The sequence below is a fragment of the Pelmatolapia mariae genome, linkage group LG14 (assembly GCF_036321145.2).
Source record: "Pelmatolapia mariae isolate MD_Pm_ZW linkage group LG14, Pm_UMD_F_2, whole genome shotgun sequence".
In the NCBI taxonomy this organism is placed as follows: domain Eukaryota; kingdom Metazoa; phylum Chordata; class Actinopteri; order Cichliformes; family Cichlidae; genus Pelmatolapia; species Pelmatolapia mariae.
Window position 1 is genome coordinate 8526723 of NC_086239.1, and position 142923 is coordinate 8669645.

At 41.8% G+C, this 142923-nt stretch overlaps 10 protein-coding genes across 11 annotated transcripts; 3 read left to right on the forward strand and 7 right to left on the reverse strand.

Moving 5' to 3' along the window:
- Positions 1-6094: 6094 nt before the first annotated feature.
- LOC134641793 (period circadian protein homolog 2-like) lies at positions 6095-25232 on the forward strand. 2 transcript variants are annotated; one of them, XM_063494369.1, is made up of 22 exons: positions 6095-6238; positions 10659-11218; positions 13024-13116; positions 13323-13477; positions 13600-13721; positions 16180-16381; positions 17195-17246; positions 17858-18000; positions 18649-18727; positions 18829-18935; positions 19027-19180; positions 19276-19384; positions 19473-19752; positions 19897-20053; positions 20177-20313; positions 20395-20601; positions 20697-20942; positions 21255-22324; positions 22484-22703; positions 22792-23023; positions 23137-23287; positions 23654-25232. In XM_063494369.1, exons 2-22 carry the CDS (start codon positions 10767-10769, stop codon positions 23813-23815), a joined length of 4530 nt encoding a protein of 1509 aa, XP_063350439.1. In that variant the 5' UTR covers positions 6095-6238; positions 10659-10766; the 3' UTR covers positions 23816-25232. The 2 variants fall into 2 exon arrangements, with proteins under 2 accessions (XP_063350439.1, XP_063350440.1); XM_063494370.1 differs by lacking the exon at positions 6095-6238 and adding an exon at positions 7636-7941.
- Positions 25233-31283: 6051 nt separating this feature from the next.
- On the reverse strand, positions 31284-34157 carry LOC134641064 (transcription cofactor HES-6-like). The gene is made up of 4 exons (XM_063493253.1): positions 33800-34157; positions 33443-33529; positions 33251-33332; positions 31284-32671 (listed from the first exon to the last, which is right to left on the reverse strand). Exons 1-4 carry the CDS (start codon positions 33887-33889, stop codon positions 32199-32201), a joined length of 732 nt encoding a protein of 243 aa, XP_063349323.1. The 5' UTR covers positions 33890-34157; the 3' UTR covers positions 31284-32198.
- A 4155-nt stretch (positions 34158-38312) lies between these two features.
- On the reverse strand, positions 38313-39907 carry her8.2 (hairy-related 8.2). Its single transcript, XM_063493633.1, has 4 exons — positions 39762-39907; positions 39552-39647; positions 39394-39472; positions 38313-38972 (listed from the first exon to the last, which is right to left on the reverse strand). The coding sequence occupies exons 1-4, from the start codon at positions 39822-39824 to the stop codon at positions 38638-38640; spliced, it is 573 nt and encodes a 190-aa protein (XP_063349703.1). The 5' UTR covers positions 39825-39907; the 3' UTR covers positions 38313-38637.
- Positions 39908-43170: 3263 nt separating this feature from the next.
- On the forward strand, positions 43171-58301 carry cab39 (calcium binding protein 39). Its single transcript, XM_063493632.1, has 9 exons — positions 43171-43379; positions 46082-46237; positions 46387-46551; positions 48931-49049; positions 50584-50752; positions 51906-51965; positions 52407-52472; positions 52883-53026; positions 56065-58301. Exons 2-9 carry the CDS (start codon positions 46124-46126, stop codon positions 56251-56253), a joined length of 1026 nt encoding a protein of 341 aa, XP_063349702.1. The 5' UTR covers positions 43171-43379; positions 46082-46123; the 3' UTR covers positions 56254-58301.
- Positions 58302-60051: 1750 nt separating this feature from the next.
- itm2ca (integral membrane protein 2Ca) lies at positions 60052-65809 on the forward strand. Its single transcript, XM_063493834.1, has 6 exons — positions 60052-60323; positions 62021-62164; positions 62376-62564; positions 63836-63946; positions 64438-64588; positions 64752-65809. The coding sequence occupies exons 1-6, from the start codon at positions 60231-60233 to the stop codon at positions 64841-64843; spliced, it is 780 nt and encodes a 259-aa protein (XP_063349904.1). The 5' UTR covers positions 60052-60230; the 3' UTR covers positions 64844-65809.
- Positions 65810-70630: 4821 nt separating this feature from the next.
- Positions 70631-71743, reverse strand: LOC134641589 (lysophosphatidic acid receptor 6-like). The gene has a single exon (XM_063494065.1). The coding sequence runs from the start codon at positions 71741-71743 to the stop codon at positions 70895-70897; it is 849 nt and encodes a 282-aa protein (XP_063350135.1). The 3' UTR covers positions 70631-70894.
- Positions 71744-82326: 10583 nt separating this feature from the next.
- On the reverse strand, positions 82327-83175 carry LOC134641590 (lysophosphatidic acid receptor 6-like). Its single transcript, XM_063494066.1, has one exon. The coding sequence runs from the start codon at positions 83173-83175 to the stop codon at positions 82327-82329; it is 849 nt and encodes a 282-aa protein (XP_063350136.1).
- Positions 83176-85078: 1903 nt separating this feature from the next.
- On the reverse strand, positions 85079-85927 carry LOC134641591 (lysophosphatidic acid receptor 6-like). The gene has a single exon (XM_063494068.1). The coding sequence runs from the start codon at positions 85925-85927 to the stop codon at positions 85079-85081; it is 849 nt and encodes a 282-aa protein (XP_063350138.1).
- Positions 85928-97221: 11294 nt separating this feature from the next.
- Positions 97222-98070, reverse strand: LOC134641593 (lysophosphatidic acid receptor 6-like). Its single transcript, XM_063494071.1, has one exon. It carries the CDS (start codon positions 98068-98070, stop codon positions 97222-97224), a length of 849 nt encoding a protein of 282 aa, XP_063350141.1.
- A 4355-nt stretch (positions 98071-102425) lies between these two features.
- Positions 102426-107685, reverse strand: LOC134641594 (lysophosphatidic acid receptor 6-like). The gene is made up of 3 exons (XM_063494072.1): positions 107597-107685; positions 106722-106746; positions 102426-103301 (listed from the first exon to the last, which is right to left on the reverse strand). The coding sequence occupies exons 1-3, from the start codon at positions 107683-107685 to the stop codon at positions 102429-102431; spliced, it is 987 nt and encodes a 328-aa protein (XP_063350142.1). The 3' UTR covers positions 102426-102428.
- Between the last annotated feature and the right edge of the window lie 35238 nt (positions 107686-142923).

Here is a 142923-nt window from a genome sequence, read left to right on the forward strand (position 1 = left end):
AAGGGCACAAGGTTTCAGACCCTCTGAAATTTTATAAAAATGTGATGGCCTCTCTAGCAAAAACTGCAGGAAACTTTTTGTAGACCGGTTTGTGTATTATAAATCATCCCATGTTCCCACGCTGGTGCGTGTCCACTGCAGAAACATGTTTTAGTAGGAAAATGGCCCTTGCTGCACTGAATAAAAAGTTCAAAAACAGCTATAGGAACATGACTGCGTTAATGCTGCTTTAGCTTCTAAATTACCCAGCTCTCAATTAGATTGAACTGCTAATCTGCAAAAGTGTCTCATTGCACCTTTCACCTCATCTGCCATTAACTTCTTGGTGACTCAGTCACCCAACAGAAGAACTCAGAGGTCTTGAGGACATACCTTGAAAAGTCAGATCTTTTTCTGGCGGGGTGGCGGCGAGCTTAAATTAGGTATAGGTGGCTTTAATGATCTGGCTGCATGCATAAATTTGCACATAGTTAAAAAATTAAGTAATATTTCCACCAGTGAAATTAGCTGTTAAATTATCGTCTGAGACTGTATTATTTGGCTCCTTGTTGTGAAAAACAAAAGCAGCTAAATAGGATTCAGCCATCAAGCTTGCACATGTTTTCTACAGTTAGAGGACAATAAGGGGATTTTTATAAATGCCACCTTGCTTATCATGAAGCTCCTTTTGTGTCTGAGCGGTACAAAAATGCTCTTTATTGCTGTTTGGATGACTCAGGGACTGATTTTTATTTTGCTCTGTGGGCAATGCTAACAAAGTCACTACATCCAGCGATCATCAATTATTGATTCTCTTTCACTCAGGCTACAATCAGTGCTCTGTGTGACTCATCTGCTGTACGTGTGTTGTTCTTCAGTGCAGTTACATAATACAGTAACCTGTAGAAGCTTTGGTCGTAGGGAGTGAAGGCACAGTGTCAGATATCGTGTATACTGGGTGAAAACATATGTTTGTTTTTTTTCAAATTTTCAACAAATTTCCAGATCCCTCTATTTTAGCAAATACAGTTTCAAAAATTTGTCTGCAATTTGGGTAAATAACATACCTGTATCTGCTTTGTGTCCATCACCTATACCCTTTTCCACAGAACAGAAAAAAAGAAAAGTTGCTTTGGCTGCCAATAACTAAAGCTGCTCTACTCTTATTTTACTTTCAGAGACCGTTTCATCTTCTGTTCAGTTTGCAGCGGAGTGCAATAAGTGTTCTTCCCCTGGATGATGAAGCAATCAGCTCTCTGCTTCCTGTTATGTGCTAAAATGGTTTTCACTTCACAGTTTGGCCTTGTCAGGGTTCATTTGTGGATATTTTTGCCTTCTTATTGGGGTCAGTGTTTGCTGGTGACACTGTTGGAGATTTATTCAAAATCGTTGGAAACCACTTCAGGTGACTACATAATGAAGCTCATCCAATGTCAAGAGTGTGTAAACAGTCATGAAAATAAAGAACGTGTGTCCAGACTTTTGACTGGTTGTGTGTGTGTGTGTGTATTTATATATAATGCAAATAAAATGAAGCTCAAATTTTCAACTATTAAAATGTGAAAAAGTGAGGAACATCTGTATTAGCAGCTGCATATTAATATAATTAGTATTACATCACTGATGACTTCACACTACACCACAGACTGTATATTACAGATAGATGTAGCTACTTCGAAGTTACTGTTTGTGGGCATTTAGAAGGCTCAACATTAGCATTTTGTCCTGCCACCATGGTAGCTTTTTTTGGAGACAAATGTGACCATATTTATATGGGATGGTGGCTTACTATGTTCAGAGGTGGAAAGAGTACTAAAATATTCTACTCAAGTAAAAGTGCTATTACTTTGATGAAATTTTACTCAATTACAAGTAAAATTACCTGTCTAAAAATGTACTCAAAAGTGAAAAGTAGCTCATTTAAAATGTACTCAGAGTAAAAGTTACATAGTTACTTTTTTGACAGCAGGAGGACAGCCTCCTCTGAGTAGTGCAAAAAAGACAATGGGCTATAAATCTTAAAATGGTTGTTGTTGTTTTTTTAATTAAAATAAAAACTTTACAAATTAAATTACAATAGCAGTTAAACTGCAAATCTTTAAATCAAAATGGGTAATGGTCACAAGTGCTGTGACTTTCCTAAATGACCCAAATAAAACCAAACTGTCAGGTATCACAGTGTTTTCAAGACAAAACTATATCATTCTTTCACATGAGAATGTGTTCTAACCTGTGAAATAAGAGAACAAGTCAAATGAACTTTTCAAAAGAACCATACAACAGCTGCTATAAAAATGTTTTTTACAATTGGCCCTGCCATACTGCACCTCTAGATAACAGTTCCTTTGTGTCCATCCTAGAGTGTTACTCTCTGAACTTCCTGTTAATTTTGAGGAGCAGTTGATTTTCAAAGTTAGTAGAGTTCAGCCTTGCTCGCTTCGCAGTGAACAGTGGTCCAGCACAGCTAAAGAGATGCTCACAGGCAGCTGAGGCAGGCAGGCCAGTGTTGAGTTTAAGAGAAAGTTTTTTTAAGTATGGAAATGAGTTCAGCAGGTCCATCTTACCAACCAACATTAGCCGTGTCGTTCACTGATGTCTTAACTTAATGTAATTAACTTGAGCACAACCTTTTTGCTACCACAATAGTACAAGTTTCATTTGCTCTGCTCTGCCACCTGAGAGCAGGTCAGCCACTAACCACAAGGTCAGTGGTTCGATCCCAGGCTGCTCCAGTCTGCATGCCAAATATCCTTGGGCAAGATACTAACCCCATGTTGCGCTCTGGTGCATCCATTGGAGTGTGAATGTGTATGAATGTTAGCTAGAGCACTTAAGAGCTTAGAAGAAGTGAATGTATTGGTTGTATAAAGTGTTTTGAGTGCTCAGACAGAGTAGAAAAGCGCTATATAAGAACCAGTCCAGTTACCATTTAACTTACCTCTACACGCTTGCGCAGGTCTGATGTGGAATTTTTAAAAGCTGCTAACTCGGTCTCTCTGAGCAAACACAGCTAACACTGCATAATAAGCTTGAAGCCGAAATGGTTCCTTAAATAAGGCCAGGGGTTCACAACGTTTTCTTCGAGTTCGATGTCAGCAGAATTCAACGGGGTTTGTTTTTTCGCTGGATCCATACTACCAATGTCAGACTCCGTCTCCATCTTTATTCTGACGCCAGTTTGTTCTCCTACCCATTATTCACTGCAGTATTTCCTAGTCCAAAGTGCAATGTTTTTTTGTTTTTTTTTACTCAGTAACAGGTGTGATTGAAAATGTAGTGAATTACAATACTTTTTCAAAAACATACTTAAGTAAAAGTAAAGTTACAGACTTTAAAAACTACTTTCAAAAGTACAAACACACAAAAATAATACTCAGTTACAGTAACGCAAGTAAATGTAATTCGTTACTTTCCACCTTTCCCTTTGGCTATGTTATCAGCTAAGGCTAGCTAGCCATGTTAGCAAGCTGCATTAATAAACTATATAAGTTCAATACACAGACAAACTGGTGCCAAGTATCAGACTAATAAAATAGTAGATTTTCTTACTGAAATTTAAAGCATAAACCTTTTAGATAGGTTGCACCACACAGCAAGCCACACTGTGTATCTTATACTTCCATTAGAAATGCTCCAAAAAGCACACAGACACAGTGAAGAGGTCCAGTTCAGGGCACTGAACTACTGTACTTAAGTCCAGACCTGAACAGGTGTAGCACCTATCAGTACAAATGGCAACACTTCTGAAGAGACTTATGGGCTAGAGTCGCAATACAATAAGAACTAGAAATTTTGAAACGACTTCATCCTCCCTAGTTTTCAGAAGTAACTGTAAATATATATATATATATATATATATATATATATATATATATATATAGATAGATATATATATATATATATATATATATATATATATATATACATAAAGATATACAGAATAATTCCTTCACTTGACATTAAAATAGTACAAGGGGGAAATGTTACTGGTTCTGACCCCACTGCACCTTTGAGTCACACCTTCCAAAACAATTGCTTATGATGTATGCATCAGCTTAGCACCCTAAACGCAGTAAGAGGGACTCTAGTCCAAGCCATCATTTTGTAGGAATACCATAAACTTTTCAAAGTAAAAGCCATAGAAAGTGTCACCCACTGATTCATGCCATTTTTTCCTGCCTTTCCTGTCTTGTTTCGAAAAGGGTCCAAAATCCAGGCCTCTGTGACTTCATAGCTTGTTACAGCCATGCCTAGCATGATGGATGCAGTTGGATAAGTTCACCGCCTGTACATGAACAGGGGGGTCAGGTACAATGACCTAGCTGTAAACTAATGCTGAATGCTTTTAAATTCTGTAAAACTGGACATTTTCACGTGAAATTATATGACTAGTGATTTGCTTTTGGAGCCAGCCCATGTGGCGGTTAGGGGTACTGCAGTTTTTAGAAAGTTTGCTGTGGTTTCATTTTCCAGCATCCAGGGGTTGCTGTGTCATCCTTTACACCCTGATATCACTGTATACAAATTACGTTTGCATCCAAACAGATATTTCAGGGCAAAATGGTTAAGTTCTACACTTTTCACGCCTCACTTTATTTTCTTATTCATTAGCCATATCTTTAAGAATCCAAATATATATATCTTTAAAAAATTAAAGCAGACAAATGGCTAATATGAACTGTGTAGTTTCACATGTGGGGCAATTAATGAAGAGGATTTCTGGTTAGATAATCATGAACAACAGTCAAAGCAGATGAAGCTATACACAGCATGATTCACTCTTGTTTAGGGACTTCCACCCACCTCCAGGATCTCCAAGCCTGCTCCCACTGCCAGCAAATGTGCGTAGTTTAGGGAGGAGTTAAAGGAGGGGTGATCCATGAATCAGTCTAATTATACAGAAAGTCAGAATCAGATCCACCTACACTTATAACCAAAGATGTCCTGAGAAAAACACAAAGCAAACATGCCAACAGGAGAGCCTCACATGCTGGGCTCTGGGTGATATCATAAAAGTGGCTTTACAAAGCGTAGGCTGAGAAGGAGGGTGTTCGTTCTCACATGTTCTAAGGAGTGCAGGCTTTTGCATGCTGTGTTGCTACCTGAGCCAGGGTGGGTGGCTGCTACTTGACAAGCAGTTACAAAGCTCAGAGTCCTGCGTAAACTGCTCTGTGGAGGATCTTGGCTCGAGAAGAGAAAGTATTGTGTTGTGGCTATCGTGCCAGCTTGTGGGAAAAAATATCCAGCAGGTGCTGTCCAGTCCCAGAAAAACAGTGATGAATAAGCTTGGCACAGTCCCGTTTATCATAGCAGCCCATTGAAAAGATTAAGGAGTAATAAAAGACTGCAAACCTTTTATTTCAAAGCTTAATGACGCAATCAAGGCGTAAAGGCCGTTTTTAAAATGTAGTTTGCTTTGGTTTGTTTGCATGACATATGATACACATCTGTACGTTAACTAACAAATGTATGTGGGCATGGTTTATCTGTGGTCTCTGAAAGAAAAAAAAACTCGCCACAACTAAAGGGTAGAAATAGATGTGACGCAAGTAAGAATGGAAAATGTGTCTAGCTGCCCCACCACAGACCTGTCCCTTTGCTTCGATAAACACTTTTACTGCATTATCGATGCTTGCGCTTCTGTTGAAAAGGTCACACAGGTCAAACATTTCAAGGCTTCCAACAGCAATCACGCAATAACTCGCACTTGCCTTCCCGAAATGAGTTTCTAACATTTAGACTGACTTTCATTTTCTGTGACACTTTTTTCTCTCTGTCATCATCAGTTCCTGTTCGTTTCCTCCTTGCATTTTTTGCATTTATGTAATTTTAACATTTGATAGGTTGTTGTGGATTCTGCTACTCACGCAGTCGTAACTGCCCCACTCTCACACAACATGAGATTCCACGTGCAGTCAAAGCCTTGTTTATATAAAACGACGGACAGCGCTCTAGGCCAATGAGCTTCCGCTATCGCAGTTCCGTCACGTTCTCCATGGAAACCCCTTGCTTCCAGCCAATCGGAAAACGCACAGGGAGGAGTCTAAATTGAGGTCGCGAGCCGGGCTCGGCGATTCGCTGATAGGCCTGTGCGGGAGAGAACCGGGGAGGATCCGTTCACTACTGTGTCAAGCCGTCTGACGCTCTGCTCCCATTGAGGAATACTGAACGTTATAAGTGGATGGTTTTCACGTGTCGCTTTTGATTTTACATCTCGCTGGAGACCACCGGAGAGAGGATTTTTCCAACTACTGCTCAGGTTGGTCAGATTTCATTTGCGCCCTTTCGTTTTAGCAAAAAAGGTTGACGGGCGAAAAAAATAAGTTGCATAACAAAAATGCGGTCTGCGCATGCGCGAACCCCGAGTTGCTCTACTTATTGTACTTTTAAAACCAAAAAATGCCGGTTATATTTTTTCTGTTCAGTCAGACAGCTAGATAAATGTTAGCTTTTATGAAATATGTCCTCTGCGGGTATCTCGCCGTGGATTTGTGGCTGCTTTTTAACGATTCGGTTACTTTTACATAACTGTGTCAGTGTACCGTGCACTGGATTGCAGGTCAACGTGTGTGTGGATTTTGAATAGCAGGTCAATGGAAGTTAGATGGGGGAAGGGGGGTCATTTTTTAATGTTTTTTCCTTTAATATAAACGTTATCTAATATGAGAGTATCTATGTGAGAAATGTCATATGCACGGAAGTGTAATATTAGACGTATAAAAAGGCTCTTCGTCAGGTTTTACTTTTTAGCTGCTCGCACTCGAAACACTTTTACAAAATGGCTTTGAATTGTTGGCACAATTATGGCCCGAGGAAGTGGTTTAATTTCTTTATATAAGATTTTTAAAAGTGTTTGTTAAATGTTTGGATTGACAAACCTGGGGAAGAAGAATAATCAGATTAAGATTATTTCTACCTAAAACTATTTAGGTCTTGTTAGAGGCCTACTCCACACACATACACAATTAGAATTGTTTGTCATTTGCACATTTTTGCCAGATTTAAAAAAAAAAAAAAAAGAAAGTATATACCGCGCATGTTATTCAAAAGCATTTATTTGAAGCCTAAAAATGGCACTTGAGCTGTTTTTTATTTTTCACCCCATACGTGTGGCTTTCATATTACAAAGCAGTTTCCCACAAGGCCAAAACAGTGATTATACCATGGCAACATGCAGCTACAGTAAATTTAAAAAAAAAAGTGTGTGTGTGATAACAATCAAAGAAAATTCATTCTAGCAAATTCTTTTTTCCCCCCAGTGTCTTCTTTTAACAATTTTTACAACTTGTATGTCATCGATAAAGTCAGCAGTCATCATTAATAAGTAATATCTTAAGTTGGTGGCATACACTGTGATGTAACTCACTCAGTCTGATGCCATTTTTATTGCATATTGAGATGGGCCATAACAGGAGGGGGTTAAGTAAAAATTATAGGTTTTGCCACCGTATGTGCAGCACCTTTCTACATCTATATTGATGTTGTCTTCCAGTAATATTTGTTAAGCCATGTTTTAACTTTGTGTGGATTGTCAGATGAGTTTATTTTTGTCAAAAATGTAACATTATGCCTTTATTGGTCTTCATGTGATTTCAGTTTCGCATGTCAGTTAAAAGTGCACTTCAGGAGGAGCTGCTTACAAGACAAACCATGTGGTTTTATGAAACAAGGCTACCATAGCTTTGTGCTGCGCTATGGCCAAATCCATGTGACTGGAGCATGGTTGTATAATGCCTGAGATCTGTGCTAGTGTGCTGGCTGTATAAGCCCTCTAGTTGAGGGCTGAGCTGGAAGCAGAGGGAGTTCAGTTTCATTATGTCATTATTCTGCTCAGCGACATGTTTGGCAGTGTTGCGGAGAGTTTAAGAAGACTTTCTGGTGGTTTGAGTTGTAATTTTTGCGCTTGGATGTTGTTGGATGCTGGTGTTTCTTGTGATGTTCATGGAGGAAGGGGGGTCACTGGTAAGCCCACGTCTGCACTGCATGGTCTTTCATTGCAGTTGAACACACTTTAAAGTACAGGATAGTAGTCAGATTTTCTTCAGCAGTTTCATGTATGGTTTGTTCTGTGTTATGTCCACAGGCAAGCCAGTGTTATGACAGTTTGCACAGGTTTCAGGGATCAGTGCTTAACATATGGTCGTGTTTGTGTGTGATTTGCAGTTTAGTAAAGCTGCAGTTTATCCATAGTGGACCGCTCCCACATAAGCACATGTGGGGGAATGATTTACATAAACATACTTCAACTACTTAAACTTTTTTGTCTGTTAACCTAATTTTTTTTTTCTCTTTTTGTGCATTTATTATTAGCTCTTCATGCTCCCTATATGAAATAATCTGAGCAATAAAACTAACTTTAGCTCATATATCGTAAACAAAATTTACCCGTGTGATTTTTATGAGATATGTGCTGACATGTATAGAAAGTAGCTAGAGGACACAATTCTAGGAAATGCTGGTCTTATTTCCTTAAAGAGAATGTAAATAATAATAATAGGAATAAATAGTTTGTTGCCATGATTACAAGCTGTGGTCTCTCTTTTGTTTGGGTGACATTATTCTAACCAGTTGTAATTCCTTGCTCTCTGCCGATTGGTCATTTCCAGCAGCCAATAAAACATCTCTTCACAGTGCCTGGCTGCTGCCTCCTTTAAACAAGAGTGGGTCATTTTCTAAGTGGAGTGGGTGGTTTGGAAAGTCTGCTGGGTTGTTTTTTTGTTTTTTTATATATATATATATATATATATTCTAGGTTTTTTAAAAAATAAAAATAAAGAACCTATTCCTAAAACTTTGAGAAGTTATGTAAAAGTGCTTATGTAAAGAGAGAAGAATAGACAGGCTGTTGAATGTGCGCGCTTACATAAATAGCTGCAACCTGACACTGGAGAGCAGCAAAACAGTAAAATAGTTTGGATTTGGCTTCAGTACCTGTTGCCGGTATTTCCTGTTCAGCTTTAAGAGACACAAATAGCTCCAACCACTGCTGAGGTGCGTGTAGGAGGATAAAAACTGATAAAACTGGATCTTGTATTTGTCTTTTGGAGACAGATTTTACTCCCCAAGATCTTCTAAAGGCTCTTATCTAATTGCGGCTTTACAGAAGCAAGTGGAAAAAGGTCTCTATTTACAGCATGGCTGAACTTCTAACACAGAAGTGGACAATTAGTTTTCTCAAGGGGCCACATGAGAAACTGCCACTGTTTTGGAGGGCCACACCAATAAGCTGAACTTAGTTCTGCTCAATAGTATAAAGTGCTATTGTTATTTTGCTTGTAATTTAATGACTTCATCTGCAGGTTCCCGAGTGTGTGTTGGGCTTGAAAAAGTACATTAATATCAGGTTCAATGTCCGAGGTGGAAATGCAAAGGACAGTGGACAGGTGATCGCTGGCAGAGGATCTGTATCTGGATTTTTCTAAACTTTGTCACTGAGAATGTTTGTTCACATATGAAGGTGAATCCAAAGAGAAGCATCTTCAGTGTTGGAATGTGAATAAAAATGCTGCTCTGCATACAAAATGCTATGCATTTCATGTGCCAATGGGGCTTTGCCTAGCAGTTTGGTATGAAAATAAAATTTAACAAAGTTGTATTGTGATTTTTTTTTTTTTTTTTTTTTTTTTTTTTTTCCCCCACAAAGTTACAAAAAACTGTACTGTTCTTTGATGAAGAGTTCATCAAGGAGTGTTTGGTGTTGGTAAAATGGGAAGCATTGGGGAGTCCTAATTTCCCATTAAACTCATGAGGGCTCCTCAGGTACAATTAAAGGGCCTAATGTGTTCTAGGGGCCACACAATGCCCAGGTCAGTTCTAACACTGACTTGAATGAGAGCCTTATATATTCACTTAAATAATTACGAAATATAATGTGGTTTTTATAAAGGTAATTGCTAAAAGGACTGTGCATCCACGGTCACTGTACTGTGTTACATAAGGCTATCTTTGATTTTTAATATGGACAGTTAATGTGTATGTGTGGGAGCTGTATCTTTAACATTAATGATACGACTGTTTCTCTTAAAGACTGCTTGTCAGGTTTTCCTCCTACCGCTTCATCGTGTAATTTGTGATGCAGCCATCCATACAGGAGACTACTTGAACAATAAAACCCAATTTTCATGCTTTTGTTTTGTTTCTGCTTCTCACATCCAAGTTGGTCCTGATTATGTGCAGGCGGCGGAGGTTTTTGTTTGTACTGTGTCAGCAGAGCTGTGTTTCATCTCTGGAGACTCCCCTTTTATTTGAAGAAGCACTTTAGAAAAACTGAACCAGATTAAGCTGGTCTGGGACTGATGTCTACCTGGAAAGGGCAAACGACTGGCCTATTTACTGTGCAAACCTTTTGAAAGATGTATGGCAGCTCCTTTGGTGTGACTGTGTGTTAGTGTTTGTGTAACAGCAAGATCATTTTATCTGTGCTGCGGTGCCCTTTTTATTTATGGTTGACTTTTGAAAATGTGGAGATGTGAGGCCACACAGGTTGATCAGATCAAAGTCATGGCTACTGTACTTTGATAGATGGGTTGATTTAATCCACATTGATTGCTTCTAATATTAGAGTTGTGTTCCTTCTGCTATTGATCTTCTATCATTAGAAGTGTACTGTGCTGTAAAGTGTTGGTATGAGTAATTTCACCTGTTTTTGTTTTGTTTTTTGTCTTGTTTGTTTATTTCAGACTGCATTTCCACTCCTGAGACAACAACCCCATTTATGCTACAGTGCCATCAACTTTGTGGCATTGCCATGTGGAAGGTAACTTAATCTTCCATCACTAACCTGTCCCATGTCTGAGGATAGTGATCCAAAGCACTACCTGTACTCAACCCTGGACGGGCGTGAACGGAACCGGGAAAGGGCAGGCTTGCACGTGGAGGAAGCGCAGGGCACTCCCTGCAGCTCCATTAGCCAGCTTCACCGCATGGCCAGCTACAGTGAGGGTTGTGGCGGGCAAGATGGGGTCGAACTCGAACCAGAGTTAGGATTGGCCTCCGAGGGGAGCGACAGCAGCCATGAGCACCCGGCCTCAATGGGGTCCCCGCATGATGACAGGAAGAGACCGCGCCCACCTTTGCACGAGGATGTGGAGATGGGTGGCAGTGGTTCGAGCGGGAGCGGGACAGAATCCCATGGCAACGAGTCACATGGCAATGAGTCCCACGGCAACGAATCGGTGGGCAGCTCAAACGGCAATGGCAAGGATTCCGCTCTCATGGAGTCCTCGGGGAGCAACAAGAGGTGAGAACTCATCGAAACCACTGAATCGTGGTAAATGAAGTTGTTGTTTGTTTGTTTTTTTTCTTTTTCTTTTTCTTTTTCCCACCACGGTGGGGGAGCGGACCAACTAGGTCACGGAAGTAAGGTTCATTAAAGTCATTGAAGGGCTGTTTGAGTTTTGCTGGGCTGAGTCATTGCTATAGTCCAGTAGACTGCTTAAGGTGGAGGAAAGCAAGTTGGGAATTGGTGTTTATTCCTAATCATGACTAATCAAAAATGACAATAAGTGTCGGTATAGGTTCGTATCAAAATGACATTTCACTATTTCCCATACTCATTAGGGTGTGAAATACTCAGCTCACACTCATATTATTGGACCTAATAATTACATGTCATTAAATTTGATTTCAATTCGGTTCCCACTTATAGTTTTCTGGTGGCCTCATCTTTTTTTGATTAACCATATGGGATTCTGAGATGTAATCCTTTAAATAATAGTCTTGTTTGAAGAAAATGGCACACTTGGTGAAGATTGTTGTTACATAACCAATGCTGATGCTTTCTCCATCTCCATTTACATCCACGAGGGGGGAGAAAATACTGGAAACGCATGTCAGCTATACTTGCAACAGTGACGCCTCAACTTGATTAGACTCCACACCTAATACTGTGTTTCCTTCATTCCACTGACTCTGATAGATTGAACTTGGGATTTATAATAGGGCTTGCTTAAAAGCCCTATTCCTTAGAGAATATGAGAAAATGTCTTTCTAACTTAATGTCCTTCTTAATAAGTTTATTGCTTCAGTGACTAATTTCATGTCATCTAAAATTTAAAAAGGAAAAAGAAGATTGCAAAGGTGAAAGTGCTAATCTCGAGACTTAAGAGACTAAATGGTACATCAGAAACCAGTGGATGACATCACGGTAGCTGCATCCATCTTTTATACTGTCTGTGCATCGACTGTACAGTGTCCACAGAACCACATCCGTTTGTCATACTCTGTTTCAAAATAGGACTTTATCACGTTTAAGAACAAACTTTGTGAACCTTTGTGTCATGATTTAAATTTGGGAGAAAGAGAAATAAAAGTGACCACAATGCATGTTTGTTAAAAGTCTATGTCAAAAGTCAGTTTATAACTTGTTCAAGAAAAGCTTTTTGTGGGTGGCTTGACCTGGTTGTTTAACCGCCCACAGAATTTTCCATTGCACCTTGCGTTTCTTGAATGCTCCTTTTTTTTTTTTTTTCTTTTTTTCCACTATACATTATCATAGTAGTCTTCTTTTCAAGGTTTAGTATTTGCCTCAGAGGTAACTAAATGAATTAAGAACTTGAAATGTTCTTTTTAAATATACATTTTCATGTGACTTGAAAAGCACACGTGGATATAATTGATTAATTACACTTAACATTTGTTCACTTTCTTTATTTGTCCTTCCAATATTTAAAAAAAAGAGCAGGTCATATGACGGTGCAATTCTAAGAACAGCCTATATCAGGGGTCCCCAATCCCAGTCCACGAGGGCCGGTGTCCCTGCAGGTTTTAGATGTGTCCTTGATCCATCACAGCTGATTTGAATGGATAAATTAACTTCTCAACATGTCTTGTTGAGAAGGTACTCTTGTCAAGTTCTCCAGAGGCCTGGTAATGAACTAATCATGTGATTCAGGTGTGTTGACCCAGGGTGAGATCTAAAACCTGCAGGGACACCTATAGCATCAAATTCTTGAATCACTTAAAATGTTTGCTCTTCATTTTTGTTGTTTTCTGGTTTTCCTGCACACCTTTGTTCATAACATGACATTGTCCTTGTGATTACAGCTCAAACTCTCATAGCCCCTCCCCGCCAAGCAGCTCCAACGCTTTCAGTCTGGTGAGCTCCGAGCAGGACAACCCATCAACCAGTGGCTGCAGGTTAGTACACTTCTGAACAAAGCCCAGCCCAGATCTACTGGTATTTAATGCAACAACAATTGGAAATGTGAACAGAAAGGTCTAGAACCCCTTGTCAGTACGTTCCCCTCCTGTTCTGCTCCCTTTGCTGGAAAGCCGAGTGTGACATCAATGGTGAGATCTTGTCATTTTGACACACGTGTCTCTGTCTCATTTGGGTCCTGCAGCAGCGAACAGTCAGCCAAAGCTAAGACACAGAAGGAGCTCTTCAAGACGCTCAAGGAGCTGAAGATGCACTTGCCATCAGAAAAAAGGAGCAAGGGCAAGTCGAGCACTGTCAACACGCTCAAGTATGCACTGCGCTGTATCAAACAGGTGAAAGGTAAGACTTGCCTTTGTTTTCATCTGTGTGTTCATGTTGTATGACTGATGTTATACTTACTTACATACTGAAAGTAAACTTTTATCTGATGTGTTCACTTATCCATATTGTCTTGGTTGCAGCCAATGAGGAGTACTACCAGATGCTGATGATTAACGACAGTCAGCCACCAGGGTTTGATGTAACATCTTACACCATTGAGGAAATCAACAGCATCACCTCGGAATACACCCTTAAAAACACCGTAAGTACCACTGCTCTTTACCTCATCTTAAAGGATAAACAGCTAAACCAGTCTTATGCCTGAATGGTGAAAACCAATGTTATTAATGATAACAGTGATAACAAAGTTGACTTGGAGATGAGCAAACTACCAATATCAGATACATGCTGTATAGCTAATTGGCTAGCTATTAGCTGCTACTATAGAAAACAACTGTTAGTTATTTTCTTTCTTTGAGACATTTTATGATTTACTGTTAAGTATCGTCAGTGTTTTTCAACATTATTCAGAAGTTTGTGTCATGAGTCATATTAGCTAGTGAAGTAACTTGGCAAGTTAGCCAGCTTTCATTTCTAATTAGATTTGGTAGCAATGAAGTTGGCAAGTGAGATATGGCCAGTCAGCTGGTTGTACCATAGCACTGCTTTAAGAAACCGCATAATGATGGTAATTCTTTTAAAGTTGGCTGTAAGTAAGTTATCAGATTAGTTTGGATGAATTAGCCAATCCTTACCCTCTCAAGACACTTTGCTACATAAGATCACTTAGAATATTTTTTTAACTTGTTAGCAGAGAAGCTATCATTCGCTAATGAAGATGAAAGGCCCATCAGTAGCCAGATGGGCCTCTGACTTTTGTTGCCTAATGTTAGCATATCTGCTAATGTAGTCACATTCCATTGCTAAGCTAAGTTGAGTGCTAACATTATAACAACACTGAAAGTTTTCTGTTTTTGTTTTATTGCTTGTATGTGGGCTTTCCTGGTATTATTCATTATTTACTTTATTTCTAAGCTAGACTATATGGACAAAACCATTGGGCAACCTACATATTACATGTACAGGAACTTTTATGACATCTCACTCTAAAGCCCTCAACATTAATATGGAGCATCCACTCTTCGGGAAAGACTTTCTGTAAGCTTTTTGAGTATGTCTGTGGGAATTTTTTCCCCATTCATCCAGAAGTGCCTTTGTGAGGTTAGATAGCAATATTGGATACAACTTGCAATTTCTAGTTCTTCCCATAGATGTTAGATGGGGTTCAGGTCAGGGCTCTGTGCAGACCAGTCAAAGTTCTTTCACTAAAGAGAGGTGCAATTTATCGCTCACTTTCGACACCGCTCCATCCAGCGGTTGAGTTTGTGCTTGTTGATGTAAAGTTTGCATTCAGCTGCTCAGCCATAAAAGGTTGTGCCATGAAGCTCTTGGTACACAGTTTGTGTGCTGATGTTAATACCAGATCAGTTTTGGAAGTCTGCAGTTATGGAATCAGCACATTATTGATGACTTTTACTTTTGCACTATGCACCTCAGCACTTACAGTCAATACAGCTCTCTAACTTTATATGGTCTGCTGCTTTGTGGTTGATATGCTGTGACTCGCCCATTGCAATAATACCACTTACAGCTGATCATGGAAGATCTTAGAGGGAAGACATTTAACAAGCTGACTTGTTACAACAGTGGCATCCTAGTCCAGTAACACTCAGCCAGACTCAAATTTAGGAAGATCTAGTTGCATAACTGCATAACTAGATGCTTGATTATATACACTTGTAGCCATGAGACTGAAAACACCTGAATTTACAGATTAAGAGTTGTGGCCCAACACTTTTATTCGTGTACAGTGTGTGTCTGTGTGTGTCTTACCCTGCGCACGAACTGAGTTCACATGGAAAACCACTTTCACATTCAGAACACAAGTGTACTAGTCAATTTTGTTCTTACAGCTGTGCATGTATGTATGTTAGTAAATCAGACGCATCCATGGGCTTGTAGGCAGTGAGCCCAAGACTCTAGGCTCACTACCTACAATCTTACAGTTTTATTTGGATACCACCACCACCCCCATTTCCCTGCACTGTTAAGGCAACAAAAGCAGGAGAAAGTCTGTCTCAAGAAACCTAATTATAGCATTCAAGAGGGAAGCCAGAAAAGGCAGAGATTTCTCCACAGGGGTGATGACCATTATAAAAAAGAACACGCTTTATTGTTTATTTATTCTTGAAGTTGATGTAGAAAAAATAACAGACGTAAGATAAAGAATAAAATGGGGGATGACAAGGAGCAGCCGATCTGTCATCTGAGTAGTAGTAGTAGTAGTAGTCAGTTTGAAGATGTGTTTTTTAAATCTTCTGAGAGGGCTAGAAGTACCTAATTTGGTCTAAAGTACATCTAATTTTATTCATGAAGTACAAACAAAATCAGGTATTTAAAATATTGAGAAATCACTGATTGTGTACCAAATGTTTGTATTTGTCTTAGCCAGTGGACTGATTTGAATGTTGTTTTAAAAAAAATAAAATAAAACAAGTTGCGTTGCAATTTGATCAGACATATTAAAAAACAAATTGTACAGTGCAGTACACTTTGTGAGAAACTTTAACTTGTAGAAACATATGCCATAGAGTTCTTTGACATTTTTGTAAAGTGAGAATAATCGTAAATGATTAACATCTTTTTGTTTTTGCCTTTAGGATATATTCGCTGTAGCAGTGTCTCTCATCACGGGGAAGATTGTTTACATCTCTGACCAGGCAGCATCCATCTTGAACTGCAAGCGGGAAGTGTTCGACAACGCCAAGTTTGTGGAGTTCTTGACTCCTCAGGATGTCAGCGTGTTCTACAGCTTCACCACTCCATACCGCCTGCCCTCATGGAGCATGTGCACAGGAGCAGGTAAGGATGACGACTGCAGGTTTGAGCTGCACAAAAGCACACACGTGTATATGTATAAATATAAATGAGATCTATTTTTGTCTCCTTGACATAATTGGTCGTACAGTATGGTAAGGGGCACTGTAGACACGGATGGTAAAATTTCCAAAATAGGGTCACACGGCAAACCCACATGAAACACATGCACCACCTGCACATGGACGTATTTCCTCCACATACTCATGTTCATACATGCATAGCACATATTTCATTAGCATTCTCAATCACACATTAATAAATGTATGACACTAACAAATGTGGCATGTTTGGCAGTCAGAAGGTCTGTGTTAACTGATCATGTGTACACCTTCAGGTTCTATTGCATTTAGATTCTTCTTATCACAGAGTTGGTGAATTATTGGGTTGTAATGTTAATTTTCTGTCAAGCGGTCATACAAATTCCACAAACTCATTTCAGAGATTAAAAATTTGTGCATTATCTTTCAAACATTTTCTCCAACGGGACTTTTATGTTCTATAGTTGATTGCACTCCCACTTTAACAACTGGAAGCTGGTATCAGTTCAGTGAATTCCAGCATTTCCACTCATAAGCGTCTATAATTTTTTGTCAATAGTCTCAAAAATGACTTTTTTATAAACTTATGTAGTATAATTGCATCTCTTGCATTCTTATCTATGATACATGAGAGGCAAACTTCTCAGGTCTGCTGAAGAGTATTTTGAATATTGATGACTGACAGATGGCTGAGTGGGAAGTACTCATGCTAATTCAATTATTCATCCCACCTTTTTCCCCTCTTCTTTTTATTCAGAGTCATCTCCCACGGAGTGCATGCAGGAGAAATCCTTCTTTTGCCGCATCAGGTGAGTGGCAGCAGCCGGCAGCTGCTTTGATCCACAGTTTCCTGTCCAAGCAAGCTCTGAGTCAGAGGTGGGATGGTGGGTAGGAGAGGGGAAAAGTGAGAGGAGGGAGGAAGTCAGCAGCTTTGAGCTTTTGAACCGCATCTCCATCTAGTGGCCAGATGGGGTACCTGCTATTGCTCATTTAAACTTTAAAGTTGTATATTTATATAATATAGGTTGAGCTGGTTTGGACATGTATAGAGGAGGAATATGCCTGAACATGGATAACAGGAGGATCAAAAGAAAGGTTCATGGATGTAGAAAGAGGATTGTTGGTGTGACAGAAGAGGGTTAGGTTGAGCATTGTAAGTTAATTTTTCTACAAGATGCAGTATTTTCTACCACAAATGTTGATTTTATGAAAGAAATAATGAGCTTAGGACTAAAACCACAGTTAACTAAATAATTACAGTAACTACACTACATGATTAGTAGATAAACTGGTAAAAGGATCTCTTAATGTTCAGCTTTTAGCTCATTTGTTTTTCTCTTTTTTATTTTGAAAGCCAAAAAAATATATATCATCATTCATTATTATGAAAGGGTCTTGACATTGTGTGTTTGCATTCTAGTGGTGGCAAGGACCACAAAGGAGACCTCCAATACTATCCTTTCCGGATGACTCCGTACCTGATGAAGGTCCAGGACGTTGAGCTGGCTGAGGAGCAGTTCTGCTGCCTCCTGCTGGCTGAGAGGGTGCACTCTGGATATGAAGGTGAGAACTGTGCACTGTTTTAATAAAGCACTCAAGCGTATCACCCAATAATGAATGCAGTTTTATTTTGTTTACCAGTTACTTCTGACATGAATCAGATGGGAAAATAAAGTCATTTGTTTCACACGTTCAGAAGTTGAACCAGTTTTATGGTTCTCTATATTATCTTATGATAATCTCTATAAACAAGTTATCATCCATCCAATACTGTTGCCACTGTAAAAACTGATCACCCAGAAAACAAGGAAATAGCATTAGGTTTTTTCTGCAAGGCCATTTTAATCTGATTAACTTTTTTTTTTTTTGTGTCACATTTTTAAATTAGGTTTTAATTAAACTAATTAGTTGGACAAGGGTCCAGGTCTCCTTTAATAACAAAAGCAGCCTTCAGAAAGTGCTTAAGATTCAATAATAGATTCATTGTTTCATAGTTAGTTTGTTTGTTTGTTTGGTTTTTTTTATCCAATTGATCAGTTTATTACCGATCAATCCCCTTGCTCATGTTTTGAAAGTTCAAAACTAGCTCGTGTGAGTTTAATCCTTTTAATGTGAACCAGGAAATGCTGTCTTCCTTTTCATGTTTCAGGGGATTAGTGTACAATCATTTTGTTTACTGACATTTTTTTTCCCTTCCCTTCTCACACCTAGCTCCCAGAATACCTCCTGACAAGCGTATCTTCACCACAACACACACCCCTAACTGTGTGTTCCAGGATGTGGATGAGAGGTGAGTGGACTGAATCCTTCTATAATCCTTACAGTGGTGCCTTGTGTGAAGTCATCCTGCTGGCCTGTTTTCTACTAAAGTAATTACTGTTTTCCCCATAGGGCTGTGCCTTTATTGGGGTACCTCCCTCAGGACCTGATAGGGACCCCCGTGCTGCTCAACCTACACCCGAGCGACCGACCCTTGATGCTGGCTATACATCGCAAAAGTACGAACATTTGCATGCATACCTGGACTGTCTCACTGCGTTCTTATACTCTGAGCTCTTCCGCTCACACTTTACCTTCTGTTACCAACAGTTCTGCAGTACGCTGGTCAGCCGTTTGATCATTCTTCAATACGTTTCTGTGCAAGAAACGGAGAGTACATCACAATCGACACCAGCTGGTCCAGCTTTGTCAATCCCTGGAGCCGCAAGGTCTCCTTTGTCATTGGCAGGCACAAAGTGCGCATGTAAGTATTCCCACTATGGTGGGGTTTTTTGTTGTTTTTTGGACATCTGTATTTATGAGGACATTAGGTGACAACTCTATGCCTGCATGTTTCAGGGGTCCTGTGAACGAAGATGTTTTCGCAGCACCGGCTTTCCATGGAGGGAAGATCATAGATTCAGACATCCAGGAAATCAGTGAACAGATTCACCGGCTGCTGCTTCAAGTATGCACACACACACACGCACACGGTTCACTTTTACACACACACAAGAGGCATTTGACAGCTCCTCTAACAGCCACTCTCTCTGCAGCCGGTCCACAACATGGGCTCCAGTGGTTATGGTAGCCATGGCAGCAATGGATCCCACGAGCAGCTGGTGAGCATCAGCTCATCCAGTGAAAGCAATGGGAACATTACAGCAGGGAACACAGCAGAGGACACAGGCAAGACCAAGCCCGCCAGGACTTTCCAGGAGGTCTGTAAAGGTGTCCACATGCTCAGGAATCAGGACCCTCAGATCGGTCTGCATTCCCCATCTCCCACGCCGTCACCTTCTCTCCCCAAACATGAGCAGAAGAAGACCTCTGAGAGTGAGTCCAGTTGGCAACTATTAAGTTCAAAATAAACAAAGTGATTATTAATTTAAGTACATCAGAAACGCATGCAGAGTGTCTTTTGGTTCTCCTGCCTGTCTTCTCGTGTGTGTTTCTCATATTATCTCCTCTTCTCTTTAGCATTGGCAGCTCAAAGATATTCAACTGTGCGTCCAAAAGACTCAGCGCCCCCTCTGCAGGCCAGAGACAGTACTGCAGCCAGCATGGAGGACTTCACCTGCAAAGACCAGACTGTGTGCTCCTACCAGCAGATTAGCTGCCTGGATAGTGTCATCAGGTCAGGCATAGATTTGGTGGATGAAGTCATTTGCACAGTAATCCCTGTGCAAAGGCAGAGAGATCATGCTCTGTTTGCACAATATCAAAGCTCTCTCATTTAAAACTCCTTCTTGTTTCTTAGGTATCTGGAGAGTTGTAATATACCCATCACAGTGAAAAGAAAATACCAGTTCTCCTCAAACACCACCTCCTCCAACTCAGATGATGACAAGAAGGGCTCAGAGGATGGCATGCAAGTGCCTCAGGATACAAATGCAGGTATGTAGTAATCATTGCATCTGTGCACACAAACTCAGTCTAAGGTACTGGCTCAGCACTAACAGAATCTTTCTCATTTAGATCCCTTGATGTTGGATTCTCAGTCAGGCCTGTCAAACATGAAAGCACTAAAGAAGCCTCCATCTGGGGCAGCTGCTGTGGTGGGAGGCCCCCTGGCACCCCTCACTCTGCCCAGTAAGGCGGAGAGTGTGGTGTCCATCACTTCTCAGTGCAGCTATAGCAGCACCATCGTACATGTGGGGGACAAGAAGCCTCAGCCAGAGTCTGGTGAGTTTCTATGTCCGCAGAAACATAGCAGGACTGTCATTAGCCGTGTTTTAATGAGTTTATTTGACTGATGTTTATGGCACTGCTTTGTACAGAGATAATTGAGGATGTTGCAGAGAGCCCAGCACCCCCTGCGCTGCCTGTCAGTATGGTGTCTCCACCCAGCCAAGAAAAGGAGGCCTACAAGAGGCTGGGCCTGACCAAGCAGGTGCTGGCAGCACATACCCAGAAAGAGGAGCAGGCCTTCCTCAACCGATGCAGAGAGCTCCGTAATTCCAGGAGCTTCCAGAGGGACTGTTCCACATACCTGCACAAGCACAGAGGTCCACCCAATGTTGAAGGTACTGTAAGCTTCAAATTGAGCTTTTCTGCTTTGTTGGGAGAAGATATAGTTTAGCTAGAAGCTTAACAACTGAGGCTACCAAACACAATAAAAGTTCTACAAAGAGGAAATAAGGCTCACCTTTAGATTGACTTTATCTTTTTTTTTAATCTTATCTTATCTTTTTTAATCTTATGATTTTACCAAATTCCCAGTTCATGTGGGGAGTATATTCCTGGTCTCCAGTTAGTGCACATCTACATGCATTTTTTTTATTCTCCAACTCAACAAAAATGACATTCTGACCTCTGCGTCTATATCCTCATCTCAGAATCACCTGGACCACGAGGCACTGCTAAACAAGGCACCGTTAGGCCAGAAACTACTGCCAAGAAGGGTAACCGCAACAGGAAGTCCAAGAAGCCACGGATGAAGCATCCCGATTCATCAGACAGCGCTGTGTCAAACCGTAAACCACGGCCCCCTCTCCAGGGCCTCAACCAGACCTCTTGGTCCCCATCAGAAGCATCGCAGTCAGCTTTTAATGTGTCCTACCCCACCATGGTGCCTGCATATCCGCTCTACCCACCAACACCTGCTGCTCCAGCTCAGGCTCCCCGACCGGACCCCTCTCTCTCTACAGGATTTGGAGAAGGGCAGAGCACCCAAGCCCCGCCTACTGCCACTCAGTTTCCTGCACCCATTGTTACACCTGTGGTAGCTCTGGTGCTACCCAATTACATCTTCCCCCAAATAGGACAAATAGGAGCTGCTCCGAGACCACCATTTTTCCCTGAGCAGGCCCAGCCGCAGCCTGCATTCGCTACCCAGCAGCCCTTTCAGCCCCCTCAGCCAGCCTACACCATACAGACGCAACCCCCCTTCACCAGCCAACAGCCATTTCCTGTGCAGACTGCCTTCACCCCCCAGCAGCCATTCCAAGCTGCCCAGACCCCTTATACTACCCAGCAGCCTTTCCAGGCTGCTCAGGCCGCATTCTCTACTCAGCAGCCGTTCACCGCCCAGCCGTCTTTCCCAATGCAGGCCCAGTTTGTGGCTCAAGCCCCCTTTCCACCTCAACCTTTCCCCTACAGTCTCTCCAGCGAGCCTCCCAAAACCCCTGCAGCGGAGCCTCGAGAGGGTGCGGCGTCACGATCTTCCACCCCTGCTTCTGGGGCGAGAGAGCCTGCCACATCACCGCCGCTGTTTGAGTCCCGCTGCAGCTCGCCCCTGCAGCTCAATCTGCTGAGCATGGAGGAGGGGCAGCGCTCAGTGGAGCGTCAGGACACTACAGTAGCCTCTGCTGGAGGACAGGGCGGCAGTGCGGCAACAGCGTCTGTAGGAGTGGGAACAACAGGGGATAAGAACGGAGGCGCCTCCAAGTCTGATAGCCAACAGCAGGTAGGATTCACAGGACATTTACAAATACTAACACAGTGAATCGAAACAAAGTTACTAACTTGTACAGGTGCCAGCACTTAAACACAAACTGTGTCACAGCGTGCCAGTGGAGAGTGATTGTGGAATTATCTCTGATGTGTGCACCACCTTGTGTCTTAGGTGGAGTCTCCAGGAGACGGGGCTCACAGTGACGGGAACTCATCGTCCTGCGACCTGCTGGACATCTTGCTGCAGGAGCAGGAAGACTCTCACTCTGGTACCGGATCAGCCACGTCTGGATCCATGGGCTCAGGGTCGGGCTCTGGACTGGGCTCGGGATTAGGCTCAGGCTGCATTGGCTGTGGTACCTCAGCTAGCGGCGGTTCTGGCAGCAGAACAGGTCAGTAGTTGAACATTGAGGTCTGACAAGAGTTTCCACAAAATTGAAGTTTTTTTTTTTTGTGACTCTGTCTTTGTCTCCCCCACAGGGAGCAGCAACACCAGCAAATACTTTGGCAGTGTCGACTCTATTGAGCACGACCCCAAGTCTAAAAACAAGATGAGGGGAGAGGGCGGGTCTGAAGGCGGCAAGCCGCAGGACAAAGTCTCATCTCGAGGGGAGGGAGAGCATTTCATCAAGTATGTCCTACAGGAGCCCCTCTGGCTGCTGATGGCCAACGTTGACGACAAGGTCATGATGACATATCAAATGCCATCCAGGTGAGTCACTAAGTGGAATTAAATATTATAAGCTTCACCACTTGTATGAAGTATTAACCTTTTAACTCCATTAAATATCGTTCACACAAATGTATTTGTTTTCCGACCATCAGAGATATTCAAAGGGTTTTGAGGGAAGACAAGGAGAGGCTGAGGCAGATGCAGAAGAGCCAGCCTCACTTCACATCAGACCAGCGACGAGAGCTAGTGGAGGAACACCCCTGGATGAGGAGGGGAGGCCTGCCTGCTGCCATCAACGTTAAGGTGGGGGACAGACACAGTTTGTCAACACGCTTTTAGCATAGTTTAAAAAAAAACCCACAGCACTCCCATTGCAAATAATTTGAAAAAAAGTATACCTGACACATGGAAAATAACGTGACTTGTGTTCTGCAAAAAACACAATAGTTGTACACTACTTTCTGCAAATGAACTTTATAGGGAAGATGGCAGTTTTCATGCAGGTTTGTGCTGCTCAAAGTCATTACAGATAACTGACGAGCCAATAATGAGACAAAACAAATGTAATGAAGCAAAACAATTAAAAATATAACCGTAAAATGGATTCAAATGAGCTAAATGTATATCTATAAATGTTGTTAGGTAACGATGGCATGTGTTTGTGTTCAGGAGTGTGTGTACTGCGAGGATGCGGCAGCGGCACCCATCGAGGAGGACCTGCCTGACATAGACATGAGCGAGCTGGGCGAGGAGCTGAGCAGAGAGAGTCAGAACACCCAGAGCCAGTCCGAGGAGCCTCAGCCTCAGCCTCAAATGGAATCAGGCTCCTAAACAGCCAGCAGAGGGCATGTGCATAAATAGACACTATGGATGTGACAAACAGCTGTGTGCCTGACCATCCTGAAGAACACATACATGCACACTACAAGCAGAACTCTGTGTTGTGAGTGTGATGGTTAGGAGGGTGTACACTGCTTGTGTGTGGGTGTAGGACTGCTACTGTGGTCCAGTTCCTAATGCACCCCAACAGGGGGCAGTAGTGCTGTATGGGGGTTTTGTGTGAAAGACCCCCATACAGCAAGTCACTTTTTCCATCTGTCACACACACATTCTTTGAAAAGGCCTGTCTCTATTTTTTTATTTATTTCTCTTTTAAAGGCAGAGCGCATTATAAATCTAAAGCTAATGACTGAGAGATACTACTTTTAAATATGTAAGATTTTTAAATGTTTTTTTTAATTTTTTTTTATTCTAAGTGTCAAGCTGTCAGAAGCAGCCAGGGTTTGCCGTTAGAAGTTTCTCCTGCCCAATTTTGTTTGTTTATTCCTGACTCACCACATGATCCCATTTAATAACAAAAACGGAAAACGACAAAAAAAACAAACTTCACAGCCCAGGATCCACGTCATTTTCTTGTTAGGAATAGCTGAATAGTAGAATAGTGGGGATTCTCATTGGATGATGAAGGTCAGTGGGTGGGGATTGGCACTTTTTGTATTGAATGACTTTTTATGTCACTGCTTGTCCTGGACCTGAGTACTCAAAGTATGCAGGCGCAGCAGTGTTAGCACCAGACAACAGCCAGCAGAGCGACATGCGGAGGCTGGCCGGAACTTTCCTCAACTCTGACAATCTTATACCTAATGATAAAAGCTATCCGTTTATGGGTGTTATTTATTATCTAGCAAACAATCTGCCCAGAATATTTTTAAGCCAAATCTGTTCAGCTGAAAGACTAATGTATTGCATTTCTAAAAGCTTGGAAACGCTACAGGAATTTTAAAGTCGCTTAAGCAGCAGAGCTAGCCTCTCCTTTTTTCACAGCACAGTCTGTAAGTGTTGCAGGCCTCTGCAGACCTTACAAAGCAGCTCAGGTGCTATGACAAAAAGTGGGCATCATCAAAGATCAAGAAGCTGCCAAAATATTTTTGTAAAACGAAGCAAATGACAGAGAAGCGATGCACTAAGAGCGAGGACTTGTAGAAACTTCAACTCCGAAGCAAGCTCAGTTTCTTCTTCTTTTTTTGTTTCTTTTTAAAGAGAAACTTGCAGCCATACATTTTCTAGAAAGATGAGTAATGTCTTTTCTGTCAGTGTGGTGCAGCTCCACTACATAATTTCACTTTTAGAACAAATAACTACATTTTTAGGGATTTTTGTTTTTAATGCAACCCTTTTTCCTTCTTTTCTGGATCTATTTTTGCATCAAAAATTAGAACCCAATGCCTCATTTTTCTTCTTCTTTTTTTTAAATAATGCTTTCATGCATGTCAAAAGGACTAAATCATGAGTCTCTGCAGGTGCAGCAATACAGATCCTGGAGTACTGTGAAGCCTATTGGCCGGAGCAGATGCGTGACGCTGACGTCATTGCTCAGCATCGGCACTGACGTCTGCATGAAGGTGGGAAAGCAGTATTACATGTGTAGCAAATAAGAGGGATGATATTTCCCTGCTATTTTTTTCCTCTTTTTTTTTTTTTTTTTTTTTTTTTGGGTGAAAGTGGAGTTTTTTACACTTTGGCCCGAGAAACATCAGCTCCTACCATTAAGTAAACGGGTCCACCCTGCCTCTGCTTAATTGACACAAACCGTACAAGAAGTAGAGACCACTCTGGTGCTAAGGCAGAGAAACTGTTGGGCAGGGCTTGCAAGTGTACCTGGACCAAGAGCATCTCACCAACTTAGTTTTTCTTCATGGTTTTTGGTTTCTCGTTAACTTGGCAGTCCTTTTTTTTTTTTTTTTTAAATATATATATTATTCTGTTTTTCTATTTTTCTCTTATTTGTGCGTCTTTATTTTGTTTGTGTGACTTTGGGGAAGAGCTTTTTTTTGAGTGTCATTGGGGACGAACCCTACCTCTTAGAAATCCCAGGTTCATGTTACTGTAAGCAGAACGTATGTGGAATGTGTATGCACCTGTGGGCAAAGCGCAATGGACAGAGCGGTGAGATACTCTGAGTGATTCCAGTGACTGAGGGCTCGTACGGAGACTCTTTGCCTCGGACTGGCAGAGGTTTATGGACTCCTCCTGAGGAGAGTACCGGCGCCTCTCACCATCTTTAGTAACTGCATCTTTCTCTGTCATTAATCTCTTTTTCTGTGCAAAATATCTCCAAGGAGCCTGCAACGCTCACCTGTGTATAAAAGACCGGATATGTCTCAAGTCATGTTTAAAACTGACTTTGTTTCATAAGTCTCCATAAAGAGAGAGACGGATTTTAAACACTGGTGATCTGTTGGACGTTCCTTGACCTGTAAATGCGTACACAGTATCGGCACGTGATGTCGTGTATGGTTATATAAACCTGTCTCATTACCACTGTGAGTCTGTGGTATAAGAATCTGGCACATTTCTGTGCTTTTTTTTCCTTTTTCTTTTTTTTTTTTAATTTTGAGGTGAGATGTCTTGTTTGACAGATGTTGAACAGCCCCATTTCCAAAAACGTTGGGATGTGGCATAAAATTTTAAATAAAAACTTAAAGCACGGACCTGCAAATCCTAGAGACAAATTCAAAATGCTGCATTTTCTTTTCTGAACTATGAAATGTGTCCGTTTTAACATTAAATATGTTGTCTTTGTACTCATATATATCTAGAGAGAGAGTTTAAATGTGTAGCTTTTTGTTTTTATTTTGTTTTATGCAGTGTTCGAACATTTTTGGAAAGTGGGATTGTGTAATAAAGCTGCAAAAATAGAACCACTCTGATTTCTGTGTTCTTTTATTATACATGAAGCTAAACACTAAAGAGGGCATATGGAGTCCAGTTAAATGGCTTTTTGTGTTTGGCATTCACACAAATCACATTTAAATTCTAGGAAAAAAATATTGCTTGACTCCTTTTTAATCTCCAAAAGTTGATTCTGAAACGTTTCGTCACTCATCCAAGTGACTTCTGCAGTCAGCTGAGACTGCAGAAGTCACTTGGATGAGTGACGAAACGTTTCTCCCACAAAACGCTACGTCCAGATGAACAGAATCAACTTTTGGAGATTTACTTTCCTGGATTATTGAGAATGCATCAAGACACTCCTTTTTAATGTTTCCGCTAACACTTGAAACGTGCATCAAAATTCAGTTATTCAACATTTTGCAATGTTGAATGACTTCAAATCCTTTTTTTTTTTTTTTTTTTTTTTTTTTTAAGTAGAGGGAAGTTAAAACTTTTCTTTGCATTGTGTTGCCACGCTGACAGCTGAAACAGGCTCCAATGCTCCAGAGGTTGGATAAATATATATATATATATATATATATGCACTGTTTTCATCACGTCACACTACGATTATTCCAAAATATCTTGAGCCTGTAAAAGGTCCTCTTCAAATTAATGAACTATGTGTTTCCTTATTTCCTGTCATAAACATGCTGTTACGGTGGTGGATGCTCATGTTAAGCATGTCCAAAATGTTCAGTAATAAGATAAGATAACCTTTATTAGTCCCACACGTGGGAAATTTGTTTTGTCACAGCAGGAAGTGGACAGTGCAAAAGTTATATAGCAAAATTAGAATACAATAAGAATAAAATAAAATACTATATACAGTAGAATAAATAGAATAAAATATACAATAGGATTAAAAATAGAATGCAAATGCTTTATACAACTGAGTAAGAATACAACTTTGTCAGAAAAAGAGTATTGCACTTAGTGTTATTGCACATTTGTGGATGTGTGCGTTTGATCAGTTGGAGTCTTTGTTGTGGAGTCTGACAGCAGTGGGGAGGAAAGACCTGCGAAATCTCTCCGTCCCACACCGTGGGTGCCGCAGCCTGCCACTGAAGGAGCTGCTCAGTGCTGTCAGAGTCTCCTGCATGGGGTGGGAGATGTTGTCCATCAGGGATGACAGCTTAGCCACCATTCTCCTGTCACTCACCACCTCCACTGGGTCCAGAGGGCATCCTAGAACAGAGCTGGCCCTTCTAATCAGCCTGTTCAGTCTCTTCCTGTCCCCAGCAGAGATGCTGCCGCCCCAGCAGACCACACCGTAAAAGATGGCTGAGGCCACCACAGAGTCATAGAAGGTCTTCAGGAGTGGGCCCTCCACTCCAAACGACCTGAGTCTCCGCAGCAGGTACAGCCTGCTCTGCCCTTTCCTGTAGAGGGCGTCTGAATTATGAGTCCAGTCCAGTTTGTTGTTCAGATGAACACCAAGGTACCTGTAGCTGTCCACAGCCTCAATGTCCATACCTTGGATGTTCAGTGGTTGCAGTGGAGGATGTTTGTGCCTGCGGAAGTCTACCACCAGCTCCTTGGTTTTACTGGCGTTGATCTGGAGGTAGTTCAGCTGGCACCAGTCCACAAAATGAGGTCAGTGTATGTACGAGTAACGCCTGTAAATCAAAAGCTCAGACTTAAGAGTTTAGACTGCTCTTAACACCAAGTTTTTTTTCCTACTCCTGGCTCTGTATGATGTCAGGGAGAGTGGCTACCCTAATAGGTTCATCTCAGCTTCAGAGCTCCAACCACTTGCTGTTCAAATCTTTAACTTGCAAAGGGCAGCCAAGGAAACTGGCTTAAATGGAGAGAAGCTGAAATGCATCATTTCAGACAAGCAGGTGAATTTGGGAGGGAAGGGAGGGGGTCTGTAACAATCCTCTATTGGAGCTGGAAATCTGAATAATTAGGTTTGATTGTAGCAGCATAAGGGCTTCAACGACATTTTAACATTTATTTTAAAAAGCAAATACATAACGTGATAAATTTGTGTCTTACATGGAACACATAGAGGCATCCCCTCTGCTGGCTCATAAGAGGCGATTGTTCTCTCAAGCAGTCAAAAACAGTTGAGAGTCCTGAGGGTGTTTTTCAGGGTCCCCTGGGGATCTGTTTCAGCACCATATGCTCTCTTCTGCTGTTGAACCTCTCTCACACCAACTGTTGCACTGCACTGACCTTTAACCTCAGAATTCATAAGCGCAGTCGCAAACCCACAGCTGATGTATTTGGTCAGATAAGTCTTCCTCATGACTGATCGCCTTCCCTCCCCTCCCTTAATGTTGTCGGCCTGTCAGCTGTCATTTTCCGTTAGCAGATTGAGGCAGTGTGCAGGGGTTAACTCTGGTGTCAGCATAAAATCCGACCACACATTCATGATGTGTAATATCTGAATGGTACATGGACTGGTTCTTTTTTTTTCCTACTGTAATTCAGCACTCAAAAGTGCTTTATGCAACTTTCCTCTTACACCCACTCACACCTGTTCATGCAAGCACTTTTTCTTTCTTTTTTTTCCTGTACAAGTGCTTCTAATATTCACACACATTCATACTCTGATGGATGCATTGGAGAGAAACCTGGGGTTAGTATCTTGCCCAAGGACAAAGTCTTAAGACTCAGCTTTTGATTCATGGTGGTTAATTGTATGTACACTGACCTCATTACTGGAAATATCTGACTAAAAATGTACATTTCCTATGATGCTGTGAGTTTGCATCAGGTACGTTTTGGTTAAATGAAAGCTTTGGGGATTTCTGTGGTAGACAGAATGGGTGTGTGGGTGTAATTTAATGTGTCTAAGTACCTTTGATAACATCTTGAAGGTGTGTTTGGGTAAGAAGCATACATTTATGGACTTAACTGTCTGAAACTAGATATGACTGGCTAACAGTCCTACATTAGACAGGCACTGGATTTATCATAACATCCCAGGTTTTGAGCTATTAAACATAAGTCATAAGCATAGAAACACTTTCTGTATATTGACTATCTTAAAGCCATTTTGTGCTAGCTAGCTGGTGAAACAGCCTGCTCCAAATTTTCCTTATTTTAAAAATAATTTGACCTCCCTCATCATGTTTTCGTTGAATCTGTTAGTTCACACAAAATAATACTGAGAGGAACAGAAATACCAGACAAAGGGGAGTGAAACTAGCACAAGTGCAGTTGTCTGAGTTTGATTCTAGTGTGATTCATTTGTTTCATTTCACTTTATAACCTTTAGATCATAACATTGTTAGAACCTGTTCCACACCTCCTCTTTCAGAGTTAGGTTTTAGGGTTAGGGTTAGAATATGGCATTTGCAACGACTGGGGAAAAGAGTGCACTATGTCAAAAGATGTCCTCACACAGATATCCCTGCAAGTGTGTGTGTGTGTGTGTGTGTGTGTGTGTGTGTGTGTGTGTGTGTGTGTGTGTGTGTGTGTGTGCTGACTGAGCCCTGGTGAAGAATCTGGACACTTGGACCATTTTAGTACCCCCCCCCCCCCCCCACCCCCCCAAACCGCCACACACTTTGACGCTCCGCTGTCAAACAGTGGCTCAAAGCTTTGATCAGCTCCTCTTCGCATTTGTTTCCTCCGACGCTCACACCCAGAGCCTCCAAGCCCCCTCCACCTACTCCACCGGGGGTTGATAATTAGCCTGCCTCCTCCTCCAGTAATCCAGGATCATCAGACAGTGAACAACGTGCTCAACGTGCGGTTCCCCCACCTAGGTTATTAGCTGTAACCTAATGGTTGTGAAATATGACATGTTATTTACTTTTACGAGTAGAAACAGGTGGAAGTATCTTTATGGCTCTGCGTAAGTATACCTATACTATAATCAATCCAGTCGTTTTTGGCGAATGAAAATATCTTTATAGAAGTCTTGTGTTATATTTGTTGCAATTTCTGCTGCCCTTTTGGCCAGATCACTCGTAAAAAACAGGCATTTTAATGTCAACGAGACTTTTTAGCTGCATAAATAAAGGATATATAAACATCACTTTGCCAAGAATGGATTTCAGCTTCTAGCTGGTGAGAGAAACGTTGATTGTGGCTCAGAATGACTTGTTGTTGGTGGGATGACAGATATGTTTGACAGATTATGCGCCAGCAAGTCATTTATAGCTGTTTAAATGGGGGAAATCGTTTTAATTTTTTTTGGGCAAATACCGGAAATCACTTTCTGGCACAACACCTGGCTCTTACTGCATGCGATTATAGGAGGGATGAGGGGACGTGCCCCTTTGTGAGGACCTCCGACGGTGCGTCTGGGTGACTGGTCCAGACAGGATCTAACACGCATTTGTTAACACGGTCATTGTGACAGAGGTGAGAGCGAAGACACTTTCGGAGAGGTGCGACTGCTTTACGCGCGCGCGCGCATGCACGCACTGTATGAATCAGTGAAAGTTTAAGTGGAGGACATACTTTTCCTTTTGAATGCACTGGGCTACTTATTCAAGTGTTTGGGTTGCTGTTGCTTTCGGTTTGCTTTATCAGTATTTTCAGACACAAACACGTTGACCCAGTTTATCTCTTCTATTCCAAAGCTGGAGTCAGGTCAGACAAAGAAGTTTTCAGTTACGTTATTTTATTTAGAAAAATTCAGACATTTTATTCGCAAGACATTTCTAAACACCTTTACAACATAAAATGGTCATTCTTAAAGGAACTACTGGTCCGATAAACTAAAGGAACCTCTGAAATGCAATAGAAATATTTATATTAATTGGGGCATCGCCCGACTTCTCAGTTTCTAAAAAGAGCTTTTCTCCTTGTACAAATCCTATTTACACTGAAGTATAGACCAAACAAGAGGGAGAGTCCTGCACTGTTGCCTTTTCTGTGCTTTGTTGGGTGTTGAGAGGGATTGCTTTTTGTTTCTCCAGGTGTAAAGATAAGTCACAAGAGGACTCAAAGCCAGGGTGTTACTACTGAAAAGAACAGAAGGACTATTTTTCTGAGCCTCCAGCTGAAAGGGTAGCAGAGAGAGTAGCAGATCCCTCTGATGGCATAAAGGAGAATCCACTTTTAATTTTAAATATATATAAATGTAAAAGTACTCCAGGAATGACTTCTGATGAAATGTTCTTTTACATTTTCTGATTCCAAACATTTCCCAGAATTGGGGGAAATCTCTGTAAACTTGTATTCAGGTGTGACTGTGAAGAAAATCCATCTGTACGCCGGTATTCAGAATCACTGCAGAGTGATCAGCTGAGGCTTTTGTTGGTGCCTAAATTGGTCTCTTATAGAACAGACTTTAATTATTGGGCATCAGTGCCATTAGTTCAGGAGGCCTAAGAAAAAAATCCATGCATGTAGTCAGCCTTCTTAACCGGTCTTACAGGAGGCCAAAACTGGTACAGCCACAAAATCCTCTTGTATTGTAGGGTGGAATTTTCTCTTTCAGTGGGACGCGCTGTGTCACACCATAAAAATGAAAGCCCATAATCCCCCTTTCAACACATCCCAACTGTATTCCATCCAAACTCCCACCACTACTCTACCAAGGTCTCCACATAGACCGGGGGTAGGTCATGGTGGGCATACTGGGAGGCTCCCTGTTCTCCATGCCCTCTGTAGAGCTCTGGTTGTGATCACTGTCAGTCTCATCCAGGTCAGAGCACAAGTCTTCACTGGACATGGAGGAAGGGGCTGGGGAGAGGGCAGAAGATGACCCGCAGGAGAAACTCCGTTCACCAGGAGAAGCGAGAGAAGTGCAGAGCGCCTCGCTGCCTCCATGCCAAGTGCTGCTGGTGCTGTTGCCCTCAGAAGTGTCCGTGATTAGATCCGTCAGCATGTCCTGGAGGTGGTCCTCATTCAGGGGCATGCACTCCAGGAGATGGTTGAGGAGCTCAGCCGCCACCGTCGCATCTATCCCAGGACAGCTGGACACAAACATGTGGACCTCGTGCATGCACTGGATGTAACCAGCTGCAAACCGCTCGTTGGCTTCTCGGTTTAGTGTCTCTGCCTCTGTGAGAGGAGAGACACGACTGCTCAGCATCCAAAGCATTGATAATACAAGACTGAAGAACTCCTACTTTATTGACTGCAGACACGTGACAGCTAAATGTTTCTCCTTCACTACACTACAATTACTTAACAGCTAAAAATGTTACTTTTCAACCTTTTATGTGATAAAATATCACTTCCTCTTATAAGATAATTGCAAATTGCTCTAGCTCTACATATAAGCATGTTGATACAAACCTCCGATGGTGACCATTCTGCGGAAAAAGTGCTTTTTCTTGTAAAATACTGTATAAGATATTTAGATGAGAGTTAATGGTATGAAACACACGGAAATTGTAATTTAAAAGACCCCACTGAGGTCTTGTTTGCTCATCACTGTCTATATCAAGCATTTCCTGACTCTTCACATGCTCTTTTATTAGAGCAGGGTGAAAATGTACGCCTGTCTTGCCATAATAATGAGAGTAATTCTATCAATAATAAAACGCTTGAGTATTGCATTATTTGGCACTCTGAGCGCTCAACAAAACAGATCTTTACTCTTTTATAGTTACACGGGCTGGATAAATTTGAGCACACCTTGTTTCCGGTTCTTCAGTATGTCCTCCACCTTTTTCACGGTCAGCTCCAGCACCTCTGCGTTCTCCATCTTGGAATGAAACTGAGGAATGAAACCAGATGAGCACCACCAAGACCACAGTTTACGCCTTCATTGTGGCGCAGAGCAAAAGTGAAACTCCAGTGCAGGAGCTGTGTGCGCTCCGTACTCACGTCTGTGTCTGCCAGCAAAGTCCGCAGCTCCTGCAAACTCTCGTTGATGCGAGCTCGCCTCTTCTTCTCCACCAGAGGTTTCCTCGTCTGCGGGAGCACAGAAAGAAAGCACTTCAGTGACATGAGGAAAGAAGCACCATTCAAAGTCATAAGTGTCCACCTGTCCGCGGTTAGTGCGCAAAGGCAACCCAGCGTCATTCATCTCTCACTAAAGCATGTAACTAACTTTGAATCATTGAGGGTTTCCTCTCAAACTAACCATCCCTGCCTCATAACTGTGCACACGCAGCGTTAAAGCGGCGTGACAAGTGCGTCACTGCCAAGTGTCTCCGGACAGTGGATCCACCGGTCCCCTACCTTTCTATCCGCTTTCTGTATCCCGCAGTAGGACTCATCTTCATCTTTCACATCAAGTCCGAGGCCGTTTGGCCGAGCCGAGGGGGCCATGTTGGTTGGATCGCCGTTACTGTGGCTTCTCCCACCGCTGCTCGTACCTCCTGAGTGGTCCTCGAGGGGCAGCTGGCAAACGGAACCGGTTAGAGGCTGAAAAAAAATCGACAAACTCGTAGGCGAGGCGAGGCGCCCTCTGTTTATTGTGTAATCCTAGTCAGACGTGCTGCTGGCGCTGAGTGGCTGTTGTTAGTATTTATAGGGGCTTATTAACATGTGAATAGGGGCTGTGCTGCTCTCGCTGGGGGACAACAGAGCGCACACGGTCGGAGCCAATGAGCGCTCTCCCCCTTTGTCTGCGGTCAGCCCAGGTCTGCGCCCCGAGGAGCTGGACTGGCTTTAATCAGACAATTTGTTGGGTTAGGGGAGCGAACGCTCGTTTTTTGTCCCCCTTTCAGTTAGTTTCAGTGAACTGCTCGCACTTATAATTCATCCGCACAAAACGAATCGGCACACAGAAACAGAGTAGAGTGTTAGAATAGTGCTGTTTGTTTTTATTTTCGTTTGACTGTCCATATGTTAGAAGAAGCCTCAAATATAAGTTTAACTCAAGACAAAAATGAAATTCTTCAGGCTATCAAATATAAACCAGTCAGTTACTTATTCAAACCAGCCCAACCAAAATGATTGCAGCACGATGCTATTCTACACCACATCGAGGCATTTAAACCCTGCCCCGTCTCTTTTCTGCCCGACCTCTTTTCCTCTTTGCTGGCTTTTGTGTCCGAGCCTCAGCAGATTTACCCGTCTGTTTGGCGGATGTAACGCGATGCCTTCAGTTGGCAGCTGCTGCTGCTGGCGGCCCCTCGGCCAAAACTGAATCAGTTCGGGGAATTAAGGGCCCTTCTCCAAAGAAAGCGACAGGTGTTGGCCTGCGCCTCGTTTGTTCTCCCCGTTGTTGTTGTGACTTCTGATTTGTGCGCAACTGCATTCTCACATTGGCTGCTGTGCAACGTGGACGACGTTTTTTCCCCCTTTTTTATGTGTGTTCAAACACACTGCAATATACTTATTTGCACAACTGTGAATAAGTCAAAAGCTGTTCTCATAATACCAATTTTGATGATTTAATTCGCCTGGAATTCGTTAGGGTGCTCTGCTGGTGAGCGTGCATATGGCGCATTGAGAGAACCCTCTGGCCTGGTTATTACATGTTTTGTTTACGTCATTTTTATTCAGATCACCCTCACAGCAGAGCAGAGTGGCTGGGTCAGCGTGCATCTGTGAAAGCTTCCAGGTAAATGCAGGGCTGCGTGTTAAGTTCGTGTTTTACGCGCTGTTTCCATAACTGCGCAGCAGCATTTCCGCTAAGACGCGCCACTGAAGCCCCGTGCCCCGAATGAATGAATGAATGAAGCCCTTCAGACCTTTGAAGTGAAGGTTTTTTTTTTGGCACCTCGCCACCCCCAGATCTCTTGTTCCAGAGAGCTTTAATGGTGTGGACTGTGGAGAGAGCAGCTGTCTCGGCTCGCTTTTGTTGGCGAGCTCCGCCGAGGGACCAGGCGTCCCCCTTTCTGTCTCCCTCTCTCCCTCTCTCTTCAGACCAGCCGCCTGGCTCCATGTGGCGGCCAATCACAGGGACTATAATAGCTGGGGAATGGGACACTCGCACGTTTGCACTTCTCAGAAGCTTATAATGAATTGCATCTTTATTAAAACGTGAATGTATGAGCCATCTCTGACACGTTTCTTTTTCTTCCAGATGGCTATTTAACCCCCCCCCCCCCCCCCCCCACCCCACACACACACACACACAACTCGTTTAGATCCTCACTGGATTTATCTGCTTCTCTTATTGTAATGTAACGAACTCGGAACGAAGCTAATCAAGCTTGGCGGCATAGCGTGAAGCATAAATAAGCTTGTCCTCTCATCTCACATACACACTATACAATGCTGGCATCATTTATAATTACAAATCGTGCTAGCCAGGCAAATCTGCACATAAGTGATAAGTGTTGGTGGGTACTTATCTATGTGTCATATCCTCCCAAATCATCAAATCATAAAGAAACAATCGTTATGACTGAGTTGTTTTCCACAAACATACAGAGTTCAGGTGTATCTGGATAAAGTCAAATGGAACAAATATGTCGAGCAGCTTCCTCCATCTCAGAATAATCCACAGACCTTCTGCAAAGAGGTTTCATTGGAAGCAGTTCTAATAAAGAAACATTAAAATGACTCTCTTTTCACACTTCTTTTATTGCCATGACCTATTAGAAATGTCTTATATGAGGGGGTGGTGGGGATACCTCAGCAGAATTTGAGTTGCATACTGGAATCTGCTTTGCACAATTAGAGGTGAGACAGGAAACTGTTGTGTTATGATTTGGGTGCACTGACTGTAGTTATAGTCAGTGCAAATATATATATTAGGGTTGAGCAAAAGAAGCTCAACTCTAATATATATTACTCACAAAGATGTTTTAGCTCATGTTAGCTCATGTTGTCTATTCCATTTACTATCCCAATTCCAAAAAGTTGGCATGCTGTGTAAAATGTAAATAAAAACAGCATGCAATGATTTGGAATCTCATAATCTCACATTTGATTCACAAAAGAATCTAAAAATCATATCCAATATTTAAACTGAGAAAATGTACAATTTTAAGAGAAAAAAATATAAAAGCTTGTTTTCAATTTGATGCAACATTATGTAGAAATGTTGGGATGGAATCATGTTTACTACTGTGTAGCATCCCTCTTCTTTTAACAACAGTCTGTAAGCATCTGGGAACTGAGGAAAGGCAGCTGTGGGACTTTTGGGAGAGGAATATCTCATTCTTGTCTGATAGAAGATTCTAACTGCAGTCCAGGGTCTTATTTGTCATCATTTTTCCCTTTTATTGTGCTTCAAATGTCTGCTCAGCACTTGGACTTGCTGTTGTAATAAGTGCAGTTGCGGTTTAGCGTTCTCTTGCTGAAAAATGAAAAGCCTTCCAGGAAAAGAGGGTATCTGGATGAGAGCATGTGTTGCTCTAAAATCTGTATATAACTTTTAGCATTGATGGTGCCTTTTGAGATGCACTTCCATACCATCAGAGATTTTGAATTGAAAACTGATAACAAGCTGGATGGTCCGTCTCCTCTTTAGGCCAGATGACACAAGAATTTGAGATTTTTATTTGTTTGATCACAGAACAGTTTTCTACTTTACCTCGGTGGATTTTAGATGAACCTTGGCTCAGAGAAGATGGCAGAGTTTTCTGATCATGATCAGGAATGGCTTCTCTTTTGCACGATAGAGCTTTAACCTGAATTTGTGGATGGCACTGTGAATTGTACTCATAGACAGTAATTCCTGGAAGTTTTCTTAGGCCCTTGCACTTATTTCCGTGATTTAATGCGATGCTTTATGAGGGCCTGAAGATCCAGTATTGATTTTGGGCCTTGTCTAATGCGTACATTTCTACACATTCTCTTCATGACACGATGTAGATGTAGATCATTACATATTTGAAATGTTTGCAATTTTATATTCAAGAACATTACTCTGAAATTTTTCCCCGATATGCAGAGGCAGTTTTTACAGATTGGTGAAACTCTGCCTCTCAAAGATGCTTTTTCTACCCAGTCATGTTACTGACCCGCTAACCTAATGATTTCACATGTTTCCAGCTCTTTAGTGTTAGTGCCACTTACTTTTCTTTTTTACTTTAGCTTTTTTTAAGATGTATGACTGTCATAAAGTTCAAAACAAGTTAATATTTGTCGATAAAATTTCTCTGTTTAAGCATTTGATATATTTTCTAAGCTCTATTGTGAATAAGATTAGGGGGCAGATCACTGCATTCTATTTTTATTTACATTTTATGCAGCATGCCAGATTTTATGATATCTGGTTTGTAGATTTGTTGGTCCCAGGGTGTTCATGTTAGACATATTAGCTTACTGGGACAGTGGAAATGAAAGTCCAGACTCATCTTCTATGTTATTTTTGACATCTGTTCTCACCCCTTTATGAAAAGTCCAAATATTAGCTGCTTCTCTGTTCTGTTTAATCAGCTAAACTACAACTGAGCATAAGATATGAGTCTATGTAGTACTTAAGTGTTTTCTTTCTGACTTTGACACGTTTCCATTAGGCAGTTGAGTTTAGCACTTATTTGACTTGTTTCATGTCCATTACATGACAATAGTCCATCCATGAATCCATTTTCCTAGTTTATTGCATCCAGGGCCACAAGAGGGCTGGAACCTGTCACAGTCGAATGCTGTATAATCCCTAAAAATCTTAATCCATATCACTGTAACATCATATTACAATAAACGCTTGTAGGCCTCTTAGACCTTAAAGTACTCCTGTCAAGATCCAACAGAAAAGAACACCTGCATACAAACATGGCTGTTCACAAAGATCATACAATCTGAGTGAGTGCAAAATAAGTTTTATTATTAATAATGTTTAGGTTAATAGTACAGCAAAGGAGGAATCTATGCAAAGGCCAAGCAGGTGGTCTAAGAAGCAAAGTCATGCCTTATAATAACAATAAATAAAGCTGTTAATACAATAAATACACGAAAGATTAATAAGAGCCTTCTATAATGCAGGCTACAAGAGGTCAACTTCTGAAGGGAAGTACTGAGAAAAGGTCTGTATAGAATCATTATAGCACACCTACAATAATAATCACTGGAACAAAAACCGCCCCACATGTTTGTCTTCTGAGCAGCATATCTATAAGATACATAACAGAGGATGGTCTAACAGAATGGACAACCAAGATCATCAATCCAGCAGTTCACCAGGGCCTCCACATCTCAAGCATCCCCAGGTGGGAACTGTGGAGTGCTGGCCTTTCCTGAGGTCCAGCCTCTCTCTGGAACTGCTCTACTCTGAGGGGGGTCCCTGGGACGGCTTGGGTGGCTGGAAGAGCAGCATCGAGTCTGGGTGTGGGCAGGGTGAGGGGGCGCTCATCGGCGGACCTAGGCAAAGACTTGAGGAGGTGGTTGAGCAGACGGGAGCCCAGAGTTTTGTCCATCCAATCACAGGTCAGGAGCATGTTGTGAACCTCGTGCATGCACTGGATGTAGCCCGTGCTGTATCTCTGCTGGGCCTCGAGGCCTAACGTGGGGTCTGAATGAAGAGAGAAAAAGATACATGTGTCACAGCGACCCCTGGTGGTAACAAGAAAACAGCACAATTACATTTCCATCCATGGCTCAGCACCTCCATCCATGGCTCAGCACCTCAGACAGCCATCATTTTCTAATTTTTCCACTTTCACCCATCCAGCAGCTCCACATACCACACTGCTCTAACCACCACCCAGTGAAAACGTTGTCAGACCTCCAACATATGCCATGATATGTGCTGATGCTGCCCCCTGCTGCCTAATGCCAAATAGGTCAGTCGATTTTCATTCTCACGCGTTATCGGTTTATTACGCCTAACCAAATTAATAAAACGGAGATATAAATCTCTTTTATTACAACGATGAATAACAGCAGTAACAAAGCTCGTAATATCGTAATCAATCAAGTGGCCGGCTCCTTACCGTTAACTTTGTTGTTCTGGATGTTCTGCAGATGTTTCACCGTCATCTCCAAAATATCCGCTTTCTCCAGTTTGGATTGCTGTCGAGAGAGGAGAAACCTCAGTTATTATTGAGCCCTCGCTGTCTGCTCAGAGGAGACACGTGAGGACAATACTCACGTCCAGCCTGAACGCTCCGATCACGGTTTCTTTGAGCTGATCCAAACAGTTGTTTATCCTCTCCCGCCGCTTTCTCTCAATGAGCGGCTTTCTGAGCTGTAAAAAAGTAAACAAATCAGGTAAGAGCAGGAAAAACAAGATGGAGAGGCACCATGCTGGATTCATTTAAAAATTGGTCAAAAAGAAACCCGTCTTCAGTATGTCCAGTACCTTTCTTTCCTCCTTTGCGCTAGGATGTTTCTCCAGTTTGTGCGCCATGGATGAAGCAGTCATGTTTTAACCTGTGGTGTGTGATGGTGTGTGTATGTGTATATGTGTGTGTTTGTGTGCGCGCTTTTTGTCCCTTCTCCTCTGAATCTCAGTTCGTCTCTAGGGTCCTCGGCGCGGCGCGACCCTCTTATTTATAGGGCGCAATTAGCATGTGAATGCGCCAACTCTTTGGCTGCGGGATTTTCCCACACACGGGGTCCCATCAGTCAAGACAGACAGGTCACTGGCTCCATTGAATAACTGAGAGACCCGGCCTAGAAAAAAAAAAAGCTCACAAGCGACAGATGTCCAGCCTGAAACCATTGCGCTACACCCCCCTTCCCCACTCTTCACCCGACAACAACACCAAAAAACTGCAGTTTCCTCTTCTCCCAGGCATGAACAAGAGTGTGCAATTACCGTGCTTTACTCCCGGGACCCCCACGTCTATTCTATTCAAGGGCAACATTACACTACCTGCAAAAAAAGACCAAACCTATTTCCTCAGAGCTTACGGGACGACACAAAAAGGCTGACAAATCACCTGAGAATATATTTCTGTCACCTGTTATAGTTCATAATCATATCCTTTAAAACCTCTGAATTACTTTAACAGAAGCTGGTTGCACTGGGAGAGGTTGTACCTTTGTGGAAGCGCAGAAGAGGGGGAGGAAACACGCTGTGTATTTAGCCTGCTTTGATCACATTCGGTGTTTTTAAAATGTGAGACATCTGCTGTTAACTGTTTACGAGCAGATGTCAGATTGACCAGATGCCCCCTCCCCCTTCAACCCTCTCTTTCTCCCTCCCCGTCCTCCTACCTTTTGGGTCCCCTAAAGTGGGAGCCCTTGTTTCAGAGCCACGCGACTGCCAGGCGAATGCCGGGTCGTGGGAATCGAGGTCGGACAAAGAGCGCTATTCACCCAAACTTAATCAGCATGAAGTGAGTAATAACCTTCACACAGGGCCCGACCAGAGGAGGACGAGGAGGAGGCTCGGCCTATGGCAAGTGACCAGTAGATAGCCGGTGACGAGGCCAGGTGTAACACATGGCAACCAATCCAAATACATCAATCAGATCATAACCTCAGAGAAGCATTAAGTAGGCGTCTGTATTTTTAAAGGGAGTGGGTTTTTGAAGCCACTGTGGCTCTGTTGTCGCACTACTATAACAAAAGTGTTAGTAATAGAGTTTTGATTTTACTGATCCATCTTTTTCCAGTGTTCAGTGGCAGACAGTGGCAAAAACAAAGGCAAAATAAGCCCCGAAACAGCTCATGAGCTACCAAGAGAGACAAGTCAGAGTATCTTAGAAACTGCTGATCTACTGGGATTTCCTCGTACATCCATCTCTACGGTTTGCAGAGAAAAAAGGAAAAAAGTTTTCTGAAAAAAGAAAACTTTCAGTGAGTTGCAGTTCTCTCTAAGAAAATTATTTTTTGATGCCAGAGGTCAGAGGGTAATGGCCAGATAGCTTTGAGTAGTACCAAGGCAACAATAACTCCAATAACCAGTTGTTTAAAAAATTATGCGAAAGTGAATCTCTGAATCTCTGAGATCTCAATCCACTAGTGCACCTTTGGGTTGTGGTGGAATGGAAACTCTGCAGATTTAAAGCAGTTCTGAAGTCTGACCCTGCACCAGCATGGTCAGCGAGTGTAATGTCAGTACTACTGAATTCTGAATTCTAATGGAATCAATAACACAGAGGATCTGAATTGTTGCAGTATAACAGACTGCACAAATACACCAGGTATGTTACCTGTATGCAAGGGCTTGACATGCAGGACTGCCAATCCCATCAGTGTTTGCTTTGGGGAGTGGGTATCTCAAACCATCTGGGTGATGTAGTTGCTTTGAATTTTACGTTGCAATTGACTTTACTCAGTTAACTGTTTACGGGTTAAGATCAAATCTGATGATGATGAACATTTGATGAAATGATGAAACAAGCTTTCATTTTTCGTTAGAAGTTTGCCAGCAAAAGCAGATGATGCTTTATGAGGGGGGCCATATTTGCTGCAATTACTTTTTGATAGTCAGCCATATCCCACCACTATCCTCCACCTGAGGCTTCTCTTGTTTAGAAACCAGCCTTCTCCTTCGGTCTCAGCCCCCAACATGTAACTTTCAGCTCTAGGTGAACCCTTACTACACCTTTAGATGAAAAACAGAGTTTGGAGCTAACAGCTGCTAAACCCCACTTCATGCAGCTAAATAGACAGCTGTAAAATTAAAGCCTCTTCCTGCTGCTGTTAGTTCTTGCCTGAGGCTTTGGTTATTAAAGTGAATCACAGCTGTCTGTTTCCCGAGCCACTGCCTGCACATTCTTAACTTAATATCTAAGGAATTAATGGTTTTGTGTATTGTACATTAACAAAACATTTTTCCTATACAAGAGACATTAAAATACTCTGGCTGTTGGCAATGCATCATCACTTAGAAAACAACTTAAAGTACAACTAATTAATTTAGAAATTTGGAAGGATGCAATGCATCCAATATTTGTTTTGTTTAGAGTTAAGGAATAGTTTGTGCTAATAGAGAGAACATACCACACAACTTTAAAAAAAAAACAAAAAACCCCATTTCAAACAAAGTTCAGTTTTATTTCAAGCAAATTGTAGACAATTCAAGGAAAAGGCTGAGTTATTTCAAGCAAAATATAGACTTATTTCAAATGTGTTAATGTAGATCATTTCATTTGTCAAAACTGGATGAAATAATAATGCTTTGAGTTCAAATCATAACCTGTAAGTGCAATATTTCCTTCAGGTGACATTTGATACAGTGTACTCCAGATTTAGGCTAACTGCATCCTAAAATGCCTTGGTTTCTAACCTTAAATGGGGTGCTAAGGTTTCGTTCCACATATGCTCTCTGTACACTGACAATAGTTATAAAAGGAAGACAAATATTTCAAATTTCCTGATTTTAAGTCAATAATCCTAAAGTTTGTAATAAAGTAAAATATCTTGAACGTTTTTTTACTGATCAGAGGACATGAAGATATTTATAGGCAAGAAGACATATTTCTACTCAAGTTTAGTGCATGTACAGATTGTGACCGATGTTCGTATTCATATTGCACACTGGACAGTTGCAGGGAAACTGTAGAAGTGGGATCATATGGTTCAGTGCAAGTGAAATGTTGTTGTTGCTAAAGGAAGTGCTTTAAAGCTGTTAAGACACCTCATACGTACATTTATTTGCAGGCAGATTGTGGCTTGGGGTTCTACCTAATTCATCTTATAGGTCCCATGATCTGTCTATGGGGTAAGCGCGCCCTCATGCGGTGATCTCGCATGTCCCTGCAGTGTAACCCCCACTGTTGTTGCACGAGGCGACCACCGGGGGCGCTAGACGACACTGCAGTGACAGCCGCTCTCTGCTAACGTTACCAGTCGGGCTCAGAGAAAGCACTAGGAGGAAACAGGGGCTGCACAATTAACAACAGTACAAACAAGGGGAGGCGACACGAGCAAGGAAAACAAAGCGGTTTTTGTTCCGAGGAGCACCTGAATTGCCTTTTACTGTCTTGACAAACCGGGAGAAACGAGTGAAAACGCCGTTTGCAAGGTATTGTGTTGTGAATATTATCCTATGAATTGTGGTTTGCAGGCATAGCTTTCTGAGCAAGTGGAAACGGTTTAGCTGAACCTAGCCTGCTGCTGATAGTTGCTAAAGCCAGGCATGGTTTTCACAGCACTAACGCGAGCAGCCTCAGTCAGGCCTGGCTAACGTTAGGCCGAGTTAGCTAATTAACGTAGCCACTTTTGCCTTATGATAGCTGGTGAGTTGGTAATATATTGCCACAACTCCTATCAGCTTTAAATGAAGGTTTAGCAGCTGGAAAATGCTTGTAAGCAGTGGGCCTGCCGAGGCCTCCCGTGTGTCGACAGCACAAACACAGTCATATACACACTTCCACAAGCCAGCCAACAGTAGCACGGTTGTTTGGTGGACTGTGATTGAAAAACTATAGGCCACGCTACCTTGCAAACAAATAAAGTTCGCTGTCCTGCAGAAATGAAAGAAAGCTAAGTGGCATATTGTTCCAGCTTTGCGGTAAACGCTCTTTTGTTTGCTAGACTCCATGTTATTCAGTATCCATTTTGTTAACATTGCGCAAAGTTGGCAGACTTCACACCATCACAAACCAGGCATGGATAAGAGAGATGGGCGGTGCTCACTGTCAGGTTTATGTTGCACAGCTTATTGGGCCGTAGGATTGCAATTAGCTTTTAAGTTGTACGAGTGGTAATACTTTCATTAAATAGATGTGTTGGTGTGTATAACATATATGTTTTTTTAATATATCGCTTGGCTAAATGTGTAAATAAATCAGGGGACTTGACTAGCACTCGCTAGCAGCGAGTAGCGGTTGCTAGCTTACCTTCAGATGGTAGCAGGGCAGTCGCTGCTGTCTGGACTGAGAGAGATGGTGAGGTTAACGTTGAGCTGTTCTATGGCACTGTATTGTTTGAGTTCTGGTAGGTACTTATAGGTCAGGATTCACTGTCACTTGCCACGACAAGTCTTTCTAGGCTAATTTACCCAAAGAGAGGTCGAGCGGGTTTGGATTTTCTTTCTTTCTCTCTTTTTTTTTTTTGTCTGTGTTAGGACAGGTTGTACAGACGTCAGGTTGACATTTGTTGGCACAATTTTACTCGGACTCCTGATTAGTACCGGAGTCATTGTGGGTTAGATGTGATCTACCGATTTTGAACGCACCATATGTATTTCCCTCCTATTTGCGTCACTGGTACTGTATCAGGTCAGGAGCAGAGAGGCGCTTCTGCTGCCTACATTAACGAGCATTAGCCTGCGCGAAAGACGCATTTGGCCACCTGGCGAAGCTGAAGCCTGTCTACGTTAACCAAGCTGTGAGCAAGCAAAAACCATCCGCTTGGGAACATAAGGCTCTCCTGTTTCAGCTCTGTCACACATGACACATCATATATGAATGGTGGGCAACAGCAGCAGCCTGCCACCCCACTTTGGTTGCTGCTCGGTTTTATATTCCTGGCTCCAGCATTGCTTTCTAAATGTGGACTCCCTGCCAAGATATAAGAGGAAGTGTGTGACAGCTCCAGGGTTTGTGTGCACAGTTTAGAGGATCCTGGCTGGAAAACAGGTTGGTGGCAGTGCCAGATTTGTACCTTTAGGTCACTAAATTCACCAAACATCAAGTGGAAATATGTCCTAAAAGGGCAGCACGCTTTCTATTTTTCCTCCAGCTAACCTGATCATGAGAATGGGATTACAGTTTACTGGCCTGGTGTTGCCTCTTCGTGACTGTTCATGAAACTTTGACTTTTGCTCTGCCCTGTGAACTTAGGGTTGTTGGGTGGGTCGGAGAATTTCTTAGAAAGGGGTCCTTGTTAAGTCACACAGTTAAACGGGAGCAGCAGTGAGATATGAGATGGTGACATCTGTCGATTGCATCACCCGCGGCCTTGCTAGGGTCTTTAGTGTTTGTTTTTTTGGTATGGTTTGAGGATTTAGTTTTATAGATTTGTGACTCAAAGGGTGTGTTTACAAACCTAAATTTGAACTGATAAAGTATATTTGGCAATGTAGTGTCTGTTTAGGTATGCTATTGAAGTGAAGGAGTCGGGCATACAAAGGTCTGAGGTGGTGTCTTCATTTATGTGGGCCTGTGTCATAGTAAGCTGATTTCACAGTTAATCATTTACTAATAATGACCAAAAAACTTCGCAAGCTTTTACAGCTACTAAATGAAGCTTTAAAGGTCAGATCTAGATATGTGCAAATCATTAAAAAAACATAATATTTCCACAAATTAATTTCTATAACTAACATGAGCTTGACTTTTATTAGTATTGAGAGCTTCTTTGGGACTTAATACATAGGTTAGTGTTTGTTACAGGATATATGGAGTGCACCACTTCCCTGCCCCCACCCAACTTCTACTTCTCAGCTCAAAGTTGCATAACAATACAACTTCATCAAAGGCTCAATCCAGAGTGATGACATGAGCAGCATTTCCGCTTATCCAATGAACATTTGCCAAAAACGCAAATTCATAAGATGAAAAAAAATATCTCTTCTTGTCTTGAATACAGTAACAAGTAGAGGGATACATTTACTGCTACCATGCACACCTGTAAGTGCAGCAGCAGTCAATACATTTCCTGTTTCTGCGGTATTTAACCTTTCAAACTTCTCCTGTTCAGGGTTTTGTGTCTGCTCGTTATATCATTTCTGTGATTGTACTTGATCTGAAAGGTGGATTTGTTTTACGTTTCTTTCCTCAGGTGGACAGTCGGCTGTCTGGTCACTCGTGGTAACTCTCCGCCATGCCTTTCCCCTTTGGCAAGTCCCACAAGTCGCCGGCGGACATCGTCAAGAATCTTAAGGACAGCATGACGGTGCTCGAGAAGCACGACATCTCGGACAAAAAGGCAGAGAAGGTAGGGTGAATCTCTTCATCTGTCAGGTGCAGTGTCCGTCACCTCAGAGATTTCACTGTACTTAGTGACACGAGTTTGAAGGAATTCTTTTGAACTTTGAAATAATCTGATATGTTGATGTTGTGCCCTGGATTAATTTGTGTATTCAGGCTACAGAGGAGGTGTCAAAGAGTCTTGTGGCCATGAAGGAGATCTTGTATGGGACTAATGAAAAAGAGCCCCAGACAGAAGCAGTGGCCCAGCTCGCCCAGGAACTCTACAACAGTGGATTACTCAGCACCCTGATAGCAGACCTGCAGCTCATCGACTTTGAGGTGAGACTTTTGATGTGAAGTTGAAAGAACAGGAAGTAGTGGTAGATATTGAACAGTGGTCTCAATTTATCCAAGGTATGCAAGCATTGCAAGAATGTGTCTTACAGGGGCACTAACCTAATAAAATATCTGCAGTTAGCAGCCATTAGCAGCTTTACAGTGACATGTGAGGTCTAGCACTTAGCACACATGATGTAGAGGATTCAGATTGTGGTGAGAAAGTTTGAAAAGGTGTGGATACATTTTATTTCTCACTGCAAACATAAAGGGAACGCACAATAAAACCAACTAGAGAGCACTAACGTTAACCCTGTTCACTAACAGCAAGGAATTATGCCTACATTAATCAGTCAGTATAAGTTGATGGATACTGATGATCTGAAAGCAAAACAGTGTTAAGTCATAATGTTTGTCCCATTCTTGCTATTTATTTTAGGAACTTTGTTGATCCACTAATTGTTTCAGGTGTTGTTTTTAATTTGTTTAAAATAACTTCACATTAATATTAGTTGTAGAATCACTTTATGTCGTCATATGTGCCTTACTTTGATTCACAAAACGGAAACAGTAAATGAAAATAAAAAAATATTCTTGCGTTTGTGGTCTGCTTGCACTCTGGGGATGTCCAATCTGCCTGCAGAGAGCTCTGTTGTACAGTCGTTGTGTGGACCTCTTGCTTATGCTTTTGTCCGTCTGCCAGCTGTGGAGAAGAGTGAAGTTCCAATAAACAAAGAGCTGAAGTGAAACAGAGTGTTAAGAACTATGAAAAGTGTCACTTCAGCACTGTCTGTGCTTTTCATGCTATTTCTTTTATTTTTATCTTTGAATTTCTTTTTGCGGTTCTGCAGTTCCCGGTTAACTCTGCTGTTGCTCCCTTGCCTATTCCAGTCTACTTGTCAACCAATTGGCATTTGGCAGAAGCATGTGTCATCTGCTTCCAGCAACACGCAGTCAGGATTTAGGAGGACTGCACAGGAGTGCATCTGCCATGGGTGAAAACCCCTCCCCTCCCATCCAAACACAAAAGTGTACGCAGACAGACACATGTGCAAGATCATAAATGATGTTTAACATGTCAGTGTTCTGTTGGTCATCATTGTGTGTTGGCAGTGGACCTGCAGTAACTTTACACTCACTGATGATTTTTTTTTTCCCCAGTAATTCACAGTAGCAAATGCACAAATCAAATGCAATATAGCAAATGATATAACTAAATATAAAATGCCCTCTGTGTTAGTGTCAAAGGACGACCTGTCTAGGGTTTAATCCGCCTCTTTCCGTATAATACCTGAGGTAGGCTCCAGCCCCCTGATGACCCTGATAAGGATAAGAAGAGAGAGAATGGATGCATGGATAAAATGACTTAATAGCAATATTCGGGTGTGCAAATTAAATTGGGTTCCTGAACTTGGGTAAAAAAATTATTTAAGTATGCATCTTGTAAATATGTAATTGATTGCTTAAAAATAAAAGCTAAAAATATAAAATTCCTTGATGTGGAACAGACTGGTAGGGCCCTGCACCATTAAATGGTTCAAACCACATTTCAAAGTGATGTTTTTAAAGCTCTTGTTCTGTTTGACCAGCAGTGCAAAATCTGCAGAAATGTACTCACTTTTAACTGTGGATTTAAAAAAAAAAAAGTACTGTAGTACTGTTTTTTTTGTCTTTAAAGGTTTTTAAAAGCATTTTGTTTTTAAAACAATGATGCAGGAACTGAACTATGTATGAGAAGGAAAAAGCAGGATGTTTCGAAAAAGCGCACGTGGGTTGACGGCTTGCTATTCATGACAAACCTGCCTGTTTTGATATGTGAGCAAACTCATGTCTCGCTGCAATATGTCATGGTGTGTGTGGTAACTGCTGCAGGCTTCCCTGACTCACCCCATCACAGTGTGACTCACTGTGCTGTGTGATCCTTCTTCCTCTTTTACCCTCGCTCATACTGCCTCCTTGCTCAAAAGAAAAGCCTGGTGAACAGTTGCAAAGCACAAGAGTCCAATATCAAAGTGTGACAGTAATTTGATATTTCTGATAACTTTACACACTTTTATTATATGCTCAGTTTTGCCAGTATACGACAGTGTCTCTCTTTTTGGCTCCTCTGTTTAGTGCTGTTTCCTGTCAATATGTTTAAACCTCAAGAGAACGGATCTTTCATCAAGGTTTTATTGCCACACTGCAGAAAATTAAAAATGCAGCAGATTCCTAGCCGTTCATTAGCTGTTATGTAATAAAGCACCACACCTTACATTTACAACTGCCTCTTGGCTTTCCACCCAGAGAGCTTGCTGTAAAATGACTTCATGTATAAATTCTCTATTGTGTACATTTCTGTTCTGTCTAAGCCTTCATGTGGTATTTTTCTGTCACCGCCAGGGTAAAAAAGATGTGGCTCAGATTTTCAACAACATCCTGAGGCGTCAGATTGGTACTCGGACACCCACAGTGGAGTATCTTTGCACCCAGCAGAATATTCTCTTCATGCTACTTAAAGGGTAAGAGCATACACACGGAGTAATACTGCCCCCCCAATGATTATTTCATTATAATTGTTGTTGTTAACAGTACTTGGTATTGAAAAGACCAAGGAACTTCCCAAGTAACTACTTCCTAGCATAAAGGGAAATGAGAGCTGCTGCCTATATAAGAAAAGCAAAAATAGAACAAGCAGTCCAGTTCACTACAGATTATAAAAACACCAGTATAAGGCATCCTAGAGTGCTACTACGGCTTGTGGAAGGTGGCTCGTTTCTGTGCACCTCATCCACGCTTATAGATATCCCCTGGTCTACCCTTCACCTTGTCTAATTTTGCAGTAATAGAGCAGCTACTAGTAGCATAAACGGTTACACTTTTCTTGTTTTTTAGAGTACAACAAGCTACATGCAAGTCCAGGCTGGAATAAGTTTGTGAATCACTGTGCTCATAATGTCAGGTGTTTCAGTTAGATAGAATTGGAAGTCTGCGCTTCTCAGATTCAATAGTTCAGTGAAGGTTTGAAAAGGTAAGTGGAGAGGTTATACAACACATGAGAAGCACAACTGGTTTTGTGTTGTCAGTTTAGTCAGATTGTTTCTCTCTTTCTGACTTGGATGAAGATATGAGAATATTTGGAGTCACTGGTGCAGAAATCCTAGTGACTCTAAAGGATTTAAAAATCTCTTCTTAAACCTGTTTTGTGAAAACCAAGCACACGGCACGAGGATCAGTCATTTTGTGCCAGGGGCACGGTGAATAGATGCACTACTGTTCCCAATTTCCAGCATTCTAATGCTTCAGAGTGTAACATTTAGTTCTCAGATTGGCACGTCTTATATTGCACAGCTTGACGTGACTGAAGCTTTCTGTTCTTTGTGTTTGTTCAGTTAATCCCAAGGGAAATTATTTAAATGTCTGCAGTAAAGTGGTGCTCTGAAAGAACATACATCTTGTGCGCATACTCCCATTGTGATAGGACTAATGAGGATTTCCCTTGTTGTGTGTCGCACAGTGGAATTGATCCTCATTATCAGTAGTGTAAACATCATAAGCTTTCACCCAGCTCAGTCACTATCCCTGCTTTGTCTTTCCTGAAAACTGAAGGATCTTTGGCTAGCTGCTACAGATTACACTCAGTTTAAACACTGGAAGTCTGTTTTATGTGAAATTGCTGACATGAAGATAAGATGGTTTCATTTAAATAAAGCAATTGCACATCTTTAGATGACGTTACCCTCCTGTTTGTTGAGACGAAATGGTTCTTTTAAGTGCCATAAAATAGAAGGGAAACATCAAAAAAACTGTGCACCCAGTGTGCAGGAACATTTTTGCAGAAATGCCATATTTACTAAATAATTGTTACCTTTATTAATGACTTAATAATATGTACTTTGTAGTACTGTACACCATTATTATGCCAAACATTTTGCAGCTCACTGTGTTCTTGTTTTCAGTTTTTCAGGAAACCATCCATCCTTCTGCCGCTTGTGTTTGCGTGCATGTGAAATACAAAATGAGAAATCATTTTCCATATGTTGATGTTATATGCAGGTATGAGTCTCCAGAGATTGCACTGAACTGCGGTATCATGCTGAGGGAGTGCATCAGACATGAGCCACTGGCCAAAATCACACTGTGGTCAGAACAATTCTACGACTTCTTCAGATACGTGGAGATGTCCACATTCGACATCGCCTCAGACGCATTTGCCACTTTCAAAGTAAGTCAGCAAAGTTGTTAATCTATTGAAGTAATGCTCTAAAAACATCTGTGGTTCCTCATAGCTGTAACTGCCTAAACAGCTTAAAGAAAACAGACTTGATAAAGCACAGGCACCAAACGTGCGTCGGCTGCTGCTGCTGTTATAACAGAAAAGATGAAAGCAATGCCTTGAATTAAAAACCAGATCTCAACACTTCAGCTCTCATGATCTGCCTCTTAGATTCAAAAGGGAAAACCTGGTCATGCTTTTATGTTTATGACAGTTTAAATAGCTGTTTATATTATTATGTAAACCCTTACTTGTAGTTTGCTACTTCAGGGTCCCATTGGAGCAGCTCATGTTTAAGATGGTATTTTTTCAGGAGGGGGACGACAGGCCAGTGCCAGCTTTGAGCATGCAAATCGAGGGCCAAGTTGTAGTACATGTAAAATGATCACTCAAAGAGAGTGTAAGAGGCAACAGAAAGTTTATTACTTTATTCCCCTGGCATGACACACAGCTGTTCTCTGTCATGCTGAGAGATTTTATTTTATTTTTTTGGGGGGGGTTCTCCACTAAAGGGTATCCAAAAATGGCAAAATCAGGCAACAAAGTCACTAAGTACAAGACAGCGATGTGAACTGAAGCGGGATGATTACTGCTGTGAGTGAGAGGGGTTTTCTTCTAGACACATTTAAAAAAAGAAAAACCTCTGATAAATCCAAGTAGTCAAGTGTTTTAAGTGCACGGCCCTTTGTTAGCTTTGATAGAAACCAAACAAGCTGTGTAGTTACTGTGGAGTTCTTTGTCCATTTTAAATCCTGTGCTATTCAAAAAGACTTTCACACTTTTACTTATTGAATACAGGTACTGGCATGTAAGTCTTGACAGTAAACATGTTCATTCCATCCAGCAAAAGATAACTTTGATAAACCTTTTTAATAAAGCATTTGTCTGCTGTCTTGGAACAGTTTCAGTCATCAGACAGTGATCTGACATGTCTTTTCTCGCTAATTTTTAGCTTCAGAGTGGTTCATTTAGTGACAAAACGTAAATGGGTTTCTCTGGGTTGTGGTTTGTATCTGCGCTGTACAAATAGGAGACAGATGGGACCTAGTCATAGCTGTCAGGTCTGAATGTGTCGCTGATAGTTGGCTTTGTCTGTTTCCAGGACCTCCTTACAAGACACAAGCTACTCAGCGCAGAGTTTCTGGAACAACATTATGACAGAGTAAGTTCACATTTAACTAAAAATATCTAGATTAGATTGGAAAATATGTAAAGAATTTACTCTTAAATAAACCATATAGCCTTACCCCTGCTAAGGATGGTGTTTGACACAACTATAAACTTCAGATGAAAAAACAAAAACAGTTTCTTTTGACCAGTTACGTGTGAATTAGGTCTGTCTCTGTCAGTCAGGCGGTTTAACATTTGGCAATCTCTTTTTCTAACAACATCAAACCAGCCATTTGGGAGATAATTTGCAGGCTGGGAGCACAACATAGCTGTCAGTCCGTGAGAGGAAAAGCTCTCATTTTCCTGTCACAGTGTTTTGATACAAGATACAGATGTAATTGTGAAAACACCGCTTGAAGCATTTAGATGACTGCCTCTCTCACTGACCACTTGTATTTTGTCTGCCTCACTGCCTCTTTCTCTGCTGCTCTAGTTCTTTAGTGAATATGAGAAGCTGCTCCACTCAGAAAACTACGTGACTAAAAGGCAGTCCCTCAAGGTAAGAGCCCAGGATTGTGCCAGTAAAGAGGTTTCAAGTAGTGGTGCAACTCTATTCAGAGAGCTATTTAAAAATGGTTTCTAGTGTTGGGTTTCTCTGAATCACTCTTAACATGACTGCCATCTAGTGGTTAGACCACAAACTTACATGGTTATTTAAAGAGCTTTAATGGCTCCTTCACTGGCCTTATGTTTGGAGTGTTTAATTTGATTTCAGTCTGAAGACTGAGTACTTGATGACTAAATCTGTAATCCAGATGTTTGACCACTGGTGATTCTCAAACAGATTTTTATTGCCTTATTCATGATCACTAATGATTATATACAAACGAGTAAAGCATGACTACTTATTTAAATATGGTAGAAGAAATACACTGATGGAATACATTTTTATGTCTTTTCTCACTCTAGTTGTTGGGGGAGTTGCTCCTCGACCGGCACAACTTCACCATTATGACAAAATACATCAGCAAGCCAGAGAATCTCAAACTCATGATGAACCTGCTACGGGACAAGAGCCGCAACATCCAGTTTGAGGCTTTCCACGTTTTTAAGGTAGAATCAAAGCACTGTATGCTAGTCCTTTCTACAGAAGAGGCAAGGCTTGAGAGGGGGGGAGGGGTAAAGAAAATATTTAGGTGCTTAATGCACTTCCTGATTTAATAGTGTTGTGTAAATTATTCGAGACATCAGGCAGACTTATTTCTTCTACTTTTCTACTTGGATCATTTCTAGTTTTGGAGTCATTTCCATTATGAAGTAATTACCAGTAAAATAAAAAAAATGATTACTCCTGTTTAACCCTCTGGGGTCCAGGGGCGCGCCGGGGCATCTAAATCACATGACCAATATAAGATTATGCAGCGACCCAGAGTCTCCATTTCAGCTTGTGTCAAAAACCCAGACTTCAAACTGTATACCAGTTTTTAAATTGTGTTGATAGGCCACCTAAAACCAGAGTTATGATATAAAAATACACGCAATGTTTTTTTCTGAATAAAACACAGGTATTTGCAGCGGGAAGAAACGGTAAAACCTGCGTTTTCTTTCTTTACTTTTTTGTTGTTTTTTGTTACAGTAAAAAATATAACTCTTTTGTACTCAGATTTTTAGATCAATTGTGCTAATACAGTATGTCAAAATGAAAAAAATAACTCCAAATTCATATATGTGAGGTTGTGCTGTAAAGAATGATACCAAACAAAGCAAGATAAACAGTTTCTAAAGGTGGAAATTCGAGGTCAAATCAAAAGTAGTCAAAAACGGCCAATTATACCCTGGACCCCAGAGGGTTAATATTATATTTACACCCTAACACGTTAAATAGAGAACTTGAGGCAATCTTGAGGAAAGGCGAGTGCTTGGGTGTACAGTGCAGTAAGAAGTAAACGGCACAGTAGCTTACAAAAATATCAGATAAATTATGAAACCTAAATGATAAAGTAGAACTGGTATTTTGCTTGTGTTGTTTTTACTTCATCTTTTACAGCAATGATCAGCACATCTTTTATAAGTTTGGTCATTTTAGCACACAGTCACTGAAAATAGACGGGCAGCAGTGCTCTACTATACAGTGCTCTTACTTGGGTTGACTGCCCAAAGTACATTTACAAGTCATTTTAGAATTTCTTCATTTTTCATGTGAGCACAGTTCCTCTCTTCTTCTCTGGAAAGTTCTGCTTCTGCCTTTCCCATCTTGTTTCCCTTCCCGCAGGCTGATCATGTCGCTTTTTTTGTGGTCATAGTTGTCTTTCAGGTGCTATCCTGCGGTCACACTCACTCCACTGTTGTGGACTGAAACTGGTGATCATAGCCTTTGTTCTGTTTTCTTTTGCTTAGTGGAAGAAGCAGCAGGTAGAGAACTGATTCATGTGCCAATACGCTGAATTCACTGAGCCTGCAATGCAGAGCACAGACTACTGTCACTGCCTGCAGTTCAAGACAGTGGGGTTTGGAGTTCCTCCACTGGATGAGGAACTTATTAGTGAGGCACTTGACTGCTGATTACTATTTATTGTCACAAAACTGTGTGTATATATATTAGAGCTGCACCAGTTCATGGAGTAATTCAATTATAAAAAATTCCTGACACAAATGTTTTGCTTCAGTGCTTCATTTAACACACAGCTGTGCAGCGCATCGATGTGTTAAACAATGTAAACATGAGCATTTCAACTACATTTGTGACTAAAAACAGACCTGCAGAACTAACGTATTTAGGAGCAACGTGTGAATAAAAAAATCTGACAACATTAAGCCCACAGAGTTTTAAACAGAAACACTGACAACACAACAGCAGCAGTGATGATGACACAGGCACAGTTTAACGTACATGCAGCAAACGGGGTGAGTCTCACGGCGGACATGGGATGTACTAGATCATATTTATTTCAAACATTTTTCAGATTGAAAATGAAACATAAATTATAGTGTTCACTAAATTACATTAATATTTAAAAATAAGAAAAAATTGCTTTAAAAAAAAAACAATAAATAAAAATGTATATGGGCCAGTAAAACTCTGAGCCACTGACCTGAGGGTTGTTAGGTTGGACACATTGGTATTATTATCATCCATACATACATCGATCGTGGGGCAGCAGCCCAAGCAGAAAAGCCCTGACCTCCCTCTCCCCAGCCACCTCCTCCAGCTTGTCCGTTGGAACACCAAGGCGTTCCCAGGCCAGGCTAGAGATATGATCTCTACAGTATGTCCTGGGTCTGCCCCGGGGCCTCCTCCCGGTGGGACATGCCCGGAAAACCTTGCCCAGGGCGCCTCCTGGGCAAGGTAGCACGGTTACCACTCTGCCTCACAGAAAGAAGGTCGTGGGTTTGAATCCACCATCTGGCCTTTCTATGTGGAGTTTGCATGTTCTCCCCGTGTCTGCGTGGGTTATCGCTGGGTACTCTGGCTTGCTAAAGACATGAAGGAACAGTTCACCCTGCCCGGGATAGGGTTGTTGATATTAATGTTATTATCATTAAGGTTTTCATAGCAGCAGTACAAAAATTTGGCATCAAAGCACAGCAAACTTCAAAATGCTGGTATGCTCGCTTTTTTTGCAGCCACCACATTCTTCTTTAAAGGCTTACAATGAAAACACATGAACATGAACACACCTGTTCTACCTCGTTTTATATGTATCTAATTTTATTCAACTCTGACCTTTGACTGTACTTCAAATATTTATGTTTTTGCATTTAAGAAAATGTTTTCTTTAAAGAATAAATTTTTAATATGGCCTCTAAATACAGTCAAAGCGTTTAGTTGTTGTTTTTGTTTGTTTTTTGGCAAGTCTGAGCTTTTTATTCTGAAAGATCTTCTTTTCTCTTTGAAATATTTATTATTGCTCATTAATAAGACGAAAGTATTTCTTATCAGATTTTTCATTAATCGATGGAATAACTGATAGAGTACTCGGTTACTAATATAATCAATAGTGCAATATATATTGTTACTATTTAGTGAGTTATTTGGTGAAGTGTTGGTGAGCCTCTTCTTGTGAGCACATGTGGTCCTGCTAGCACCACAGATACAGATTCTGTAGAAAACAAAATCATGAAAAATTCCCTCTTTCTGTTTCTCTCCACAGGTGTTTGTGGCCAACCCGAACAAGACACAGCCCATCCTCGACATCCTGCTGAAGAACCAGACCAAACTCATCGAGTTTCTGAGCAAGTTCCAAAACGACAGAACAGAAGACGAACAGTTCAACGATGAAAAGACTTACCTGGTCAAACAGATCAGGGATCTTAAGAGGCCTGCACCCCAGGAGGCCTGAGGCGAAGAGCGTGCAGAAGTTTAGGGGGGGAGCCACCAGGACCATGTCTGGACAACATCCAGGCGACATTTGCTTAAAGGACCCCATCAGCAGCTGCTGTTCTGGTTTCTGAACAAAATTTAAGAAACAAATTTAAAAAAAAAGAAAAGAAAAGAAGAAGAACAAATCTACTCGTATCAACTCGTCAGGAAGTCGCCAGCTCCTCTGCACCCCAGAACCTTTTTTCTTTTTGTTCCTTTCAGTCTTTTTCCTTCAAAAGAGAAAATAATAGTTGCTGCTGCTTTCTTGCACATCGAGACATTTACGGTATATTATATTGACACAACCCACAGCCCATCAAACATAGTGGCAGAAAATATCCGTGCATTTAAAGTAAGGCAGACTTCCTGCAACAAAAATGGACCCGTTTACACAAACATGCGTATTACAAAAAAAAAACAAAAACATGCATACACACATGCTGCAAGAATGTCACCTAACATCTTGGAAATGGTACGAGCAAGTTGAACATTGATGTGTGTGTGGTCGTTGCATGCCTCGAAATGTGACAGATCCATTGCTGTGCCCGGCGTCGGCTCTGTGATGGCCTGCCGAGCCCGGCACCCACGTTCAGTGCCACAAACTGAAATTTGTGTGCATCACAGCAACATGTATGCCTTCATCCAACAAAGCAACAGCGGCTCGTTTTACAGGGGCAAACTCTCAGACGCCGTCACACCGGTTACCTCCCGTGCGCTTCGTCACCACAGGGCACATGAAGCACAGGCACAAAGCAGGGAGGGAGGAAAGGTATAATTCTGGTGAAGCCCAAGACATGGGCATTTTTATTGTTTTCTGGGACAGGATGAACATGTACATATGCCTTTTTGTTTCTTTTCTTTTGCTTTGTAGATTTTTGTTTAACCTTGACATATGAATATATATTATATATATTACCTTAAACATAATGTTTTCGGTTAATTGTAATCAAATTGCTTTCTAAACCATAAAAAAACAACACAAGTTAAGTGACATTGTTTTTGCATTTCATTTTACTGCTGATTGCTGGTGGGTTTCTTTGTACATACTTTGAAGGGCCAGCTCACATTTAGCTAACCTTATAGGATATTAACAATTTGTCCAGCAGAGGAATGTCATTGTATTAGCTCTGGATCTCTTAATCTTCTTTTTATTCTCCATCTACATTTTTGAGTATTTCAGACTCAGACTGCTGAATATGTGCTGGGGGGGAGGTGATGTAGGCGCAGAGCATTTACTGAAACATTAAAGCCTGTGTGTTTGTGCACTTTGTGAAGTACTGGATGATCAGCATCACTTAACTGGAGTTAGGGTGATGAAGATTTCCCCAGTTTCTTCATTAACTTGTTTTTTTTTTTTCTTTCTCATTCAACCCCTTTTTCACTGTTTGGCATGAGGCCCCGGAGTGCTGTGCAGCCCCACAGTGAGTGTACTTCTGGGGTGACCTCATTAGGACTTTGGAAACTCAGCACATCTTTCCACATTCTTACCCCACCCCCTCCACCCTTTTTTTTCCCCTTGTGTTTGAGCCTGTCTCTTCAGAGGGTTGATATAATTCCAGTACAATTGTGAGCGTAAAGCATTGTGGGTAGCAGAGTACTTTGGGCATCTTGGATTGTCCTCATGGTGCTGAGCAAAACTGATGAAACCACAGATTTTTCTGCATTTACACTGAACTCGGGAAACGTGTTATGGTAAACACATTCAAGCAATTTAGACAGAAACCAGAAGCCCATAGTTCCTCCATGAGCATTGAACAAGCATGTTGCTCCACTGGCTGTGCATGATGCTGTACTAAAGATGTTGTACTGGAATTGGTTTTTCCAGCTATTTAACAACATTGAAATGTCCAGTTGAACTCTTGGCTACATGGCTGTACGCTGGCTTTGACTCCAGTTTCAGCAAAGAGCGTGTGGGTGCTTTCAGAAGTGTCAAAGGCTTGGGCCCTACAATCAAAATAAAGGAATAAAAACAAAACAAAAAAATATTTGGAATAAAACAAAGCCTGTTGTTGCTTTCCTTCTGACTATCAAAGTCTCAGCTGTTGATTGTATGTGTACTCTGTGATTCTAAGGTTCATGTGGGTACTTGGTAAAAGCATTACAAAGTCAAGTGTTTTGACATGTCATTTTAAAAACATAATTTCTAATTTTTCCACTCATTTTCAGTCCAGTCCTTGTACCTGACCATTAACACTGACCGATGAATCATTCTAACATAAAAAAGGGAATCGCTCAGTCTACGCAGAACAGACAACTTACAAAAGGCAAAATTTGTAATTGAATCTTTAGGAACTTTGTTACCGTTCTTTAGTTGAACCTATGGAAACTGCCAAAGATAAAATGGTGACGGACACAAAATAGTATTTCTGAAACACCAAGGTGATTCCTAAGGAGCTGTTAGCTCAAAACGTATAATATCCCAGCATGGTGTGAAGGGTGTCCTTAAATAAGGAAGCTAGAAAAGTGGAGGATGAAAGAAGTTTCAGGCCTTAACGCTACAACAGATAAACAGTGTCTGAATCCATGTTTATGGAGGACTTCAGGCGAGAGGTAGAACAGTGAATGTAGTGTCGTCTCTAAAACACAGTGGAGGGTCTGTCATGGTTTGTGATTTTACCAAAATTGATGGAATTACGAACACACAACTGTCAGATTTTGATCCACTGTGAAAGATCATCTAGAAAGCATCTGATTGGCAGTAATTTCATTTTTCTGCCAGTGCAGTAAACCCATATCTACATAGTGTTCAACTGTGTGTTTTTTCTATAAGTCACGGATTGGTGTCCCCAGAACCCAGACCTCAACATTACTAAAGCAGTGTGGGGTCATCTTAACAGAGAACAGACCAAAAGGCAGAAACATGCAAAGAAGCGCTTTGAATGTCCTTCAAGGAGCCTGGAGAACTATTCCTGAAGAAACAGAACCCTGGTTTCTCGCTATATTAAGGCAGGACCTATACCACACCATGTAGCAATATTCCAGTGTAGAAATACTGTTGTTGGAAAACTGACCTATCACTACTTCAAAAGTTAAGTGTCAAACCATAAAGTGCTCTTCAAGATCATGTATGTGCATGAATTCAGAGCCAGTCTGAGAAAAAGTTTGAGACGCTGAGAAATGAACGCATTAAGCTGTGTGTGAATGCAGACCGATGACCGTTTCATACAGTCACTGATGAAGACAACCAGATCAGGGTCAGAAGTGTGAGAAAAGGCTAATAATTACTCACTACATCATCTTGTGGTACAAAGTGGTAGTACAGCGGCCACTCGATACTTCTTTAACACAGTGCAGACATAGACATTTTACAGGCGTAGCACGGTTACCACTCTGCCTCACAGAAAGAAGGTCGTGGGTATGAATCCACCATCTGGCCTTTCTATGTGGAGTTTGCATGTTCTCCCCGTGTCTGCGTGGGTTATCGCTGGGTACTCTGGCTTGCTAAAGACATGCAATTAGTGGGGTTAGGTTAATTATGGATAGATGGATATTTTGCACACAGACTTTAGCCGTTTCTTCATATTCTGTTGATAGGTTTAGTTAATTTTAAAAGATTTTAATAATTTTAAGCAGAAATTTACATCGAGCACCATTTAAGCTGAGGGGTAGGTAAGTTTGAATATATCAGCATATATTATTATAAAATATCATTACAGCTACAGCCTTAGTTTTATGTGGAAACTGTTTGTCTCGTTAATAAAGGTGTTCCTCTGAACAGTAGACAGTAAAGCTGCAGATTGGTCCTTTAAAGGGCGATTTAAAAAAGCACACTTCCGGTGGGTAGAGACAAAAACAGAGAGGCACCCCGGTGGTGACAGCAGAGAAGAGGGCGGCCCGTTAGCGAGAGTAAGGGATCTGTCTGAGAAAGGTGGCCAGCTATCGTCAACACAGCCCGAGAGTGAAGTCACCTGCAGCGGATAGACAGGCGAGCAGTGACCGCCCCACTACCCCGGAGCCATGGTGAAGATCAGTTTCCAGGCTGTCTCGGGACAGAAAGTGGAAAAAGAGAGCGATGGCGACAAGACCGAGATCCTCATTCCTCATCCGATGGTGAGCAAAAGAGTCGCCTGTTCACATTTAACCCATTATAATCGTGCATGATATCCACTCCTGTGTGTAGATGGTCTTTATGCAACGCGATGCCTGCTGTGTGTCCAGCAGGCTCACCTGCCTGCTTGGTCCGCAGGGCAGCCTGCACCTGCTCGGTCATGAGCAGCAGCAGGGGGATTTTTTTTTCCTTTTTTTTGACAGCATCTATCGACATTTGGTTGGGAACAAAAACAGGTCATTGCTGTGATGCTTTCCTGTGCGCCAGCGCGCTTTGTGCACGTTTGTTGCAAGTTATTCCAATGTGCAAAAATGCTTGCTCTTTAATCAGGGCTGCTTTGGGGGGATTACCCCCCCACCCCCACAAAAAAAAGCCACAATGTACCAATTTAAAGGCTTTGTACTTGGTTTATCTGTCGACTTCCCCTGCAGTGCTGATGTATTCAATGAAAACAAAACCTCCAAGCTTTCAAAAAAGGGGAGGGGGTAAAAAAAAAGGGGGGGGGGGGGGGGTAGAATGCAAGAAATGCAGAGCTTTGGGATGACAAAATGGCAGATGGGTTGCCGAGGCTTGCAGCGCATGCAGGATTATTTGTCACAGCTCTAAAGGGAGGCAGAGCAGCGGAGTCCTGAAGTTTGCTGTGCTGCGGAATCCCCTGCAGCGCTCTTATTAAAAACATACATGGCTGAGCAGCAGAGACGACAAACACCGACAGAATACAGAGAAGGCGTCCGGCATTGCATAGGAAGTGAATATCGCAGGAGTGCAGAGCTGCGGCCCCTGAGTGACTTGCGCTCGTCCAAATGTACTGAACAGGAGACAGACAGACAGACAAGGCCTCATGGTGTGACACGCACTCAGCTGCTGCCACGATCCCATCTCAGTGGGACGGAGGAACACAAAGAACTTGCAAAAGTCTGCCTTCACACATACACTGCTGTCTCCTTGTCCTCATGCACCCTCCAAATGCTCCCTCCAAAGAACAAAGGCTTGAAGAATCAAATTCAGCTCACATAGCAAAGGCAGTGTTCTGAAATTAGGCACTCGGGCCATACCACGCATTGTTGGTGGGGTGAGGGGGGTGGTTGGTGAAAGCTTTCAAGCATTTTGAAGTCATCTCCCTTTTAAAAAATAATAATAATAGGAACACACGCAAACACAGTTGCCATCATTTTTCTTTGAGGTATCCTCAAAGAGTCTTTTTTCACATGCACACAGTTGTTATTTTTTCCCCTTCATAGCTCCAGCTAAGAATAGCAGCCCTTTGTTTCCTTACAGTCTGCTTTTCACAAGATAATTTCTCCTGCTGTAGTTACTCTGCAGCACATCTACAGTAATTCGCTGAGCCAGTTCTCAGATAGTAGCCACTCGCTGTGTGTGTGCACTTCCTTTTACAACAATAATGACTAACAGTGTGTAGTGCCACCCTCCAAACACTGGCTGGGCGCGTGGCATCAGCAGATGGGCTGCGAGACTGGAGGCGTCTGGGAAGATTACTCACCATCTCAGTCAAGTTTTCATTACCCGCCGTCTCCGTCAGCCTTTTCTCCTGGCCGAGCTCCGTGCTGCTAATTCCTGCAGTTAGTTAAATTCAGATTTTTTTTCAGCCACCCGTCACGCGATTGAATCGAAGCTGGCTAGAAATGCTGCTCTGTGCACTTCTCGAAGTTTTAATGTGTGCATTTGTGGTGTCCTCCAGGATGAGGAGGAGCTGGTCCTGCCCCTGCGGCCCAAGAAATCTCCTCTCAATGGCCTGTGCTGCTTGACGTTTGGTCTGGTGGTCTTCATGGCTGGTCTGGTTTTAGCCTCCATCTTTGTCTACCGCTACTACTTCATACCTCATGTAAGACCCGATTATGCTCTACAGTGTGCCATATGTGTGCCCTCGTTGGCCTTGCAATGAAACACTGCACTAAAAAAATGGGAAAAATGTCCTTCTTTTTAAAAACAATAAATAATTGTAATCGCTGCCATCTGAGACGGATAATGTTGCTGCAGTCTTGTTTCTTGGCTGCTGTGTTGCATTAAAAGCTGATCTGTGTGCGTGTGTGTAGATCCCAGAGGAGAACTTGTTCCACTGCAGGGTGCTGTATGAAGACTCTGTGTACGCTCCGCTGCGTGGCCGTCAGGAGCTGGAGGAGAATGTCGGCATCTACCTGGCCGACAACTACGAGAAGATCACTGTGCCCGTGCCTCACTTTGGAGGAAGTGACCCTGCTGATATAATCCATGATTTCCACAGAGTGAGGAGAAATATACACACGTTACATTTGACTTTTTTTAGTTCCTTTTTGGCTCTTTCTTTAAAAGCTATTAGCTTAATAAGAATGTCCGCTTCCTACCATGCAAGGTAGGTGTATATATAAGATGGAGGACAATAAGCACTGGTATGTGGACTGCTGCTTTAAAGGTCTGATATTCTACCCCTTAAAGACACATTAACGCCACATTCACATGTCTCCAGAATGTGTATTTCAAGTTTCAGCCTCAAATACAACATATAGATGCAGATCTGAGCCAAAATGTGGGTTGTAACATTTTGTCAGTATGATAACTTCTTTTTTTTTCTTCTAGTAAATGTGAACATGGAGTTTGTCTGAGTTCATGAAAATCTGCAGTCCAGGAGTATAGAACAGTTAGAGTTTTTCCACACAGCTCATAGGCTGCTTTAAAAACAAGACTTCATATTTGTTGTCTTTGTCTGGTGACAAGAATGGAAAAATATGAACATGAGGCAGATTTCATTGCTAATTCGGCTGCATCAGAGGAGTGAATGCAGAGCATAGGAAGGAAGCATACAGCTAGCAGAAAGTGGAGTCTAATTATACTGTACACTAATTGCTCATTTGGCCAAAGTGCAAAGCTGTCATCCAATGCTAACTATCTTGGTTAGCAAAGTGCATCCATAGACTACATGGGTTTATTGCACTGCAGACACAGACACCTGCTAGTTGGTGCTGAGAAAATAAGTAAATAAATGCTGGAATTTCAGCCCCATGCACTTATACAGTGAGCCTGATAATCATTCATATTTAAGGCTTTTTACAATTTTTAACAGGCGAATTGCAAAAACTGTGTTTTGTAAACAAGTGGCCATTTGAGGAACTGCGGTCTTCACCGATTCCACATTGGCTTTATCTTTCAACCGCAAAAGTTGCAAAATACGCTTAAGAAAAAACAAAAAAACTAAAATTACTGACTTATTTTCAATATCAAAGTTCAGTCAGTGAAATACTGACCTGCAAATGTTTTGAAATGAGAATGTTGGATTTATTGTTGTTGTTTCGTTTACTGTATAAATCGAATCTTAAGACACTGAATTATTTGTTGAGGTATTTCAGCTCTGCAGCCAGCGTGGTTGCAGTCATTCCAGTTTAACAACTTTAGTTTAATATTATTTGTAAAGCACCAAATGATATTAATAGTTTGCTGAAGGTGCTTTACATTGTAAGGTAAAGACTCTACAGTAATGGAGAACTGGCCATAATTAGAATTGCTTTGTTGTTGTTTCCAGGGACTGACTGCATACCATGACATTGCTCTGGACAAGTGCTACGTTATTGAGCTCAACACCACCATTGTGATGCCTCCGCGCAACCTCTGGGAGCTGCTTATCAATGTCAAGGTAACACAGCCGCAATCTTAGGCGACATGTCCGGCTGTTACCAAATGCTGGAAGCTAACATATTTAGCAGTGTAAGAAATTAATAAGAAGAAAACCACCCCACTTTTTTTTCCTTCCTTTATTTGTAATATAGTTGGTGTACTCTGTGATGTATTGATACACTGCTTATGTGGACACATTAACAGCTAGCATGGCTTAGTAAGTCTGTCACAGCTTCCCAAGCTTTTAATTTAAAGAAAAAAAAAAATTCACCTACTTTGCTGATGTTTGAAGGAGTTGATACTTTTTAATTAATTTGAGTTAATACACCATTTTGGTGTATTAACACCAGTTTGGTGTTGTTCAACTGGAAATATTCCTCTGTTACAATTTGCCAGTATTAAAAGTCACTCAGGAAAATTTCCACAGATGTCAGTCCCCTCAAGAATTAGTGTTCCAGCATCACCAGCCCCTTTGTGTTCCCACCGAGCTTGTTACTGTGTCTCTTGCAGAAGGGTACATACTTGCCTCAGACCTACATCATCCATGAAGAGATGGTGGTGACCGGCAAAGTGCACAACATGCGTCAGCTGGGACCTTTCATCTATCGCCTGTGCAACGGGAAGGACACGTACCGCCTGAACCGCCGCGTCACCCGCAGGCGTACGTTGGGGTTAATGGAGCAATTAAAAAGAGCTGATACATGCCTGTGTTTTTTGTTTTCTTTTGGTGGATTAAGAGGTTTATCGTTTAAGCTGTGATGGTATCTGAAGTTCAGCGACTCGGCTGATCGCCTCTCTGTGTCTCGCCCCATTTTCCCTCATAGGCATCAACAAGCGTGACACGAAGGACTGCCACCACATCCGCCACTTTGAGAATACATTTGTGGTGGAGACGGTTATCTGCGATGAAGCGTAAACGCGACTGTCATCTGTGAGATTCCCGCCCACCCAAAGGCACATCACCAGTCATGTCTCCAGCCACTGTAGCACCCTCCTGTGGATCTGATCATGTCTGAGTTGCACTTTACTTGTTTTTGTTTTGTTTTTAATTTTATTTCAGTACCTCCCCTTTATTCTGTTTCGAATTAGGTAATATTTACCCTAAAGTGTGATGCAATACTAAGCTGCTGGTTATGTCACAGGATTTTCCATGTAGCAAAGGCCTTAAGCCAATAATAATGATTTCAAGACATCTCCTCTTCCTCTTTGGGGATTTGTATAATGGTTACCGTTGCCGGGGGAGACGACTTTCTCCCCATGTTGTTTTGTTCTGCTCCCCTTGAGGTTACGTTGGTTTCCTTAGTTATCTACACAAAGCATGAGGTATTGCCTTCCTGAGCAAACATGGATTCATTTATTTATATTTTCTCATGTTCAGTGTAATGTAACTGTTGATGACTAGTAGCTTGCTTGCATCTTTAGCCTCTTGCTAGCCTGTTGCTTCCTCGCTTCTGCCTTCATCCTGTTAAAAAGCACTATCACACAGTAGACTTTAGACAAGGCTGCATCGGGCATTACACTTACTATTTTTCTTCTTTGGGAATAATATTCCGCCACTGAAACACATGGACCCATATTTCTTTTTGACCTCTAATTTGTCACACTTCTTCTTCTTTTTTTCCCCCCTCGTCCCCACTACTTTTCTGAATCGTTTTAGACTAACCTTTGTTTTCCCTTGCATGTGTTTATGTATAAGAGAAACAGCACTCTTAGAATGTTTTGTAAAACCACGTTTAAAGCCTTAGTCCAGAGTCAGAGACTGGACTAAAGTCAAAACAAGTGAAAGGGAGCGTATTATATGTTAGATGAACAAAACCAACTGTGATCTGTATATTTTGTCTGCCAATGAAATCTGTCTGTGAATAAAGTAGTAAAAAAATGACTGAGTTGAGGCATATGTTACTTTATTTCAAACGTTACTAGGCTTCAGTCAGTATCTTATCAATGTAAAAAGGCTAATGGGATTTTGTTGTCACCATACCAGGTGGGTGGGCAAGTAATGTGGACACCCAAATTTGTGAATACGATGACTCAAGAAAGAAGCGATGCAGGAGTTTCAAAGTGACACCGTAGGTGTATCTACTAAAAATCTTGGACAAGTTTGAATCTCAGTGACCTAGACTTCGAGGTTGGAGGTCAGAGGTCAAGTTTTTTTTTAAATTCTGTGAATGCGATAACTGGAGAAAAAGCTGACAAAGGATTTTGAATTCGATACCATGGGAGCATCCAGTAGGAGGCTGAGGGTTAACGCTGGCTGCTGCCAGTATTTTTCATTTTACAGTTTTTATTTTGTATTCTGTACCGATTTAAACATTTCCATAGTAAAATCCTCGTGTGAACCTGCAGCTCTGCCAGCAACTGCATTTCCAGTCACCATTAATCAAAAACATAAAATTTCCCTAGATTTTTAAAAGAAATCTCTTAAAGTAAAAGAGGTGAGTTTGATGTGTTGGATACTTTTTTTTTTGCATAATGAAATCGCACTTAACTGCTATTTGTATTTGACACATGCGCCTTATAGTTGCTTTGTACATCTTCCAGTCTTTGTCAGTGAATTGAACTACATGCAGTATGAAACTTGTAGTAGGTTAATGTAGGGTAATATTGGAAGAAATGATGACTTTATTACACAGACAGGATAAAACATGGATGTAGCCACTGATTCAACCACTGCTTTTGGTTTCTCTTTTCTGTTTACATTGGAAGTAGAGCTTGTAGATTGTTATCTGATGGCATCATGTCATCAGATAACTTTTAATGAATTCTGTCTTTAATGACTTTTAAAAAAGCCTCAAGAACTGACTGCAGCAATTTGACTCTTTTGGGGGGGATTTTCTCCAATCCACACAGGGTCAAAGCTATACATAAACGCTCATACAGGCTCTATTAATGTCCTTAGCAAGTTGCGCTTTGGCAAGATACTTTTGGTAGCCATGAACAAGCTTCTATTGTAATTCTGGCAGATTGATGGAGTTCATTTTAAGCATAGTCCACAAATCTTCAATAGTGCTGGTAATTCCAGAACCTTAATGATAGCCTGCTTTATCTATTAACCAGTTTTAATGTGTCTTTGAGATCATTGTCCAACTGGAACACCCAACTGTGTCCAAGTTTCAAACAGCTAGGTGTTGATTTGAGGTGAAGCTGAAGAATTTGAATGTCATTCATGGCTGTGTGGCAGGCAGACTAGGACCCAAATGCAGGACTCTGAGTCAAGGAATTGACTTGAAAAAAAAAAGCAACTTTAATGCTGTGACTTAAAAGTTTCAAAAATGATATAAAAAAATGCAAGAAATCAGGTAAAAAGCTAAACTAGGAAACTCAGAACCGGGAGACTTGAAAACACACAACAACAAACAAGAGACGAGAGACTGAGACAAGGACACAAAAGCTTGATATTAGGACGGGGATAAACATGGAAACACATGACAGACTGGAGAGACAAAACACAGAACAGACAGCAGCAGGAGATGCTGAAGACAGAACAGACATGAGAACAGGCAAAAGCAAAAACAAAATAGAAACACAGATGCACTAGGAAATACAAAACTACAGACTAACTAATACAGGACAAGAAGATGAAAATCTGTTAAATCCAAAAGAACGATTCACAAAACCATCATAAACTCACAAACTGGGTCAAAGACACACTATAGGTATTTGTCCTTCATTACTCCATGCACAACAAAACTGCTCCCACCACCATGCTTGATGTCTGGTACAGTGTTCTTAGGTTTGAAAGCCTCAGGTTTAAACATACCTAAACAAGCATACCTCTTGCCATTGTGGCCAAATAGCTCAATCATTGTTTCTTTGGATGGTAAAACTCCAGAAGTCATTTGTCCTGTTCATGTGGGCAGGTGTAAATTTCAGCTTGAAAGTGTTGATTTTGTAGCAGGGGCTTTTTTCTGAAACCTTCTCAGTTCACCGTGAAGTAAAACTCACTGGACATTGGCCCTGATGTTACAGCGCTTTCCTCTTCATGCCACAGTTGAACTTTTGCGGTTTCTGGGTTGTTCCTCAACATCGTAAGCAATTTCCTCTCATCAGAGAGTAACCGTTTGGGCCTTCTTCCAAGACTTGGCAAAGTGGTGACACATCCAGATAACTTGTACATGCAATGAGCTGTTTAAACTGATCCTGGAATCTCCAGTTGTTTAGAAATGGCTCCAAGAGACTTTCCCAAATCTACAGTTCTCCTTCTTAGATCTTCCCTGAGTTACTTTGACTTTTCCATTGTTGTCAGCAATGTTCCCTCTAATTTTTCATGTGTCTGAGCGAACACACAAACTCCCTGAGCGGTCCCTTGGACCACTGTGAGCGACATCAGACGTGTGCACTGTGGTCACGCCAGCATCGAATCCATCCAAGTTACATGGTTTATTAAAATAATCAAATTACAGCATTTACATTTATGTTAGACTACTTTTAATTAACTGCTTTAGCCCACTTATAAATGAAAATTTAAAAAATCTTGTTCATGACCTGTGTAGTATGTTAACACTATTGGAAGTAAAAATAACTTGAACTCCAATTTTGAAAACACACTTTTTTTTTATAAAGCTCTGACTTGTATTATGAGTATGAGTCTGTGGTCTGGGAAAGAGTCCTGTAACTCTGTCTGCCAAATACAGTATATAATGACCAATGTTGGGCAATTAATTATATAGTTACTTCTTCAAAAAAGTAACTCAGTTTGGCAAACAACAAAGTTTTTTGCAGCTATTTTTTTTAATGCAGGCAAGGTGTTTTTAAATAAACATTTCAAACTATTTACAGAACAATCAGCTGTTCTGCATCAAATCTGATGCCACACAAATTATTTGTGCCACTCCAAAAAATTATTTCTGTCCACTATGAGATAAAGGAGAAAAACAGCCTGATACCTGCAGGCCTGACAACAGATGTATGACTCCTTTAACACCTGTAACATTCAGCACTCGCCTCATTGTTCTGACACACAGAACAAAACTATTGACTACACTACACACTAACTACACAAGATTTGCGCTAAACGTCTCAAATCTCTCACATCTCAAAACACCACCGTCACTCCTAAAACTTCCCCCCGTTTCTTAACAACTAGATGCCACATTGCCATATCATTTTTTGATTGGTCGACATGGTACTTTTTTGGACGAATAGGAAAGGGTGGGGGTCGGTTTTGTTTTTGCTCACAGGCGGAGTTGGTTTTCCTTATAAAACACCGTTTTTACCGTTTCTTCCCGCAGTAAATATAAACAACGATAGTATTCAGGAAGAAAACCAAACATTGTATATATTTTTATCATAAATCTGGTTTTACATGGCCGATCAACACAATTTAAAAACTGGTATAAAGTCCACACTTTTTCCGTCAATTGTTCCGTCTGTCCTGCTCACATCTCCAATGGTTGTTCACGTTGTCATTAACGTGGCTTCACTCCACATCAGCCACGCCGCTTTGCTAGCTAAAACACCGGTGTCGGCACATAAGGACGCTGTCATAGCCTGTCAACGACGTTGATTGGCTGCGTATATACGAATGTGAATCGCATCATTGGCTGGACTATGAGATAAGGTGGCATCGTTCTAATCCCATACGGGAGCAGCCAGTCACTTACTGACTAACACTGCAAAACACAATTGTTAAAGTTTTAATTTTAATTTCAATTCAGGTTAGATTTTTTTTGTGCGCAACACAGATTTTCTGTGCGCAGAGACCGTGCCAGCAGTGCGCAATTGCGCACGTGCGCAGCTTAGAGGGAACATTGGGTCAGTATTGGTCAGTCCAGTGAGTGCTGTCAAACAAATCCTTATATCCTGGCAAGTAGAAACTACCAGTTGTAGTCAATTATGATCACTAAGAAAAGAAGTTAATAGGTCTTGGCAAATGATGACTATATTGAACTTGGCACAATCAACTTGCATGTACAATAGTGAACATTAACAACAGTAAAATGCAATGGCCAGTCTAGGAAATTCAACCAATCTTCAGTGTCTAATAGCATTTTCAGTGATAACTTTTGGATAATTTTAAAGCTGCAGATGAGCTAATCAGTCGTCTTACAGTCTGTTGTAGGCTTACACCAACACCCTTCCATCTGGTGGGACTTAATTAGGCCTTGAGCCGTTGGCTCCACTAGTGAGGCACTCACAAATAAAACAAAGGCCTGAGTCTTATGAAAGGACTTAAAACATACAGAAGAGATGGGCTTAAACAGTGCTGTATGTAATGTTTTCAAAAATATTTACAAAATATTGTGATTAGTCAATTTTAAACCAGCTTTTCTGTTGAATGCTTAATTATTGTTAATCTATCCTCAACATTATTAATTCATGTGGTACTTTACATGCATACACACACCCATCTGTCAGAGTTATTCTTATGTATGCGCTATTTGCCAAAAGAGAAATGAGGAGATTGATTTTACTCTTTTACCTCTTGATTAAATATTAGGCCAAAACAACAATGGTATGAGAAAAGGTGGTTTGTTTCATGTCTCTGACAGTATGTAGTTCCACACACGGTGACTTCCGGAAGTGTCTATTTTTTCTGGGGGGAGGGGACATCTTCTCATGTCAGAGTGTTAAATATGATAAACTTATTACATGATACTGATCAAGATATTGACTGAATGTAAACTGAAGACAAGTAAGGACACAGTTGTGGAAACACAAAAAAGTGTTGCAGCTGACTTTATTTCACAGTTTCTAGTAAGTCAGCCACCGATCTGTGGTTGAAGCTTTCATATTACAGTGAAAATAAAACATGAAACCACTAAGCCAAGCCTCTTTCACTCTTTCACTTTCTGGGCTTGACACAAATGTTACTGAAGAGATGAACATTGATGGTTAACTGCTGAAAACTGTGCATGTGGTTGACCTACTTAAGAATATTGTGCACAAACGGGCTACTTTGTAAAAAAAAACAAAAAACAGGCATGCATCATGGGACATCTGATAGCAACTTTAGCAGGTCACTAATCTATAGTTTTCTTCCCACGTCCTCTTTTTTCTTCCAGAAGGAGTCAAAAGAAAAATAATACATCAGTGGATCCAGACAGCAGCTCAAAACAGTCAGACATACCAGTGGAGTTATACTGGTATTGCTTTTTGTAAGAACATGTATTGGCACGGGCAGAAAACATGTGCAGAATATAACCAAGTTGATGGCAAAAATCAGCATTACGTTCACCTTGTTTCTGACCTTTGCAGAGACACTGAGATGGTTGTATAGAGTCCAGGAAACCATAACGGTGCACACAATGTTGACTGCTAGCGTTGTGACCAGGAACACAATCTGAAGGTAAATAATTGCTGATCGTGTTACACTTCTATAATAATGAGATTGAAAACAATTGTGTTCTGTGTGGTTCTGTACGTGTTTTAAAAATCCTATGGCCTCTGGGATATTTACCACCAGGAAAAACCCCCAGACGAGTGCTGCTCCTTTCCAGGCATTGCACGGGGTCCGAAGATGGCGAGACCTCAGAGGGTAAACCACAGCCAGCAGTCGGTCCACACTTATGAAAGTGATGAAGGAGGCGCTGGAGCGGAGGTTGTTGCGAAAGATTATTACGCTGAAGAGGCATGTGATAATTCCCAGCGGGGTGCCTGTTGCATGATGGTAGATCCTCATGGGCAAAGAGATGATGGCTATTAGGTCTGAGAGTGCCAGGTTCACCATGAAGACAGCGTTGGGTGATTTGAAGCTGTGGCGGCGAAGAAGAATCCACAGTGAGACTGCGTTGAGTGGCAGACCTATCACCATAATGCAGCCAAAGATCCCAGCATAAACCCGTTCATCTTCTGTGGTGCTGTTTGATGTGCTCATGATGAGAAAAGAAATGTTTGAATGTCTTTTTTAAAGAACTGAAGCCGAGCAGCAAAGGTTCCTCTTTGTGTGGTTTTTCTTTGTGAGTGAGGCGTGACTAGTTTGTGACTGTAAATAGTCATACTACAGGAAACTCAAGCTCATCTCATCTCATCTCATAAGCGCTTCCTCTATATTTGTGCTTTGAAGATAGGATGTCTGATTATGATTCCTGTAATGCACATTTTTAATAAGCTCTGTCTGTCATGAGGCTGGGTCTTTGACCTGCATTTTGAGTGTATTTTTAGATTCTTGATTCTTTCCTTTGCAATGGTTTAGTCTTGAGTTTAGTTCTTTTAATGTCTCTGAGTTTATTTATTTGGGGGAGGGGGGTTTTGTAATATAAACTTTACTTCTATACAGTATTTTCCCAGTTCATTTTCCCTGTTGCATTTAGGTTTGTCTTGTTTTTTGTGTCAGCCAAAATACAAAATAAACGTCTTGTTTTCTTTTACCAATTTCTCCTGTGTCGTCTTCATTCTGGTCCTCACTGATTGGCCTCCCACAATCTGCAGCCTCAGATCATGATGGTTTAGAAATAGAGTAAATGACAGTATTATTTTTGAGTTGCGTCTTTAATCTAGGCCATTGTAACCACTGTGACTCCACTGCAGGCAGGACCATGATAAAGTTCACACATAAACCGTTTCCAAACTGAAGTTCACTAATCTGCAATCAGCTTGCCTTATTTCCTTCCCTCACTTTTTCTAACTTTCAAGAACAATGAAAATAAAACAAATAAAAATTAATAGTCAATTCAATTTTTAGAGTTTTGTTATTTTAAGTATTGTGTAATTTAGAGATTTTTCCCCTCTTATACTAAAATAAGACATTTTTCGTCACTGTTCAGCTGTACACATAAAAATGAGATATGATCTGTCTAAAAAAAAAAAAAGAAAGCATAATTTTACATGAGATGAATAAAAAGTATGAAACATTACAGGGCCTAGGCTCATGTGAATTTACAATGATGGATGCAAGATGGTTTGTTTTCAGTTACCTTTAATAAGTTTGTAAGTTTTGAACAGACATGATCAGTTTGAATAAACAGATAAAGAAATGTTATTACAGTAGATAACCTGTGCTAAAACTAAACAGAAGAACAGGAAACAATTTCCTAAACGTGATGCTAAATGATTAGACTGGACACAGTGAATGTGCCTCGTTTGGAGTCTTTTCTGGAAAACATTTAAATATGTGGCGCTTGTGCGCTATCATCACATTCAATTCAATTCAATTCAATTTTATTTATACAGCGCCAAATCACAACAAAAGTCGCCTCAAGGCGCTTTATATTGTACAGTAGATCGCACAATAATAAATACAGAGAAAAACCCAACAATCTTATGACCCCCTATGAGCAAGCACTTTGGCAACAGTGGGAAGGAAAAACTCCCTTTTAACAGGAAGAAACCTCCGGCAGAACCAGGCTCAGGGAGGGGCGGCCATCTGCCGCGACCGGTTGGGGTGAGAGAAGGAAAACAGGATAAAGACATGCTGTGGAAGAGAGATGGAGATTAATAACAGATATGATTCAATGCAGAGAGGTCTATTAACACATAGTGAGTGAGAAAGGTGACTGGAAAGGAAAAACTCAATGCATCATGGGAATCCCCGGCAGCCTACGTCTATTGCAGCATAACTAAGGGAGGATTCAGGGTCACCTGGTCCAGCCCTAACTATATGCTTTAGCAAAAAGGAAAGTTTTAAGCCTAATCTTGAAAGTAGAGATAGTGTCTGTCTCCCGAATCCAAACTGGAAGCTGGTTCCACAGAAGAGGGGCCTGAAAACTGAAGGCTCTCCCTCCCATTCTACTTTTAAATACTCTAGGGACAGCAAGTAGGCCTGCAGAGCGAGAGCGAAGTGCTCTAATAGGGTGATATGGTACTACAAGGTCATTAAGATAAGATGGGGCCTGATTATTTAAGACCTTGTATGTGAGGAGCAGGATTTTGAATTCAATTCTGGATTTAACAGGAAGCCAATGAAGGGAAGCCAAAACAGGAGAAATATGCTCTCTCTTTCTAGTCCCTGTCAGGACTCTTGCTGCAGCATTTTGGATTAGCTGAAGACTTTTCAGTGAGTTTTTAGGACATCCTGATAATAGTGAATTACAGTAGTCCAGCCTGGAAGTAATAAATGCATGAACTAGTTTTTCAGTATCACTCTGAGACAGGATATTTCTAATTTTAGAGATGTTGCGCAAATGGAAGAAAGCAGTCTTACATATTTGTTTAATATGTGCCTTGAAGGACATGTCCTGGTCAAAAATGACTCCAAGGTTCCTCACAGCATTACTGGAGGCCAAGGTAATGCCATCCAGAGTAGGAATCTGGTTAGATACCATATTTCTAAGATTTTCAGGGCCGAGTACAATAACCTCAGTTTTATCTGAATTAAGAAGCAGAAAGTTAGCGGCCATCCAGGTCTTTATGTCTTTAAGACATTCCTGCAGTTTAACTAATTGGTGTGTGTTACCTGGCTTCATGGACAGATAGAGCTGCGTGTCATCTGCATAGCAGTGAAAATTTATGCTATGTCTTCTAATGATGCTGCCTAAGGGAAGCATGTATAATGTAAATAGAATTGGTCCTAGCACTGAACCCTGTGGAACACCATAACTGACCATAGTGGGTGAAGAGGACTCTCCATTTACATGTACAAATTGGAGTCTATTAGATAGATATGATACAAACCACTGCAGTGCAGTATAGTGCTGGGCGATATGACGATATATATCGTGTGGACGATAGAAAAGTGTCTATCGTGTCATTTGTCTTCTATCGTTTCTATCGTTTCTAACCCGAATTTTACAAATTATTACATAAAATATATCATTAACCCTTTTCGGAGCAGGCACACTCCGTTTTCCCTAACTATTTTTAAATCCCTGTAGAACTGTATCCACGTAAGGTAGCGCAATAATGTTTTGGTTTTTTTTTGCATATGAAACCGTAGGAGTTGTACTTACATCTTATTCCATTAGCTTGTCCTCGGTCACGGTTTCCTTCCACATATAGCTTTGCAAAAATTGCATAAAAAGCACTTCCAGCAACAAAAACATAATATTCCAGACTTGCAGCAACAAAAACATAATATTCCAGAAACAGGCTTTGCCGATCCGATCAGCTGTTCATAACACTTCCTAGTTGGAATATAAGTCAGCGCGAACTATCGCATGTCCGCCATTACCTGTCCGAAACCGGAAGTGACGTGATTTTCGCGGAAAATGTAGTTTTTTAAGCTTCAAAGTCTATGGTGTTGGTGTTTTTAAAAGTCATGTTTGACTTTATGCTTTTCTGTATCGTTTCTGGGATGCTTAGAAGTCAAATTACACTGTTGGAAATACTTAATTTTGATGCACATGCTGTTTTTGCAAATTTGCATTTATTTATTTTCATTTTTCCTGTAGTATATAAAAATTTGTGTATCTCAAAAAGAAAACTATGAAGACACTCAAAATAAATAAATGCAAAGATAAGCTCTGGCGGACTTGGTTCTATGGTAGGTCTTAAAGGGTTAAATAGCCTGTGCAAATATATTAGTGTTGTCTTCTCACTATACATACTCTTAACTTTATGCAAGAGAAAATAAAGTATAAAAAAAATGATATTTTTCGCAAAGAAACTCCGTCTTGTGGTTTTGCAACATGGTGCTGCTTTACGTGCACCCGGATTTGCGACATACTTTACGGTAACTCAAAACAAAGACTGCACCCTCTCCACTCGCTGTTTAAAGACTGCATACTTTCCAGATGACCACAGGTCAGGTGGTATATCGTGATATATATCGTTATCATAATATAAAATAATTCATATCGTGATAAATATTTTTTCCATATCGCCCAGCACTAGTGCAGTACCTGTAATACCTACAGCATGTTCTAATCGCGCTAATAGGATATTATGGTCGACAGTATCAAACGCTGCACTAAAGTCTAGCAGGACAAGCACAGAGATGAGTCCACTGTCAGAGGCCATAAGAAGATCATTTGTAACCTTCACTAAAGCTGTTTCTGTGCTGTGAAGAGCTCTGAAACCTGACTGAAACTCTTCAAATAAGCCATTCCTCTGCAGATGATCTGTTAGCTGTTTGACAACTACTCTTTCAAGGATTTTTGATATGAAAGGAAGATTGGAGATTGGCCTATAATTAGCTAAGACAGCTGGGTCTAGAGATGGCTTTTTGAGTAAAGGTTTAACTACAGCCAGCTTGAAGGCCTGTGGTACATAGCCGATTATTAGAGATAGGTTGATCATATTTAAGATTGAAGAATTAATTAATGGCAGGACTTCTTTGAGCAGTTTTGTAGGAATGGGGTCTAAAAGACACGTTGATGGTTTGGAGGAAGTAATTATTGAAGTTAACTCAGAAAGATCAATTGGAGAAAAAGAGTCTAACTTAACATTGATGGTACTAAAAGTAGCTGTAGACGATATTACATCTGTGGGATGATTATTGGTAATTTTTTCTCTAATGATAAAAATTTTATTTGTGAAGAAGTTCATGAAGTCATTACTAGTTAACGTTAAAGGGATTGTTGGCTCAACAGTGCTCTGACTTTTTGTCAGCCTGGCTACAGTGCTGAAGAGAAACCTGGGGTTGTTCTTATTTTCTTCAATCAGTGACGAATAGTAAGATGTTCTGGCTTTGCGGAGGGCTTTCTTATAAAGCAGCAAACTATTTCTCCAGGCTAAATGATGATCCTCTAAATTTGTGACACGCCATTTCCTCTCCAGCTTACGAGTTATCTGCTTTAGGCTACGTGTTTGAGAATTATACCACGGAGTCAGGTACTTCTGATTTGAGGCCTTAGTTTTCACAGGAGCTACAGTATCCAGAGTCGTACGTAGTGAGGAGGTAAAATTATTAACAAGATAATCGACCTCTGTTGGAGTAGCGTTCAGATAGCTGCTCTGCTCTATGTTGGTACAGGTCATTGAAGATGATAACAGTGGGTGGATTATATTCTTAAACTTAGTTACAGCACTTTCAGAAAGACATCTACTGTGATAAAGTCTACTCTCCACTGCTGTGTAATCAATTATTGTAAATGTAAATGTTATCAGGAAATGATCAGACAGGAGAGGGTTTTCAGGAAACACTGTTAAATGTTCAGTTTCTATACCATATGTTAAAACAAGATCTAGAGTGTGATTAAAGTGGTGGGTCGGTTCTTTTACATTTTGAGAGAAACCAATTGAGTCTAATAACAGATTAAATGCCATGTTGAGGCTGTCATTTTTAGCATCTACATGGATGTTAAAATCACCCACAATAATTATTTTATCTGAGCTGAGCACTAAATCAGATAAAAAGTCTGAGAAATCAGAGAGAAACTCTGTGTAAGGCCCAGGTGGACAATAGATGATAACAAGTAAGACTGGTTTCTGAGTTTTACAGCTGGGGTGGACAAGGCTAAGCATCAGGCTTTCAAATGAATTAAAAGTCTGTCTTGGTCTTTCGTTAATTAATAGGCTGGTGTGAAAAATTGCTGCCACACCGCCCCCTCGGCCTGTGCTTCGAGGTTTCTGGTAGTTAGAATGACTCGGGGGTGTTGATTCATTTAAACTAACATAATCATCCGGCTGCAACCAGGTTTCTGTAAGGCAGAGTAAATCGATTTGTTGATCAATTATTAAGTCATGTACTAACAGAGACTTGGAGGAGAGAGACCTAATATTTAATAATCCACATTTCACTGTTTTACTCTTTGGTTCAGATGTGGATACTGTATTGTTCTTTCTTTGTGATTGTTTATGTTTAAATTGTTTATTGCTGGTTTTTAGTTTGTTTTTTGTCTGTTTTGGAGCTGACACAGTCTCAATGGAGATGGGTTTTTTGGGGGGGTAGCAGGAGGAGAGAAGCTGCAGAGAGGCGTGTAAGACTGCAACTCTGCTTCCTGGTCCCAACTCTGGATAGTCATATTTTGGGGGGTTTAATAAATTGGTCCATATTTCTAGAAATGAGAGCTGCTCCATCCAAAGTGGGATGGATGCCGTCTCTCCTAACAAGACCAGGTTTCCTCCAGAAGGTTTGCCAATTATCTATGAAGCCCACATCGTTTCTGGGACACCACTCAGACAGCCAGCAATTTAAGGAGAACATGCGGCTAAACATGTCACTCCTGGTCTGATTGGGGAGGGGACCAGAGAAAACTACAGAGTCCGACATTGTTTTGGCAAAGTTGCACACCGATTCAATATTGATTTTAGTGACCTCCGATTGGCGTAACCGGGTGTCATTACTGCCGACGTGAATTATGATATTACTGAATTTACGTTTACCCTTAGCCAGCAGTTTTAAATTTCCTTCAATGTCGCCTGCTCTGGCCCCTGGAAGACAATTGACTATGGTTGCCCGTGTCTCTAGCTTCACGTGTCTGAGAACAGAATCGCCAATTACCAGAGTTTGACCCCCGGAGGGTGTGTCGCCGAGTGGGGAAAAACGGTTAGACACATGAACAGGTTGGTGGTGTACCTGGGGCTTCTGTTTAAGACTATGCTTCCTCCTCACCGTCACCCAGCCGCCCTCTTTCCCCAGCTGCTTGGGGTCTGCCGGGGAACAGCTAGTGGGGCCTACGCTATCTTCGGCTGCACCAGCTACAGGGGCCTGGCTAGCTACGGGTGAATGAAGGGTGCGAAGCAGAGTCTCCAATTCAGTAATCCTGGCCTCCAGAGCTGCAAATATGCTACATTTGTTACAGGTATCATTACTGCTAAAGGAGGCCGATGAGTAGCTAAACATCCGACACAATGAGCAGGAAAGTGCAGGAGGGACAGGTGAAGTAGCCATGGTGCTAACGAGTCGGCTACGAGCTAAGCTAAGCTAGCGAAACAGTACAGAGACAGTGAGTGAATACTTTGGCTATAAATTAGGTAGTGAGTACACAGAAAGGGTGATTCATATGAAGCACGTGAAGATTATACTATGAAGAAGGAATGTATCTAAAAGTTTTTAATTAAATTGCTAAGCAGAAAAGCTACTCAGAAACACCACTGTGTTTGAGCAGGAACAGGAAGTGATACTCTACCACAAAGCGAGCGAACACCACGTGACAGCGCCACCAAGAGATCAATGGAGGTGATGATAAATAAAAGTGGCAAAAGGTGCACTCTAGAGCCATCAACAAGACATTCCCCTCAAAAGGGAATGTTTGTAGGCGGTGTCCACAGACCATTTCTCTACTTATCCCTCCTGACTGATTTTTCTTTTGTTTGGTTTTTAGCTACTGTCCTTGTCACTGCTGGTAGCCCAGATGCTTACAGCCAATTCTGGTTGCACAGGTAGTCCAGCTCCTCCAGGATGGCACATCCATGCAAGAAGGTTTGCTGTGTCTCCGAGCTCAGTCTTGAGTATGTGGAGGAGATACCAGGAGATGGGAGGTTGCACAAGGAGAGTTGGACAGGGCCATAGAAAGGCCTCACCCTAAAGGGCAAGATCAGTGTCTGCTCATTTCTACTAGGAGGAGCAGGACGAGCACTGCCAGACTCCCACCGAATGACCTCCAGCAGGCTATTCCTGTGCATGTTAGTTATTAAACTGTCAGGAAAAGGCTTTGTGAAGGTGGCACAAGTTTCAACATCCTTTAGTGGAACCCTGTGCTCACAGTCCAGTACCACGTATCTGCATCTTCATCTTCATCTGCAGCTTTGTCAGCTGAGTTAAACCTTCTTCTACTAACCACTCTGTGCATGGTCACATGTTAACCAAGTTAAACAGCAAATGTATTCAGCACAAAATTAAAATATAAACCTAAATTGTTCCATGCCACCATTTTTATAAACTCTGACATCACAGAAAACTGCATAATGTACGATCTATAGCAAACACCAGTCAAACAGTGGTGAACTTTACTGGTATTTCTGGAAGTTGTTATGAATCTTCAGCCTTAACTGTAGAAAAAGAATTCTTCATCCTTTTATAATCTTTTCCTCCAGGAAACACCACATCAGCTACAGGACAGTTAAGTAATGTACATTTTGCTGTTACACAAAAGAAAACAAACAAAACAAAAAAGCATCTGTGTAAACAACAAATATTTGTTTTATTTAAAATCTTTATACACTTCGACATATATTAACCCAACATTACTGTGACATACACAAGCTAACATTTGTACAACTATACTAATAGAAACTCATCTACTGGAGATTTAACCTAACTAAATGAAATCAATTTCACTGCACATGGATAAAACAAATCAAAGCAAAATCAAAGAATCAAAACAAAAGATGAGGGAGAAAAGCAGCAAGTAAGGGAAATTAATTCTTCACAAAGTTCTTTCAAAAGAAAGGCGAGCACAGCATAACTAACATGCTAAGATTGATTTAGCTGTCAGCAGTTGTAACAGGCAGTGGGAGAGTTTTATATGTGACACTATATCTATCAAAATTAGACAGCACAAATTACCACAATGAAACACATGAGCTTAATTTTAGAAAGAGCCAGACAGAGCAAAGCAGCAGCAGCTCCCTCTCTAAATGATGTGTCATAAGGTGGGCTGATATAGTGGCGACTAAAATCTCCATCCATCCACTTCTATTTATCAAATTCAGGGTTGAAGCGGTGCTGGAGCCTATTCTAGCTACCATAGGGTGAGAGGCAGGGTATACCTTGGACAGGTCTGTCACAGGGCTGCAACTAAAATTTATTTTGAGCAATCACTTGTATTGACAGAAGTTTCAACTGAAGCCTTAGCAACCCTAATATCAAGCAGAATTAAACATTATTGTATATTGGACTAAAGCAGCCATAAGGTTAGAGAGGCTTTTTGTGGAAGCCAGTGTGTTTCAGGCAGATGAAATACAACCCAAATTCTATAGAGGTTGGGAGCCCCTCCCTCCATAATCATGATATTAATCATAATAATAATCACGATAATACTTTTACAAAATGAAAAGCTCATAAACTCATAAACAATTCACAAAAGAACATAGAAAACATACCAAATGTTTAAACTGAGAAAATTTACCATTTTAAGACAAATATTAGCTCATTTTGAATTTGATGGCAGCAACTGATCTAAAAAAAGACTCTTCTACTATGAAGCCACACTGCTGTAATAGAGCCAGTATGCTGTTTATCACTGTCTTACGCAACACATGCCCTGAAAAAATGTCATCAATATGGGAGCATATGTTGCTCTAAAATCTGTATATAACTTTCAGCATTGATGGTGCCTTTCCAGATGCGCAAGTTGCCAATTCCATGGTCAGTAATGCACACCCATACCATCAGAAGTGTAACCTTTTGAAGGCCCATCTCTTCTTTAGTTCAGAGAATTGATCTGACCATAGAAAGGTTTTTCAATTTGTGCATTTAAAATGCATTTTGCCCAGAGAAGATGGTGTTCCTGGACCATGTTCTTCTTTTTCTTTAACTTGGATTTGTCGTTGGCACAGTAAATTATGATTATGATTCACATACAGCAATTTCTGCAAGTGTTCCCATGCGGTGATTTCTGTGACACAGGCATACTTTTTTGTAATGCAGTGCTGTATTAAGGCCTGAAAATCACAATACTCCAATATTGATTTTGGGCTTTGTCCCTTGCGCACAGAGATTCCTCCACATTCTCATAATGCATTGATGACGTTATGTATTGTAGATTATGAGATATTCAAGCCTTTACAATTTTACATTGAGGGATGTCATTCTGATTTTTTTTCACAATTTGGAGATTTACAGACTGATGAAACGCTTCCTTTCTAAGATGCTCTTTTTATACCACATTACTGACCTCTCTTTCATGCAACTGAAAAATGTACAAGGAGACAACTTATCACAAAAACAAAGCAGCTAGTCTGACTAAAAAGACTAAAAAACACAATTTTTCTTCTGTTTTTCTTATCTGTTTGTTAAAAGGTGGTTTGTTTCATGTCCTGACAGTATTTAGTTCAACAAGCGGTGACTTCCGAAAGTTTTTTTTTAAAAAAGTCTCTAACTGATTTAGACAAGCTGCTTTCTCAGCTGTCGAGTGAAAAAATGTAAAGTAGATTCAATGAATTATGTGATTTTTTTTCTCTACACTCTTTTTCTCAACTGCATGAGAAATCCTTCAGGAGAAGGCTTTAAGAAAAAAACTTCAGTGCGTCTGAATACATCTTCTCATGTCAGAGTGTTAAATCTGACAAACTTATTAAATGATACTGATCGGGATATTGACTAAACTTGACAAAAATAACACCTTAGTTGCATAAACTCAAAGTGTTGCAGCTGCCTTTTTTTCACCGTTTTTAGTAAAACAGATGAACCACCAGTCTTTCTGTGGTTGAAGCTGTCATGTTGCAGTGGAAATAAAACATGAAACCACTAAGCCAAGCCAAGGCTTTTGCTCTTTTACTTTCTGGCTTTGACACAAATGTCACTGAAGAGATGAACATTGATGGTTAACTGCTGAAAACAGTGCATGTGGTTGAAGTAATTTAATCTAATAAATTAAACTAATAATCTCATGCACAAACGGGCTACTTTGTGTAAAAAAAACCCAAAACATGCATGTATCATAGGACATCTGATAGCAACTTTACCAGGTCACTAAACTATAGTTCTCTTCCCACGTCCTCTTTTTTCTTCCAGAAGGAGTCAAAAGAAATATAATACATCAGTGGATCCAGACAGCAGCTCAAAACAGTCAGACATACCAGTGGAGTTATACTGGTTTTGCTTTTTGTAAGAACATGTATTGGCATGGGCAGAAAACATGTGCAGAATATAACCAAGTTGATGGCAAAAATCAGCATTACATTCACCTTGTTTCTGACCTTTGCAGAGTCACTGAGATGGTTGTGTAGAGTCCAGGAAACCATCACGGTGCACACAATGTTGACTGCTAGCATTGTGACCAGCAACACAATCTGAAGGTAAATAATTGCTGATCGTGTTACACTTTTATAATAATGAGATTGAAAACAAATGTGTTCTGTGTGGTTCTGTATGTGTTTTACAAATCCTATGGCCTCTGGGATATTTACCACCAGGAAAAACCCCCAGACGAGTGCTGCTCCTTTCCAGGCATTGCACGAGGTCCGAAGATGGCGAGACCTCAGAGGGTAAACCACAGCCAGCAGTCGGTCCACACTTATGAAGGTGATGAAGGAGGCGCTGGAGCGGAGGTTGTTGCGAAAGAGTATTAGGCTTAAGAGGCATGTGATAATTCCCAGCGGGGTGCCTGTTGCATGATGGTAGATCCTCATGGGCAAAGAGATGATGGCTAGCAGGTCTGAGAGTGCCAGGTTCACCATGAAGACAGCGTTGGGCGATTTGAGGCTGTGGCGGCGAAGAAGAATCCACAGTGAGACTGCGTTGAGTGGCAGACCTATCACCATAATGCAGCCAAAGATCCCAGCATAAACCCGTTCATCTTCTGTGGTGCTGTTTGATGTGCTCATGATGAGAAAAGAAATGTTTGAATGTCTCTTTTAAAGAACTGAAGCCGAGCAGCAAAGGTTCCTCTTTGTGTGGTTTTTCTTTGTGAGTGAGGCGTGACTAGTTTGTGACTGTAACTAGTCACACTACAGGAAACTCAAGCTCATCTCATCTCATCTCATAAGCGCTTCCTCTATATTTGTGCTTTGAAGATAGGATGTCTGATTATGATTCCTGTAATGCACATTTTTAATAAGCTCTGTCTGTCATGAGGCTGGGTCTTTGACCTGCATTTTGAGTGTATTTTTAGATTCTTGATTTTTTCCTTTGCAGTGGTTTAGTCTTGAGTTTAGTTCTTTTAATGTCTCTGAGTTTATTTATTTGGGGGAGGGGGTTTTTGTAATATAAACTTTACTTCTATACAGTATTTTCCCAGTTCATGTTCCCTGTTGCATTTAGGTTTGTCTTGTTTTTTGTGTCAGCCAAAATACAAAATAAACGTCTTGTTTTCTTTTACCAATTTCTCCTGTGTCGTCTTCATTCTGGTCCTCACTGATTGGCCTCCCACAATCTGCAGCCTCAGATCATGATGGTTTAGAAATAGAGTAAATGACAGTATTATTTTTGAGTTGCGTCTTTAATCTAGGCCATTGTAACCACTGTGACTCCAATGCAGGCAGGACCATGATAAAGTTCACACATAAACGGTTTCCAAACTGAAGTTCACTAATCTGCAATCAGCTTGCCTTATTTCCTTCCCTCACTTTTTTTTTAACTTTCAAGAACATTGAAAATAAAACAAATAACAAGTCAATTCAATTTTTAGAGTTCTGTTATTTTAAGTATTGTGTAATTTAGGGATTTTCCCCCTCTTATACTAAAATAAGACATTTTTCGTCACTGTTCAGCTGTACACATAAAAATGAGATATGGCCTGTCTAAAAAAAAAAGAAAGCATAATTTTACATGAGATGAATAAAAAGTATGAAACATTACAGGGCCTAGGTTCATGTGAATTTACAATGATGGATGCAAGATGGTTTGTTTTCAGTTACCTTTAATAAGTTTGTAAGTTTTGAACAGACATGATCAGTTTGAATAAACAGATAAAGACATGTTATTACAGTAGATAACCTGTGCTAAAACTAAACAGAAGAACAGGAAACAATTTCTTAAACGTGATGCTAAATGATTAGACTGGACACAGTGAATGTGCCTCGTTTGGAGTCTTTTTCTGGAATATTGGACCAAAGCAGCCACCATGTTAGAGAGACCTTTTGTGGAAGCAAGTGGTTTTCAGGCAGATGAAAAACAGCCCCAAATGAAAAGCTCTTGAACTCATAAACAATTCACAAAAAAAACCATAGAAAACATACCAAATGTTTAAACTGAGAAAATTTACCTTTTTAAGACAACTGAAGGATTTTAGGAGATTATTTTAGGAGAAAAGAATACTTCATGACGCAAGTACACTGAACTTCAGTGCGTCTGAATACATCTTCCTCTGTCAGAGTGTTAAATCTGACAAACGTATTAAATGATACTCATCGGGATATTGACTGAACTTCACAAAAATAACACCTTAGTTGCACAAACTCAAAGTGTTGCAGCTGCCTTTTTTTTCACCGTTTAGTGAAGCAGATGAGCCACCGGTCTTCCTGTGGTTGAAGCTGTCATGTTGCAGTGGAAATAAAACATGAAACCACTAAGCCAAGCCAAGGCTTTTCCTCTTTTGCTTTCTGGCTTTGACACAAATGTCACTGAAGAGATGAACATTGATGGTTAACTGCTGAAAACAGTGCATGTGGTTGAAGTAATTTAATCTAATAAATTAAACTAATAATCTCATACACAAACGAGCTACTTCATGGAAAAAACATGCATGTATCATAGGACATCTGATAGCAACTCTAGCCGGTCACTAAACTATAGTTCTCTTCCCACGTCCTCTTTTTTCTTCCAGAAGGAGTCAAAAGAAATATAATACATCAGTGGATCCAGACAGCACCTCAAAACAGTCAGACATGCCAGTGGAGTTATACTGGTATTGCTTTTTGTAACTGCATGTAATGGCATGGGCAGAAAACATGTGCAGAATATAACCAAGTTGATGGCAAAAATCAGCATTACGTTCACCTTGTTTCTGACCTTTGCAGAGTCACTGAGATGGTTGTGTAGAGTCCAGGAAACCATCACGGTGCACACAATGTTGACTGCTAGCATTGTGACCAGCAACACAATCTGACGGTAAATAATTGCTGATCGTGTTACACTTTTATAATAATGAGATTCAAAACAAATGTGTTCTGTGTGGTTCTGTAAGTGTTTTAAAAATTCTATGACCTCTGGGATATTTACCACCAGGAAAAACCCCCAGATGAGTGCTGCTCCTTTCCAGGCATTGCACGAGGTCCGAAGATGGCGAGACCTCAGAGGATAAACCACAGCCAGCAGTCGGTCCACGCTTATGAAGGTGATGAAGGAGGCGCTGGAGCGGAGGTTGTTGCAAAAGAGTATTACGCTGAAGAGGCATGCGATAATTCCCAGCAGGGTGCCTGTTGCATGATGGTAGATCCTCATGGGCAAAGAGATGATGGCTAGCAGGTCTGAGAGTGCCAGGTTCACCATGAAGACAGCGTTGGGCGATTTGAGGCTGTGGCGGCGAAGAAGAATCCACAGTGAGACTGCGTTGAGTGGCAGACCTATCACCATAATGCAGCCAAACATCCCAGCATAAACCCGTTCATCTTCTGTGGTGCTGTTTGATGTGTTCATGATGAGAAAAGAAATGTCTGAATGTCCTTTTTAAAGCACTGAAGCCGAGTGGTAAAGGTTCCTCTTTGTGTGGTTTTTCTTTGTGACTGAGGCGTGACTAGTTTGTGACGGTAACTAGTCCCACTACAGGAAACTCAAGCTCATCTCATCTCATAAGCTCTGCCTCTACATTTGTGCTTTGAAGATAGGATGTCTGATTATGATTCCTGTAATGCACATTTTTAATAAGCTCTGTCTGTCATGAGGCTGGGTCTTTGACCTGCATTTTGAGTGTATTTTTATATTCTTGATTCTTTCCTTTGCAGTGGTTTAGTGTAGTACCCTCAAGGATTGACGTACGCACGATGTAGTTATAGAACAGGGTTTATTCTGGTCTTGGCAACCCGTGAGAACTGCTCACGGACAAACAATAAACAAAACATCACATTAAAATGCGCTCTTGTACTTAGTGCCAATCAATCAAAAGTCCTTAATTACAGAAAATAAAACATTTAAAACACACAAACCTCGTGAGCTGACATCCAGGAGGTGCTAAATAGTCCTTTATGGCCTTATTGCCTTATCCTCCATCTTCTTTCTCAATTATTTCTACTCTTTGAATGATATTTTCTCCATGTGTGGAGCTAACTGTGAGCTGCAGCATGCAGACACCATGTGCGCTAGCAAAAAAGGAGACTGGGAGGAGACCAAGCTGTACCCTACACAATTCACCACCAGAGGGCGCAAAGAACAAAATCCAGACAAACATCAAATGCAAAAGATTGTTACACTCCCACCAATAACTTGTGATTTTAAAGAATAAAGTATCGCCTATGAACTAATGAACGGCTTTTGAATGAACTATTATGAAGAATCTTTTAAGCAGAGTGCGGTGGAGAATCTTCTTCCGCTTCCATCAGAATGACTGTTTTCTGAATGGGTCTTTCCAGGTGCACGGGTTTGGAGGTACGTTTTCCTGCTCTATCCAGGGTTGGATCACTCAGCAGCAATTTCACCTTCCTCACTCTTCCATCCTTCCAGGATACACTTCAATGATCCTTGCCAACTTCCACTGGTTGCGTGGAGTTATCTCATCCTTCAGAAGGACAACATCATTGATCTTAGCATTTCTGTGCTCTTTGGTCCACTTCTGTCTGCCTTGAAGATTTAACAAATACTCCTTTTTCCACCTTGTCCAGAAAGTGTTGGCAAGTAGTTGAACATGACGCCACCTCTTACGGAGATAAAGATCTTCTTTCACAAACCTTCCTGGAGGTGGAGAGATGATTGTGGACTTCATGGTTAGTATGTGATTCGGTGTTAAAGGTTCTGGGTTTGATGGATCACATAGTTGGTCAGTAGTCAATGGTCTGCTATTAATCACTGCCATGACTTCATACAGGAATGTCCTCAGAGAGGAGCTGTCGAGTTGTTTGGCTGATTCTTCCAGAATGGACATGAGAACACTTCTTATGGTGTGAATTTGTCTTTCCCAGACACCACCCATGTGACTAGATGCTGGGGTGTTCATGAGAAACTCGCAGTCCAGTTTCCCTAGCTTGGCTTGATCCATTTCCTTAAATGCTCCAATAAACTCATTTCTAGTGCCGACAAAATTCGTGCCTTGATCGCATCTTATCTGATGGCTATGAATGCACGTAAGGAGTTCATGAGGGAATCTGTAGAGAGATCGTCAAGCATTTCAAGATGCACTGCTCTGGAGCACATGCAAGTGATTAGCAAGCCATAACGCTTTAGCTCCTTGTGGCCTTCTTTGACATAAAAAGGACCAAAGCAGTCCATCCCACAGTAGGTGAATGGCGGTGTGGTCTCCATCCGATCCTCTGGGAGGTCTGCCATCTTCTGCTGCTCTGTGCGCCTTCTGAACCTTCTGCATTTTACACATTTATAGATGTAAGATGACAAAATCTTGCTGCATCCAAGAATCCAGAATCGTTAGCTCAAAGTTCATTCATGGTGATCCCTCATCCTTGATGGTATGTCTTCTCGTGATAGTGTTTGTTCAGTAATGCCGACACGTGACTGTCTCTTGGCAGGATCGCAGGATGCTTGACATTGGGGTGCAAAGCTGCATGTGTTAAGCGTCCGCCTACCCGAAGAATGCCTTGGTCAAATGGACATAACTTGTGTAACTTGTTAACCTTGTCTTTCATCTGCATCACATCATGGTGTTGCAAGGTTTTTATTTGCTGAGCAAAGGCTGTTTCTTGAACCATATTTATGATTGTTAACTCTGCTTCCTTTCTCTCTTGTAGGCTACTGACGTCGTGTGATCTACTCTTGTGATCCTTTGCTCCTTTCACATACCGCTTGAGTCTAGCAACTGCATTAATCATTCTCGACCAGTCGGAAAACTTGTGTAGGCGATCTAACAGGGACCTTTGTTCCTCCACTTGTATCTTGTGGACTTGAACCTTCTTAACCTCCGGGTCACTGGTTGATAACTCTCCCACCTTAATTTCACCACTGGGTATGACCTTCTGCCAAAGGAGGTCTGGGCCTTTGAACCAGTTTGATGCTACAAGTTGTTCTGCTGTGAGGCCTCTTGAGGCGTGGTCCGCCGGATTATCTTCGGAAGTTACATACCTCCATTGGGTTGAATCTGTGCTTTGTTTGATGTGTTCCACTCGGTTTGCAACAAACACATGAAATCGTCTGGCTTCATTGCTGAGGTATCTGGTTACCACCTTCGAGTCAGTCCAATACCTTTCTTCTGAAATTTCCATTTCCAATTCCTTTTTCAGCATGTCACCAGTGCGCACAGCAACAACGGCCGCCGACAACTCAAGCCGAGGTATAGTTGTGACTTTGGTTGGTGGAACTCTCGATCTTCCCATCACCAATGAGCAGTGGACTTCACCAGTTGTGCTTACTGCTCTGAGGTAAGTGCACATTCCATATCCAGATGCGCTTGCATCAGAAAAATGATGAAGTTCGTAGTGCTGTGCCTTGAAGTTCGAAGGAATGTAGCATCTGTGAACCTTTACGTCTGCAAGGTTTCCCAGGTCACACAACCAAGACTCCCACTGAGGTCGAAGACTGTCAGGTAAGTTATCATCCCAGCTGAGTTTATCTCGACACATTTGTTGCAAGATCTGCTTTCCCAGCAGAATGAAAGGTGACACAAACCCAAGTGGATCGAACACAGAGGCGACTGTGTCCAATACTCCTCTTCTGGTGAGTGGTTTTTCCTTAACAACTACTCTGAACTAAAATTGATCTGATGCCACACACCATTGTACGCCAAGTGCTCTTTCCATATGTACTTCACCAAGTGCCATATCTAGATCTTTGGGAGCTGCAGCGCATTCTTCCTTTGGAAGCGAAGCTAGAACTTGGGTGCTGTTTGAGATGAACTTGTGCAACCGAAGTTTGCCCATGCTGCAGAGTTTGCGTGCTTCATTAACCAGCTGTACTGCCTGATCTTCAGTGTCAACACTTGGTAGTCCGTCATCAACACAGAAGTTGGTTTTGATGAACTCGATGGTTTCTTCATCAAAACTTCCTTCCCCTTCAGCTGCAAGATGCTTGAGACCATAGTTGGCGCAACCTGGAGAAGATGCTGCTCCAAATAGGTGTACCTTCATCCTGTAGACAGTGAATGGAGTTTCAAGGTCACCGTTCTCCCACCACAAGAACCGTAGGTAATCTTGGTCGCAAGCATGCACATGGAATTGGTGGAACATGCGTTCGATGTCACACATGAAAGCCACTGGGCCTCTTCGGAAGCGACACAAGACTCCGAGCAAGGTGTTTGTTAGCTCTGGACCAGTCAGGAGATGGTCATTTAGTGAAGTGCCTTGGAACTTGGCAGAGGCATCAAAGACAACACGAATCTTTCTGGGTTTTTGTGGTGTTACGACCCGGCTCGAGGCCGCAACATAAAAAAAGGAGACGAATAGCAGAGTGTAGGTAGGAAGAGGTTTTATCTTATAATGGATAGGAGGTTGGCTGAAATGGCTGGTGACACCAAGGCAAAAGCAAGCGAGCTCCCTGGGAAGCTCGCCTCAGGTATGCTTTTATCCACACCTGACTAGGTGTGGCCAATTAGCACCAGCTGAAAACATTGAGGAGATTAGGGGATGCAGAGGGACGTAACAGTGGATGATACACACCATGGTGTGGGATGCACCAAACTGGTGTCTTGTCAATATCTTGCTCTGGGACCTTTTCAGCATCTCCATGGGCGAGGATCTCATCCATGAATTTCTTATAGTCCATGTAGTACTGCTTGTTACTCTTGAGCCTTTTTCCTAAACATTTGAGGCAATGAATAGCACATGCCTTGTTGTTCGGCAGGTTCGGCCTTTCGCATTTCAAAATGACCATCCTCCTTGTGCCTAATGCCGGTCTTCATCTTTGTTAGAAATTTGAGATCTTCTTGAGAGACCTTTGTGTCTTCTGGTGCTTTCTCAACAAAGTCAGACTCCAACATCTTTAGGACCTCTATGGGAGAGATCATTTCCTTTATTTGAGTTCTGTAGACATAGTGAACCTTGTTAGTGAGGTTTGAAGAAGGCTGAATGTCAGGCACCACTTGTTTCACAATGACTTGGTGACGTATTCCGAAGGCATCTCCATAATCGAGACATGGATTGCCATAACCCACAATACTCCATCCCAGATCAGTTCTTTGGGCGAATGACTGATTTTCCCTTCCAGACACAACCTCACGAGGAACAAGTGCTTGGGGGCAGTTGTACCCAATCAGCAGACCAACATCACAGCTTTGTAGTGGAGCGATCTCACTTGCAATGCATTCAAGATGAGGCCAAGCCTTAGCTGTTGTAGGCGATGGAATGTGATCTCGGTTTGCGGGAATAAAGTCTCTGGCATATGTTACTGGTAGGGCAATGGTCTTATTTGAGTAGAACCCTCTGACTTGTAGACCTGAGAGCTTGCGACAGGCCACAACTGTGTTTCTTGAAGACATGGTAGTGAGCTTTAGCTGAGTCGATTCACCTTTGATATGCAGAGCTTGTGCCGTTTCTTCAAGAATAAAGGTTGTATCGCTCTGTGTATCAAGGAGCGCGTACACAAGAATTTCATGCTCTGGCTCACCTTTGGTTGACACCCATACTGGAATAATGGAAGATGTGTGAGTGTCGTCGACATTCTGCGTGACTCTGTTAGAAGTTGCTTCACTTGTTGTTGGTGTGACACTGTTGTCCTGTGAGACGTCTGAGTTCGTTTGTCTTGTCCTGTCACTGTTCTTGGTTTGATTTCTCCTTGTTTTCTCTTCCTTAGTGTGATTGTCATGAAGACATGTTGGATGTCTTTTATTACATGTGTCACAGGTTTCTCTGCTTTCACAATCCTTGGAGCGATGACCAGAGTTCAGACAGCCAAAACATAACTTCTTGTCTTGAGCAAACTTTAGTCTCTCAACAATGCTCTCATTTATGAACCTTCTATACTTAAGTAGGCTGTGACCCGACCTTTCACAGTACACGCAACTAGCACTAACAGTCCTTTCATTTGAATTAGTTGCTAGCACCTTTGCTCCATTGCCTCTGTTCCTTGTTGGTTTTGCCCCTTCAGTTTCACTTGGCTTCAGAGCAAAGAGAGATGTTATGGGATTACAGGCAATTTTGGCTTCCCGTGAGATGAAATCTACAAATTGGCTGAAGCTTGGAAAGGTGTGAGTCTCTTCTTGCACTTCTGTAACCTTTCTGTTCCACCTTGAAGTCAGCCAATCTGGAAGTTTTGCAAGCATTTTTTGGTTTTCATTGCAGTCATTGAGCACTTCAAGCCCCTTCATTTGCGACATGGCTGTCTTACAGCAGCAAAGGAAGTCAGCAAATGCTTGAAGTTCCATACTGCCTTTAGAGCTTATCTTAGGCCATGCGTCAAGTTTGTCTCTGAAGGCCTTTGCTATGAGGAAGGGATTGCCATACCTCTCTTTGAGAACTGTCCATGCTGCATAGTTGCTCATCTGCACAAAGTTGTTCCACATCACCCTTTTCATTGACTTCTGGATTAGCCTCAAACTCTGCCATTGTTGGAGGGTTTTTTTTAAAATTTGTATCTTACTTAGCCTTAATGTAAAGGTGCAGCAGCTTAAATTTGATTTGGTAGTTGAGGAGCAAATGGATATTAATCTAAGTTTACTGTTCCAACTTTAAAGCACAGTAATTACTGTTACTCTTTAAACATCACTCAACGTGTATACTTAAGTCACTTTAGCTATAAGTCACCATTACATATCTTGTCCAAGCCAGTAATACTGTTTCTTACAGAAACTGCTGAAACCCACCATACGCACAATGCACAGGTTACTCATCACAACATTAATCTATCACTGTATGAATATCAGTCACTTAAACAGCAGAAATGTAAACAATGAGAAAGAAAGAAAAAAGAAATATTCCAGTCCTTTGTTCATTTTTAAAAGGAAACTTATTTTAATTATTTTTACAGTCCTTTTTTTTCTTTTTATTTCTCTTTCTTGTGGTTGAGTCCTTCAACTGAGGAAACACTTATTTTCGGGGCACCTGACTTTCCTGCGGTGGCTGCGTCCTTTCATCTACCCGTGCAGAGCAGACGAGTTCTCACTGTAGCATCCTCAAGGATTGACGTACGCACGATGTAGTTATAGAACAGGGTTTATTCTGGTCTTGGCAACCCGTGAGAACTGCTCACGGACAAACAATAAACAAAACATCACATTAAAATGCGCTCATGTACTTAGTGCCAATCAATCAAAAGTCCTTAATTACAGAAAATAAAACATTTAAAACACACAAACCTCGTAAGCTGACATCCAGGAGGTGCTAAATAGTCCTTTATGGCCTTATTGCCTTATCCTCCATCTTCTTTCTCAATTATTTCTACTCTTTGAACGATATTTTTCCATGTGTGGAGCTAACTGTGAGCTGCAGCATGCAGACACCATGTGCGCTAGCAAAAAAGGAGACTGGGGTGGAGACCAAGCTATACCCTACACAATTCACCACCAGAGGGCGCAAAGAACAAAATCCAGACATACAGCTTAACAAACATCAAATGCAAAAGACCGTTACATTTAGTCTTGAGTTTAGTTCTTTTAATGTCTCTGAGTTTATTTATTTGGGGGAGGTTTCTTTTTTGCAATATAAACTTTACTTCTATAAAGTATTTTCCCAGTTCATGTTCCCTGTTGCATTTAGGTTTGTCTTGTTTTTTGTGTCAGCCAAAATACAAAATAAACGTCTTGTTTTCTTTTACCAATTTCTCCTGTGTCGTCTTCATTCTGGTCCTCACTGATTGGCCTCACACAATCTGCAGCCTCAGATCATGATGGTTTAGAAATAGAGTAAATGACAGTATTATTTTTGAGTTGCGTCTTTAATCTAGGCCATTGTAACCACTGTGACTCCACTGCAGGCAGGACCATGATAAAGTTCACACATAAATGGCTTCCAAACTGAAGTTCACTAATCTGCAGTCAGCTTGCCTTATTTCCTTCCCTCACTTTTTCTAACTTTCAAGAACACTGAAAATAACACAAATAAAAAATAATAGTCAATTCAATTTTTAGAGTTTTGTTATTTTAAGTATTGTGTAACTTAGGAATTTTCCCCCTCTTATACTAAAATAAGACATTTTTCGTCACTGTTCAGCTGTACACATAAAACTGAGATATGATCTGTCAAAAAAAAAAAAAAGAAAAAAAAAGAAAGCATAATTTTACATGAGATGAATAAAAAGTATGAAACATTACAGGGCCTAGGTTCATGTGAATTTACAATGATGGATGCAAGATGGTTTGTTTTCAGTTACCTTTAATAAGTTTGTAAGTTTTGAACAGACATGATCAGTTTGAATAAACAGATAAAGAAATATTATTACAGTAGATAACCTGTGCTAAAACTAAACAGAAGAACAGGAAACAATTTCTTAAATGTGGCAGCGTGATGATAAATGATTAGACTGGACACAGTGAATGTGCCTCGTTTGGAGTCTTTTTCTGGAAAACATTTAAATATGTGGCGCTTGTGCGCTATCATCACATATGGTGATGATAAATAAAAGTGGCAACAGGTGCACTGGAGAGCCATCAACAAGACATTCCCCCCAAAAGGGAATGTTTGTAGGTGGTGCCCACAGACCATTTCTCTACTTATCCCCCCTGACTGATTTTTCTTTTGTTTGGTTTTTAGCTACTGTCCTTGTCACTGCTGGTAGCCCAGATGCTTACAGCCAATTCTGGTTGCACAGGTAGTCCAGCTCCTCCAGGATGGCACATCCATGCAAGAAAGTTTGCTGTGTCTCCGAGCTCAGTCTTGAGTATGTGGAGGAGATACCAGGAGATGGGAGGTTGCACAAGGAGAGTTGGACAGGGCCATAGAAAGGCCTCACCCTAGAGGGCAAGATCAGTGTCTGCTCATTTCTACTAGGAGGAGCAGGACGAGCACTGCCAGACTCCCACCGAATGACCTCCAGCAGGCTATTCCTGTGCATGTTAGTTATTAAACTGTCAGTCAAAGGCTTTGTGAAGGTGGCACAAGGTTCCAACATCCTTTAGTGGAACCCTGTGCTCACAGTCCAGTACCACGTATCTGCATCTTCATCTTCATCTGCAGCTTTGTCAGCTGAGTTAAACCTTCTTCTACTGACCACTCTGTGCATGGTCACATGTTAACCAAGTTAAACAGCAAATGTATTCAGCACAAAATTAAAATATAAACCTAAATTGTTCCATGCCACCATTTTTATAAACTCTGACATCACAGAAAACTGCATAATGTACGATCTATAGCAAACACCAGTCAAACAGTGGTGAACTTTACTGGTATTTCTGGAAGTTGTTATGAATCTTCAGCCTTAACTGTAGAAAAAGAATTCTTCATCCTTTTATAATCTTTTCCTCCAGGAAACACCACATCAGCTACAGGACAGTTAAGTAATGTACATTTTGCTGTTACACAAAAGAAAACAAACAAAACAAAAAAGCATCTGTGTAAACAACAAATATTTGTTTTATTTAAAATCTTTATACACTTCGACATATATTAACCCAACATTACTGTGACATACACAAGCATGTACAACTATACTAATAGAAACTTATCTACTGGAGATTTAACCTAACTAAATGAAATCAATTTCACTGCACATGGATAAAACAAATCAAAGCAAAATCAAAGAATCAAAACAAAACAAGCGGGAGAAAAGCAGCAAGTAAGGGAAATTAATTCTTCACAAAGTTCTTTCAAAAGAAAGGCGAGCACAGCATAACTAACATGCTAAGATTGATTTAGCTGTTACGAGTTGTAACAGGAAGTGGGAGAGTTTTATATGTGACACTATATCTATCACAATTAGACAGCACAAATTACCACAATGAAACACATGAGCTTAATTTTAGAAAGAGCCAGACAGAGCAAAGCAGCAGCAGCTCCCTCTCTAAATGATGTGCCATAAGGTGGGCTGATATAGTGGCAACTAAAATCTCCATCCATTCACCTCTATGAAAGTTTCGACTGAAACCTTAGCAACCCGAATATTAAACAGAATTAAATGTTATTGTATATTGGACCAAAGCAGCCACAAGGTTTGAGAGACCTTTTGTGGAAGCAAGTGGTTTTCAGGCAGATGAAAAACAGCCCCAAATGAAAAGCTCATAAACTCATAAACAATTCACAAAAGAACATAGAAAACATACCAAATGTTTAAACTGAGAAAATTTACCTTTTTAAGACAAATATTAGCTCATTTTGAATTTGATGGCAGCAACTGATCTAAAAAAAGACTCTTCTACTATGAAGCCACACTGCTGTAATAGAGCCAGTATGCTGTTTATCACTGTCTTACGCAACACATGCCCTGAAAAAATGTCATCAATATGGGAGCATATGTTGCTCTAAAATCTGTATATAACTTTCAGCATTGATGGTGCCTTTCCAGATGTGCAAGTTGCCAATTCCATGGTCAGTAATGCACACCCATACCATCAGAAGTGTAACCTTTTGAAGGCCCATCTCTTCTTTGGTCCAAAGAATTGATCTGACCATAGAAAAGTTTTTCAATTTGTGCATTTAAAATGCATTTTGCCCAGAGAAGATGGTGGTGTTCCTGGAGCATGTTTACATAGGGCTTTGTTTTCTTTAACTTGGATTTGTCGTTGGCACAGTAAATTATGATTATGATTCACATACAGCAATTTCTGCAAGTGTTCCCATGCGGTGATTTCTGTGACACAGGCATACTTTTTTGTAATGCAGTGCTGTATTAAGGCCTGAAAATCACAATACTCCAATATTGATTTTGGGCTTTGTCCCTTGCGCACAGAGATTCCTCCACATTCTCATAATGCATTGGTGATGTTATGTATTGTAGATTATGAGATATTCAAGCCTTTACAATTTTACATTGAGGGATGTTATTCTGATTTTTTTTTTCACAATTTGGAGATTTACAGACTGATGAAACGCTTCCTTTCTAAGACGCTCTTTTTATACCACATTACTGACCTCTCTTTCATGCAACTGAAAAATGCACAAGAAGGAGACAACTTATCACAAAAACAAAGCAGCTAGTCTGACTAAAAAGACTAAAAAACACAATTTTTCTTCTTTTTTCTTATCTGTTTGTTAAAAGGTGGTTTGTTTCATGTCCTGACAGTATTTAGTTCAACAAGCGGTGACTTCCGGAAGTCTGATAATAGCTTCTTTTTTTTAAACTCTCGAACAGATTTAGACAGGCTGCTTCCTTGAGTTTGAAGTGAGCAAAATATAAAGTAGATTTAATCAATTGTGTGATGTTTTTCTCTACACTGTTTGTCTCAACTGCATGAGAAATCCTTCAGGAGAAGGCTTTAGGAGAAAAGAATACTTCATGACGCAAGTACACTAAACTTCAGTGCGTCTGAATACATCTTCTCATGTCAGAGTGTTAAATCTGACAAACGTATTAAATGATACTGATCGGGATATTGACTGAACTTGACAAAAATAACATCTTAGTTGCATAAACTCAAAGTGTTGCAGCTGCCTTTTTTTCACCGTTTTTAGTAAAACAGATGAACCACCGGTCTTTCTGTGGTTGAAGCTGTCATGTTGCAGTGGAAATAAAACATGAAACCACTAAGCCAAGCCAAGGCTTTTGCTCTTTTACTTTCTGGCTTTGACACAAATGTCACTGAAGAGATGAACATTGATGGTTAACTGCTGAAAACAGTGCATGTGGTTGAAGTAATTTAATCTAATAAATTAAACTAATAATCTCATGCACAAACGGGCTACTTTGTGAAAAAAAAAAAAAACATGCATGTATCATAGGACATCTGATAGCAACTTTACCAGGTCACTAAACTATAGTTCTCTTCCCACGTCCTCTTTTTTCTTCCAGAAGGAGTCAAAAGAAATATAATACATCAGTGGATCCAGACAGCACCTCAAAACAGTCAGACATGCCAGTGGAGTTATACTGGTATTGCTTTTTGTAACTGCATGTAGTGGCATGGGCAGAAAACATGTGCAGAATATAACCAAGTTGATGGCAAAAATCAGCATTACATTCACCTTGTTTCTGACCTTTGCACAGTCACTGAGATGGTTGTGTAGAGTCCAGGAAACCATAACGGTGCACACAATGTTGACTGCTAGCATTGTGACCAGCAACACAATCTGAAGGTAAATAATTGCTGATCGTGTTACACTTTTATAATAATGAGATTGAAAACAATTGTGTTCTGTGTGGTTCTGTATGTGTTTTACAAATCCTATGGCCTCTGGGATATTTACCACCAGGAAAAACCCCCAGACGAGTGCTGCTCCTTTCCAGGCATTGCACGAAGTCCGAAGATGGCGAAACCTCAGAGGATAAACTACAGCCAGCAGTCGGTCCACACTCATGAAGGTGATGAAGGAGGCGCTGGAGCGGAGGTTGTTGCGAAAGATTATTAGGCTGAAGAGGCATGTGATAATTCCCAGCGGGGTGCCTGTTGCATGATGGTAGATCCTCATGGGCAAAGAGATGATGACTAGCAGGTCTGAGAGTGCCAGGTTCACCATGAAGACAGCGTTGGGCGATTTGAGGCTGTGGCGGCGAAGAAGAATCCACAGTGAGACTGCGTTGAGTGGCAGACCTATCACCATAATGCAGCCAAACATCCCAGCATAAACCCGTTCATCTTCTGTGGTGCTGTTTGATGTGTTCATGATGAGAAAAGAAATGTCTGAATGTCCTTTTTAAAGTACTGAAGCCGAGTGGTAAAGGTTCCTCTTTGTGTGGTTTTTCTTTGTGAGTGAGGCGTGACTAGTTTGTGACTGTAACTAGTCCCACTACAGGAAACTCAAGCTCATCTCATCTCATAAGCTCTGCCTCTACATTTGTGCTTTGAAGGTAGGGTGATCTTGGATGGCAGAGCCACTTTCATCATGCGGCTCTCTTTACTACACAGACACTATTGCCTCTCTAAGATGCTGTTTTTATACCAACTCATGTTACTGATCTGTTGCCTATTAACCCAATAATTTGCAAAATATTGCTCTCACTATTTCTGTTTTCTAGCTTTTGTTGCCTCTGTCTCCTAAGATATATTGCTGCAATCAGATTCCAACTTTCTCACTGTAAATATTTTACATGTCTTATTGACATTTGGGACAGTGTCCCAACTTTTTGGATGTGACATTGTAGGATTTTTAAACAACTTGTTAACGCAATATGGCTATGTCTAATGTAGGGGACGGCAACCTTTAACATCAAAAAAGCCATTTTAGCCTCTCCAACCACAGGTCTATTTGATTTCACACCTTGTGGAAAATTCATCAAATAACAAATAGCCCACTTTCAAATAAATAAAACGTAGCAGTGGAGTAATAATTTTAAAATAAAAAGAATAATCATGAAAACTTTTTGCATGAAATTATGACTTCAGTCCATTTCAGTGTACTGTCCTCTTTTCGACAGGCGACAATAAAACAGCATGAGCTCAGGGTCGAAAATATATAGATATTTGCAAAAGATATTTGAGATATTTTGTGATGCAAAATAGCAGCATATTAAATAATAGCGTTCTCACTTTGTTTTGTGTGATTTCCATATCAGGGCTGCAAGAAGTTACTGTAAAATTCATGCAGCTCTACAGAATGTCGTCAGTCAGGAAAGAGCGCTGTTTGGACTTCCTGTAGTTCATGTTTGAGAAAACCTGCTCGCATTGGTATGCGGATCTAAAGATGCACAGGACTCCGAAATATGGAGAGGAGTATGCCTCAAAAGCGTAAACTAAGCTTTACAAACGTATTCAATGATGTGTGTGTAACTTTTGAGGACTCACGCGCGTGCTTCAATCCAAACAGAAATATCTGACCATACGTAAAACTATTTTACAAACGCGTACATCCAAACCTGAGTAAATAATGATGATTTACGCACAATTTATTAAGTTCAGCTTCAAGAATCCGATCATTTTGACTATCAAAAACCTTTTTGGGTGCAAAATGTATAAGACTACACGAAACATCTCTCTCGCGCGCTCACAAAACCTTACATACATGTGGACGAATCACCTGATACGCACAGATCACGTCGGTATGCCCCCGTAGGTTTTGAGGTAAATTTAACACTGCCAGCTTCTGCGTTCAAGTGCCAGTGTGAGTCAGAGTTTATCTCGTTGCTGCTATAGCTTCCTGGGCTGGTATACTAACATTTCACTTAGAAATGGGTCCTTTACATGCCCCTCTGGTTGCACTAGCTAGTACTATAAGCATAGGTTTCTTTTTCCCAATCTCCGTAAACTTCACTGCACTTCACTCAGTCGCTGGCGCGCACCGTGCCTGTCTTCCACTTCAGCCTCTGGCACAGAATACATTACCCATCAGGTTACTTTCCTAAAGGGGACACTATGCCTGTAACATTTCAAATGTCCCTAGTTTTATTTTATTTTATTTTTTGAATATTTTTTTTACCCAAAGCTGCAAGCCAGTAAGAGCCATAGCTCAGGGGCGAAAGAGCCGTAGGTTATCGATCTCCATCAGGCAGTACACCAGTGTTCCCGTGTATGCTTGTAAACCCATCCATCCAGTTCCATCTTTTCTAATTTGGGCTTGAGTCTATCTCAGCTGTCAGTGGGTGAGACGTGGGACAGTACACCAGTCTATCACAATACAAACGCAGTGAGTATTCATGCTCACATTCACATCTACAGCCAATTTAGAATAACCAGTTAACTTCACAAGCATGCCTTTGGACTGTGGGACAAAGCCGAAGTACCCAGAGAGCACGGACAGAAAGTTTGTCTCTTTATATATGTAGCTGTATTCTACATATATCCATCTTGTTCTCTTTGTTCTTTTCTTTTTAAAATACTTTAATAGGTTCATAGTACAGTAAAAATCAGATAAGGGTAGCAGGACAGATATTTAATTGTTTTTTTAATTGCCCCTTAGGGACAAATACAGTTGTTTTTTAATGAAATGTGAATTTGAATTGAATTGACTTTGATTACACAAAGACTTTGTAGCAGTGGCTAATGGGTAACGTGTATAACAGGACATGAATGACTTGAGCTGATTCTATAATATTATACTACAGTATACAGTAGCATTGCTATCACTTCAGATCAATCTCTGGACCTTGAAGGAGATGTCAGGGATCAGATGTGACATGATATTTTAAATCTTTATGCAATGCTTTCTATTTGCTGACCATACACACCATAACTGTAAGAACCATAGTTTAAGTTATAAGGCTTTCTTCACCCACTAAATCATTAAAGTTGACCTTGAAGACCTTGCTGGATGTAAGCCAAATTTTATTGAAGCGTTAATATGATCCCACTCTACACACCTACAAAGTTTTATCAGAATTCATGCAAAACTTTTTTAAGTGCAAAACCAGAGAAAAAGAGGACAGGACTAAAAACCTGTCTAACCACAACTGTTAAAACACAGAAAAAACACTACTATAAATGGAATGTTCTGCCTGTGAACAAAGTGTTACCGCTTTGCTTTAAATTAAATAAATACATGGTTGGTATGATATAGTAAACATACCTCATAGGGCTCTACCAGTTAACCGTGTCTTCTTTTTATGCGTAGAGTAAAAGCTATAGTTTATCAGTGAATTAGCAAATGATAATGTGTCAATACAGAAAAAAACAAGCTATTACAATAACTAAATGTTGCCCATTTAACTTTCCAAATAAGATATCAGTCAGCCACATGGGAAACACATAGCACAGTACTGGACGACTGCCAGAAGTGTGCTCTTTATCTGCCAGCAATCACCCATTTACCACTTTGTGCCCAATGTGTGGTTGAAAATTCCCCTGATTTCACTACAAGAGGCTCTTATTTGTACTAAGCGGATACTAGATGGTCTATATTTACAAAGCAGTATTATGTAGATCTGTACAATTATTGTTTTACAAATTAACAAGACTGTCAGAATACGTGAATACCTAATGTTAACTTTCCACCAGTTGCTCTGCTCACACAGCTCTTTCCTGACAATGCCCAAAACATGATGCTGACACATTATTTGCAGCCATAGAAGTGAGCAGAGGGCCGTGAGGCTGCTGTCATTCATTTGACCACACACACAGTGCCTGTGGCGTGAAGGGGACCCTCATGTGCAAAGTGAGGATGAGCAGCAGGCTGAGATGACCAGGTTGACCATGAAGACGACATTGGATGATTTGAGGTGTGACAGCGAAGACAAATCCACAGGGAGCCACTTTGAGAGGCAAGACCTATCACCATAATGAAGCCATATATCCGGTCTTCTGTGGTGATGTTTGGTGTGTGCATGATGGAAAATAAGATATTTCTCTATCCTTTATGAAGTATTATAGCAAAAGTTCTTCCTTTTTCTGTTTATCTGTGTGAAGTGAGGCAAGGTTAGTGTGTGATGCAGCAGCTAGTCTAAAATGTAAGAGGAAACTCGGCTTTTGTGGTTGGTGAAGTTTACAGACTTAATGAAATTATGAAACTCTGCTGCCAGCCCTCCAACACTACAGCACTTAGCCTTTTGTTTCGCTTCTCATGTGGAGCAACTATAGGGCCACATATACACATGTGAACACACACACACATAATGAAGAGTTGCAAAAACTTCTGTAGCTACCATGTCGATATTTACATTAAGCTTACGATGGCAAGTAGTTGGGGAATTTTTTTAAATTCAATATGAAAATACCTGACTAGACATAAAAGTGTTTTACACTAAATTCTACATAAATCATCAGCAGTACCTTTACTGCAGAAAAGCTGTTCCCCATATTGATCATATGAATACTGTTATATTGATCAGTATTACTGCTGCTGCTGATGTTTAGGGTTGACCTCATTTGAATTGCTTCATATGGTGTTTAATTTTTGGTAATGCCTCATATTCTATAAAATCATATGTTTGTGGTGGCAGGTGCATCTCTCAATAAACAACTGGTAGTGGGCTTAAAAAAAAAACAAGTCTACAGCTTGATTTTAAAAACAAAATATATTACATTTATTTATAAAATAACACACACAGCTGAAGTAAAAAGCCTGAGCAGTGTGTGACCATTTATGCACTTCATTTACACAACATCTTCTTTTTTCTTCCAGAAAGCATCAAAAGAGAAGTAATACAACAGAGGATCCAGACAGCAGTTTAAAACAGTAAGACATATCAATGGCTTGACATGGGCACAATCTCTTGCCATAGTTATAGGCACAGGTAAGAATATAGCATATAAAATCAAGTTTATGGCAAAAATCAGCATTACATTCATCTTGTTGTTGATTTTTGGAGAGTCACCTCTGAGATGTCTGTGTAGAGTCCTAAACACCATAATGGTGCACACAATATTGACTAACAGCATTGTGACCAATATTACAATCATAAACTGAATAACTCTTAATCGGATTCCTTTCAAAGGACATTTCTCAGATTCGTAAGACTCAAAACAAGTAGGGTGAGTGTGGTTATTCAACTGATTTAGAAAGTCCACACTATCTAGGATATTCATCACCAGCAAAATCACCCAGACAAGTGCAGAAGCCTTCCAGGCATTGCACGCGGTCCGAAGAGTGCGAGACCTCAGAGGATAAACCACAGCCAGCAGTCGGTCCACGCTTATGAAGGTGATGAAGGAGGAGCTGGAGCGGATGTTGGTGCGAAAGAACATTGTGATGATGAGGCACACCCCATTGGACAGTGTCCATTTCCCTGTGGCGTGAAAGTGGATCCTCATGGGCAAAGTGAAGACCAGCAGCAGGTCTGAGAGTGCCAGGTTAACCATGAAAACAGCGTTGGGTGATTTGAGGCTGTGCCGGCGAAGAAGAATCCACAGTGAGATCGCATTGAGAGGCAGACCTATCACCATAATTAAGCTAAAGATCCCAGCATAAACCCGGTCTTCTGTTGTCACGTCAGTGATGTTTGATGTGTTCATGATGAGAAAAGAAATCTTTCTGCGTCCTTTATAAAATATTGTAGCCAAGCAGCAAATGTTCCTCTCTGTGCTGGTTATCTGTGTGGAATGAGGTGAGGTTAGTCTGCGAGGGCAAACAGTGGAACAGGAAACTTTGTGACTTGACTCAACATTTGTGGTAACTGACAGAAGTGACACTACATTACAACACAGTTAAGCTAAGCGTAAACCCTGCATCTTGTGTTTACTGTTAGCCCAGAGTGGCTAACTGTTTACAGCTAGCCACTCAAGGCTAAAGGCTATTACACACTGAATGCGAAAAAGGGACACGAAATTAACAATTAATTACGTGCCAGTTGTGTAAAGGCCTTACTTGTAAACAATTAACTTTAGCTAGTATAGATTAACCACTGTAACTCTACAGTTAGAGTGGGAGAAAAGATGGGGAGTTCTTTTTGAGAATGAATCAGAGATCACAGTATAAAAGTGAAAATAAATATTTCACTTAAGGCCCCGTGGACCACAAAGAAGAGAAAAAAGTAAAAATAGGTTCTTAATAATTCTAAAGGATTCTTGCAGTTTTATTGAAATCTCCAAGAGGGCAGCACGTCTCTCTACATCCGTGCATATCTGTGTTTGTGTTAACTGAGAGATTCTATTGTTCCTGAAAATAACCCGTGTTCCAGTTTAGCTCGTTTTCATTTTACACTGGTTAAGTTTTGTTTGTTATATCACACACTCCACTCTAACTGCTTCAGATGATAAATGTGCAGATTTTTCATTTTCAACAAGTAGTTGCTTCTGCCTGCTAGTATGTCATACTTGACAAAAGACCTCACTGACAAAAAAAATGTTGCTCTCTAGAAATTATAGGTTGCATCTGGTATTGAGGTGCACACTAACAAATACATTTTTACCTGACAGAAACATACTTTGTGTTTCCAGAGTATCGTCAGCCCTGCCTTTGGTTTTGGTTTGGTTTGGCCTTCTTTGCATTAGCTGGCTTGACAACATTTAAAACCCTAATTGTAGATAACGGGTATCACAAGGGTTGTTATCAACTTTCTCTGTTAAATCTGTTAAGCTGGGTTTTTTGCTTCAGGCCTCTTTTGCAGTTAGGGCATTCTGTAGATCATATCAGTCTTCTTCTACGCGAAATGACGCCTACACCTAACTGAGATGTTGTCAGATGATGATGATAAAATCATGATTAAAAACGTGAAAAGAACATAAGAAATGTATCAGTAAAATGCAACATTGTTGCAAATTGAGAGTTAAATATGTTGGCGTAAGAGCTTGCAGAGAGTTGAGAATGTGTAGAAAACGTGAACTTATATTTTGAAACTTTCACTTTTTAAGTTAAAACTTAACTCAAAAGATTGATATTCTCATTGATATTTTCACAAATATACCGAGAGCAGCAAACTTGTTATTTAAATTATACTCATATTTATTTATTTTTTTTACTACTACTACTACTTAGAACCACAACTCTGATTACAACTTCTAAAATCAGTGAATATGAGTGCTCTACTGCGCCTCCTCAAGTCACAAAATGACAAATTTCTGTGCTTTGACTTCTGCACCTATTGCATTAAACATTTTCCCCTTCCACACCCTGACGTACTTTCCCTGCAGACGTGCTGATTTTTATTTTATCTCTGAGGTATCTATTCTGTCACTAGTTAGCTAACATAACTAATATGTCTGTGAAGGTTCTCAGTCATCCAGGTCATTGTAGTCAAAGGAGCTTGCAAAGAAAAGCGTCTGGACTTCTTTAAGTTGCTTGAAGACGTTTCACCTCTCATCCGAGAAGCTTCTTCAGTTCTAAGGTCAAATGGCCGAGAGTCCCATATTTAAACCCAGTGGGAGTGTCCCCCCAAAGAGGGACAAAAGGACCCCCTGATGATCGTCTAATTGTGTTCCAGAGGGTGATGGGAGTCAAAGAGGAGGTCCGTGTGTGTGGGCTTCCGGTAAACTTCGATGTTGAGGTAGCCATTCTCTTCAATGTGCACAGCGCAGTCCAGGAAAGGCAAATCCATCACCCTCTGGAACACAAACTTGGAGTAATTAGGACCCTACACCACCGGGCAGAACATGTTCCCTCTAAGCCTGAGGGAAAAAAGAAGGAACACACACACGTAAAGGAAGCACTCAAAACATGCAGTTATCCTAATTGGGCGTTTATAAAGTCAGCAAAGAGGCACAGAAAAGAAGATCAGACACCAGCGAGGGAGGATAAGAAAGACAGACGCAACAACAAGTCATCCCCTATGTAGCCGGTGTATCAGAGAAACTCAGGAGAGTTTTCTCCAAGCACGACATCCCAGTGTACTTCAGACCCAGCAACACACTCAGACAGAAACTGGTTCACCCGAAAGACAAAACTCCAAAACACAGACTTAACAACATGGTGTATGCTGTACAGTGCAGCGAGGAATGCCCAGACCTCTACATTGGAGAGACCAAACAGCCACTTCACAAGCGCATGGCACAACATAGAAGAGCCACCTCCACAGGACAAGACTCAGCAGTTCATCTGCATCTAAAGGATAAAGGTCACTCTTTCGAGGATGCCAATGTTCACATTTTGGACAGAGAGGACAGATGGTTTGAAAGAGGAGTGAAAGAAGCCATCTATGTCCACTGTGAGCGACCATCTTTGAACAGAGGCGGTGGTTTATGACACCAACTGTCTGCCATCTATAATCCAGTTTTGAGTTCCCTCCCCAGACGCCCACTCACATCCTGGGCCATCTGACCTCAGGAATTCACCTGACAAGGTGGGGCCAGGTTTCATAATGAGCTCACCCGAAACCCTGGCTGATTGGGACCCACACCCACTTTCACACCTTGGCTCAGGTGATTAGAGGATCACCAGGGGGTCCTTTTGTCCCTCTTTGGGGGGATACTCCCACTGGGTTTAAATCTGGGACTCTCGGCCATTTGACCTTAGAACTGAAGAAGCTTCTCGGATGAGAGGTGAAACGTCTTCAAGCAACTTTAAGAAGTCCAGACGCTTTTCTTTGCAAACTCCTTTGACAACATAACTAATGTAAGTCCATTAGCCCAAAACCAACCACATGACATTACGTTCTGTACTGACAGAAAAACACTAAACGGGTTTTTAAAACATGAAGTTTAAGTGTCTCAGAGTGACGCTGTGAAACTAGATCATGCATTTATTACTTCTAGGTTGGACTACTGTAATTCATTATTATCAGGATGTCCTATAAACTCCCTGAAAAGCCTTCAATTAGTCCAAAATGCTGCAGTAAGAGTACTGACAGGGACTAGAAAGAGAGAGCATATTTCTCCTGTTTTAGCTTCCCTTCATTGGCTTCCTGTTAAATCCAGAATTGAATTCAAAATCCTGCTCCTCACATACAAGGTCTTAAATAATCAGGCCCCATCTTATCTTAATGACCTTGTAGTACCGTATCACCCTATTAGAGCACTTCGCTCTCGCACTGCAGGCTTACTTGTTGTTCCCAGAGTATTTAAGAGTAGAATGGGAGGCAGAGCCTTCAGTTTTCAGGCCCCTCTCCTGTGGAACCAGCTTCCAGTTTGGATTTGGGAGACAGTCACTATCTCCACTTTTAAGATTAGGCTTAAAACTTTCCTTTTTGGTAAATCATATAGTTAGGGCTGGATCAGGTGACCCTGAATCCTCCCTTAGTTATGCTGCAATAGTTTTAGCCTGCTGGGGGATTCCCATGATGCATTGAATATTTCCTTTTCAGTCACCTTTCTCACTCAACATGTGTTAATAGACTTCTCCTCTGAATCACACTTGTTATTAATCTCCATCTCTCTTCCACAGCATGTCTTTCATCCTGTCTTCCTTCTCTCACCCCAGCCGGTCGCAGCAGATGGCTGCCCCTCCCTGAGCCTGGTTCTGTCGGAGGTTTGTTCCTGTTAAAAGGGAGTTTTTCCTTCCCACTGTCGCCAAAGTGCTTGCTCATAGGGGGTCATGTGATTGTTGGGTTTTTCTCTGTATGTATTATTGTAGGGTCTACCTTACAATGTAAAGTGCTTTGAGGTGACTGTTGTTGTGATTTACCATTTACCATCAGCTAGAACTCACCCCGGAGTCAAGAGAGATCACTACCCCGGAGTAAATGGCCTGTATTTGTATAGCGCTTTACTTAGTCCCTAAGGACCCCAAAGCGCTTTACACTAGATTCAGTCATCCACACACACTTTCATACACTGGCGATGGCAAGCTACATAGTAGCCACAGCTGCCCTGGGGCGCACTGACAGAGGCGAGGCTGCCGGACACTGGCGCCACAAGGCCCTCTGACCACCACCAGTAGTGAAGTGCCTTGCCCAAGGACACAACGACGGAGACTGTTGGAGCCGAGGCTCGAACTGGCAACCTTCCGATTACAAGACGAACTGCCAACTTCTTGAGCCATGATCGCCCAAGATCAAGAGAGATCACTACATTTGCAGTGCACAATGGAGTTTATCGATACAAAAGGCTAATATTTGGAGTCTCATCAGCTAGTGAGCAATATCAGCATGAGATCACCAATGCACTAGCTGGCATTGAAGGAGTTGAGAACATTTCAGATGATGTAATCATACACGCACCAGACCAGGAAACCCATGATAAGTGCCTGCATGCTGTGATGAAGAGACTCTCTGACTGTGGCCTGACACTAAACTCAGAGAACTGTCAGTTCAACATGGACAGACTCATATTCATGGGAATACTGCTGACGCAGAAAGGCATTGGCCCAACTGAAGAAAGAGTGAGAGCTGTGGTGGAAGCCCGAGAACCGAATAATGCTACTGAAGTGAGAAGTTTTCTTGGACTGGTAGGCTTCAGTAGCAGGTTCATACCACAGCTTGCTACACTCTCTGAACCGCTTAGATGTTTGACTCGAAAAGAGACTATGTTTACATTCGGGCCAGAACAAAAGCAAGCATTTGAAAGACTAAAGACTGAGTTAGCCAGAGCAGGTACCCTAGCCTATTTTGACAAAGAAGCCCCAACCAAGGTCATAGCAGATGCAAGCCCTGTAGGCTTGGGCGCAGTGCTAATACAAATACAGAACGGAGAAGAGGTACCAGTGTGCTACGTAAGTCGGAGTTTAATAGACTGTGAGCGAAGATATTCTCAAACAGAAAGAGAAGCCCTAGCACTGGTATGGGCATGTGAGAGACTACATCCATATGTGTATGGCAGGAAGTTTGACCTCATCACAGAACACAAGCCATTAGAGGTCATATACAGCCAAAGATCTAGACCTTGTGCACGAATAGAAAGATGGGTTCTCAGACTACAACCATATGACTTTAGAGTAGTTCACATTGCGGGAAAACAAAACATTGCGGATTCACTGTCAAGACCACTGTCTGACACCACGTCAAAAGACAGTCTACAGTCGGTACTATGAGTATGATGTAATGATGTCTACAACTGCTGAAAAAGTCATTGACTCTATTGACTGTATATTCAGTAGACATGGGCTACCAGTTACCATTAAATCTGATAACGGTCCACAGTTCAAATCTGAGTTGTTCAGAGAATACTGTGAAACTAATGGAATCAAACATATAAGAACCACACCAAAATTGGCTTAAGCAAAGGGAGAAGTGGAACGTCAAAATGCATCACTGATGAAAAGAATCAGGATCGTACAAGCCGAAGGCCTTTACTGGAAACGAGAGCTGAGAAAATATGTGACAGTTTATCGCAGCATTAAACATCCAACCAAAGGCAAAAGTCCAGCAGAACTCCTGTTCAACCGCCAGTGTTGGGAAGGTTACTTTTAAAAAGTATTCCACTACAGATTACAGAATACATGCCCCAAAATGTATTTTGTAACGTATTCCATTACGTTACTCAATGAGAGTAACGTATTCTGAATACTTTGGATTACTTAATATATTACCATGCTTTTTTACAACTACATGAACGTACTATTGCTGTGTGATTTATTACTGAAGGTTACTCGCCATACCAATAGCAACTAGATTTTTAAATCGTAATATAAAATGAGTAACAGTAGGTTGACATTAGGTAAGGCTGCACTTTTTGCAGTCATCTTGTATAGAAAACTATTCCACGCGTATATAAAACAGGTCCGCGGCTCCGAACCGTAGTATAGGGACCTCTGGCTAATACGGGCTCGTAGCTGAAAACTAGCTTTACTTTGTTGTCTGGGTCAACTTTGCTAGCGAGAGACAGAGAGAGGCGTTGAAAGGCTGCTCCAGCGGAACTTATTGTTTCGGAGAAAAACACAAACACAGTGTACAGTCGAGTCTTAACAGCTTACTTACAACTGGGCTTGTCAGGAACTCTTTTTGGCTGCAGTGGTTATTATTATATTTACATGCTTCCATCTCCCGTTTCTGGTCAGTGACAACTCGTACTTTTCCACTCTCCTTTTTCTCCCTCCCTGGCGCTCACAGACAGATAACAGGTATGGCAGTCCATTCTCCCTGCAGCACGGACTACAGTGCCCATGAGGCTACATTCTTTAGGGCTATGCATGTAACACTCTGCCTATTGCCTTCATATTAAATCATTTAAAATAATATTTCTTCACGTCATTATGAGATTGAGACACAGGCATTTGAGCCTCTTAATGCGTGTTTTCTTTGTTTTGTTTCCACCGGCGTGGAATTACCAAAAATAGAGAGGGCATAGCCTAACATATGAAACAGGAAAAGACCGCCGTGTAATCCCTTTATTTTAGCAAAGTAACTGTATTCTGAATACCACCTTTTTAAACGGTAACTGTAACGGAATATAGCTACTCATATTTTGTATTTTAAATACGTAACGGCGGTACATGTATTCCATTACTCCCCAACACTGTCAACCGCAAAATGAGAGGAAAGTTACCGAACATCTGTGAGTCAAAATCAACTGAGTTGGATGTGCGTGACAGAGGAAGATCAAATCAAAATCAAAGATTTCTGCTGATGAATGAAGGGGAGCTGAGTATTAAAAAGTTGACATGGGAGACACAGTGCTGGGTCAACAAGACAAAGTGGACAAGTTTACAACACGATTCAACACAACGCCACACAAAATTGTAAGCAGAACTGGAAACCAAGTCATTGTTGAATTGCCAACAGGAGCTCGCTATCACCGGAATAATACGCATGTGAAGAAATACAAGACAAGTGAGACCCGAGAAGGACAATAGGAGCAAGACGCAATGCCTGAAAGGGAGGAAAGTGAAACAAACACAAAGATTGACACCTTCACTCCAAAACCACAAGAGGGCCCCCAGCGGCCAGAGAGACCGAGTAGATCACAGAGGGCTAAAAAGATACCTGAGAGGTTTCATGATTTTGTGGTTAAATAAACCATAATATGTTAATGTGTAGAGGTAACATAAAATATGCAAGTTTCAAGTTCATATACGTATGTATATATGTATATATTGGGGAAAGGAAAGGTACAAGTGTGGTGAGGCAGTTAGAAAATATAATTGTCACAAAGTAAGACAAGAAAACAATGTTCAGTGTTAAAAAAAGAGAGAAAAAAGAAAACAAAGTTATTAAGGCTAAAGAGGAAAAGGGGGATGTCATGTACTGATATGTGGATAATGTCTTAATGTGATGACATTTGAACCGGATGTTGTTGCCCCGGAGAAAGCCTCATTAAGTTGTCAGATCGACAGTGTTCAATAAAGCAAGAGAAAGATAATGCTTTATATCCTGATTTAATTCAGAGTGCTCCGCCTAATTCAGTAGTAAGGTGGGCACAGAACAGATGATATGGGGGAAAACATCATGAGACATCAGATTTAAAGGCCTCAGACATCAGAACATCAACAAAAAAAGCATCGCTTTCATTGAAAAATTCCGAATTCTGACTAAAAGGGATCAGAGCATACAGTCTCAAAATAAAAGTGCATCAGAGAGAATCTTCCTGCAGGTGATGCCGTTGTCAGTTCTCAGCCCAAATCTAAACACATCATTAATGTCATTAAAAGGGCATCAAACATAACAAGTGTGTGCCAATTCACGGTGTGCATCCTTCAAAGGACTCGTCCTTTGCGATCGACGTAGTTCAGGTCCTTCGAAGACCGCAAAGGCCGGAATTTCGAGGTTGTTAAAAGCGACTGGTTTAGCCTACGGCACGCTGTTCTTTGATTTTAGAAGGGTCTACCTTACAATATAAAGCGTTTGAGGCGACTGTTGTTTTGATTTGGCACTATGTATAAAATTTAATTGAAAATTGAATTGAATTGCTTGAGTTGCCTAACACTGCATTTTTTGACAGAAATGAAGGAGAAAATTTTAATCTTATGTATGTTAAGTATCTGAGGCTGAGAGACCAACGGTGTGTAAAAACATGATTGTTAATTTTAATAATAGCTAGAAAATAACATCTAATGTTCATGAGACTAGTGTCATCTCACTTGTGTAATGAAAATATGATATGTCCAATATTACATTTCTTTTATTACTAAATTAAATATATTTAATTAAAAATTTACAGCAGTGAAATTGAAGTTTCAAATACAGAGCTTCAGTAAAGATTCCAACGTGCATTTATTTCTGTTTCATATCACAGACAATGGATCATGGTATGGTTAGATAATGGTTAGATAATCATATAAATAACTACAAAATAGCACAAGAGAAGGACCATTTCCACATTTACTGTTTGTCTTATTACGAGTACCAAATTAGATGCAAAATCAGTTGGCACACTGGCCAATAAACCACCTTTCTTTCAGACAAATGAGTGAACTACCTGGTCATTAAAATAAATGTTTAACTCGGTTTGTTTCAACACCACCAAACAAGCAGAAAAAAGGCTTTAAAAGCAAGTGGAACCTGAGCTGCATTAAGTACTAACTTTGTAACTTTGCCAACATTCAGCTAAAATTAATGTTTTCGCGTTCTTCAATATTGAAATATTTGTATTACTACATAAATAAATGAGATAAAACTCAATACTTACCTAAATACTACCAAGTTTTCTCCTAGGCCGTCACCAGTCTGGTGCTCTTTTGTTTGAGACCTTTTAGCCTAACCAAGTTTTGGCTGAAACCTTTTAGTCTGATGCCAGTTAGTCAGATGTCTGATGGGTCTTTTAATGAAACGTGACGCTTTTTTTTGTTTATCGTCTACTTCTGAGACACGTTTAAAAGACAACAAAACGCTTAATGAATGCAGCTATTAGTTTAAGTTTTGCAAAACTTTCCTTGCAAGAAATGTTGCCAAAGTCAAAAGTCAATGTGTGAATTTGTGATTTGGGAGGTGGTTGTAAGTAGTAAAAAGGGAAATAAAAATGAGTAATATTTAAATCACAAGTTTGCAGCTCTCAGTATATTTGTGAAAGTATCAACCTACACAGTTGTGAATATTTTTTTCAGTAACTGCAAATTAAAAACAAATAAACACATGTAAAATATGTTTAAAAGTAAAAGTTTCAAAATAAAAGTTCACATTTCTTTTTTTCTTTCTTTTTTTTTTTTAAATTCTGCAAGCTCCCACATTTTACAAACTTATTTCCCTTCATAGAAATAAGACAAGAGATTACTGCTGCCGTTAGTCTTGGGACTTCTCCTACGGACCGGTAAAATAAATATTTATTCCAGTTAATTACTTTATCGATGGGTGTGCTACTGGGCTGCGCTTAAAACATGCTATTACCACAGATAGTAAATAAATAAATCAGTCAAACGTGGCGCTTCTGGCCGATTTTAAACCGAAACTCTGAACATAACCTGCTCCTGAGGTATGTGCTCAGCGTACTTGTCAGAAGGTCTTGCTGGCAGCTTGCGTTTTAAGCTAATAGATATTTTATCCAGCAGTTGAAGACCTGTTTGTGGTGACCTATGTTTTTTTCTTCTTCTTCTTCTTTATCATTATTATTATTATTATTATTAATAATAATAATAATAATAATAATAATTGTTTTGGAAACTTACTCAAATCGTCTAAATGTAACCTTAATGAAACAACGTCATTTTTAACGCCAATCTTCGCTTCTCCGATTTTCATAATTGTGCCCAGTCATCGACTAGAAGCGTCTGGAGTTGGATAAGACAGATTACAAAGCTGCGAAACATCAGCAGTTCTCATCAAAACCATTTAAGCTGGAACACCGGTCACGTTTGCAATCCATTTGAGAGAGGTTTAAACTAAAGTTTCTGTGCCTGACTGCAGCTTGGACTGTGCTCAGTCAGACAAGCTCTATTTAAATATATATCTCTGTAATCTACTCTGCGTATCTTTATTCGGGAAGCCTTCCTTTTTCCTGAGCGCCCATACGTAAAGGTGGACCTACTACGTACCTGCGGGTCCGCAACTCTTCTGCTGTCGCTTTCCAACACCGGAGCCCCCACATCTGTCGGTGTGTTAGACTTACAGGGAAACAGCTGTGTTTTGGGCGTGGCTTTTAGGACATTACTTTAAACAACATAAACGCCAAAAGGTTTTCCAGTTTAACAGGTTGCATTCCCATGCGTAAGATCGTCGCTGGAGTTCAAATTGTGAGACGTTTCCGCCAAACTCCGCATAATAAGGAAATTGCGCTCCTTTTGCTCCCACTGGACTCTTGAATAATTTTTCTTTGTATCTGACATCAGACATGCCCCAAATTTGTACTGCTTTTCTTCTTTTCTTTACAGAGCAGGGCGGATTTGTATATTTGCAGCGCCATTCAAAACGGCAAAACCGAAAATATGGTCTGGACTTTAACGCACTTAGATTGACACGTTTTGCTTGCTTGATCTCAGCAAGCATAACACGTTCTGAGTGGAAGAAATAATACAAAAATACCGTGGCTACTTCTGCTTTGCTGTGTGTTTTTTTTTTTTTTTTTTTATTCCGTACAGCTGTAGGGAAAGCACTTAATTGCTGCATCCCATCGATCATGCGCATCTAATAAAGCTCAGGACATTGTTTATCTATCTATTATTCTCATTTCTAGATTTCACACCTATGATTTGTGCCATAGTTCTACGAGGTAAGTTTTACTGGGCAACTTCTTATTTCTGAGAACGTTAAACCCAGTCTAGTCCTTGAATCCACTACAAGTTTTATCACTGCTGATTTTTAATCTAGAACTGATCTTACTTTTAATTTCTTCACCGTCTACGGATGTCTCTTCATCATGGTACGTTATGACCCTGTCAGTTTGTTTGATTTGGCAGAGTTTTTACACTGCATGGCCTTGAACTGGGAATTTTTAATCTGAATGAATGTGAGCGAATATACAAACTACTCCACTATTTTGTGTATAGTAAATGCTAATTCTAAAACAAAACTTGGCAAGCTATTCTGACATTTCTTTTTTTTGAGATTTCATCAACAACAACATTTCAACAAGTCACTTCTACTTTTTCTTTACTTTTCTACTTCACTTTTTATTGTGTTGGAAATGACACCTGGCTTACATTAAATTAAAAAAAAAATTACATATTATCAACTAATTCCTATAGTGTGGTAGTGAGGATAAAAATTGAAAACACTGTTGGTGAGCTGCAAGAGTAGAATAGATACTTTAATGTGATGCCCTATCTTGTCTTTAATGATGGTGCCCAGAGACAAATTATATTTCATTTAAACTTGCTTTAAACGCTTAGATTTCATTTTTAACTTAAATATGTCAAACTTTGAGAAGTTTGTTTTATTCTAATTTCATTTTGATTCTCAGCTCGCTAATTCCAGACTTAATTCCTGACATAAAATGTCGGTTTCATTGTGTTAGATGTAATTTAAGCTCAATAAAGAAAAACAAAGAACAACTTTATGAAGAAAAACACAATCAAAATTGTGCAGTAATATCAACAGTTGATTTATTGAATTGGAAAACACACAATTGAGCCATGTAAGAAACAGATTAAAAAAACCTTACTGAGACAGTTGAAAGCTATTGTTGTGGCGCTGCTCCCACCCTAGCAACGGGGAGGAAGTGGACCCCATCCACAGCTGTGCCTGCAGGCCAAATCTGCTCTTCACCAATGTGACGTGGTGGGTCACATCCAACAGGGGAGAAGAGGATTTGGTCTTGGAGCAGTAACACCTCTCTGGCAACAGGCATCTGTGCCAAACGTTGAAAAATGGTAGTGGAGGAGGTGCGTCGACTGGAGGAAACAGCCAGACATGCCATAGCTGTAGCGCTGGCCAAGCAGGGTCGTTGGATGAATTGGGAGAGTGCTGAAAAGAGGAAACTCCCATGGAGTGAAATCTGTGGAATGGAGGCTAATAGGCTAAGTTTCATCATTCCAGCGACATATGATGTGCTGCCTTCCCCCATAAATATGCAGCTGTGGTTTGGAAAGGACCCATCTTGCCCCCAGCAACACTCAAGCACATCTTGGTTGGTTGTAGGACTAGCCTTACTCAAGGCAGATACACATGGAGACACAATCAGGTCCTCAGGTGTCTAGCTGAGAAAGCTGAGTGCAAGAGGAAATCCATCAATGCTCAACCTTTCACGAACCAAGAGGAGCATTAGTATCCATCAGCATTTGTCTGGGAGGGATACAAGCCGAGGGCTAGCCCTTCAACCCTGGACCTGAGCCTCCTGAAGGTTGCCGGGGATTGGCAGATACAAGTGGACTGACATCACTTGGGCACCTAAGGCAGTCAGCTCTGCGACCTTTGGTCTAACTCCCAAAAACTTGCGTACGTCATTGAGCTGACGGTACCGTGGGAGGATGCAATGAGGAAGCGTTTGAGCGTAAGAAGCTGCGATATGCCAACTTGGCAGCTGAGGCGGAGGACAGAGGCTGGAAGATCAAGGTGCACCCAGTGGAAGTGGGGTGCAGGGGCTTTGTTGCCAGTACAACAGCAAAACTGCTGAGAGAAACTGGAGTCAGAGGACAGGTGCAACGGCAGGCTATAAAAGAATTAGTTAACACTGCTGAGAGGACCAGTCACTGGCTATGGCTAAATAGGGCTGACATCACTTGGGCACCTAAGGCAGTCAGCTAACCGAGAGACACAAGAAGTGAAGCTCTTTAAATATTCAAGAGTTAAGTATTACTTTTCGTTTTGCCGTGAATTGATAGAAGAAATCAAATTGTAGAAAATTAAAAAGAAGAAAGTAGAAGAGAAAAAAACAATTTAACATTAACCAGTGACACACTCTGGGGCCTGATCAACCCTGGCAGGGCTTCCTTGGATGAGGGTATCTAGTGATAATGGCCGAAACACCCAATAAATCCAAGGTCCACTACTGATGATTTTAATATAACCAAGATCAGATTTTGAATCCCTAAAGCTAACCAAGGAAAGTAAAAAGAAACTAAAAAATGGCAGAATAGCTTGTGATAAAAGACCGAAACACCCTGTGAAGCTGAGGCACACAACGGTGTATCTCGCTGGTAAAGTTTCCAGGCTGCTTTTCCTCATAGTAGCCATCCCTCAAGACTTTCTCTACTTGAAGCAATGCATTATCGAGGATTGCAACATCTTGTCCTTTTATTGAATTCTGCTTAACCACTGAAAAATGCAATCTTTTAAATCATGAAAATGAATATTTTTAAACAATTGAGGAAAACACAATGCTAATAACTTTGATTTAAAAAAAAAAATTGTGGTGTGATGGAAATGAATGTGAACGTTAGAATTAGTGGTCATAAATTAGATGTTTTATGCATAATAAAATAGTATTTGTGGGGCTTAAACTGCTATCGTCTACAATCGGTATCTGATGATTTTAAAGCTATAACTCTTTAAATCTCTTTCAAATTGTTGACAGCCCAGTAACATTCAAAATGTCCAGAAAAAATAGCCTAATTGTCATGGTTTGCGAGACAATGATGCAGGAGAGAGTGTTTCACACTGAGAATGAGCCTTTATTGCAGCTGTAAGAATTACCACAAACCCAAACTGGGGTCAGCTAAACATGAAACTAGAAACATAAAACTAAACAACCTGAAACATGGAAACGTAGCTGGAGAGACACTGGGGAAGATGAACAGGATGACCAAGAGGCATGATACAAAGAATGATATGCAGACACTCCGATGAAGAACAGAGGTAACCACGCACTAGGCAAGGCAAGGCAAGTTTATTTATATAGCACAATTCAACAACAAGGTGATTCAAAGTGCTTTACAGAGACATTAAAAACAAAAACAAATAAAAAGCATGATTTAAAATTGATTAAAACAAGCAAACAAACAAACAAACAAACAAACAAACAAACTAACTAACTAACTAACAAACAAAAAACAAACAAACAAACAAACAAACAAACAAACAAACAAACAAAACAGTATATAAAATCAAAAATCAAAACAGTAGATAAAATCAGAACAGTAGATAAAATCAGTAGTTAAAATGTAAGTTTTGAAATTTAAGCTTAAGTGTGGATTTGGTGCTTTATTCAAAAGCAGCTGAGAATAGGTGAGTCTTCAACCTGGATTTAAATAAACTGAGTGTTTCAGCTGATCTGAGGCTTTCTGGGAGTTTGTTCCAGATATATGGAGCATAAAAGCTGAATGCAGCTTCTCCGTGTCTGGTTCTGACTCTGGGAACTGATAAAAGACCGGATCCAGATGACCTGAGGGATCTGGAAGGTTCATACTGGGTCAGGAGGTCACTGATGTATTTTGGTCCTAAACCATTCAGAGCTTTATAGACCAGCATCAGAACTTTAAAGTCTATCCTCTGACGGACAGGCAGCCAGTGTAAAGACCTCAGAGCTGGACTGATGTGGTCCACTTTTTTGGTCTTAGTGAGGACTCTAGCAGCAGAGTTCTGAATGAGCTGTAGTTGTCTGACTGATTTTTTAGGTAGACCTGTAAAGATGCTGTTACAGTAATCAAGCCTACTAAAGATGAATGCATGGACTAGTTTTTCCAGGTCCTGTTGAGAGATCAGATCTTTTATCCTTGAAATATTCTTGAGGTGATAGTAAGCTGACTTTGTTATTGTCTTAATGTGTTTTTCTAAGTTTAGGTCTGCATCCATCACTACACCCAAATTTCTCGCCTGGTTTGTGGTTTTTAGGTGTATAGATTGAAGTTCTCTGGTGACCTGTAATCGTTTTTCTTTGGCACCAAAGACTATTACCTCAGTTTTGTTTTTGTTTAGCTGGAGAAAATTGTGGCACAACCAGTCATTAATTCCCTTAATGCATTTACCAAGAGCCTGTACAGGGCCTCGGTCTCCTGGTGACATTGTGATAGCTGTGATAGTTTATTTTGTTGTTCTTTATAATCTGTGCCAGTGGGAGCATGTAAATGTTAAACAGAAGGGGTCCCAAGATGGAACCTTCGGGAACTCCACATGTGATACTTGTCTGCTCAGATGTGAAGTTACCTATTGATACAAAGTATTTCCTGTTTTCTAAGTATGTTTTGAACCAGTTAGTACAGTTCCTGAAAGACCTGCCCAGTTCTCCAGTCGTTTGAGTAATATGTTGTGGTCAACTGTATCAAATGCTGCACTGAGATCCAGTAAAACTAAGACTGACATTGTTCCACTGTCTGTGTTCAGACATATGTCATTAAACACTTTGGTCAGAGCGGTTTCAGTGCTGTGGTTCTGTCTAAAACCTGACTGGAAGGCATCATAGATATACACACAAGGTACAAGAAAATGGCACACAGGAGGGAGACACAGCTGAACCTAATTAGACAAGACAACGAGGAAGCAAAACCCTGAATATTGAACATGGGACTCTCTAAAGGAGGGGTAGGGAACTCCAGGCCTCGAGAGCCAGTGTTCTGCAGGTTTTAGATCTCACCCTGGGTCAACACACATGAATCAAATCATTAGTTCATTACCAGGGCTCTGGAGAACTTCAAGACATGTTGAGGAGGTAATTTAGCAATTTAAATCAGCTGTTTTGGATAAAATCTAAAACCTGCAGGACACTGGTTCTCGAGGCCTGGAGTTCCCTACCCCTGCTCTAAAGTAAAACAGGAAATACAAGACAGAAAACCACAATTCCCAGAATAAAACCAAAAACACAAAACACTGGGTCACAGACCCAGGACTGTGACACTAATAGACTTAACAGGTACTAAAATGTGATGGCATATTGTCAGACTGCATGCCACTGATTGGCTGGTCAGTGGCGTCATTTGATGGCTCACGAGAGTGTCTCTTTCACAAAAAATTGAAACACCATTTTTGAAACCTGGCAACGAGGGAAATGGGCACAAAAAACAACACTGTGGTCTGTTCTGCCGGAAAGCCACAGACCGAGCAGCAGGTATATTCTTTCCTCAACGTCCACCTTTGTTGTAGCGTTCATGTCATATACTAATCATGTCACGGGATGCTCTGCAGTGTTGCTATGACGACGACCACACACATTAGGTGGTACTTGATTGTAATGGAAAACCTGTTGATCTGAGTCAAGTCGCAGCAATCTGTGGCAAGTCCATCTGAGTAGGTACTAATGGAAAAGTGCTTAAAGAGCTGTGAGGAGGATGTGTGTCTGCTTTTCCACAGGCAGAAGACCAGGAAGTTTGCAGGACCTGATGGTGTGTCCCCCTTGTGCCTGAATGTCTGTGCCGACTGGTGCCCATCTTCACCGGAATCTTTAATAGATCTCTGAAGCTGTGTGAAGTTCCTCTGCTGATTCAAATGCTCCAATATCATTTCTGTCCCAAAGAAGTCCACCATTACATAATTAAATGACTACAGGACTGCTGCCCTGATGTTTGTGGTCATGAAGTCTTTTGAAAGACTGGTGTTGAGCCACATGAAGGACATTACAAAGCCCCAATTGGACCCCCTGAAGTTTGCTTACAAGGCAAACAGGTCAGCTGAGGATGCATTCTGCATCACCTCGACCTGGAACGTACACCAGGATATTGTTCATGGACTTCATCTCAGCACCATAATCCCAGGCATCCTCCACCAAAGGCCCAGCAGAGGTTGGGCTTCCTGTGTTAACTCAGTAAGTTCAACCTGCCACAAGAGCTGCTGGCCGTCTTCTACACTGTCATCATCTGTCCTGTGCACATGAATCACTGTATGTGTTCGGCTTATCCACAAATCAGGGCAGGGCCTGACTGCAAAAGACAATTAGGTCTGCAGAGAGGATCGTCAGCGCTGATCTTCCCTCCATCCAGGACCTGCACAGGTTCACGGTTAGGAAATGGTCAGAAAACATTGCTACAGACCTCTCACATGCTGGACATAAACTTTTCAAACTGCTGCATTCTGGCAGGTGCTATAGAGCACTGTTTACTAAAACCCACCGCCACAGTGACAGTTTGTTTCTCCAGGCTGTCATTCTGATGAACACTGTGAAATAACCCATTGTTATGCACTAGTTTCCTAAGACTTAGTTTGGAAGCCTTGAGATAGAAGCATGAAAGGTTTCCCCCCAAATCCAGCACCATGGGACTGTATGCTGAAAGTGAAATAAAGGAGGCCAAAGACTGGTGAGTGTCAGAACCACTGTCCAGGATGAGAAAACAAACATCCATGAGTAGGGCTGGGCCACATCATACCGTTCATGGTAATACCGGTATAATGAAAATGAAATATCGCGATAGAATATGGGTAAAACGCGCATGCGCAGTGCCTTTGTTTTGATGGTGACAGAGAATGAGAAGGGCGAAAACGGATCGTTGAATGAAACGGATGAACCAGAACTGGTTTGTAAAAATGCTGCAACTTCAGTGGTGTGGAACTGGTTTGGCTTTTGTCCGTCAGATACACACCAACGCACAATTTTTGGTAGAGCAAGTGGGCCGTCGTTATTAAATTCAAATTCAAATTCAAATTCAAATTCAAATTTTATTTGTCACATACACAGTCATACACAGTACGATATGCAGTGAAATGCTTACACAACTGCTCGTGACCTAAAGAAAAAAGAAAGACTATGAATAAGATAGGAAATAAATATGAAAATTTAAAAGGGTAAATTTAACTAGGAAGGAATAAAATAAAATATAAAAATTAAAGTTAAAAATGAAATAACTGTACAACACAAATTAGAATGAAGGGTAAATTTAACTGGGAAAGAATAAGATAAAATATATAAATTAAAGTTGAAAATAAAATAACTGTACAACAAAATACACAATACACAGTATAGAAATATATAAGAATGTATGAAGAAATATAAATATATATATACAATAACAGCAGCTGTACAAGTATTAAATGGAAATGAAGAAATATAATGTCCAGTGTTGTGCAATCCACATTGTAAGTGTCTTGTGCAGTGCAAATATGCTTAAAGTGATTTAGTGATGAAGTGATTAGATGACCACGCATCTAATCAAATTAGTGTAAACAAAGTCCAGAATGTCCAGTGTGTGTGTAAGAACCATATGTGTGGGTCAGTACTATGTGGTGGTGTGATTGAGAGACCGTATCGCCTGCGGGAAGAAGCTCAGGGAGCGGAATCGCTTTCCTGACCTCAACAGAGAGAACAGTTGGGATGGCTGAGGTCTTTCACGATCTTCCTGGCCTTGGTCCAGCACCGCCTGCTGTAGATTGAGTGCAAGTCAGGGAGCTCGGAGCGGATGGTGCACTCAGCTGATCGCACAACCCTCTGTAGAGCTCGTCTGTCCTGCATGGTGCTGTTCCCGAACCAGGTTAAGATGTTTCCCGTCAGGATGCTCTCTGTGGTGCACGAGTGAAAGTTCCTGAGCACCTTGGAGGGCAGTTGGAAGTCTCTCAAGCGTCTGAGGTGGTAGAGACGCTGTTGGGCCTTTTTCACCACGGTGTTGATGTGACAGGACCATGACAGGTCCTGCGTGATGTGAACTCCGAGGTATTTGAAGCTGTCCACTCTCTCCACTGGGCACTCGTTGATGACAGGGGTCTGGTAGTTCCTCTCCTGCTTAGTGCTGAAGTCCACTATCAACTCCTTTGTCTTACTGACGTTTAGAAGGAGGTTGTTCCTCTGGCACCAGTTCTCCAGATTCCTAACCTCCTTCAGGTAGGCCGTCTCGTTGTTGTCAGAGATCAGGCCCACCACGACGGTGTCGTCAGCAAACTTGATGATGGTGGTGGAGTTGGTAGTGGCCACACAGTCATATGTGTGCAAAGAGTACAGCAGGGGGCTCAGAACACACCCCTGGGGGGCTCCAGTGCTGAGAGTGGTGGAGGCTGAGACATGTCCGCCCATCCTTACTGCCTGTGGTCTGCCAGTTAGGAAGTTGGAGATCCACTAACACATAGATGAGCTGAGTCCCAGGTGCTCCAGTTTGGTGGTGAGTGTGGAGGGAATTATGGTATTAAATGCAGAGCTGTAGTCGATGAAGAGCATTTTAACATAATTCCCCCTTCTAGTGTCCAAGTGAGTAAGTGATGTGTGGAGGAGATGAATTCTGGTTGTGCTTACTGACCTCGAACTGATTTTATGTGGTACACGGCGCTCAAAATTCTGTCAAAAAATGTTTTAGTACGAGTTTCATAAGCTATGAAGGCGCACCACTTGATGGATTGTCATTACGGCTACCGTAGTCAGTAGCCTCACGGAGTAATACGTTCACCATAATATTACCGTATTGTGTATGTATAACCTCTTTTTAAGTTTTGTGGATATTATACATGGTTATGCTGAGGATATGTCGGCCAGTTTCCACTGGAAATGCCTTTTGGTTAAACTGTCAGCAAGGAATTTGCATTTGCACTGTTAAATTTTTATATAGCTGTAATGCACATAAAAAAACAGCTGCTTGTTTAAGTGAAAATATATTGATGGGTTTTTTGCACTAATAAAATTGTGGAGTTGTAAAGTATTTTGTCTAGTGTCAATTATATCGTCACATATATCGTTATCGCAAATTTTCAAATATATATCGTGATAAATATTTTTGGCCACATTGCCCTGCCCTATCCATGAGTACATCAGGAAGATGGCCACAAATGACCATGTGCTTAGTGAATACCTCAGACAGAAACCCATGAAAAAAGAGGAACAAAGAGAAGAACCATCATGTAAGGACAGGTCCCTGCACGGTATGTACCACTGGCAGATAGAGGAAGTGGCTGATATCCAAACATCGTACCCATGGCTGGGCAAAGCAAGACTAAAAGACAGAACAGAGGCACTAATCATGGCAGACAGGGACAAGCTTTTAGCACAAGATCAATAGAGGCTGGGGTTTACCATACCACGCAAGACCCCAGGTGCAGGCTGTGTAAAGATTCTCCTGAGACAATCCAGAACATAACAGGAGTCAGGGCATACATGGAAGGCCATAACCAAGTGGCTGTAATAATATACTCTACTCTGCACCTGGTCCAAAAGATTCCCAGGAACAGCCAAGATACTGTGCGGGACGCCTCAAGCTCCCAGGCCACTAGTAGAGGACCCGAGCTTGAAGGACAAAGACCGCCCACATGAGCGAGAGGGGAAATGTATATATGTTGTATATGCTGCCTATCTAACAAAACATTTTGGGATTTTTTTGCATGAAGAGAGCAAAGTAAACCAGAGTCAAACTCCTTATTTGTGTGCACAAACTTGGCATAATAAAGATAACTATGATTCTGGTCAAAAATTCCTAGACCTTGTGGAAAGGGTCCCAGAAGATTTTAAGCTCTTATAACTGGATGGGTGAAGCGGCATCATGTTAAACCCTTTGGATTCAGAATGAGGTGTCACTCAAGTTCATATGAGTGTAAAGGCAGTTGAGCAAATACTTTTGGCAATATAGTGTCCTTCATGAGCACAACGTGGCATGGGCCACAGCCAGTGGAACACACCTTCCCTCAGACTATCTGCTTTTCATAAGGAAAAACATTTTCATACTGACACTTTAATTCAGAACAGTGGTTTTATCACTTTTCATGTTATGAGTTCTGCACTAAAGCCCAGAATAGCCTTTTTCTGCAAACTCTTAAAAAAGGACAGGTCGCTGCACGTCTGAAAAAAGCTGTTTGTACAGTAACTGAGGCTTAACTGAGTGAAACAGAACTCTCTCTCTTTCTCCTTCTTTGTTTCATCAGTTTTGGTATGTGAGCATCTGTTAAGCTGTTTTAATAATTTGGCTAGATGCTTTATTATAAATAAATCAAGTGAAAACTTGTCTCTTGTCTCTCAATAAACCAGTTTGCTTTCATGAAAATGCCATTGCTAAGTATCTAGTCAAAATAAAACTTCCATAACTAAAAAATGAAATTAAAAACAATAAGCATTTGACTTTCAGACCGATTATAATAAGAGAGAAACAAAACTGTTTAAAAAACAAGGCTTATCATTTCAACAAAACTGCTACTACATGTTCTATGTTTACAGTTCAGAATTATACACAGAGATGTGAACAATCAGAAATTTACAAACTAACAAGAATATCAGATTAAAATATCTGAATTATTACACTAACTTTCCACTTCCACAGATATTTCAAATGAAAATGGCCAGAGCAAATTCTTGGCACACTCATGCTCTTGGATTAATTTTGTTGACTGGCCTTTCCAGGGAAGGTCCATCATTGTTCCAAATTCTCCATTTGTCGAAAAATGCTCTCAGTGTGGTTTACCAGAGTTGGACTTTTGGCTTACTTAACAATTAAATTGATTAACTGATTTAAGAAGTTGGGATTACTTTTCTACACAAGATCAGGTAGGTTTGGATAGTTTTTTCCCCTTATTAAAAGAGGTCAAAATCTAAAAACATGTATTTTATATTTACTTGAGTTATCTTTGTGTAATATTAAAATGAGTTTGATGAGCTGAAACATGTAATAGAGATGAATTTGGAAAAAAATGAAATATCAGGAAAGGGCAAAGGGGCTTTTTAGAGCACTGTATTAGGTCATATTAATATGTGTAACTCACATGATTCACATGCATCTGGAAATAAATCTGTCACGGTTTGCCCTGGCAAACCGTGGGGATGTGGGGAAGAAGGACCCGAAAGCTGGACTCTTTAGTGAAGACAGTGCATTTATTTACAGTGAGGTAAATAACAGATGCACACTAAATCCACGTTGCTCCCTAGACTCGTGTGTGTGTTCCCCTCCGACGTCTGTGCTAGTGCTCCCCGCTGTCGTGTTTCTGCACACCCTGTGCATGCTGTCCTTCTGGTTCCACGTTCCACCTGCAGGAAACCAACAGAAGCAGCCGTCAACACTGACCCCCGTGGGCATACACGATCTGCACTACCGTACACTGACACACACTAACTTGGGATGTAACGCAATGATCCCACGTTGGCGGGAGCTCCAACGCTCTCCTAAATAGTTCCCCCGACGAGCCCTGATCAGCAGCAGGTGTGTGGCAGGGACTTCAGGTGTGGCCAGTCCTCCAGCAGGGCCACACCCATCAGGCCCGCAGGTGCCTGTCATCCATCCTACCTACAGCCACACCCGCAGACACACACATATATACACACACACCCTGCCTACACATACAATAAGTGGAACACAGACATGACAGCATTGTGCAGAAGACACACACATCACAAAATAATAATAATAATTATAGTCCACACTGTAATGCTTTCCTTCTCCACAACAATCTGGTAAGAAGAAAACCTTCCTGACATTGGTACGCACACCCCCCCCCCCCCCCCCCCATCCTTTCCACATGTGAGGGATGTGGACAGGACAATGATGTCACTAATCCACCTAAAATTCTCTGAGTGAGAATAACAAACCGATTTACTCTGAAGGCGTTTTGGGGGTAAGTAAAAATTTTTGTTTTGTATGTTTGCACCTTTTGTTTTTGAATCTTTACTTTAAAGAGCATTAAGGTAAATGATTTTAATAAAAAAAAATTGTAAGCTTTATAATAAAACTGATATGTATATTTCCAAAATGCAGTAGCAGAGCAAAAGTGCATGTATGTACTGATAATTTGAAATAGTTTGCACATCCTATTTGATGTAAAAAGCTGCTAATTGTATAATATGATATTATAATAATCTGATTTCTTTGTGACATGATCCACATTACCCTAATGTTAGTGATGCTGTCTGTGAGCTGCCGTCCATTTTTTGGATGGAAGAAACCAGAACACACTCTAAGGGAAAGAGTCCAGAACATCTACACTCTCTCATCTCTGTAGAAGCCAATACATTACATAATCAGGTGTTGGATGGCCTCGTGCCATTAATGTTACAGGTGGCCAGCACACTCTTAAAAATGCTGGGTTACTTTCATAACTCAACTTGTGTAAAAGCCATAGGTTCGTAAATTGGGTTATTGTGACCAAATATTGGTTCAAAAGTCATGACTCAGGAGTTGGGTTGGTAATGTGCCAGGTTCTTCAGTTCACTCCACATTTTGACTAATTCTCTTGGGTCATAGGTTGGCAGGGGCATATTTCCAGGGGGGTTATGACCCCCCCAATAATCAGACCCAGCCAATATAAACCCCCAATAAAATTATGAATTATCTTGCATAAATATGCTGTTGATTTTCTTTACTCATTTCAGTTATTACCAGCAAAATAGTTGCATGTTTAATCATCTGGGAAATTACCCAGATGTATTTATTTATTTAGATGGAGATCTTGACCCCCCCCCCCCCCAATGTTCAGCACAAAGTTACGCCCATGTAGGTTGGGCAGCTTTGATAAAATATTGTGTCAAAATTTTACCCAATTGTTAGGGTTGAAGATGAGCCTCAGAAGAAGCCACATCATTCTTCACAAACTGCCTTTTTCAACTAGACTGTGACCTGATCAGATATCACTGGACTTCTCCACTACTATGAACTAAAACATGGTAAGTAAAAAGTGAATTCTAACAGTTTGAAAATCATAGGGTTGGTAATGCAATTTATTGGTTTATTCTAGAACTGTCTTTTAACAGATAACACCAGCTAGCTTATGATGAAGAAAGTTATTTCTACTTAAAAATGCTTGATATCATCTTTTAAAGTTATTATTTGAAATGAGGCTGAGGTTGCTCTGTTTGACAAACTATTTAGAGATCTCTGTATATAGAACAAAGAAAGTATCAGATTGGGTGTTGCATTTGTGGGAAAAAGGTAAAAAAGAAAAAGGAGCACAGTCTATCTAAACTATTTAATTTAATTCAATTATTTAATTTAACCTAAATGACCCCTATGTCGATAACAACATCTTTTTATTTTAAAATTTAAAGGAAATGATCATTTGTCCCATTTAGATTTTTTAAAGATAGATTGCGCCAATACTCTGACCCCCTTTTTTCCCTCATTCACTAGACCACGCAAAGGGCACGCGCATCCCTTCGCTTAGCTCGTTTGCTACTAATGAAAACGTGATGGCAACAGCAACATACCTGAGTATTTATACTGCCCCCACCCAATATTTAGCCACCATCTTTGATCCTCACTCTGAGACCTCGGTAGCTTTAAGGTCCGCCACTCCGAAGTTTATGTGTAATCAAAGTAAAATAAAAAACACTAATTTAATGCCTTCTAAATATCATTTGTATTAAGCCTTTTGGTTCTTAGTCAACACACAAGGCTAAGTTAAAGGGTTAACCTGGCAGCAGGGCTGGACTGGGACAAAAAATCAGCCCGGGCATTTTGACTAGAGACCGGCCCACCAGGTATTATAGGAAAAGCCATAAAGCCTTTGAATGAAAACAAACACTGTTGTGACAGTGATGTTGTTGAGATTAGAGCTCTCCCTAGCCCTACATTTATTCCAGCTTTTACAGCTGTGGCTCCAGCAAACATCAGCTGATACTAGAAATTAATATTAAATAAATTCTAACAACAGATCAAGCTTAAACGTGCTGCTGTTGTTTAGCATCTGCTGGTTTCTTCTGGCGCAAACTGGGTGATAAACAAACAAGAGAGACGGGACTTGCAACAGAAAAGCCGATCAGCTGATCATTGATCAGTTTCATGATTGAAGTAGCAACAGGAGAGGGAGGGGGGAGAATGAGAGAAGAAGAGGCAGCTGACAGCGTAAAGACCCAGAATAACTCCAGCTTTGTGCCTTTTTTCCATTGTAGCTGAAGTCCGGGACAAACTGCGTTGCTTTTCAGCTCAATACGAAACGCGATTTTCTCTGAATACAGGACGATTCCGTTTTTTAGGGGACGGTTGGAAACTCTACTAATTAACCTTATGAATAAAATAAAATTCACTATCAGTAACATCATAGCACCCACCCAGCTGTATAGAAACTCCGTCATGCTAGCTAGTACGCAGTACGAGTTATTGTAGCTGACTGTAAAAATGAAAATAAACTCCACCTAAACTTGGTTTATATCTGACCCAGATAGACTGCAGGTCATAACTTCATACCTGAAGTTCAGTTCACCTGACACTTGGACCAGCGGCCGCTTTGGGTCTCTCCTTCTCCTGCCTCCCCTTTCCCTCATCCACCTGCTGGCCTCTGTGGAAGCTATTTCATACATATCTGCCAGCATCTGGCCAATCCACCACCTTTCATTGTTTATACCGTTACAAAAACAACAACAACAACAATACGCAAAAAAAAACCATCGGCCCATAAAAATGAAAAATCACCATCGGCCCACTGGGCAAATGTCCGATGGCCAGTCCAGCTATGCTTGGCAGGGTGTTAGGTTGAAATTGTTAAATGTTGTCATTGTTGTACTTAAATTTGTAAACCGTGCCTTAAACTGCATGGCTAGATATTCATCTGTTCCTCCCCTACACATCTATGATGCTGGGGGAGATAATTAGCTGTAGCTGTTTAATTGCAGGCACATTCCATGTGAGATTCTGGTTTCCTTATCTTCTGAGGGATGTCCACCCCCGGCCATTTAGGGGCTCGCCTATGCTTGCAAATGGTGAACCATTAGAGTTAAGCCGTATACAGGTGTGGGGAGATGACCTTTCGATAACCAGGAAATGTGGTTAACAGTTGTAAGCAGTGTTGGTCAAGTTACTTGAAAAAAGTAATCAGTAACTAATTACTGATTACTTCCCCCCAAAAGTAATCCCGTTACTTTACTGATTACTTATTTTCAAAAGTAATTAATTAATTACTTAGTTACTTTTTAAAAACATGATTTACAACCTGAATAGGTGATAAAGCGATAGATCTTTCAGCCCAATTCTACTTTTTCTGCATAATCCATCATATAAAACGTAATCAAATGGAAAAGTCTCTTTTTAAAACTTGTTTTTTTAGTTTTAATCTTTTAACTTTATGCATCAAGCAAAAATGAAATTATATGCAACATTCTCTGACTGGAAGAAATTTGTTTAACATTTAAACCTATTTTCTGCACATTCCAGCACATAAAATAAAATATTTTTTGTGTTTACACTAAGTCTTTCAAATAAATGCAAGTGAAACGCAGCGGAAAATAAATAAAATCAATGCCTCAGCGGTCCTGTTGCTCTATTTTCACCTGTATAGCAGGCGGATGTTTGCCCTGGTGCAGGTGTGCCGCAGCGGTCAGTGGAAGAATCCGCGAGTTTGTCTGTGAATTTCCCATTCCCTGGTAGCGCACTCGGTGCTTGCTTGGAAATTTAGGGGTTTTTTTTCGCTGTAAAAAGAAGTTTTCTTCCCACGCAGTGAACAGCGGACGCTAATGTTTTTGTCACTTTTTACGGAATCAAACTCAAAGTAAGGTCAGTACTTCCACGCTTTAAACGCTGCACGCTCATACTCTCTCCCGCACTCGATATATGATCCATTGTTGATCTGCACACAGCTGTTGCCACAAACGTCGCACTCGCTTACATCAATGTCATGAGACACTCTTGCAAAAAAATCATGGTTTTAGTAACGCAGTAACGCAGCGTGCTTATGGGAAAGTAACAGTAATCTAGTTACCTTTTTTGCAATAGTAATCCCTTACTTTACTCGTTACTTGAAAAAAGTATTACGTGCTTACAACCAGAGATGGGCAGTAACGCGGATTACTGCCCATCTCTGGTTGTAAGCATATACTGTGTGGCAGGAAGACACACACACATTCTCGCGCATGCATACACACACATACAAGGCCCGACACACTCACGTATACACACACACACACATACACACACAGTGTTTTAACCTTTTGTGACCATAGTTTTTTTTTTACAATGGGTGGTCCTTGTATTCTCAGAATAAAAGGCTGCAAGGAAGGCTGTTTATTTGAAGTTGGCTAGGAGACAGGTGAGGAGCGTTCAGCTCCAAGAGCTTGGTTCCGGCCAGCCTTCCCTTTCTAGCAAGTTTACGTCGTTGTCTTGCGTTCTTCATGGGTGATGAGTATCTGAACTAGCGGGCCTGTGGAAGTGCAGACCCAACAGGGCTGAGAATGTTGGCCGCATTCAGACCCTACTCAATATACAGGTAATCTGCTCTTCACTTAGATCAGGGGTGTCGAACTCCACGCCTCGAGGGCCAGTGTCCTGCAGGTTTTAGATATCATCCTGTTTCAACACACCTGAATCAAATGATTAGTTCAATACCAGGCCACTGGAGAACTTCAAGACATGTTGAGGAGGTTTTTTAGCCATTTAAATCAGCTGTATTGGACAAGGACACATCTAAAACCTGCAGGACACCGGCCCTAGAAGTTAACCCTCATGCTCCCCTTCGGGGCAGCCCCAGACCCCGGGGGTCTCAGAGTACCCCACCCTCAGTAGAGACCGGTGAATGAAAATGTTAACCCTCATGCTTCCCTTCGGGGCAGCCCCAGACCCCGGGTGTCCCAGAGTACCCCAACCTCAGTAGAGACCGGTGAATGAAAATGTTAAAAAAAAACAGAATGATCATTTGGGGTCGAAGAGTGCCCCAGAGCGATTCTAATGGGTTCGTCAGGGGATCGGGAAAGAAAACGTAGCACTTGGGGACCACGCACAGAAGCTGCTGTGGCACCATGGGGGTCATTGATACCCCAGTACATGAAAATGAAGCATAATCACAATAATAATAATAATAATGATAATAATAATAATAATAATAATAATAATAATAATGAGAAGAAGAAGAAGAAGAAGAAGAAGAAGAATACAACACACAGATGCTTCTGAGTTTTATTTTATTTTATTTGAAATTACACTCACGATACAACTGAGGCAATCTGGAAGGCAAAATAAAAGTCAACAACGGGGTTGAATCAGCCTTTCAAGACAAACGAATCTCAGTAGATATGTCAAGAACAGGTTTACATGAAAAAAAAAGAAGGTTTACATTAAAAAAATATCAACAAACTGTCTGTTTCAGGCACTCGGTGCTGTACAGCGCCTCTGGTGGCTGTGAATACATGATATAAATCTCACCGTAGGATGCGTGCATTGAAAGAATCAGCCTTTTGTTACAAACGAATCTCAGTTATCTCCTTTGTAACACTCTGTGACCAGCCGCAGCTGGCCGATTTTCACCACATCCTCTCCCACCAGTTTGTCGCCCTCTGCCTCTTTTCTGAGACAGCTGTCGGTGAGAGACTCGGGCGAAACGTCCTCTTTGAAAGCGTACGCATCCCCCAGGATGGTGTTTCCGGACGCACTCTTTCTCGAGCCTGTTTTACCGACCAGAAGGAGTCTCAGTTCTTCACGGGTCGCAGAGCCTGCGGGGTTGGGGAAACGATGGTTACATTTGAATCATTCTAGAAAAAAACAAAACAAAACATGAAACACTACGTTACACTAGGCTATTCTTTTGTTATCTTTGTATCGATGTTGACAGCAAGCAGTTTGTCTACATAAAGCGAGTACCACAAGCAGCACACAACCCTGGGATTGCACTTTACCTTTGTATCGATGATGACAGCGAGCAGTTTGCCCACGTAACGCGAGTAGCACAAGCAGCACACGTCCCTGAATCCGGCCTTTGGTCGCCAACATTTTCAGTAAGCTAAGAAAAGGAGAAAGGAAAAAGAGGTGAAATTAAGGCACATTCAGGGAAAGTCTTTCAGATCAGATTACCAAGTTAAACCACACTGAAAATACGCGTTGAATAAACCATGACCCCAAACTGGTCGGTTGTCCCACGTGTTTCCCCGTAGCTACTCCGGGCGCGCACACAATGAGCCCTGGTTTCGCGACGCAGGCGTAGCAACAACCTCCTTCTCCTCCTCACTGCCTCGTGTGTGTGTGTGTGTGTGTGTGTGTGTGTGTGTGTGTGTAGGAGGTACTGGGTTCCTCAAAAATGGTGGTGTTCGCGTAACCCGCCCTCCGCAGACCTAAGCGTACGCTACCGAGGCACTTGAGAACGATGTAGAGGGAGCAAGGATGAGGAGGAGGCAAGGAGTGTCTGAAGTCCAAACGGAGGGCGGTGTTCGCGTAGTAGGCAGGCCACAGAGCTGCTCTTTCACTAGCGAGGCGCTTGAGAAAGATGTAGAGGGAGTAAGGAGTACGAGGAGAAACGGAGAGCCCGAGGTCCAACTAGAGGGCGGTGTTCGCGAAACCGGCCATCCGCAGGCCTAAGCGTACGCTCGCGAGGAGCATAAATGGAGGGCCATGTTCACGTAATGGGTAGGCCAAACGGCTGCTCTTTCACTAGCGAGGCACTTGAGAACAATGAGAGGGAGCAAGGAGGAGGAGGAGACACGGAGAGCCCGAGGTCCAACTGGAGGGCGGTGTTCACGTAATAGGCAGGCAAAACAGCTTCGCTTTCACTAGCGAGGCACTTGAGAACGATGTAGAGGGAGCAAGGAGGACGAGGAGCAACGGAGATCCCGAGGTCCTCACCGAAGAGGGTGTTCGCGAAACCGGCCCTCCGCAGACATAAGCGTACGCTAGCGAGGAGCATAAACGGAGGGCGGTGTTCGCGTAATGGGCAGGCCAAACAGCTGCACTTTTACTAGCGAGGCACTTGAGAATGATGGAAAGAAAGCAAGGAGGACACGGAGGCACGGAGAGCCCGAGGTCCAAATGGAGGGCGGTGTTTGCGTAATAGGCAGGCCAAACAGCTGCTCTTTCACTAGCGAGGCACTTGAGAATGATGGAAAGAAAGCAAGGAGGACACGGAGGCACGGAGAGCCCGAGGTCCAACTGGAGGGCAGTGTTCGCGTAATAGGCAGGCCAAACAGCTTGTCTTTCACTAGCGAGGTGCATGAGAACAAAGGAGAGGGAGCAGGGAGGACGAGGAGCAAAGGAGATCCAGAGGTCCTCACCGATGGCGGTGTTCAAGAAACCGGCCCTCCGCAGACATAAGCGTACGCTAGCGAGGAGCATAAACGGAGGGCGGTGTTCGCGTAATGGGCAGGCCAAACAGCTTCTCTTTTACTAGCGAGGCGCTTGAGAACGATGTAGAGGGAGCGAGGAGGACGAGGAGCAACGGAGAGCCCGAGGTCCAACTGGAGGGCGGTGTTCGCGTAATAGGCCCTCCGCAGACCTCAGCCTACTCTCGTGAGGAGCATAAACCGAGGGCGGTGTTCGTGTACTAGGCAGGCCAAACAGCTTCTCTTTCACTAGCGAGGCGCATGAGAACGAAGGAGAAGGAGCAAGGAGGACGCGGAGCAATGGAGATCCCGAGGTCCTCACCGAAGGGGGTGTTCGCGAAACCGGCCCTCCGCAAACATAAGCGTATGCTAGCGAGGAGCATAAACAGAGGGCGGTGTTCGCGTAATGGGCAGGCCAAACAGCTGCGCTTTCACTAGCGAGGCACTTGAGAATGATGGAGAGAAAGCAAGGAGGACACGGAGGCACGGAAAGCCCGAGGTCCTCACCGAAGGGGGGTGTTCGCGAAACCGGCCCTCCGGAGACCTAAGCGTACGCTAGCGAGGAGCATCTGAATGATGTAGAGGGAGCAAGGATGAGGAGGAGGCAAGGAGTGTCTGAAGTCCAAACGGAGGATGGTGTTCGCGTAATAGGCAGGCCAAACAGCTGCTCTTTCACTAGCGAGGCACTTGAGAGTAATGTAGAAGGGGCAAGGAAGACGGGGAGCAACGGAGATCCCAAGGTCTTCACCGAAGAGGGTGTTCGCGAAACCCACCCTCTGCAAACCTAAGCGTACTCTAGCGAGGAGCGGGACAAGGATGTAGAGGGAGCAAGGAGGACGAGGAGGCACGGAGAGCCCGAGGTCCAAACAGCTGCTCTTTCACTAGCGAGGCGCAGGAGAACGATGGAGAAGGAGCAAGGCAGACGAGGAGCAACGGAGAGCCCGAGGTCCTCACTCAGGCCCATTTACGCGTAACCCAAGGCCCATCCGGCAAAGCGCTCACCTGCGAGGAGCAGGAGAACGGAGCAGAAGGAGGTCGCAGGACTAGGAGGCAAAGAGTCCGAGGTCCTCACTTAGGCCGGTTTACGCGAACACTGCCGAGAAGGAGACGACGATGATGATGATGATGATGATGATGATGATCTAAAGTTGAGAGTTGTTTTTCTCCGGCGGTTCGGGGTCCTTCCAGACCCCAGTGTTTGTCATCGTAACTTACGAATGTGCATTGGGGTTGTGAAATACCCCATCGCCATTACTAAGGGGTCACAGTGTACCCACGGAGTAGAGAGCACTACCGGTCCTTACTTAGGCCGGTTTACGCGTAACCCGGGGCCCATCCGGCAAGGTGCTCGCCTTCGAGGAGCAGGAGAACGGAGCAGAAGGAGGAAGGAGGACCAGCAGGCAGGGAGAGTCCGAGGTCCTCACTTAGACCGGTTTACGCGTAACCCGGGGCCCGTCCGGCTAAGCCCTACCCTGCGAGGAGAGGGAGAACCGAGGAGCAGGAGGTAGGAGGACTGGGATGCAGGAGGCGTCCGAGGTCCTCGCTTAGGCTGGTTTACGCGAACACTGCCCTCTGCAAAGCTAAGCGTACTCTAACGAGGAGCGTGACAAGGATGTAGAGGGAGCAAGGAGGACGAGGATGCACGGAGAGCCCGAGGTCCAACTGGAGGGCGGTGTTCGCGTAATAGGCAGGCCAAACAGCTGCTCTTTCACTAGCGAGGCGCAGGAGAATGATGGAGAAGGAGCAAGGAAGACGAGGAGCAACGGAGAGCCCGAGGTCCTCACTTAGGCCCATTTACGCGTAACCCGAGGCCCATCCGGCAAAGCGCTCACCTGCGAGGAGCAGGAGAACGGAGCAGAAGGAGGTCGCAGGATGGAGAGGCAGGGAGAGTCCGAGGTCCTCACTTAGGGCCATTTACGCGAACACTGCCGAGAAGGAGACGACGACGATGACGATGATGATGATGATGATGATGATCTAAAGTTGAGAGTTGTTTCCTCCGGCGGTTCGGGGTCCCTCCGGAGCCCAGTGTTTGCCATCGTAACTCACGAATGCCGGTTCGGGGTCTCTCCAGACCCCAGTGTTTGCCATCGTAACTCACGAATGTGTATTGGGGTTGCGAAATACCCCATCGTGGGTACACTTTGACCCCATAGTAATCGTGGAGTTGAAAACATCCCTGCTCCTCTCGAAGGCCGGTTTACGTGTAACCCGAGGCCCATCCGGCTAAACGCTCCCCTGTGAGGAGCAGGAGAACGGAGCAGAAGGAGGAAGGAGGACTTGGAGGCAGGGAGAGTCCGAGGTCCTCACTTAGGCCCGTTTACGCGAACACTGCCGAGAAGGAGACGACGATGATGATGATGATGTGAAGTTGAGAGTTGTTTCCTCCGGCGGTTCGGGGTCTCTCCGGACCCCAGTGTTTGCCATCGTAACTCACGAATGTGTATTGGGGTGGCGAAATACCCCATCGTGGGTACGCTTTGACCCCATAGTAATCGTGGAGTAGAGAACATCCCTGCTCCTCTCGAAGGCCGGTTTACGCGTAACCCGAGGCCAATCCGGCTAAACGCTCCCCTGTGAGGAGCAGGAGAACGGAACAGAAGGAGGAAGGAGGACTTGGAGGCAGGGAGAGTCCGAGGTCCTCACTTAGGCCGGTTTACGCATAACCCGGGGCCCATCCGACAAGGTGCTTGCCTTCGAGGAGCAGCAGAACGGAGCAGAAGGAGGTAGGAGGACTAGCAGGCAGGGAGAGTCCGAGGTCCTCACTTAGGCTGGTTTACGCGAACACTGCCGAGAAGGAGACGATGATGATGATGATGATGATGATGATGAAGATGATGATATGAAGTTGAGAGTTGTTGCCGTGGCGCTTGGGGGTCCTTCCAGACCCCAGTGTTTCCCATCGTAACTTACGAACGTGCATTGGGGTTGCGAAATACCCCATCGCCATTACTAAGTGGTCACAGAGTACCCACGGAGTAGAGAGCTACCCCAGTCCTCACTTAGGCCGGTTTATGCGTAAACCGGGGCCCATCCGGCAAGGTGCTCGCCTTCGAGGAGCAGGAGAATGGAGCAGAAGGAGGAAGGAGGACCAGCAGGCATGGAAGGTCCGAGGTCCTCACTTAGGCCGGTTTACGCGTAACCCGGGGCCCGTAAGGCTAAGCCCTACCCTGCGAGGAGCAGGAGAACCGAGGAGCAGGAGGTAGGAGGACTGGGATGCAGGAGGCGTCCGAGGTCCTCACTTAGGCCGGTTTACGCGTAACCCGGGGCCCGTAAGGCTAAGCCCTACCCTGCGAGGAGCAGGAGAACCAAGAGGAAGGAGGTAGGAGGACTAGCAGGCAGGGAGAGTCCGAGGTCCTCACTGAGGCCGGTTTACGTGAACACTCTCGAGAAGGAGACGATGATGATGATGATGAAGATGATGATGTGAAGTTGAGAGTTGTTGCCTTGGCGCTTGGGGGTCCCTCCAGACCCCAAGGTTTGCCATCGTAACTTACCCGATCGATGGAGGGTTACAGCCGATTAGGTGCCTTTGTCCGACGCTGTGACGAGACCCGCTATAGCAGGGGGTCCACCTGAGCCCCATCCGCCCCCACCCCGAGCCGGGGCCCTGTTTCGCGACGAGACCTGGGTCTGCGCTGCCGGGGTCTGTGTGACCCCCCCCCCCCCCCCCCCCCTCCCTTTTTTTAGTTTTTTTGGTCCAGGGCGCACAAGGGTTAAGGGATCGAGCGCCTGAAACATGGACAGTTTGTTGATATTGTAAAAAAAAATTCAGCCACAGGGGGGCGTTTTAAAAACGCACTCCCCTGTTGCGCATGTCCCTAATGGTATGCCCCCCCGTGCATCATCATTTCCCTCCGTGGATACCACGCCCATTTAAATTTTTCTCCTAGTTTCGTGCAGGCCAATATTTTGTACAGTTCAATATCGACACCGCGCTCGGTCTTCCGACCGCCGTATGATTCTCCTGACCGACCTATGATTATATCGGGTGCGCTTGATTGCAATAAAAATAAACTGTTGTGGCATACTTGTAACTACCTTGCTTGAATAAAAGTGTTCACATTTCATGTTCGTGTGCGGTGTTGTGCATCACATTGGACACTTGGAAACACTCACCTTTTAGATGAATTTCAGCTATATAATCTGTGGCTGCATGTGTAAGGAAACACATTGACGCTCATTTGTCATGTATACACAAGGTGTTTATTTGAAATAAGTTGCACTTCACAATTAGCACACCTACGATAAGCCGCATCACATTTGAGTAATTCATCCACTCTTATTACTTGAAATTTGGTGCACATTCAATATGTACATGTAGTCGTTAGTTACAGTTGTACAGAGCTATCCAGAATGGGCCTTCTTCTGAAGTAGCTCCACACGATGTCACATAGACCAGGATCACTGGGGTGATGAGACCTGTTGGATGCATACTGGCTGGTCGATGTGATCAACAGAGGCTTCGCTTTGACTGAGTATGCTAAATACAACATATTAGCGACGTGGATTCTTTGCACCGTGGCCTAGTCGTGTAACCCGACGTCTTATAGCACGACGCCTCAAGGTGACCCGTTGTCGCCACTTTAAGCTCATTCGGACATTCTCGACCTATATTGGGAATAATGGTAACCCGTAGCTTGTTGGTTAGCGAACTAGCCTGCATGTATTGGTGATGTACCTTGACTTGTGAACTTTACCTAAATAAAGAAATGTAATACTTTGCCAGCACTGTGTCGTTCAATATCATACAGACAAAAGTGTAACATTTCACTTCTATCTTCACGTGTCTTCACAAACACTAATACAATGGGTGCGGGAGAATCAAGAGTCCGTGTCACAGCTGTGTTCTTACTCGTAGGGCTCACGATCGTTAATGCTACCCTTAGCTTTAGGGGTCCAGTAACGTATCTGATGGATTCCGGATCCTACAGGTGCTCCGTCTTCATGGCGGTTGCGTTTGACTGGATCTTGGTTCACTTCGGACTGTTGTTCCACGTTTTTCCCGTAGTTATAATAAGCTGCCAGCAAAGTGTAACCCTCCCCGAATCCGACAGGGTCCTTTCCAGATGAGCTGGTGTTTCTAACAGGCAGAGGCCGGGGTGTCGCTTCGGCGAAGAGTGTGGGACTGTCATTATTCGGCTTCAAGTTTCTGTGAACGACAGGTGGATTGTCTGACGCCGACCTCGGGAACACTGTCTTTATTGCACGTCCTGGGATTTAGATCCCTGTCAACAGGTGGTGCTCTGAAATCCGTAGGTTGTACAGCCCCGCTTCTGTGAACAACAGGCGGATTGTCCGACGCCAGCCTCGGGAACACTGTGTCTGTATTACGCATTCTAGGTTTTAGATTCCTGTGAACGACAGGTGGCCCTCTGAGGTCTGTACGCCGGTCTATTACCTCGCAATGCGGATCTGATCTCAGTTTTAAGCCTTCGAGCTTATCACAGAACTTGATCTGATCGGTGCTTTGAGTCTGGTGACATTGCAGTTCTCTGATCATGTCGTAGTCTTCTTTGCCATCTGAAAGCTTGCTCACATCCTTCATACAATAACGTACGAGCGATTGCATGTCTGGGAACGTAAGCTGGTGAGGCGACTGCGCGGTAGACAATAGGATGTATCGTGTGTACGTGTCGTCTGCACCGATTGCGTATTTCAATGTGGTTCCCTTGCCTCTGATCAACAACAAGAAGTCGAATGCAAATCCTTGTGAACCAACTGTACTTGACACGTAAGGAAGTTATCGCTTCGTTGCGATCTTGATCGACTAACCACCAGGCAGAGCATCTCCACTCGATCTCTTAGTTCAACCGAGGTTTTTTCAACCGCAAGTATGCCCTGCTGCGCAGATCTCCAGCTTCTTAAGAAAAGCAAGTGCCTCACGCCAAAAAACTAGCTCATGTACACGAGTGTCACTTTGGGAAATGTAAAGTGTTGTTCACTTGGATGTCTTTTGTGTACAGCGGTACGGTTTGCTTTTACATTATGATCAAAGTATTGTTTTCTTTTGTGTACAGCTGTATGCTTTGCTTTTTTTTAAAAAAAAATACGCTCTTCTCAACTGCACACAATTGTATCTGTATGTTGTTAGACGCTGCAATAAACAGATGCCTTTGCAGACACAGAGACTGTGTGGTTAATGATTGTGCCCATCACATACCCTTTGCGTTTAGTTTATGCTCTTCTTAACTGTGTACAATTTTATCTGTATGTTCTTAAACACTGCAATAAACCGATGCCTTTGCAGACACAGAGACTGTGTGGTTAATGATTGTGCCCATCACATTTGAATATGTATGTTGTTACACAGTACAATAAATGAATGTTATACAGAATGTAACTGACATTCACCATTTTAGAATAGTTTTTATTATACACAAATATAACACTTGTAGTAGAAATACTTGTGGTTCTTTATTATACAAAAATATGTTGGATGCAGTAGCCAAACTCATAATGGCAATACTTGTAATGGCAATACATCTACTATACTTGTAGTAGGTTTTTTATGTATCATACACACAGATAAGCTGTTAGTTTGTCAATCCATTCACAGAAACTTCTCACGGTATGTTTGGTGTTACATTCTGAACAAGCTTTGTTCACACACGCGCAGGTCGTGTGACCGCATAGCATCATGTACACTCTGCGCTGGTTACAGTCAACGCAGGTAACATCTGACACGCAGCTGGTGTGCACCGGTCGATAAAATGCGCATTCTACCTTACACATAAAACACATTCGTTTCCCAGTTACCCTCACGTTCTCCTTGATGCATGCCTCAAAGGAAACATGTCCGCAGCTTAACATGTACATCTGTCTAAGTTCACAACAACACACACAAGTCAGCACATGTCCCATGTGACCCCACAGTGGCTAGGACCGAGGAAGTTGAAGTTGAAGGCTCTGGCTGAGGCTCCGGTTGAGGTTTATTGAAAGACGCAGTTATTGCTGTGGCTAAAGACTCTTCTTCAGAGTCTGCAACAGGCTCGGGCATCGCTTCAATTTCTTCTTCCGCTTGGGTTTGCTCTTGCCTACAGCTTGCCCTCTCTGTTAAGGTCAAACTATCAGTATACTTTGCTCGAAGAGACCTCCACTGAGTTGGTGCATCGAGCTCAAAATTTAAAATGTGTACACCAAATGTACTTTCTCGGTCGGGACTCTCGGTCGGGAAAACTCTCTCGGTCGGGAAAACTCCCTCGGTCGGGAAAGTTTTTGTGTAAAGAAAGGTTTGCCGTTTTGATGGATTCTGTGTAATGTACGTGAAATGGCATGGATTTTGTGTGATGCAAAAGAAATAAATGTCATGGGAAAGCAATACTTTGGATTTCGTTTTTTATTATTCTCAACACAATCACCTACATTTTACATCTTTTACAATGTTAAAAACGATACACATACACAAGTTGACCATGATTTCCTACAAATGCTTGTGTGGCGTTTGTAGGCCTGTGTGGCGTTTCATCATTGTGCAAGATGAACCACGGCACAACATTTCACATACCCATGATAAAATGAAACAATGAAAATGACAGCTGGTCTGAAAATACCAGCCTGAGTCTATGAAACACACTGCCTGTTTGAAAACTTTCTCATTTGGACTCTCGGTCGGGAAAAATTTCTCGGTCGGGACTCTCGGTCGGGAAAACTCTCTCGGTCGGGACTCTCGGTCGGGAAAGCTTTCTCGGTCGGGACTCTCGGTCGGGAAAACTCTCTCGGTCGGGAAAACTTTCTCGGTCGGGACTCTCGGTCGGGAAAACTTTCTCGGTTGGGAAAACTGTCTCGGTCGGGACTCTCGGTCGGGACTCTCGGTCGGGAAAACTTTCCCGGTCGGGAAAACTTTCCCATTCTCATGGATTCTGTGTAATGTACGTGAAATGGCATGGATTTTGTGTGATGCAAAAGAAATAAATGTCAAGTCAAAGTTATACTTTGGATTTCGTTTTTTTAATTATTCTCAACACATTCATCTACATTTTACATCTTTTACAATGTTAAAAACGATACAGATACAAAAGTTGACCATGATTTCCTACAAATGCCTGTGTGGCGTTCAGGACTCATATCTGGCTTAGCAATCATCATTGTGTAAGATGAACCACGGCACAACATTTCACATACCCATGATAAAATGAAACAATGAAAATGACAGCTGATCTGAAAATACCAGCCTGAGTTTGTGAAACACACTGCCTGTTTGAAAACTTCCTCATTTTGACTCTCGGTCGGGAAAACTCTCTCGGTCGGGAAAACTTTCTCGGTCGGGACTCTCGGTCGGGAAAACTCTCTCGGTCGGGACTCTCGGTCGGGAAAACTTTCTCGGTCGGGACTCTCGGTCGGGAAAACTCTCTCGGTCGGGAAAACTTTCTCGGTCGGGACTTTCGGTCGGGAAAACTTTCCCGGTCGGGACTCTCGGTCGGGAAAACTTTCTCGGTCGGGACTCTCGGTCAGGAAAACTTTCTCGGTCGGGAAAACTTTCTCGGTCGGGACTCTCGGTCGGGAAAACTTTCCCGGTCGGGACTCTCGGTCGGGAAAACTTTCTCGGTCGGGAAAACTTTCCCATTCTCATGGATTCTGTGTAATGTACGTGAAATGGCATGGATTTTGTGTGATGCAAAAGAAATAAATGTCAAGTCAAAGTTATACTTTGGATTTCGTTTTTTTTATTATTCTCAACACATTCATCTACATTTTACATCTTTTACAATGTTAAAAACGATACAGATACAAAAGTTGACCATGATTTCCTACAAATGCCTGTGTGGCGTTCAGGACTCATATCTGGCTTAGCAATCATCATTGTGTAAGATGAACCAAGGCACAACATTTCACATACCCATGATAAAATGAAACAATGAAAATGACAGCTGATCTGAAAATACCAGCCTGAGTTTGTGAAACACACTGCCTGTTTGAAAACTTCCTCATTTGGACTCTCGGTCGGGAAAAGTCTCTCGGTCGGGAAAAGTCTCTCGGTCGCGACTCTCGGTCGGGAAAAGTCTCTCGGTCGGGAAAAGTCTCTCGGTCGGGACTCTCGGTCGGGAAAAGTCTCTCGGTCGGGACTCTCGGTCGGGAAAACTTTCTCGGTCGGGACTCTCGGTCGGGACTCTCGGTCGGGAAAACTTTCTCGGTCGGGACTCTCGGTCGGGAAAACTCTCTCTCGGTCGGGACTCTCGGTCGGGAAAACCCTCGTGCTCCCCTTCGGGGCAGCTCCGGACCCCGGGGGTCCCAGAGTACCCCTGGGTCGCATTTCACAGGCCGAGCATCAGGGTTGGCTCCCGCGTGTGGTAACAGACAATACGGTGAAGCGACACGCAAGCTACGCGAAAGCTGTGCTCTGTCCGTCGCCCAGCCTCCACCACACTCTGTTCCGTGTGTGTTTTGCACAACACCCCCCCCCAAAAAAAACAACCCATTATCAATCCCGGCCTAATGTTACTTGTTGTACTAGTCAGCATTGTACTTTGTGATATTTCACTGCCCTGCATATATAAAGATTGCATACAATTTCACCTTGCTTAATTTGTTTTTGTTATTTTTTTTTTTATTCAGCGCATGAGACTCAATTTCAGACCCTCTCCATGAGACCTGCGCCTGTGTTCATGAGCTTGTGTTCATGAGCCTGTGTTCATGAGCCTGTGTTCATGCTTATCACACATCTGTCCTCCACAAGCCAGGGATTTTCGCGTAATACAAGCGCTATCCTCTCACG

Coding starts and splice junctions, on each gene's coding strand:
- LOC134641591 (XM_063494068.1), bottom strand. CDS start 85,927: ATGAACACATCAAACAGCACCACAGAAGATGAACGGGTTTATGCTGGG.
- LOC134641594 (XM_063494072.1), bottom strand. CDS start 107,685: ATGGCTCAAGAAGTTGGCAGTTCGTCTTGTAATCGGAAGGTTGCCAGT. Junction 106,747..107,596: donor CTCCGTCGTTGTGTCCTTGG/GCAAGGCACTTC, acceptor GGGAACAACAAG/TAAGCCTGCAGTGCGAGAGC. Junction 103,302..106,721: donor CTGCAGTGCGAGAGCGAAGT/GCTCTAATAGGG, acceptor GGACGCAGAAAG/ATTTCTTTTCTCATCATGAA.
- LOC134641590 (XM_063494066.1), bottom strand. CDS start 83,175: ATGAGCACATCAAACAGCACCACAGAAGATGAACGGGTTTATGCTGGG.
- LOC134641064 (XM_063493253.1), bottom strand. CDS start 33,889: ATGGCCCCCTCGGCTCGGCCAAACGGCCTCGGACTTGATGTGAAAGAT. Junction 33,530..33,799: donor TACAGAAAGCGGATAGAAAG/GTAGGGGACCGG, acceptor GTGCTCCCGCAG/ACGAGGAAACCTCTGGTGGA. Junction 33,333..33,442: donor CTTTGCTGGCAGACACAGAC/GTGAGTACGGAG, acceptor TTCATTCCTCAG/TTTCATTCCAAGATGGAGAA.
- cab39 (XM_063493632.1), top strand. CDS start 46,124: ATGCCTTTCCCCTTTGGCAAGTCCCACAAGTCGCCGGCGGACATCGTC. Junction 46,238..46,386: donor CGGACAAAAAGGCAGAGAAG/GTAGGGTGAATC, acceptor TTGTGTATTCAG/GCTACAGAGGAGGTGTCAAA. Junction 52,473..52,882: donor CTAAAAGGCAGTCCCTCAAG/GTAAGAGCCCAG, acceptor TTCTCACTCTAG/TTGTTGGGGGAGTTGCTCCT.
- her8.2 (XM_063493633.1), bottom strand. CDS start 39,824: ATGACTGCTTCATCCATGGCGCACAAACTGGAGAAACATCCTAGCGCA. Junction 39,473..39,551: donor TCGGAGCGTTCAGGCTGGAC/GTGAGTATTGTC, acceptor CTCTCTCGACAG/CAATCCAAACTGGAGAAAGC. Junction 38,973..39,393: donor CCAGAACAACAAAGTTAACG/GTAAGGAGCCGG, acceptor CTCTTCATTCAG/ACCCCACGTTAGGCCTCGAG.
- LOC134641793 (XM_063494369.1), top strand. CDS start 10,767: ATGTCTGAGGATAGTGATCCAAAGCACTACCTGTACTCAACCCTGGAC. Junction 20,943..21,254: donor AGGTCCACCCAATGTTGAAG/GTACTGTAAGCT, acceptor TCCTCATCTCAG/AATCACCTGGACCACGAGGC. Junction 23,024..23,136: donor ACATATCAAATGCCATCCAG/GTGAGTCACTAA, acceptor TCCGACCATCAG/AGATATTCAAAGGGTTTTGA.
- itm2ca (XM_063493834.1), top strand. CDS start 60,231: ATGGTGAAGATCAGTTTCCAGGCTGTCTCGGGACAGAAAGTGGAAAAA. Junction 62,165..62,375: donor GCTACTACTTCATACCTCAT/GTAAGACCCGAT, acceptor GCGTGTGTGTAG/ATCCCAGAGGAGAACTTGTT. Junction 64,589..64,751: donor CCGCCGCGTCACCCGCAGGC/GTACGTTGGGGT, acceptor TTTCCCTCATAG/GCATCAACAAGCGTGACACG.
- LOC134641593 (XM_063494071.1), bottom strand. CDS start 98,070: ATGAACACATCAAACAGCACCACAGAAGATGAACGGGTTTATGCTGGG.
- LOC134641589 (XM_063494065.1), bottom strand. CDS start 71,743: ATGAGCACATCAAACAGCACCACAGAAGATGAACGGGTTTATGCTGGG.